At 41.3% G+C, this 144,179-nt stretch overlaps 2 protein-coding genes and 1 long non-coding RNA gene across 4 annotated transcripts; all 3 read left to right on the top strand.

Moving 5' to 3' along the window:
- The first annotated feature begins 2,175 nt into the window (after positions 1-2,175).
- LOC115370796 (uncharacterized) lies at positions 2,176-2,894 on the top strand. The gene is made up of 3 exons (XR_003929286.1): positions 2,176-2,226; positions 2,345-2,418; positions 2,636-2,894. It is a non-coding gene; the product is annotated as an uncharacterized LOC115370796 (long non-coding RNA).
- Positions 2,895-16,081: 13,187 nt separating this feature from the next.
- bco2b (beta-carotene oxygenase 2b) lies at positions 16,082-25,660 on the top strand. The gene is made up of 11 exons (XM_030067520.1): positions 16,082-16,233; positions 16,327-16,538; positions 18,333-18,448; positions 19,327-19,429; positions 19,569-19,697; positions 19,911-20,071; positions 20,658-20,825; positions 21,274-21,408; positions 22,565-22,747; positions 24,398-24,508; positions 25,532-25,660. Exons 1-11 carry the CDS (start codon positions 16,082-16,084, stop codon positions 25,658-25,660), a joined length of 1,599 nt encoding a protein of 532 aa, XP_029923380.1.
- A 39,116-nt stretch (positions 25,661-64,776) lies between these two features.
- Positions 64,777-143,955, top strand: sorl1 (sortilin-related receptor, L(DLR class) A repeats containing). Of its 2 annotated transcripts, XM_030066671.1 has the most exons (45): positions 64,777-64,860; positions 65,913-65,980; positions 72,672-72,851; positions 87,741-87,842; positions 89,339-89,508; positions 93,232-93,424; positions 98,481-98,598; positions 103,674-103,747; positions 104,915-105,003; positions 105,477-105,655; positions 106,823-107,009; positions 107,707-107,835; positions 108,435-108,520; positions 109,192-109,364; positions 111,856-111,987; positions 112,141-112,232; positions 114,437-114,683; positions 115,380-115,518; positions 116,501-116,674; positions 117,307-117,420; positions 117,519-117,641; positions 118,251-118,370; positions 118,630-118,755; positions 119,715-119,825; positions 120,672-120,803; positions 121,279-121,410; positions 122,836-122,970; positions 123,575-123,727; positions 124,118-124,294; positions 125,215-125,343; positions 127,078-127,204; positions 127,912-128,081; positions 128,324-128,436; positions 129,124-129,228; positions 129,342-129,408; positions 129,879-129,961; positions 130,075-130,165; positions 132,182-132,372; positions 134,192-134,311; positions 134,867-135,031; positions 135,907-136,081; positions 136,278-136,384; positions 138,686-138,878; positions 140,240-140,452; positions 141,076-143,955. In XM_030066671.1, the coding sequence occupies exons 3-45, from the start codon at positions 72,831-72,833 to the stop codon at positions 141,141-141,143; spliced, it is 5,745 nt and encodes a 1,914-aa protein (XP_029922531.1). In that variant the 5' UTR covers positions 64,777-64,860; positions 65,913-65,980; positions 72,672-72,830; the 3' UTR covers positions 141,144-143,955. The 2 variants fall into 2 exon arrangements, with proteins under 2 accessions (XP_029922531.1, XP_029922532.1); XM_030066672.1 differs by lacking the exons at positions 122,836-122,970; positions 123,575-123,727; positions 124,118-124,294.
- The last annotated feature ends 224 nt before the right edge of the window (positions 143,956-144,179 follow it).

Here is a 144,179-nt window from a genome sequence, read left to right as displayed (position 1 = left end):
TTTAGCCCAGCAAATGCAAAATAAACTGGCTATAAAGTGAATCACTATTATCGTGCATTAAAGTGCCAAAAAATATGAACGCATCTTTTCAGTGAAATAATGGCTAGGCTGTTTCGTAATTCATGTAATGATGTGAAGTAACAATGTACATAGAAATGGAATGGGCTTGCAGTACCTGACAGAGACTATAAACATGCCACATTTCACCTAAAATGAGAGAACCTCAAGTAAGAGTTAGAGAAGAATTTGTTGACTGCTAACCCACTAGTTTCTTGTTTTCTTGGCCTGTTGTAGCGTGGAATTGACTGTTGTGTAACGGAATGTATTAATGTAAACTTTCACCCCACTTGGGGATTTTCAGCTTATTGCATTTTCCTGTACATGACCCACACAAACCATGAGAAAACCTGAAATTGACCAGGGGTCTTACTGCGTTTTAAGTGTTTTTTTCTCACTTATTTAGTGTGCATTTTTCACACATTTAGTGTGGTTTACCACTTGTTCACTGACTTGCTGTCTGAGTGTGAAGACAAAGCTGCAGGTCTGAGGAAAAGAGAAATATAGAAGGACTTGGGATTTCCCAAGTGCACTTGGAAAGTACAAGCACACCCTAATGAGGAAAACTAATAATCAAAATGGCATGACGTGGTACATGTGGAGGTTACATCAAGGTAAATGGCAATACTACTTAACAAAAAAATATTCTCTGAAGCTTGATTGACTGCATAGCAGATGCCCCAGCCAAACAGTCTCTACAATAATGTTGCTGTGGGTTGCCTGCCTTTCCTCGGGGTGGAATGTACTGTAACTCTAATAGACACCGCAGCAGCCTTTTGCAGATGAGCCTTAAATAGCCTGGACAAATGTCGCCTTGGTGTTCTTAGCTTGTGCTCTGTCTGTGCAAAAAGCAAGAATAAGGTACAGTATTAAACTTTGCTATTCTAACAAAAGGAGCAAGACAAAGGCCATACATGGGCACCACAGGTGTACTGTGCATAAACTCTATCAGCACTGTGGTAGATCTGGCTGTGAGTGATAGCAGTAGGCACAACGAATTAAAATGACTCATTTTAGAGTAATAGAGTAGCCTTTATGCATACTTTTCTGAGTATTTCTTAAAGTCAGGCATTGTGTCTTTACTTAAGTACACTTTTGCTGAAGTGCCGTACTTAGATGCACTTTGAATTTGATTTATTACAGAGTTCAAACTTTGTTGGCTCTACAAACAACGGAAATTGGACCGTCAAACTGACAAATTGTGGAGCCTTCCATAGAGAGCCGAGATGCGAAGAGGAATCGGGCATGGTGGACTTTTTTGTAATTTCCAAAACTGCCATTAAAAGAATCCACTTTGAACTTTGTCCTCCCATGTTTTTAAAATTGCATGGAAAGGATCACATCTAACAAACATTTGTTGTTTCTAAAATCTAACTCAGTACCTTTTATTCTGAACACCTTTCACATGAGCTACTGTCTACATTTACATAAGTAGATTTTTACACTAGTACTTGCACTTCTACTTCAGTAAAATATCTCCAAAGCAACAATACTTGAGTAGCAATTAATAAGCCTCCACTGGTGAAAGACACATTTGAACCTGGAAAAAAGCACCAATGACACAGTCAAACAAAAACAATGTATTAAATAGGGTATAGCAGCAAAGACAATGGGAGGTCAAACCACTTGACTTTGGTATCACAGGAAGTTCAATGAGGGTAACATGCTGCAGGTCAAATTTGTTCCTTCAAAAACTGCTCCCGGCCTATCATCTCCAAAACAGTTAATCTTTGACAAAGGTCTAGCCGCACACTCATAAACAGGCTACCGAGCACAAAGCATCCATTCAAAGTCAGTCTAACTGGGTGCCAAGTGGCCATTTAAGCAATTGTGGTGTGTGGAGGGGGGCCACCATACGCTGAATCCTGACTACCCCAGTCGGCAGCATATCACAGATTTTTTTTCCCCTTGTGCGGAACCATTTCTGCAAAAAATTATAGCCCATTGTGACAGGGCCTTCCTATGTTTCCCTAAAATCCCACTCTCACCTGACTTTGAAGGCAACCCTGGTAGGTGGGTGTGGGGAGGTAGCAACTCCACCCACGGACCAATCTCCCAATTTTCAGCTCACAGCAGGTGTGTATAAAAGGGCTAGCTCCTCAGCCAGTATGCAATGTTGGTTGATGGGCTGCCCTGGGTGATTCCTCCTGCTGTGAGCTGTCAATTTTGGTAGGATACTGTGACTGGCTGGCCTTAGAGTTCTAGTATTTGGCAATCCAACACTAATGTTTCCATGGGAAGCTTTCCCTCCACTGTACCTTGTTTGTTTATTTTCTGTGTTTTGTAGCTTTGTGGCCCCAGTTGGGAACAGGAAGTGAGTACTCCCTCCAGCGGAGGTATGAGTCTATTGTTTTGAAACTGGTAAGTAGGGTGCTTGATGGCACCTGAGGTAAATTTATTGGATATATATGTTGTAGCACTATAGGATAACCATTGTGTTTTCCCATAGGTTCTTGTAGTTGCTGTTTTCTACCTCCCAGCTTTTTTTGATATCTTGTCCATGTGAACCTCTGGTATACCAACTCTCTTTTTTAATGGTTTTTGTATATTTGAATTGTGAATTGTGTGTTTTCTACAGGTTGTGTGAGTGCTGCCAGGTGGGGTCAGCCACCCGGGTGAGGTTCCTTCACCGTTTTGCTGTGATTTGGAGCACTGGGCACTTTTTTTGTGTGTGTTTGATGTTTGCCGTGTGTGTATATGCACCCCGGACACTCTCCCCCTTAAATCTGTCCCCATCTTTTTGGCAGCCTCAGCCACAGCCTTGTTTTTTTTTTTTTAGACTGTGGATCTATTTGTCAAAGTAATTGCTTCACTGTAATAAATCTTTATACATACCCCATTCTACTAGGCAGTGATTTTTCATTTTGAACCTGGTTTATAGGCATCTTCACTCCTCCCCACACCAAACAAATCAAACATTTTGTATTTTTGAATCGCCATCTCCTTTGCCTCTCTGTTTCTGGTGGTGAACAAACTTGTGGATGTCCAGGCTGGTAATTATATCTTGGCCCTCTAACCTTTATGTCCAGGCACAATTAAATGTAGTGCCTTAGGTTTAGTTCTTACCACTCTGTCACACCATGATTATGATTCTTAGTGGTGCCTTTGTAAGCTTGATGCTCATTTAGCAGCCTCAGTGAATTAAAGAGAGTGACCTGACAGTCACTATTCGACTTATGTTGCTGTGACACTGGTCGTTTTTTGTTTTGTTTTTGTTTTTTTTTGTTTTTTTTGCATAAACAGTGGTGCCATCTCGGCCACTCAAATGCAAATTGTCTGATTGCCACTTTACTTAAGACACAATGTTTTATGATCAGTCTGCGAGAGGTGATGACCACAGCTGATCTAGGCTAGGCAGACACAAGCAGGTACATAGGTCAATTATAGCCCATTCTCATTCCCAGGGTGCCAAATTCTGTAGCTTGTTCATGTCCTTCTGCATGTGAAACTGACACCTGCACAACTATTATAAAGTGATAAAGTCTGCATCGGTATCAGGCAGGAAAGGGGGTCTGACCAAGCTGTAGTATTTGTCGAGCTGGGAATGAGAATGTGTTGTCAATTACAAGGCACTTGAAATGTGTGTCTCCTGCAGGAGTGAAGCAACTGTGAAAGATCATACTGATGGACAATGACTTGGTCCAGCTGCACTCTAGCTGCCCACTTGTGCTATGTAACAGCAATGTTCTCATGTTGCAATTTGAAATAACTTCCCAAAATGCAATTACATGTTCCTCCATTTTGCATGATATTGCAATTAAATCCAACAGTGTTGAGTTGTGTACTTACATTACCGACAATGCTCAAACTCGGAGGAATCTGTGTCCATATCCCCTACCCCCTCTAGTTGCTGTAACTCCTGGGGTAACACCAGACGATACACTAGTCAGCCATAACATTATGACTACTGACAGGTGGAGTAAATAACATTGATTATCTTGTTTCAACAGCAACCTTCAATGGGTGGGATATATTAGGCAGCAAATGAACATTTTGTCCTCGAAGTTGATGTGTTGAAAGCAGCTGCACTTGGATCCAACCGCTGAAAGCATCTACAATGGGCACATGAGCATCAGAGTTTGACCACAGAGCAGTTTCTTTCACATGATATGGATGTCCTGGTGCATGTGCATCACTTAACTGGGAAAGACACAGCACCAGGATGCACTATGGCGGGGGTATTCAATTAAAATTCAAAGAGGTCCAGTTACTAAAACTTCTTCCCAGCAAAGGTCCGAATCTTATTATGGCTACTCAACCCAACGCATGTGGCCCGTGCATCATTTTTATGTGGCTCGCCACTGTCATATAATAAAAAATGTTGTTCTATCTAATTACTGAGTTTCAGTCTGTGGACAATTCATCATCATTTCTATCATTAAAATTTTGTGATTGAAGCCTGTTTATTTTATAATGTTCCCAGTGAGTGTGATATGGCCTAATTTCAGTATTAACTCTGAGCAAGTTGCCCATTCTGTTCACATTTTGGGAATGAAGCCTCATTTTGTTGTAACTGCATCATTTCATCATTAATCATTGCATGACAATCTTTTATTCAGTGAGGTTTGGCCTTGGATGGAAATGTAGCTGTTTTCTGTATGTTTCATTCATTGTTAGACTAGTCATGTAGCCTGTGAAAAAAATATTGTTTAAACGTCCAAAATAGGACAGACATGTTTAGCTTGCGGCCCTTGGACACAGCTGAATTTTGCTGCGTGGCCCCTGAGCCATCTGAAGTTGAGTATCCCTGCTCTAAATAGTGTACCCTGATATAAATAAAATCAACAACTTATGTACATTTCTATATCATCGCAGATTTCTGCGGGTACGTTTCCTCAAACGATCCGTGTTTGGTCTCATAGTGACACTAACGTTGCCACTTTTTTTTATTATCACCACAGTTTCACAACATAAGAGAAAATGGTTTAGAAGTGGATGCAGGCAGAATGAACATGTATTGGTCAGTTCATTCATCTTTAAAAGTTCGGTTTTCACTTTATACTTTTCTCATTTTGGAGCAAGCCATTTTCTCATCTCATCTCATCTCCTCTCTTCCGCTATTCTCTGGAGCTGAAAGGTAAACAATTGATGCACATGCATTCTGTAGCCACGACCGTCAGAGAAAAAATAACAACGAATGATTTATTTATTAATATTAGAATTGTCACAGGTCCGGACAGAACCGCCACTTGGTCCGCCATTTGTTGATGCCTGCACTATGGAAAGAAGGCAAGTTAATGGAGCCAGTGTGATGCTTGGAAACCTTGGGTCCAGCCATTCATGTGGATGTTACTTTGACATGTACCTCCTACCAAAACATTGTTGCAGACCAAGCACACCCCTTCCCTAATGGCAATGGCCTCTTCCATCAGGACAATGCACCCTGCCACACTGCAAAAATGGTTCAGGAATGATTTGAAGAACACAAAAACAAGCTCAGGGTGTGGACTTGGCCTCCAAATTCCCCAGATTTCAATCCAATCGGGTGTTCAGTAGGTGTTCATAACATTATGGCTGATCACTGTATGTCAAGAGTGAGGAGGGAATTCTGCTAGTTAGATTATTTGTTGCACATTCTGTTGCCGAAACTGTCTCCGTAAAGTGCAAATGTACAGATGAACCAAGCACCCCTGGAAGATTATGGGACAAGAAGAGTGGTAACATGAGGGTAAATACTGATGTGGCATTTCCAAGATGGAGAGAACTTTGTGATCAACTGGGACTACAAAGAGTCGCCGATGTTGCACGTGTTCTGCTAGAAACGTGGCCAACCATTTGACTATTTGTGTGCCTGAGTCACATCAGATAGATTTTCATTGGCATGATCCCATGGTCCCACACTACATCACAGCGTTATGTAACTCCATCTTGTGTTGTTGTTTTGATAGAGAGACCCCCAGCAGAAATTACCTGTGCTTTTAACTGCCATCATTATGATGACTAAAGTTGCACCACGACAGCACAAAGACTGACACATTTCTAAATTCAATAAGTTAAATTACAAATGGTTGTCAGACAAGGACGAGCGGGAGAAATATGGATATGTTTGCTTCCTGCATTTTTTTGCCCCCATTTGTAGCTCTGCTGCCACCCAGGCTGTGGTTGTGGTTAAGATGAGGGTGAGGAAGCGCTGCTTTACGGGCACCTTTCTGGGCAACAAAGTGCCATGAGTGGTTACTGTTATGGAAACCTCTAGGCGAGCTGGCATGCGGTAGATAAGTCGTTTATGTTCAGTTCAGTTGAGGCTTAAATTCAAACTGAGCTATTTGCATTCATAATGTGTTTTCACTTCACATGGTTGATTTGGCTGTTATTTGGCTGTAGGCACGAGGCCTGGGATATCACTTTGATAACACCCATGCTCTGTGATATCTTGACACATTTTGTAATAAAAACCGCAAAACAAAATAATTTTTCCCACATTTTGCAATAATAAGTTGGGGGCTGATAGTGTATCCCCTCACTTGTCCTTAACCTTAACCTTGGTGCGGATGGCATTGCTCCCATTCTCCTCTATCCAAGCCATTTATTCTTAACGCCCTTATCGACATCTTTGCTGTCTTCCCCGGGCTTCATGAACCTGTGGGTTGCAGTGCGTCACTGTAGGCTAACGAGGCACACTTTCGATGGCACATGGAGCGCCTGATTGTCAACACCAAAGTCCCACTCCCACCCTACTTCTGATTGGTTAGTAGGCCTGTTGTTAGTGTGGTTGAGAACAAAAGCTGCACTTCTATTGGATCCAGATAAATCTGGGCAAACCCCTTTATTTATTTATGTTTTTTCGCAGTCACGCCGGTACACCGGAGATCCGGCACGGCGCCGGAATGCTATCACAGCCCTTCTGACAGAATTCCAGCATTGCTATCTTTGTTTAACAAAGACAGCAATTGTGACACCTTAATATATATTGCACTCATAGGCGCCTCAGCATTACTTTAGGCCCTGAGGCTAGGGACATTTCAGACCTCCCCACTGCATGCAAAACTAATCAATATAATCACACACACTCACAGACACACACACTGCAGATTGTAACTGAAAGAACAGTACTGAAATTTTGCCAACACCAAATATTAACACTGCAGCTACAGTTCTAAATGGTCAAAAGAGCTCATTTCAAAAGCACCACTTTGACAACACAATAACCAATGACTCCAGTCCATCAAGCAACAGGTCAGGTGGTCTGCAACCACTCTTTTCAAAGCTTCAGTCAGATATTCACATTGTGCATCAAACCCATTTTTTCAGCTTCAATTCTATGTGACACTATGGCTGTGTCCGAAATCACTCACTCACTCACTACTCCCTACTCACTCTATAGGAAATTCAATGTAGTGGACTATATAGTGAACTCAATCGCGGACCGTTTCGGACACTACTTCACTGGTATATTGCCTGGTTAGTGACCATCGGATGTCCACTACATTTTGCGGTGGATTGTGGGATACATCCAGTGGACTATATAGTGAACATTAATAATCACTAAACATTCGGACACGCCTACAAAATGGCATAATCACTATATAGTGCACTATATAGTGGTTGGGGCGGCACGGTGGTGCAGTGGTCAGCACTGTTGCCTCACAGTGAGAACGTTCTGGGTTCGATTCCCACCCAAGGTCCTTTCTGTGTCTCCCTGTGTCTGTGTGGGTTTCCTCCGGACACTCCGGTTTCCTCCCGCTGTCCAAAGACATGCAGGTTAGGTGAATTGGAGATGCTAAATTGCCCCTAGCTGTGACTGTGTGTGTGAATGTCAGTGTTTGTTTGTCTGCCTGCCTGCGATGGACTGGTGACCTGTCCAGGGTGTTTCACTGCCTTCGCCCTATGTGCGCTGGGATTGGCTCCAGCACCCCCCGAGGATAAGCGGTTTAGAAGATGGATGAATGAATGAATATATAGTGGTTAGGGAGTGATTTCGGACACAACCAGAATGGTTCTACCTGACATTTTTGTCAAAATTAAGTTGTTATTCTGTGACAGGTAATTAACATTAACACTATGTGTTTTTTTTTTTTAATGAATTTTTACTCTGAGAGAATTTCCCCACATTTCAGTTGTATTATATTGGATGCAAAAACTTTGAAGCTCAATTTCTCAAATCTGCTCGCAGATGGAACCTGATGATTCCAAAGCGTAGAACAGTACGTTCCTGACAACATAGGACTGTAAGCCCCACTCTTCCACAAAAAAAAAACTAAAAAAAAAAAAAAAGAAAGAAAGAAACCAAGGGTAAGACTGACATGTTTTTGAGCAAATCCATACAAATACATAAATAAATGTGATTTTCTTAAACATTTTTATAGGGAGGGCCCCTGACATTTCAAATTATTGTTTTAATGGATATAAACATTTTTTTGTGGACGAAAATTTGGGGCCCCTGTGACAGGAGGCCCCTGAGCTTCAGCCCTGGCAAGCCCATGAATTAAATCAGCCAGGAATGCACTGAATTGCAGTGAAAACTGCTTATAGTGATCTGTCCAGCCTCAACTGACCACTATAAGTGGATAACTGACTATTTTTAAACTGTATTTATTTGTCATGCGATGACCATCTATTTGACATTTGTATATTTATTGAATTAATATGATGTAATGAACTAACAGCCAGAGCTGCCCCTAGCCAAACTGGGGCCCTATGCAAATTTTGTTATGAGCCTCCGTGGTGTACACTCCCACCTGCCATGTGTACAACAGGTGTAAAATCAGTGAGGCCCTAGGCCTAGCGTGTGCTCTGCATTTAGGGAGGGGTGACAGCTCCTGACAGCTTTCGCTATTTACTGAATCCAAAATATAGCACAGCTATTCAAATGCTTTTCAAATTATAAATTAACTTTATAATTCAAACCATATACCATAAACTCTCAAAGGTTCTCAAGTTTAGTTTAGCTTCTTATTGTTCTCCTCTGTATCTATTTCACATTTTTACACACCAGATCCAGTGTGTAACTGTAGTGTCTTCATACCTGCTGGAATAATGACACCATCAGAGCCTGATGGGATTCAGATTGAGAGTTAAAAATCTAAAACAAAGTCAGTGTGCTGATTCTGTTTCGGGGGAATCAGCAGGATGTGCTGGGAAAACCCACAGCCAAGAGAAAGCTGCTTTTCACCTGCAGGGGAAGCCCCGCCCCTGCGTATCAACAAGCTGCAGTTAAACAGCCTGACACACCACAACACTTTTTAGTTTTGATTTGAATGTTTGATGTAACTTGGCTTCTAATAGGGCATTTCAATGGATGATGGGGACTCTGTGATTACAACAAGCAAATTATTTAAACAACACTTGTACAGTAATGAGTTTGTCCAAAGCTTTCTGATCAATATAAGCGGTTGATCAATGTATTAAATATTTGTCAAAAAGAAAAAAAAAATTGCAACTCCTGCATTAGCCTATGTAATAATAGCCAAAGTAAGTTAGTACAAAGTGTTAAGGAATTACAAACTGTTTTTACAAAATGAAGGAAAAATGTATTGCATTTTGGAGTTAATTCGAAGTGCAGCATTACTGAATCATACACCGCTACATGCTATCCATGGCAGCACCAGCTTTGTCCTCATTGGCATTCCACACGAGAGAATTTTGCATAGACGGGGTCAAGTGACTGTGTAGAGGTCTCCCATCCAAATACTGTTGCACAGCACAATTAAGCCCATAACTGAATTCAAATGTTAGAGGAGAGCATTGTGTTTCCTGCACTAGGGATAGTAATAACTGTTGTCACCCACTAAATCAAACAAGTATCATTTGAGCATGCTGTGCAGATGACTTGTGAATGTCTCCATTTACAGGAATAACCTTTTACCTTCCAGGGACCTAAACCACAGCTTCTGAAGGTGTGGCCTGGCGTGCAAAATTTCTATTTTGCCTGTGTTAATAGATTTGTGAGGCGTACTGCCCAAAACACTGAAAACAGCAAAGACATTATTCATGGGATTCAAGGCCCTCTGGCAACAGCACCATGGCTTCCCATGCTCCTTTTATGTGTGCCATAAGTTCAGCACAGCAGCAGGATGGTCTGCTGGCACTAAGGCATATAGGAATTCTCTAACAAAGAATGCACTTTATAATGTAATGGCAATGCCAGTGATTATTATTTATATGAATCATAGGACTTATCATAGGATTATTTAAATTTGTATGAATCATAAGACCTGCATTATTATACAGCTAGAAAAAAGCTACTGCAGTTTATTGGAGAGTTTAGAGGGCAAAATCCTAGTCATTTCTTGAGTAAATGCAACTGCTTACATCAAAATAATAAAGTATAAAGATGAGTTGGAGAAAAAGATTTATTCTTAACCCTATAAAGCCTGAACTATGAAAGAATTGGCAGAAAATTCCAATTTTTTGAAATTGAACCCTTTATTTAGTCCTATAACAAAATATATATTTAAAAAATAAAAATAAAAAAATATGTTATTACACGACCTTTCTGGTGTATGATATATGATATGTATTGAAGTGTCAATGGTATGGTCCAGGGTGAACAGGGGAAGTGTTCAAAGGTATACAACAGTATTTTGGTCAAGTATTGATTAAACTGAAAACGAAAAACGGAATTGAAAATGCGTATCATATATGATACGAATGGCTTTATAGGGTTAAATACATCAGCAGAGCTCTTTTCACAGAGAAGCTAATTATTAGCCTCACTATATGCATGATTAATAAAATCACTGAACATGGCACAAATATATGTCAGAAATAAACCTGCTGATTAAACTTAATAATGAACAGTGTTACACAGCCATATCAGTTTCATTGTGCAGACATAGATAGTTACACCTAATCCACAAAGCAGAGCAGCTTATTCCTCCTTATCACATTCTCATTTCATTATCCTTATCAGTCATGCATGTCATTAAACAAGTGGCAAATTTCAGCTGTGGGTGTTTCACCTGACGGCCTGCTATAACAACTACATTAATCAAGGGTAGCGTATTTAGGAAAATACTGTATAGTCTTTATCAGAAATAATTTAGTTTTATCAAATAATGCCACTAATAAAGGGACAAAAATACAGTGAAAGAAATGAATCTAGCAGATTAGAAACACTGCATGGGGAAATTTTCAGTGTTGGCACCCATAGGGTCCTATCTTATGGCCCTTTTCCATTAGTATCTACTCGGCTCGACTCGGCTCGACTCTACTCGCCTCGACACGGTTTAGGTGGTTTTCCGTTACAGTTGAGTAGCACCGCGCCGCGGGTGGAGTCGTTAGCAAGGTGGCGCACCGTCCAGCTCCCTCTGGATTCTTCGGGCCGCCACCAAGCACAGAAAAGTCTCCACGTCTTTATTTGACCGCGGTCGCGGTTTGCTTGCTATTTTCCGACTTTGAAAACTTCAGTGACGATCAATGCGCACGGCCGCTGTTGCCGTTTTTTTTTTTTTTTTTTAATGTCGGGTTTTGTTTTCGTGCGGGAGTCGCTCTCGTCACTCCCTGTCCAATCAGTTGCCTGCACGGCGTTTACGTCACATTTTCAGCTCGACTCAGCTCGATTCAGCTCGCTTGGAACCCCGGCTGAGTAGGTCCCAAAATGGGACCTGCTAGCAGGTACTACCACCTAATGGAAAAGCTCTCAAACCGAGTAGAGTCGAGCCGAGTCGAGCCGAGTAGGTACTAGTGGAAAAGGGGCAATACACCCGGTGCAAAGTGTGTTTGCTGGTTTCCAACTGAAATGGCTGTTTTTTTCCCATCCAGCACCCACATTGTTTGAATTGTAAATGCACTTTCACCCATGTGAGCGCCCATGGGCATGTTAGTCTTAAAATGAGGTGTGGTTGGGCGCATAGTTGCTGCACCCTCATCTTGTGACAGCTGAAGGTGAAAAAGCAGGTCTCAAGTCAGTGGTGCACCATCGAGATAGTGCTGCGTGCCTACATAGTCGGGCGCCATCATGCGTCCACACTGCTTGTTCCACACACAGTGACGCCTGATTCACCTCAGGGAGCTTTGATGGAGTTAGATGATCTGCTCATGCACTTTCACTTCATGCACAAGCAGATGTTTCCTCTGCAGAGAAGCCTTATTTCTTACCTGGAAAATCCACCAACAGCAGTCCACCAAGGTGCAAGCTCATCTGGCTTTTAAACGGAATGAGACTTGGCACTCTGATTGGTTTACTATTACGCCCAAAACACATCAATGATTAATTAAGAGATTAAGAAGATCCCTTTTAGTCCATGCACCTGGCGCAAACACCCCTTTTCCACCATTAAAATAACAAAAGTGGACTTGGACGCTCCCTAAATGCACTTGTGCCATGCTCTTCACATTGTTGCGCTCAGATCATTAAAATAGAGCCCAAAGATTTTGATTTTGGAACAAAAACTAGCAACTGAGTGCAAATCCTAGGGCGAAGTAGTGTGTCAATCAGGTTTGTCACACTTTCACAAGTGGCTAGTTTAGCAGTACAGCCAATGTGAAAAGCTTCAAATGAACTCCACTTGAGTTATAGCAGTCACGGCCAGGATCTACAGCGGACACGGTGGACAGACCATAAAAGCTCTGACCTGCTGATTCAGGGATATAATTAGGGGTCCAAGGAACAGGTGCTTGAACCCTTTTGTTTTTGGTAGAATTATTTGAGGTTCAAGCCTGTATGCTTAATCCCTGTTTTGTTTTCTTTTTCATTTTCATCTTCTCTTTTTTTCTGCCTGAAAATGACCTATACCTCAACAACTCTACGTCTTAAAGTGATACATTTCTTGGATCATTAAAAAAAAAAAAAAAAAAACACCAATTATTATAATACTATGCACTATAATCAGCAATTTCACATTTTGGCCAATAGGTAATAAACTCTATGAATATGTAATCGATTTATCATACTTCAAGCTGAATACATTACACATATTGGCTTTCATGTCTACCCCTTCCACCTTTCCACCATTCTAATTTTACGTAAAACATATTTTTTGATATTTCTCCCGCAAAGTTGATGCAATCTCAGGGAGATTTTGTCTCTGAGGACTACATCATATGAGTCAGAACTTTTGAAAGATCAAAATCTATTAGCTGTAGTGCACAACCGAAGCTGATGGCAAACATACAAGGAGGTGAGGTGTAGTTTCTAAGTGCTTGATGAATTACAGATATGTATTTAGGATGGACCACAAAACGTGACAGATCACATTAAGTCATGCTCCACAGTGCCACTTTTGCGCCAACTCTGCACTCACAACTAATTTTTACAATTTCCTCTACAAAGTTTATGACATCTTCACCAGATTTTACACACCACATAAATCAAGTTGACAGCAAAGATGCACAAATTTGAAGGACAGAACAATTTGGGCAATTCATCAAAGAAAAAAAAAATTGGCAAATAGAATTATTTCCACTACTATCCCCATTCACTACTGAGGACAAAAATAAAATAATGAATAATGAACGTGAATGGCCTCGTAATGGCATTATCACATCATTTTAAAATGTGAAGGTCTAGTATGTTTTTTTTTTTCAGTATCCATGGCTTAACAACATCCATTTCCCCCCACTTATTCTCTCACAAAGTTGATTAATCTGTACAAAATCTTGAACACAGCAAATGAGAACATTAAGTTCCATCTCTGAAATGCAGAACATGTCCTCAATAATGAATCAATCTTATATTCTCACAGCGAAATGATTTGCACTACTAATGGCCGCTTGTAGCAAAATTTTATTTGCTGCTATTTTTAAGCACTTTGAACAGCCCATGCTCATTCACAATTACATGGGTCCAGTGTCAAAAAGTTTCATTTATGCCAAACACAACTGTCTTATATATAACTTTCTGCATTACATAAATTTTCCTTTTAGAGAGTGATGTTAGTGCTGCAAGGCATAAATTGTTTTTGGGGGGAATTTCCTTGCCTTTTTACACAACACTGACAACACTACTACACTAGCAGATTACAATAACCTCGTTAACCCTCCTGTTATGTTCAAATTTACTAAAATCTTTTATGTTTGGAGTCAATTTGACTCCAGCAGTTTAAACCTCCACAAAATTATTCTCACTGATTGACCTAAAATTGGAAAGAAATATCTTTTTGGTGTTTTAATGGCTTTATATTATTTCTAAGTACAGATTTTTGTTATTTATAACCGATGCGTTACAAAGTGTGTGCAGGACATTGAAAACATATCATCATGTGAATTTCATGTTTACCCGGTACTAACCATTAAATTAGGAAAAGTCATTAAATATGAAGCAAAAAAGCACTCAGTGACCAGCCATCTCTAAGCGTGCTCATCCAAAACTTGAGCTCAGCAGTGGTTGTACAATAAATACAGTTATCTGTTTTTAGCAAATTGATCAAAATCCTGCAAATCTCACGCACAGATTCCAAATTTCTTCTCTGATTTGTCACGGACGCCATTGCCACTTACTTCCCTACACTTAACAGCAGTTCAGGATCGTGTCAAATAAACATTCAGATCAGTATATGGTCCGCTTTTAGTTGCAATAAAACTAAAATACATGTAGATAAATTGTACTGTGCACATAAAGGCATCATGCAAATATGAGTTGTTAGCATTTTTCGTAAATATTTTTTTTTTTTTAATTCATCTTACAAAAACATTTTTCTTTTTTTCACATGCCACCCTCAAGCATGAGAGTTTCCTGATTTTACTAATAGTAAAGTGATGTTTACTGTGGTTAGATTAAACATGGTTCAACTGATCAAGGCTAGAATGGCCATGTTGCACATTTCAACTTTTAGAATTTAGAAACCGCTCATCTTTTACTATGTACCTTCTCTTAAAGCACTGTCTACACTTGAAACATTGCTGTCAGATGTCAGATTTTGAGAAAACTGAAAACCCACATCCAAGACCTGAACAGGGCTATGGCATACTAAGCCCAAAACCCAGCTGAGGCCGAGATCAGGTCTTTTTGGCATCACAGCTGGAGATCGTTCACCATTTTTACCTATTTTTTCTTATTCATGGTCACAGGATACCAGAGTCTCTCTCAGAATGCATTGGGTGCTAGGCAGAGAGACACCCTGCACATTACATCAGAAAGACAGTCACTCAACTCTCGCATCTGTGGGTAATATTGATTGACAGGTGGATAAGTAAGTCAACTTTATGGTGTGATGAGGAGATATTTTTGATGTATGCTCCACACCACACCAACAGGAAATTCCCGATCAAAGAAAATTTCTAAAGGAAATTCCAAACCAACAGGAAAATTTTCATGTTATTCTGGAAGTAGGCCACAAAAAAAAAAAAAAAATGACGACTGGGAAATTCCTTTTCCAGTTCACCACATAATCTTAGCAGCATTTTATCTTCACCAAGCTGCATGTTGAGCGGAAAAAACACAAGTCTACGAGCAACTGATCTTCTGAATAAAAATGTGCTGGAAAAAAAAAAAAGCTGACGGGCTGCCGTCACAGTGTCAATTTATGCTCAAAGTCAAGACTTTTGTCACTTGCTGATTAGATAAAGTGATTCTTTTGATAAGTTTCCACTTGTGTTACAGACGGTTTTGATCACACACGACCTCTGTTCTGTACACGCTTATTCAAGCATAAAAGTGTCTTTGTCTGTCTATATGCCCCCCTCCCCTTCCTGCTTGTGTGTAAGGGGTGTCATTGTCAGACACACTGTATAAAAGTCCCACTCTTGCTGAGCCAGCAGCATTGCAGGAACGGCAAGAAGCCTTTGCCTCCTCCACATTCTCAAGGGCCAAAAAGCCACAACCATGACTGACATCTCACCGAAGCCAACCAACACGCCAGGTAAACATCCAATTCTACCAGCAAGGCAGTTACACTTATTTCACAACTTATTAATTTTGATCTGAACTTAAAATAATGAATCTTGAAATCAAACAAGGTAGCACTATATTGCCAAATTCCTAAAGCAAACATCCCAAATATCTTACACATTTTCCTCATGCATTCTCTCTCTTGTACTTGTACTCTCTTTTACTTTGATGTTGGAGAACTTTCATTTGTATTACTGACAGTTTAACAAAGTCTGACCCGTGTTCCTTAACGATAACATCACCCACAACACAGATATGCATGATCTGCCTTCCATTGAGAACATTGTGACCTCAGTGGAGGAAACGCCCCAGGCCATTAGCACCAAAGTCACCGGCCAAATCCCAGAGTGGATCAATGGAAGCTTCTTGAGAAACGGTCCTGGAAAGTTTGAGATTGGGAACGACAAGTGAGTACGAGGAACATCTTGAACCGCTGAGGAATTTCAGCTTCGAGAGCATAAAGCTAACTCCCCGCTGTTCTCTCCTCCACGCTCCCTCAGGTTCAATCACTGGTTTGACGGTATGGCTCTCCTGCACCAGTTCAAAATTTCCAAAGGTCAGGTGACTTACAAGAGTCGCTTCCTGTGCAGCGACTGCTACCTGTACAACAAGGAGAACAACCGAATCATGGTGTCAGAGTATGGGACTGTTGCCATGCCGGACCCCTGCAAAAACTTCTTCCAGCGCTTCCTGTCCAGATTTGAAATACCACGTGAGTATCTCATCAATATCTTATCACACCTCTTAACCCTCCTATTCTCTTTGGGGTCAGTCTGATCCCGTTAAATGTTTAATGTCTCTAAATACATGATTAACATCTTTTTTTGCTTCATATTTACTGACCTGAGTAAACATGAAATTCACGATGATATTTTTTCAACATGCTGAACACATTTTGTACGTATCAGTGTTTCTTTGGGGTCAATTTGACCTCAGGCTGTTTTAGCTGTATAAGACATAAAAACATATATCATTTAACATAAATAAAATATCAACATTTTACACACATTTGTTTTAGTTGTTTTGGATGACACTAAGGAACTATAACATGCCAATTATAATCAATCATTTACAATCATTTATAATCAAAAAACTGCTTTAGGGTCTTCATCGAACATGACCACAGCTGTAGTCATGGGAGAACCAGTCCTGGTCATGTGACATTTGGAAGGGAAAAATATGTGTTGCACAAGAACTTTTAAGTATAAGGGGGTGGGGTAAGGTGTGGTGGGGGTTATGTTTTATTTAAAGGGATATTTGGTATAATCATTTTCTGGGGGTTTCAATTCCTGGGGTAAAATTGACCCCAACTGATAAAAGTTTGTAAATTTGAAGGTCACAGAGGAATCAATATTATCAACCTGCCAGTCGTATTGGTGGTTTTGTCATAATGTCTTGTCATTGTTGTGCAGTCAAGCTTTGTACTAAGGAAGAGAATTAGGGCCGCACTTTAAAAAAAAAAATAAATAAAAAAATAAAATTGAAATGATGTGAAAAATCCTTTTTATTCAGCAGCTCATATTCAGCATCTACTTAGATTCAGCATCTACTTAACAATGTATACCAAAAACATCTAAAAACTTTGTATTCTTTTATGAAATTATATTTTTTTATTCCTGTAAAAAATATATATGCCACATGCTTACGCAGGAAGGAACCAACCAGGTTCAACCAAATATATGGTGACATCCACCTGTCAATCAATCTCCTACGTTTAGCAGCACAAAGCTATGATCCACGCCCACTTTTTAATGTTCAAATCACATTAAATATCATTAGGGTTAGATATCATTTTAATCTCTATTTAGCTCATTGTGAGACTAGAATCAGAATTATGACAATAAAACCAGAATTCTTAAATTGAAGTTAATAAGATTAAAGTTAGAATTATTAAAAAAAAAAAAAAAAAAACAAGTCAACAACAAAACAAGTCCAAATTCAGAGAAAAAGTCTGAATTCTGAAAAAAAGTGAGACTTCTGACATTGAAATCAGAATTCAGACATTTATCTCACAATTCTGAGATTAATATCCGAAATCTGTTTTTTCAAATTTCTGTGTGGCCCTGAAGCTGTCCAGTAATACTTAAATAATTTTGAGATTGTGACTTTTTCCTCAGGATGCTGACTTAAAACTCACAGTTTAGAGATTAATCTCAAAGCTCAGTTAAAAAAAATTGTGGCCCTAATGCTCTTCTGTATTCTTCAAAGCCACAGAACATTATTTTAGATTCTGGTGATCACAAGCTTTCCAGAGACTCCAAATGTGTATAAAATGATGCACAAGACATCTATATATTTTCAGTCTGACATAATGCTGCAGCCATAAGACACTGGCATCTTGGATTTGGATATTTCACTCAGAGTAAGTGTGATGCAGCTTCACTGTTTACTTTTACATTTATAGAAGCGACTGAAGTGCAGGAGAGAGGAAACATTACATCTTATGATGATGGTGTGCTTGTGCTGTGTTGTGTAATTAACTCAGTGAGCCCTTCTGTTCCTGCAGGAAACTCAGATAATGCCAGCGTGAGCCTTGTGACCTACAAGGGGGATTATTATGCTTGCACAGAGTCCAACTTCATGTACAGGGTGGACCCTGAGACACTCGAGACCATGAAAAAGGTACAGATAATTATGCAGACACAGAAATTTAGCTGCACCAACAGTGTGAATGACAGCAGTTGGCTTTACTGACCTGGTGCTGTTATATACAGGACAGCTAGGGAAAGTCCTATATAATTGCAGTATGACTTTAAAAAGTATGCTTGAAAGCTAATGTCCAATGAGTACTACACTTTGTTCAATGCAACACTTGGGGGCAGTTTCCCAGACAGGGACTGAGGGAATAATTCATTAATTCACTTTCCACTTCATGGATTGAAATAGATTTATCTATATCGAGATTTAAATGATCGGATTTCTAGGTCAACAATCAGTCCTGAAGTAAACCAAGGTTTAATTTGAAAAGTCAGTGTTGCTCATAAAACCTGGATTGGATCTAGAAAAGATGGGGGTGGGGAGCATGGGGGAAAGGGTGTTGAGCTAATAAGAAAGAAATGACCTGAAATAAATTAAATTAACAAGACATTAGTTAACAAAAAAATTTTACAAGAAAATGACCAAAAAATTTGTTAACATTACCCTGAGTGCAAAAGACCAAAGCAATGATCAGTTCTCATCAAAGGTGTCACTCATACCAAGAAACACATGGACCTGGTGGATTTATCACATTAAATTTAATCAATGACTCCATAGTCCAGAGGTAACTAATGTGAAGTTAATGTGTTTTGGAAAGCCACTTTTTAAGGCCATGATTAACTTTTCTGAATTAAGGCCTAGCCCTGTTTTAATTAAACATCTGTCTGGGAAGCTGCTCCTTAATGTTCTTTCTTGTAGTGATTACCGGTTACATTAAGTGCAAGATAGAAATTACTTTTACTAACAAGCCAAGTTAAGTCTTTTCTTTGCACTGATCCTGATACTGTATTTGTTCCAATCAGGTGGACTGGAGCAAATTTGTTGCTGTGAACGGAAGCACCGCACACCCTCACACTGACCCTGATGGTACAACGTACAACATGGGGAATTCCTACACTATTAAAGGTATAATAAAATGGTTCAGACTATCTGATTATAAGGCAGTGAATTTCAGCACCTCTTTATTAGCAACTAAGTGTGCAGTAAAACAAATGCTAGTCTGTATGAGCCTGATGACCATTACAAATTGTATCTGTGCTGGCAGGAGCGTTCTACAACATCATCAAAGTGCCTCCAACAAAGAAGAAACCCACAGAAACCCTGGAGGGAGCCACAGTGCTCTGCACTATTCCCTCAATAGAGAGGACCAGACCCTCCTACTACCACAGCTTTGGTGAGCAAAACACCTTTCTCCCATAATCAAAGCTTTGACTTTGGAGCCTTCTCATATGAGCCTTATTCACTCTACCTTTGTATTTTACAAAATTATGGTTTGTAATGATTTTCCCCCATAATAATAATGTAACTGTCATAATATGGTAGACAATTGGAGTATTCATTCAGGTTTTGGAATTGAAATTAATTTGATTGCCTCATCCCATTACAGCGATGACAGAGAACTATCTGGTGTTCATTGAAATTCCCATCAAGCTGGACCTGTTGAAAATCGTGACAGGCAGACTGAGAGGGACGTCCATCAGTGATGGTGTCTACTGGGATTCCAACCTTGACACTATCTTCTATGTGATTCACAAACAGACAGGGAAGGTGAGACTCTGGCACAAAGGCCTTGTTCAGACTGCAGTTTTGTTTCTCAAATCAGATCTTTACGACAGACTGTCCACACTGTTATTTACAAGTCAGCAGGTCAGTGTCCATACATCACCAACCCATCTTCATGGGCTACTGTGGTAGCAGGGTCTGTCCATGGACTGTTGTTTTCTGTTATCCTCCAAACCACTCTACTAGTAGTAGCATAGATTCTGTTCAGGCACTCTAATGCAGTTCCTTCGCTCCGGATGTGGTTTGCATCTGATTTGCAGATGTCCAGACTTTCTAAAATCAATCTGGACACAATCTGGATACACAAAAAATGGATTTGGACTGGTAGCCTGAACAAGGCCAAAATGCACCCACTCTGGCCTACTTCAGACCTGAACCTCACACCAGAGAATCAGGGCAGCAAGCATTCTGTTCAGTTCGGTGCTAGTCTATGGCTATGCCTTTCATAAATTTCTGGACCCTTCAACAGACTTTGGTTTAAAGAAAAGGACTATTGTGCAAACAACTATTGTATCTTTTTACCATGTTTATGAAACTGGCTCATGTCCTTCTCTTCTATGGTCTGTCCCAGGTAAGTGCAACCAAGTACCGTGCCAAGCCAATGACAACCTTCCACCAGATCAATGCCTATGAGGAGGGCAACTTCTTGATAATGGATCTGTGTGCTTCAGACAATGGCGAGACCATTAATAACTACATGATTCAGAACCTTCGCAAGTCTGGAGAAGCACTTAACGAGGTCAGTAAAGCCCTTCATCTTTGAGGAACCAATTGAATAACTTTATTGACACTTCCATTGTAAAAAAAAAAAAAAAAGCAAGCACCTGGCTGTTCAGTGGAGCTTGGTCCTTGCTGCCATGCAAAGTTGCCTAGCATAGTTTAAGCTACAGATACAGCATATCCTTTCTATCTACATATGTAGATAACTGATTAATTCAGTCTATGCAGCCATGTGAATAGATTGAGTGTGGATACAAAACACACAATTTTATTGCCATCTTTCTTTCAAGTACAGGTAAATATTATTTACCTGTATGCAGCCAAAAATACATAACAATCAGCTGCTGGGTGACTTCAAAACCATGCTATACTTCAAGTGGAGATTTTGATTAGTAGCTGCTCATACAATTGAACAACAGTTGGTTTGATTGGGCTAAGGCTGAAATGCTGTGTTTTATTGACATCAGGTGTACAACAAAATGTGCAAAATGTTCCCGAGGCGTTTTGTCCTGCCACTCAATGTGAACGATGACACACCCTGTGATCAGAACCTGAACACCCGGCCCAACAGCACAGCCACTGCTGTTAAGATTGCCAATGAGGTAGGCAGCCATAAATCATCAATCAATGCATAGCGGGAAAAATACTCTGTGTATCAAGGAGGCTGCGAACAGCAGCAATAGGCCTCAGTTGTTAGTCCAGTTCTTGAGGGAAAAAGACATCTTCCCTTACAAATGACTGACTGCCTAAAAGCAGAGAAGGCAACCTAAGACTTTGGTTGATTAAAAGATAAGATGTACAGACTGGATCATCTGTCATGTATCATGAGTTATGACCTTTTGCCGTTTTATAGGTCTGTCAATGGGTTATGTGATGCACATTTTTCACATTATACAAGCTGTCAAATCACATTGTTTACATTTAATACATTCAATATGTGCACATTTTTATTTTATAATGTCCCAGTAATTTCACAGGTGTACTTTATTTTTTTAGTATGTTATGTTTTTTTTTGTTTGTTTTTTTTACTTTTGACTATAATGTAATTCATGATATTTCATACTTTTCAATCATACATGTCTATGTGATGCTTTTTTGAAGTATGGTAATTGTGTTCGATGCCACCATATTCTCTATTCTTCTTCATGCTCTATGCACAATTATCTACTCACCCCTATGTCAGCTGAAACACCCGTGCGACTTGTATGTCCACATAAAACACAGTGAGCTACCTGGCACAGCTTGTCAGTCTTCTCCAAAGGAATTCACTTACAGTTGAATCAAAGTCAACTGGACTGTTTTGTAGATTGCTGAAGACATTTCACATGTCATCCAAGAATCTTCTTCAGTTCTGAGGTCCAGTCATGAACTGAGCAAGTCTTTTGGATGAGAAGTGAAATGTCTTCAAGAATCTACAAAACAGTCCAGTTGACCTCGATTCAACTCTATCTGGATGACCATGAACTGGGTGGCTGAAAACCTACTCAGACATCTCCAAAGGAACTGATGTAGAAAGAAACGGGTTCTTTAGAGTTCCAGAAAAGGCAAAAGGTGACCATGAAAATTATGAAATCATATAACTGGGTCCAAAACTCCTTACTGTGTGTTCTGGGGACATAGCTTGTGTCTTTTGACTGAAATGAAGAAGTAGATCATGAGTCACTTTTCATTTTTAGATTGCTTTGATCATTTCTTCATTCTGTGAGGGATATAAAAAAATTTTTAGTCTCTTTACAGCCTGTCTTCCCCTCCATACAGGTGCACTGCACCCATGAAGACCTCCATGGGGAGGATCTCTACAAATATGGAGGTCTAGAGTTCCCTCAAATCAACTATGCCAAGTACAACACACGCCCTTACCGCTACTTCTATGGCTGTGGCTTCAGACACCTGGTAGGAGACACACTGATCAAGATGGACCTTGAAGGAAAACACATGATGGTGGGTCTAGTTCAGTTTCTCATTTCCACACAGATGTTTCCAGTTGTTTTAGCATTGCAACAGTGAGATATTTTACCATGGTGACATTTATATCAAGATCAAGATACTTTATTAATCCATAAAGGAAATTGATATATCACAGCAGCAGCATTCACACAGACAGACACAAAAAAGACACAGCAACCCATAAAATATACAATTAAATAAACAACTATTAAATGGAACAGATTCAAATAATAAAAAAAAAAAAAAAAAAGAAAAAAAAGAAAAAAAAAAACCCTCTAGTGAGGTAGAACAACTTATTGGTCATTAAAAAGCCTTATGGCCGCGGGCAGAAAAGACTTCCTGTACCTCTCTGTCTTGCATCTCGGCAGGATCAGCCTGTCACTGTGTGTACTCTTCCTAAAAACCTCAAGTGCATGGAGTGGGTGACTGTCGTTGCTCATGATGGAATGCATCTTTCTAAGCATCCTCACACCAGCTACCTGTTCAACCCCTTCCAGAGTGATGCCAATGATGTTCCCGGCTTTTCTGATCAGCTTATTTAGTCTGTTCCTATCAGCTGTATGAGCACCCTCCCACCAACACACCATACCAAAAAACACAGCACTGGCCACAACAGAGTTAAAAAAGGAGCACAGCAGCAGTTTACAGATGTTAAAAAAGCGTAGCCTTCTAAAAGTACAGTCTGCTCTGGCCTTTTTTGTAGACTGCTTCCATGTGATTACTCCAGTTCAGCTTATTGTCCAACTGCAGTCCCAGGTATTTGTAGCAGGGAACCTGTTCGACCTTAGTCCCCTGTATGAGGACAGGTTTTTTTTTTCCTGAAGTCAAAGACCATTTTTCTGGTCTTAGTGATGTTCAACAGGAGATGTTTTTTTTTTTACTCCAATCAACTAATTCACTGATTGTGTAAAACACTGCGCTGCATGTGACAGGCAGCTGCACCACCAGCGCCATATTCTACAAGAGATGTTTTGTGTTTTTTCCAGTATAAGATGCTTGTGAAAGGCATAGGAGGATTAAACCATAAACATAAGAAATATGATCTACCATCGCTGATCAAACATTAAAATATATCTTTTTTAAAATAATTCATGACTTGTGCAATAATTTTTATAGTGTTTTTATTATGGTGATCTTTTGGCATGTATTATGTATGTATCAAGGCATTTATGGCATTTATGAGTCCAAGACAAATTTCCCTGAGTGGGACAATAAAGTTTATCGTATGTACATAATGTTCTTATACGTTTTTAGAAAAGATTTTTCCTGATTTTCACTTTTTTCTGGTAATATTTTTCTTTCTTTCTTCTTTTCTTTTTTCTTCCAATAAGCTCTTACTAATTTGCTAATCGCCTTTTTCCCATGTTCCCCTGTTGTGTAAAAGAAATCAAATGAATTTCCTGAGGTTTCAGAGGGCTGAATTGTTAATTAACACCATACTTGAATACAGACAAATCGTGGTGAGATTAAACCAGCAAGAAGAAAATGTTTAAGTGATCCTTCACACATTTTCCGCATTGTAACAAATTCTAGTGAATTCAATTCAAGTGAAATTACACTTGGTCCCTCAAGGACCCCTGACGGTCCCCGAACCTCACTTTGAAAACCACTGATTTGTAACACTGAGTAACTCTTTCCTCAAAGGTGTGGGAGGAACCTGGTTTTTATCCCTCTGAACCAGTCTTCATCCCCTCCCCTGATGCCACTGAGGAAGACGATGGTGTCCTCATGTCCGTGGTCATTACTCCAGATAAGGTCTGTCATGTTTATTTGAAGCTCCTGGTAAAAAAAACAAGCAAACAAACAAACAAAAAAAACTTCTAACAAGGAGTCTTTTATCTTGTACTCCTTAAATACTACAGGTCACAATTTTACTCTCAACTTTAAAGATAAAAGTTTTTATTTTGATTGTGAAGTTCCATATTAATCAATCAATTCCGTATCAATTTGGTGATTTCCTGACATGTACATCTTTCAGTGCTATACCCACATTTCTCATTTAAATTAGAACTGACCCCAATGATCTCACCTTCTGGACTTCTTAAAATCTGTCCGGGGTAACCATTATAATTTTTTTTTTTCATTTTATTTATTTTTTTTTATTCTGTTTTATTTTTGTGTTTGTAATGTGTCTGTTTAGTTATGTTTTTGTACTAGAATACATTTTTGTACTTGTAACAAAGAATAATGTTCCAGTTCAGATGCAGTACGGTAGGCTAATCAGTGCTGCTTTCTGGAACTTGATTAGTTTTCTCAGAAGCAGAAATGCTTTCAACACAAATCCTACATCTGAGAGTTATTCTACAGCCCACAATGTCTGAGCCACAGACATTGTCTGCTGTTAGACAGGAGAGAGGTTTGCAATACAGTCTTTTGTCCATCAGGGTCAGTCCTGATGGACAAAAGAGAGAAGAATATATGGTAGTCAGTTGGGAAAAATGCTATAACATGTTCACTACATTTACCAGTAACCGGACTGTTGCAGTCATTGTTACACGACCCAAATATTTCTAATTATAAGCCAAGGTGAATCCCATGGTTGTAAAATGATGCCAATTTCAGATTTAAATATATATATATATATATATATATATATATATATATATATATATATCATTTACAGATCTGATTCTTTGGAAAAGCCCTATTGACCAATCTAAATTTTACTCTGTGTAGCACAGTTTTAGTGCTCTATGCTGCCCCCTGGAGGTGACCTCACATATTCTTGGAGGTGGAATATTTGGTTATTTAAGTGTTTTGCCTGTTTTGTCTTTCTAGGACAAGAGTGCATTCCTCCTGGTTTTAGATGCCAAGAGCTTCCAGGAGCTGGGCAGGGCTGAGGTGCCTGTTAACATTCCCTATGGTTTCCATGGGACGTTCAACGCCACTGCACATGTAGAGGGGTAGATTGGGGTATATTATAAAAAAGTGGTTAAAAAGCAGACCAGTAATTTCATAATTTAAAAGAACACATAACCTTTTGATAAAAAAAAGTTAATAAATAGCCCAATGATAAAAATATTGACATAGCTCATGGATAAAAAGGTTAAAATGATCCAAAATGTTAGCCGTCTCAGTGGTCAACTTGAACACAACCAGGTGCTCTCTGTCTCTTTCTAATAATCTCAGGTTAGTAAATATTCCTCATTATCCACATTCTGTACCGGAGTCTGAGTTAAGCACTTAGTCTGTCCCAGCTGTATGGTTTAGTTGAGCCAAATGAGTTTTTCATGGAGGAAGATTTTAATTAAGAGTCAGCTGAGATTTGTGAGCAGGCTTGCGAAAGCTGGTGCTATTGTAGGTTGCAAGCCACACCGGTATAGTCGAGGATTCAAAGGAAAGGTGGAAGTATTTGTCTTACTTTGTCATTATTAATATTCATGTATCGAACAAACTGTGCTGTAGCTGATTCTTGAGTTATTTTGTTAGGCTGAGTAAAGCTATTAACCAACATGGTGCACGTGTAAGGAGGTATAAAATTTATAAGTTTTGGTGAACTTGTGACTACAAAGAAAACAAATTACTTGTTAATAGAAATACTGTTTAATGTATACATTTTCTGATTTAATTTTATGTGCTGGAGCAAGAGTTAACTTGGTTTGTTGACCTAATATAGATGACAAAGCACTGAAAGAGAAACTGGAAACCCTGGATAAATGATGGAAACACTGTTGGAATGCAACACAAGATGTTTCAAAGAGGCTTAGGCTATATAGTTATTAGTTACTGTTGAACGGGTTTTCACCTGGAAAAAGAAAAATAGACTCATTCAGCCAAAGTGTTTTGTACAGAATTAATATTGGTGTATGTGTTTTGTTTGTTTGTTTGTTTATTTGTTTGTTGTTATAAAAAAGAATAAACTCAGTCGTCAACCAGAACACAACTATGTGCTCTCTGCCTCTTTCTCCTAAAGTTAGCCAGGGGAGCAACACGACAGATGTGTGAACAGGAAACAGACAGGACCGGAAAACAGCTGAACAATGAATTTTCAATGGTAAGCTAGGATATACAGTATGTACATATTGTATTGTGACATTTTTTAACTTCTTATGTTAACATTTATTTAACCAGGTTAGTTCCGTTGACATTAACATCTCTTTTACAAGAAAGACCTGGCCAAGAGGGGCAGCAGTACATACACTATATTACCAAAAGTATTCGCTCACCCATTCAAATGATCAGAATCAGGTGTCCTAATCACTTGGCCTGGCCACAGGTGTATAAAATCAAGCACTCAGGCATGCAGACTGTGAAACAAGACATTTGTGAAAGAATGGGCCGCTCTCAGGAGCTCAGTGAATTCCAGCGTGGAACTGTCATAGGATGCCACCTGTGCAACAAATCCAGTCGTGAAATTTCCTCGCTCCTAAATATTCCACAGTCAACTGTCAGCTCTATTATAACAAAATGGAAGCGTTTGGGAACAACAGCAACTCAGCCATGAAGTGGTAGGCCACGTAAAGTGACGGAGAGGGGTCAGCGGATGCTGAAGCGCATAGTGCAAAGAGGTCGCCGACTTTCTGCACAGTCAATTGCTACAGAGCTACAAACTTCATGTGACCTTCAGATTAGCCCAAGTACAGTACGCAGAGAGCTTCATGGAATGGGTTTCCATGGCCGATCAGCTGCAGCCAAGCCACACATCACCAAGTGCAATGCAAAGCGTCGGATGCAATGGTGTAAAGCACGCCGCCACTGGCCTCTAGAGCAGTGGAGACGCGTTCTCTGGAGTGATGAATCACACTTTTCCATCTGGCAATCTGATGGACGAGTCTGGGTTTGGAGGTTGCCAGGAGAACGGTACATTTCAGACTGCATTGTGCCGACTGTGAAATTTGGTGGAGGAGGAATTATGGTGTGGGGTTGTTTTTCAGGAGCTGGGCTTGGCCCCTTAGTTCCAGTGAAAGGAACTTTGAATGCTTCAGGATACCAAAACATTTTGGACAATTCCATGCTCCCAACCTTGTGGGAACAGTTTGGAGCGGGCCCCTTCCTCTTCCAACATGACTGTGCACCAGTGCACAAAGCAAGGTCCATAAAGACATGGATGACAGAGTCTGGTGTGGATGAACTTGACTGGCCTGCACAGAGTCCTGACCTGAACCCGATAGAACACCTTTGGGATGAATTAGAGCGGAGACTGAGAGCCAGGCCTTCTCGACCAACATCAGTGTGTGACCTCACCAATGCGCTTTTGGAAGAATGGTCAAAAATTCCTATAAACACTCTCCTCAACCTTGTGGACAGTCTTCCCAGAAGAGTTGAAGCTGTAATAGCTGCAAAAGGTGGACCGACATCATATTGAACTCTATGGGTTAGGAATGGGATGGCACTTCAGTTCATAGTATGAGTAAAGGCAGGTGAGCGAATACTTTTGGTAATATAGTGTAGCTCGGACACAACTTAAAAACTCACAAGACGGCACCAAACAAATACTGCAAAGCATCACAAGGACAAGCAGTAAAAAATACAACTACAATAACATTTACAGTTGTTGATAGACTCTGCTTCCCACCACTGTACAACTGCTTCAAATTCAGTGAGATTGACTAGATCCTGAAATTTTGTCTTCACCTGCAGGCTATTCCAGGTAGAGGGTGCAAAAAATATAAAAACCTTCTTGCCTTACTAACACCAAGCTTTAGGAGCAGTTATAGGTACAATGTCCTGTGACTTTTCCAGGACAGATAAATAACAAGAGTGGCCTTATAGGTAAAAACAAATCAATACCTAAGCCGACGTGCAGAAAAAGATGGCCAGTACAGTATAGCACAGCACATAATGATGTGTTAGGCTTTTACAGTTTGCAATGAATCTGAAAGATTGATGATACCAGGTATCCAACATAAGCAGACAATGACCTGCATTCATATACAACAGATCAAAAACAGAGTGTAGCTTCAACAAGTCTTTGTCTAGCATCAATGGGAAAAAAAGATTTGTTTCTAAAATAAAATGTAATTGAAACTTTTTTAACAAGTTTTTATTTGTGAGGTTTAAACAAAAGGTGGTCATCAATCAAAAATCCCAAGTATTTGTAAGTAGAAACAGCCTCTAATTGTTATTTTTTCTCTCATTTAAAAAAAGCTTTGATAAGTCAATAAACAGTGCATAGAACAAGCAGAAAGCAGGAAAGACTTTTCCTGAAGCCTGACTAATAATTGAATAGTACTGTATGAGTCTATATATAGTCCTTAACCTGCTCACTAACGATTCCAACACTTTGGCTATAAGGCTGAAAGTTTAGACATTGGCCGATAGTTATTCAGCACTATTTAATAATGGCAGAATACATGCAGCCTCCAGACCTTTGAATTATCATTCATTACCAATTAATGACTGTAATGTTTATAATTTGCTCACTGGGTCGACGCCCATTGCACACACGTCTGGCCAGGAATGGGGTCTCCTCTCTCTGTGGTCCTTATCAAGATTACTTCCACTTTTTCCCAGTTCAGTTGGGTTTTCTTGGGAGTTTTTTGTTGTGAACAAGTGGGTATGCAAAGCCCTTGGAGACTGTTAACAGCAATACTGGGCTCTAAATAAATTTGAATTTGAACTTGAACTTCAAAGAGAGATTAAAAAGAAGTTTCAGATCTTCAGTTATAAAATCTGCTGATTCAGACCAGCCAAGTTTTTAGGGTTTGGCTGCTTAAAGGCTTTGTGAACCTCAGCAACCAAAAATAGGCAAGAAAAATTTTTCAGTGTAAATTTATATTTTAAAAATACATTGTGACTAAAACAAAATACACACTGTCTGTCAACATATATCAATTTATTTTAAAGTTAATAAATTCATTGCACATTGTATGGCACATGCCACTTTTACAGTAATAACTTTTGATAATAAATTATTATGAATAAGTTGAAGGGCAGCTGACACACAGTACCAAAATATGAAAAGTGAACCTACTTCTTGTATTTCTTTGTGAAATATACACTACATGTAAGAATCATTTTACCAAGTATGTGACAGTCGGTGTCCACGCTTAGCCCTGTAATTGATCAGAAATAAGAGCTAACGTACGCCTCAGGTGATCTTTTTTCTCTTTCAGATGGCACTCAAGGCTTCGGGCCTCCATCAAAATGCCTTCCAGCTCATTCACCTGGGAGACATCTGCCGTAGCTCTCTCACTGCAAGAAACAAAAACACTGCAATGAATGTACTGTATCTACAAAATGAGTCTTAAACGACAAATAGAAAAATGCATCATGACAACAATAAAGCACTAATATAAGATATGTTTTCTTAATCTGACACAGAATAACATGCATGAGGTTAAGGAGATCTGCAAATGTCATAATTCTTGCAACGAGTTTGCAGCAATTTAGCCTGGAAAAACTGGCATTTGGTAACACATGATTCACTATAACATGTAATATTGAAAAATAGTGATAAATGTTACTGATTTGCAACCACTGATCTCAGCTGAGCTTCAGCCCGATGTTGACATAATTCAGTCGTAACCAACAATTTTAAAGAATTGGGCCCAAATATGAATGTCAGGAACAACGAACAGGCATGTTTACCAGTGACACACCAGTGAAAAGTCTAGCATGTCAGAATTTGGGATAGTTTTCTGCCTGATGTGACAACTCCTACAACTTGTTTCTTGGCAATGACCAATGACTGGCTCACACATGTAAACATGGTGAAGAGAGTGTGAGGAATGCTGCTGTTGCTGCTGTCAGGTGCAACACCGACCCAGAGGAAACAACATTCCTGCCTGTTTGATGTTTTTCCGAGAGGGAATACCTCGATAACCAAGTGCAGTTTTTTCTTGTTTTGCTGATCTTGGGACTCTTCTGGGTGTCAGCCTATAGGCAGTAGGTGTGTTGCTCCCAGCAAATAACACAACACAGTACCAGACTAATAGCACGGCATCCAATAGGAGGCTCCAAAAATAGTGGATACAGAGTGCGGAAGAAAGGAAATATGTCCACCAAACGGACAAGGCACGTTCCACAACGAGAGTGAATCTGGGATTGGCTTTCACCCAGAGGTGAGCACTCAGGGAGAGGATGAGGATGAAGAATGCTGCGCTCAACAGCGACAGGTAGGTGCTGGCAGGTCAAATTCTTTCCTGGGACAAAACATTATGTCACCATCTTAGGAAATTAAAACTCACTGCTTTGTCAGGGAGGAGGGGCCAACTTTGAATGCTGTGTTTACGAACCACAACCAACAAATCCTACTGATTCTGCCTCAACTGATTAAAAGACAATAAAGCTACCACAGTACTAGCAACACCACTGGGAATATCACCAAAGCTGTTTCTTACCAGTATCTGTCTCCCACAGCTGCTTGTGGGATGCATGACAGGCTTCTCTCATGATTGATCAAATTTCTATAGCCACTTCAAGGCAGCAGAGCAGGTTTGTCACTCCATGTTTTGAGGAAAGTGATGCACTTTTCCAAAGTGTTCTGTGCAATTACTCACAAGTTATCCAACATGGACACACCGTCCAGCATCAGGCTCTTAAAGTACACATACCTTTTCTTTCATACATTCCAAACTCTGTACATGAAGCAAGTTTGCCTATGTATGTGTTTTTCAGAAAACTCCAATTTCACAGTTCTATCTTGAAATGAAAAGGAATGATCCTTCTTCAGTCACAGTTATTAGGAAGTCGTTATGCCATCATATAAACAGCTGGCAACTGATGATGAAATGATGGAAACAAGTTTTATCATTGTAGAAAGTCTGTTAACTGCACTGTTACTGTGTGAATGATTGTAACAAACAAGACTGCATCATAAATAGGGACATACTGGCCATATATTTGTTTAGTGTTAATTCATGTTTGTGTATATTTTTACTGGGATGCTATGTATATTCTGCATGGACTGCACCTCCTGAGCAGGAAAACTGGTTTCTCTTTGGAAAAGCTCGTCCACACTTGTTTTTTTCCTTCTTTTGTTTTTCTTTTTGGAACACAAGATCGCCAGCATCACGTATAGCCCTTCTGTAGCCACAACTGGCAATTTCTTGACCCTCCTCCCTGACGACTTATCAACTTGCACAGGGACGCGATTGATGATTGTTTGGGGTCATAACTGCACTATTGTCGGTCTTCCAACCACATCACGAAAAGAATTTATGGCACCAAGATTGCCTAGTCTGACATACTGACCACAAGACAAATATATCATGAAGGGTTTGTGTTAGGATTCTGTGACTTTTAGGATTCTGTGACTGAAGAACAGGAACCTGCTGTAAAACAGTTTTAATTAACAGTTTTAATTAAGTTACATCTGTAAAACTGTTTTTATTTCCTTTCCTGTATAATAAAATGAAATGAAATGAATGAATGAATGAATGAATAATTAAATAAACAATTAAGTAAATGAAGCAAGTTTAGAGAATGTGGATACACCAAATAAAGTAAATTACAACACAATTTCATAAAGAATGAATTTTGAAGAATCTAGTTGTTTAAATACAACCTACCTTAAAACTTCAGCATATTTTGAAAACAGCCTGCTGACTTCTCTGTTTGCACCTGTTACCAGAAATCAAATCAATGAGTGGGATGTCACTAGTTTCACTGAAAGAACACAAACGTGTATATGGTGTGCCCCATGCATCAGTGCATGAGAAGACAGAGTTAGCAGTTACATAAACCTGGACTGGTCAGAGCATATAGGTGGACTGAAAACACAGGAAACTGACATCAAAAGATGTGATTTGTACTTCCTCAATCAGAGTGCAATCAAAATATGTGAGGGTTTATTTCATGAGCATACAAGGTGTCAGGAACATCTGGAATCAGAGGGAAATCACTCATTTCTTCACAGAATGAGCTTGTAATGAACACGACCACAGCGAACTTTCAGTTTACAAACACACTACTGTGTCTTTTAATGTTTGTACGCTAGGTTTGTGCATTTCTCGACTGTGGCTGATACGATATGTATCTCGATACGCTGCCGATGACCCATTACCTTAAAGATACATAATCAGCAACTACCGAAGCGATACGATACAATTCACCCCCCAATCACAATGCAGAGTGATTTAACAATTTGATTCAACACAATGCGATTTGATGCGATTACATGTCATATGACGATGCAAAGTAATGATGTGATGCAATTCAATTAGTCTGATTCATTATTATTATTATTTCACAAACAGGCCTTGCTTCTCAAGTGTTCAACACTGTAAGGCTGGATATCTTTACAGATAAAGAAGTGGCTATAGCATCTGTTATTGTCTTTGAATGAGTGGAGCTGTTAGCATTGTACTTTGCTCACGATGCTTGGCGCTGTTAGCCCGAGATGAATCTGATCATGAAGCAGGGGAGGGCGGAGCACTGGCAGACGCCTCCACGTTCACACCATGTCGCCGTCTCAGGTGTGTAATAAGGTTTGTTGTGCTGCCTGTGGACTTTACAGCAGCATAGCACATTTTGCAAATTGCATTTGATTTGTTAAGTTGTCCGTCTCTCTTGTAAAATCTGTAGTGTTTCCAAACTTTCAATTTGTAGTTTGTTGGTGTGTGTGTTTGTTCAGCCTTAGGCACCCTCAGCACATATGAGTTTGTTGTGACGCCCCAAACCCATGCTGCTCAGCAGCAGTCGGCATCCGCTCTGCAACATAAGGTGACGAAGAAGAAAAACTCCACACTACCAAATTATCGAATGCGTCATGTTTCTAAATGAAGGCATTGAACATCTAGGGCTCTAGTTTCGCAGACCTGGCGAGGCGGGGGCGAAGCGCAGATGCGCTTCGCCAACTGGGTGTGGCCAGGCGGATTTTCCAAGTTTGGCACGCCGTTCTCGGTGGCGCAAATACTCCGCCGTCCCTCCTACCGGCGCAAGGGAGGAGAGAAGGCGTGGAGTGGGTTTGACACAGCCGTTTCACATTTAACCAATCAAATGAGCCCCTGTCCTTGCCTTTAAAATGCGCTGCGTGAAGGCGTAATGAAAGTTTACACAGCTGACATGGAGGTCTATTGCCGCAGGCGGAGCGGAGCTCAGGAGACAGGCGCGGAGCGGAGACCGGCGAGCAGTGCGGACACGTCACCAAAACCTCACAGGCAGGCTTCCGGAATGTCAGGCACATTAACGATGCAATAAATACCGAAAAAAAACACTATTCAATGCTACGATCACAATCAGCACATACATATATCGCCATATCAACTGTCCCGTCACAACTGATGTCAGATCAAAGGAGATTGGCACCGTTTATGCTGATTGTGAGGTTTTGGTGATGTGCGCCAGCCAGCCAAACTTCCACTGCGCCAGCTCCGCTCCGCCTTGCGCTGAAAGTAGACGTGGTTTCAGATGGCGAGCTTTTGGCGCACCTCGGCGAAGCCTTTTGGCACGAAACTGTCACTGCGCCAAGCCGAATCTGTCGGCACCTCCCCCCGCTGCGCCGCCACTCCCATCTCGGCGAACCTCCGCCTGCGAAACTTGGAGACTGTCCGCCTCTGCCGTTTCGCCGGTCGAAACTAGCTCTGCGCGGGGTTCGCCTCACTGCGCCACCCCGCGCTGCGCCGGTAAACTAGAGCCCCTAGTAATTAAATGGATCAGGTTTTATCAATGCAAAGAGGCAAAAACCGATGCATCTCATTTTCATCCCAAAGTTGTATCTATTCGCAGCTGCTCTATCGATGCACTTACATCATGACCATGTGTGTCTGTGTATCGATATGAATCGGTTAATCTTGCCATCCCGACTGTACGCACTTCAAGAAAAGCCTTTTACAGTGGATATCACTTTATTGTGATCACATCAATCCAGGGCAAATTGATCACGGTAAGCGGATGATTACTATAACCATTTTTTTTTTATTTCTCTTGCAGATGACCCCCCCACAAGACAAAATTGTGTGGACTCAAGTAAAGGGATTCACCAACAATGAAGAAAAACAAATGTTTTACTCATCCCTATGACCCAAGACCTCTCTGACACCCTACAAACTGCAACTCAAAAATATTGATGAAGCTTTTGCAAAGTTGCTGTCAGCTGAATGGGAACATCTGTATTCATCTTTAAGAAAAACCTGAACAACAGCGTTTTTGTGTCATTGGCAATATCATATTAGACATACCTGCAACTGTAGCCTCAAATAAATCTGCTGAATCCAAAGCTGATGATTTACTAGAGATGGGTTTCTTCTTTTTCGGTGGAGATTTGTCTTGATGTGACAGTGTATGTTCCATCTATTGCAATGGGGACAAAATGTGTTATACTGTTAGATTATTTTAATTCATTTATGTAGTGAGAAATAATGATCAAATTAGTTTTTTTGACTATGTACAAAGTCAAACTAACTAACTACCCTTTTTCCTTGCAGTATGGAAGGCTGATCAGCAGCAACCTGTGAGCTTTTCTCACCTCTTGAGGAAATTTCTGTTTCGGCCCTTTGCTGTTCTTGACTCCCCTCTTGTTCCCTGTCGGTGGAGTCACTTTTCCAGTCGCTGCTGTTGTTGCTTCTTTCATTCTTCTGTAAATCACTGTAAATGTAAAACTCAAATAGAGGCATGAATTTTCTAACTAACAGCAAAGGTTAGAAAAAAGTTTGTGTCCTCTAAATTTGAGCACCAAGTGAGAGCCAGTGGGGTGCAATCTGTGTGATACTGGATATTCACTGTCTCTCCACAATGGCTTGGTAGTTAAATGAGTTTGCTAACTGTTATCAGAGGAGAGTGCAGATTATATTAGATTAGATCAGCAAAATTTGGTTTGATTTTGAATTTTGATTCATGCATTTTAGTGTATTAAAATGCAAATGGGTCCCTAATGCACTTATCTGAGTATTACTAATGCTGCCTTAACCAACGTGACACTCCTACCGATCAACAGCTATTACTTTTTCCAGTTTCTGCATGCACAATATTAAAATGCATGAACTTTGTCAAGAATACCTTTCAAAGCCGACAGTGTAGCAGGGCGATAACACGGAGGTCTGGAACCCGTGATGCTTTACTATTAGGAATAACCCCTGCCATTAATAACAATTACATTTTCAATTGCCTGCCAACAAGACATTTTACAAATAAAGTTAAATTTTCTTTAAATTAAAGAGCCTTCCCAGAAGTCTGCTTCATTAATCAAAGAAATCTGCTCTTTGATCAACTGCAATTACCTACTCAACGTCTTGTTCACAAGATTTTCAAACAATTTTTAAGGTTAAAAGAAAGCAACCTTTAATTCAAAACCAAAGTAATTTAGAAATGTGTATGTGTTTTAACAAAGTTTATAATGCTCGTTTTTTGTTGACATTGTGGAGAATGTGTCAATTTAATTCTACGTTTATTACTGAGGTTGTAGTTTGCAGAGATCTTGTACTGAACTACATTATATTGAGACGTATTTCTAATTTTTTGTCTTCTCTATTTATCTTCAATGAGGGGGACAGAATCGTGGAAACAGCTCTCAATAAAATACAGTCCAGTACAACAGCAGCACTAACTATGAGCTCAATGCCAAAGAAGTGAATGAACACCCCTTATACTGTGACAAAAAGAAAACCTGAGCATTATAGGCATCAGGAAAGGAAACTTTATGGCACAACAGTTGTATATGAATTAGACTGTACAGGTGGACCTAATAAGGTGACCACTGAGTGTATAATTTCAAACCAATTTAACTCATTAGATAGTTATTAGCTCTTACAGGCACTAAGCGAGCTAGGTTGCCAGCATCTACAAATATTACAGCATAATTTTACTAAATTAATAACGTTAGATTAGCAGCTACCAGCTAATGTCTTGTTGACTTCCTAGCTAGCTAACAACTAGCAAAAAAACAGAGCGGATATCGCCAGAGAGTAAGCGTTAACTGACTCACAAAACTTACAGTCAGTTCTGAGAGGTTAAGTATTTTCAAAAATCCATAGGACAACTGTGAACCTTAGTGCCGGTAAACTTAATCTAATTGAGGTAACTAGTTTAGCTAACTAACTTTAATCTGGAGGTTGTTTAACGAAAGCTGTCAGAAATTCTCGAGCACCGGCGGGTATCTGTCTCATGCTGCTTTCACGTGCTCCTCGTCCGTTTGAAAGTCCAACTTCAAAAGACGTGTCAGTTATTTGGCTGCTTTTGGAGATAAAAACCTAACTATATTCTTTCAAAATTACTTTGTTGGTGGTGATAAATGTCACACAGCACAGCACGGAGCTATTTTTAGCTGCAGTGGTGGAGCGAAGAGGAGAAAATGCGCGTCGAGCATATAATTGCTATTTTAATCAATGTAAACATTATTATTCCACACAGACTCCAATTACACACGAGGTGAAAACAGCGACATACTAAAATATGTATGAGTTACGTAAAATGTCTGAAAAAATGTTAATACCAATACTCTCCTCAACACAGCTTGCATTACATTTTTATGTTGATGGGTGATTTTCCCTCAACACAAAACCCGTAAACGCCACATCTCGGGAACTTTCACTGGAAAATCTTTGAATAACTTTCAAAACAGTAATTATTTATGTATAACTTCATTTACATCAATCTGCTCAAAAAGACTCAGAACAATTAATACATGTTCAAGTCCCCTTGTAGTAGAGCAATTATCAATTCTGCAATACAGTTCATATTAGCAGAGGATGGCACTTGCAAGATCAGATCACATTTTTCAATCAAAGGCCACTGTTGGCCCCATATATCAATAAACACTTACCTGCAGGCTATGGCTGTGCTTATGAGAGAAATGTGAGCTTCTGTCTATTATTCACCTTCAACAGTGCCAGCTGATCACCTTGTTTTCACATGCTACCTTTCAATTTTCGTTCATGTTCGTTCTATTGATGAGGGTTTCTTGGATCTTTCAAGCCAAGACTTTACCTTCCAAGGGGCAAGATGAAGCAAGTTTAGCCTACATCCCACCCCTGTTGAAAGCCACAATCAGCAATAACAAATAAAGATAATCCCCAAAAGGTTAGAAAAAGACAGACACACAGGCATATATAAAAATAAATGGTAACACTTTACAATAAGAGTATGACAATTAATGTTAGTTAACGTTAGTTAATGCCATAATGGTTAATTAACTGTTAGTTAATGATTATTATGGCATATACTAATGTTAATAATATCTACAATAACCCTTAAATAACATCTAAATTAATACCTTAGCATGAACAGCATTAGTACATGATTCTTAGACACATTAGTTAACGGTTAGTTAACTGTTACTTAATGTTTATTACCTGTTACTTAATGTTTATTTCGGCATTAACTAATGTTAATTGTTGTACTCTCATAGTGTTATCAAATAAATTATATAATACGAGTATAGGCCAAAACTACTATACTCTTATTATATAGGTGTATTATATGCATAAGATTTGCATATCTTAACAATATCCCACTAATTTTCTGAGTCCTGAGCAACTCTAAAATCCATTCCCAGATATATTCCTGGATTCCTTCTGGATTGTCCACACTAAAATCTCTCTTTAAACAACACTAACTCTGGACTGAAATACTTTTTTAGACTCAATGTGGACTTAAATCCCTACATTTAGCCTGTGCTAGAGGAAGGTTGGAGCTACCCGTGGGGTAAAGGACATCACAAATAAAAACCCCGAACTCCAGGTCAGTGCTGCTGTCCAGTGACAGCAGGGCATCCGTGTGACAGAAAACCACACAGGGCAGGGGCTGAAGAGCTTCCAGTCCAGAGTTTTGAATTTGTAATCCTCAGAAAAATCCAGAGGGAGCACATTATGAGGGTAGCCAGAAATCTTGGTGGGTGTCTCATGCAGCTATGCATGAGGGAAAATACCTATACCGTGCTCCTTGTGTCTCCAGTGTGATTTATTTTTCATTTTTCCACAGTGCGCACACAACTTTTTGACCAAGCAAACAGTCTGTGTCAGGAAAAGAGTGAAAGCACATCACAACATGACTGGATGAATGAATAAAGGATAATATCCATATAAAGTCATTCAAAAACAAAACAAAACAAAACAAAACACATCAATCCTCCACTGAACTAGATGTAGCCTAAACCATCCATCAAATATATAAGTAAGGCTATATAGAATATATAACATTTCTATGATTGAGAAAAATGCAACATAGAAAGTTAAAAGGTTGAGACATGACTAAGACAGATTAAAAAACAGAGACAAAGACTATTTTAAGATGCATGAATAGATTACTCAGAATATATGGGGGCTATTCTGAGTACCAATGGCCAGTGTGTGGTTTGCTATGAGACCACAATTTGTGGTCTGCTATATTTGCACTTGAGCCCCTACCAATTAATAACATTTTTTTTTCTTGCACCTCGAATATATTTTCTAAAGTTTGAGGAAACTTTCCACTCCTCTGTCTGACTAGGTGACTTTGGTCATGGCCTGCATAGTTAGGAAGCAACCGCATAGTTAGGAAGGAAAACAAATTTAGCAAGCCTTTCAGAAAGTTAATCTCACTTCACAAACCATGGTGAATTATTCCAGATTAAAACCTATGACTGAATTAAATCCTACCTTTGGTCTTGATATAGGATTTTACTGATTATTGTATCCCCATTACATTCTGAAATTGCAGTTACTAGTCTTCCTGTGCTTTGTAGAAACACACACACACACACACACACACACACACACACACACACAGAAGAACATACACTATCAAATATTGCAGATATATATATTGCCTATTTCCCCCATATAAATAAATACATAAATAAATAAATATGTATTGCAGATACAAAAAGATAGATACAAAACAAATGGAAATATATAGAAACACAATAAGAAAACAAGCATGCTCAGACAGTAAGGATTTCCACTTATTCGGCCAAGCAGCATTATGACCCCTCATTTATCATTCATGAACTTGTCAGAGGTAAAATTTTTGTTTGACCTAAATAAAATAATCGTCCGGGTGGCTTTTGATATATTGGTTAAAGTGACAAAACTATGGTCACCACATCCTGCAGGTAGCATGGATGTTCACTGCATTGCTGACCAGTTTAATAGAATTGAGCAAAGCAATGCAAGTGTTTGAAAATGGCGAATGCAATTCCTTTGCATTTCCTGAGTGGAAAAGGCAAATGAATCTAGCGTAGGCTAAGGTGAAAACAAAATTACTTTACTTTCCAAGTATAGCAAATGTGTCTTAGTGTAGTAGAAGTGTTGCAGAGTTAGATGAACAATTTACAGAGTTTGACCACACAAACAGCCTATACAAATTATTTAGAGGAAAAGACAAAGAATAAAGGAAAAATAGTCCTTTTATCATGGGACTGTCAAACTGGTTAGTAACCCAGAGCTCAGGAGTGATTCCACTGCAGCGCTGCGTTCACGGCCCATCGTAATCACCGCCTGACTGAACTGAAATTTAAATGCATGACCTTGGAGACATCCTAGTGAAGCCTTTTTAAGCTGCCAAGACAATATGAAAGACATTTCCTGTAGACATTAGTTTCTGATCAGCATTTCCACACTTAATGAACTGATTGAGTGGTACATTTGAGGTCATGTTTGACAGCACTGCAGCACCAAACACAAACCAAAAATCCAGCAAGTGGTGGCTGGCCGTTGTATTTCTAAACACCGGGATGACAAAAATACTCAAAATCACTGAAAATATACCACTTTGTTGATTCTGCTCGTTGAGATGAGAATGTAATGCACAACAAATATTGTATTCCGTTGTTGGTGAAAACAGTATTTTCAAGTGGAAACCCTTCCTTATTGAACTAGAACAATTTAAGACTTAGCTGTTACCGCTGCAATAGTGAATAACATGTCACATAATTGTTAATTGGAGTAACACAATACATTGCAAAATACAGGAGACAAAACACGTGATCAAACAAAGCAGCGTTTACCGAGTCTCCCATGGGAAGTGAAGGCAGCATGAAGAGGTACCACGGCCACTAGCAGGCGCATTTCTGTCTTACCTAAGCCAAAAGCGAAACATACACAAACATGGCGACATCACAGACAGACAAGATGCTGTCCTCGCTTCGGTGTGCAATATGTTTGTTGTTCCTCTGTGTATTAGGAGCCAGCTCGTCGACCCTCCGTTTTCGCCAGGAACGGCGGTACATGCTACCGCAAAACAGGGGATTTTTCACGGTAAACGCCAATAAGGATTTAACAGACGGGGATGGAGGAGGCGCCGCCGCTCCGGAGCTGCGACTGCCCGCTCGTAGTGCCACTGAAGACGGGTTACACTCCGGTGGCTATCCGCAGCATCGCCACCGCCGGAGCACTGCTGAATCTGCCATGCCAAAGGTGTACGGACAGGTAATGCGGGGCTTCTCAGAATAAATGCTGTTCTTTTTTTTATATATATTTTAAATTGTGTCTAGTCATGGCACAACCGTTCTCCTAGTAGGGTGTCCTTAGCTGGCAAGGTTGGCTTGCAGAAATTATGCAAGCTCACTTTTGTTTTCTCAGTCACATCATTTCTTACACCTCATTCCCAAGTAACCCCCTTCTGCTCCGTCATATATAAAGAATGGCACACCGAACTCCATTCAAACATCTTGCACTGGCTTTACTTATCTGCAAGGAAACATGCCTCATAACTACACTGTGTTGGAAGACGTTTTCCCAATTAATAGGTGCATGTGCTACATGAATTTCGGCATATATACAATCCACCAGGTAGTGCTTATTTAAATAGATATCATATTGAATTGCTGGTTTTACCTGATATTCCTCCAGATTACATGGCAGTGGTGGAAGCGAGCAGTGTGTAACGTTACCGGTTGTAAAGTTGAAAAGCTGTCTGGTGTATCAGATTTACGCCGAATTTACCAGAAGATTGACGCAAATCATAAAAAAAATATTAACTCATGCGTTGTGAGCTGTAGAAAGAACGTACGGTTACATTATAAGCGAAGCCACGTGAAATCACATGTATTTTTTTTTTAAGACTTTCGCCTGTCATCCTCCAACGTACGTGGCCAGACGCTGAAGGTGAGGAACAAACGGTGCAAGTCTGTTTTCTTATCTAATGTCTCTCCGGGGTTGGTCGTGCATGAATGAAACTGCAAAGTAACTAGCCTGTGATGTGTAAAATCCGATTTTCACAAAGCACTGCCTCATAAATCGAGTTAAACCCAAATTCGTTCCATTCTGTTCTGTCTTGCCAGCTCCATTACAAACCCGTCACTTAATGTGGCCTTGCTTATCGCCAGCTGTCCTCACATAGCTCGCACAACCTGATTTAAGACTATTTCTGAATCGCTAGGAGCCAGTTCTCATTTCGGCATAGATGCAAGACACCAAGCAGTGGAACTTGTAAACTTTTATAGCCGGTTTCCCTGCCCTCCTGTAGTCTTCCAAGTGAGCGACACTGATCCACATAAACCAATACAAGTTGATAATTAATCGAAATAAAGTGCTGCTTGGGGAATCAGGTGTGTGCCGAATTTACCAGAACAACTTGGTGATTGACATAGCTAGTTTTGTAAGTTGTGTTCCACGATGGATCTCACTTTTTAAGATGTGGAAAGCTACCTGATTTTTTTTTCAGTAAGCTTTGGCGAGGCGTTTTCTCCCCACAAAACAGAACAGACGGGATTGGCGCTAGCCTCCGTGGTGACGTCATTACCTAGCGTTTGTAAACAAATATTTCTTCCTTATTCTGCACCAGTAAGGCAGCAGTTGCGTTTTCCTCAGCAGTAATCCCATTTGTTCTCATTCCAAACATATTATTCAAACCCTCAGATGTAAGTAAATACACTTGGCTGCGCACAGTGGCACAGTGGCTTTTTGGAAACCAATTCTCCTGTGCACATTGGGTTTCACAATGACTCTTTCATCCCCCTTGTCCATGTTCAATGTATAATGCAACACTTTTAGCTGAGGAGCTACTAAGTTCCAGTGCTGGTTTACAACATTGTTTTAATCAGCCACATCTTTGTAACCAAATAAATAAATGTGGCCTGGTGCTCTTCTAGACTTACTGTGAAGTTATGAGGGGTTTTATGTTTTGAAACACACACACAATACAGATAAATACACACACCATGTAATAAAACATTTTTCACTGTGCTGCTACACGATCCGATATGACAATTTGCACTGTGCTGCTGCACTGTCCAAACTTTCCAAACCTCACAAGTGGAGGCATACTGTATGAGCATTATAAAGCTCTCCAACACACATAACACCCCGGTGGCACAAATGTCATGAAGCGTCTCAGAGCAAACCACAACAACATCAGCGAAGCGTGACTGCCAGGAAAAACACTGAATCACCAAGTGGGTGAACAAAACTGAGAGTTGAATGTTGGGAAACTTATAGAGGACTGAGCTTGGAATCTTTTTAAGTTGCTTCGACCGCTAAAACACATCAGCAGGAGTCATGAAAGAGAAATGGCTCTGTTGCTCAGAGGCTACCAGGGTTAGAGGTTGGATTACACAGGCTAATAATGTACCGCATGGTAAGTGTGTGGCTCTGTAACATAAACAAAAGGTGGTTGTACCTTCCCTGTGTTGGCCCTGATACTCTGGACACTCATAGCTGTTAGATTAGCCACCTCAGTGTCTGCTTTTATGAAATGACTTACAGGAAAAACCCACCGGAAAACTTTCATGCAATGGCTTCACTACGTGTCGTGTATTTATCTACACTATTTTTATTTTGAACACAAAACCCCCCATGGTTGTAAGTGTAGAGCTTACCCATTAATTTATTTGGACGCTAAGATGTGTTTTATTAAAGCATCTACTAAATGGTGTAAAGGCAGAGTGTGCACAGATGCATAAGGACGGGATAGAGGTTGAGACAGAAGAATAAAACCTAGAGAGAGGCCCTTTTCTTCTCTTCTCGCCTTGATTCTCCTGAGTGCTTATGAAAGGACAAGATCGTAGAGGCAGGTTCAGAGAGTACGGTTGGAACAGAAAGTGTGTGGGTGTTTGCCAGTGACTGACAAACCCAAAGTCAGCCATTTAGAGCAGGAAGGGTGAGGGGAGGGAAGCCACAGCCAGTGTTCTTCCCCATATCATCATCATCACTGTGATAATACAGCCTGCTGGTCTTGAGCTGCCTGGAGCTTCCTTGTCTGATGACACAGTAGTCCAAACAGCAAACAGGACAAATAGCCCCAAGAGAGTCTGATCAGCATCAGGTTTCCTAGTCATAAATTATGCAACCGGTTAAGTTGGTTGTTATTAAATGCTTAGCTTGTCGAGCTCTAATAACTACATAGGTAGAGTGTTTGTTCATGTGCTTGCCTGTCCTAGTTATGACTGGACTTGTGAAGACGCCTAATGGTGTAACCTGTGGGTAACTGATGCTGCCTGTCATGAGAATTACCCAGGGTTAGTATAATGTAAGGTCCTTGGCCATACATACTTACATGACTATACTAATGATTTTTGTTTAGTGTAATATCTATAAAATGTATATAGGCCTAGTTCCTGTTTATGCTAATCTTTTCACAAAAGCAAGCAGTTGTATTTTAGAACTCCCATATCATTTGTCCTCCCTTATATCCAGCCATTGGTTTCCATTCATTCCGCTGTGATATGGAAATTAGCTTTCAGAGGCTTCAGAGACTTTCTTCACACCATCACTGTAATAAAGTTGTCCACATTAGTTTTCGTAGAAGCAGCAGTACTGTTGGGTTTGACTGGGCGAAGTGAAACTGTCTCTCTGCTAGAAACTAGCCAGTTATCAATTCTGTGGTTTATGAATGGCGACGGGTTTGTTAGCCACAGATGCAGAACATTGTAGTGTGGGTGTTTCAACCAAAAATTTGTAGATAAAACTGAGGGATTTTGATTATATGCTGTGAAATCTTTAGTACCCCCACTTGCACAGTGGTTTATTGCAATGTAAAATGTGGGTCAATTGTAGTAAACGGGCCAAACATTCAAAATCACTGGTATGGTCCTCTAAGGCTGCAATATTCTTGCTGTGGAGGCAATTTTGGGGTGGTTTGTACAGACAAATGGACGCAATAGTGTAAAAATGATGCACCAAATTGGCTTCAGACTTAGCAGCGTGCACAAGCTCACTGACTAGTGAGTTGAATATTTCACAGCACAGCCCTCACTGTGTCTGCAGTTCTGGACCAAAACACGGATGGGCAGCTTCGTATTCTGGAGTGCCAAGAGTCGGCAGGCTTTTATTTGAACCACACCAATTGATTTCACTGATTCATACCTTCTCTCTGGTTGAAGGCATGCAGGTCAGCTGATGTAGATAACCTGCATTCTCCCGGCCCTCGGTGGCACATGGTGGCCACACCTCGGTCTAAAATATGACATGAGAACCTTCATCAACAGAGAATCAAAGAAAAACAACGCCCACACCATTTGATTGACAGGTGATCTCTGGGAAGTGCAGTGCAGAAATACCACAGCAGTGACTGTTTACCACAAAATGTTGAGACACAATTTAAAACCAGAACCACAGTCTCTCTAAAGCATGTGTGTGTGTATTTGAGTGAAAGCATGCTGCATTTAAGCCAATGTAAAGGCCAGCTGAATGACATTGTAAATCACCTGGAGTCCGGGCAATGTTTACAGCAGCATCAATCTCCCACACACTGCTCTGGCAAACCACCAGCCCCCTGATACATCGCCTAGACCTTTTGATTTTTTTTTTTCCTCAGCACATTCGCACACCTTCATAACACACATATTCACCCCCAGTGCTCGCATGTTGATGCTGATTCTCTGAGCCCTCTCAATAGTCATCGGCCTCGCTCTTTACTCCCGTGCTCAAGTTAGAGGTGCAGTGGCAGACGGTTCTGCTTTCCCACAGCAATTTGCTCTTGTATGAAAACATCTTCAGCAGTTTTTGTCTGGCTCAAGTTTGTGCAGCTGTTATCAAGAGGTCTCACGTTCCCACTGGTGTCATGGCACTTTTGCCCTCTAGTCATTCAGCCTTGGAGAAGAACTTGAATATAATATTAGTCACTTTCTATTAAACTGTGCTATACAAGCTTTGCACATAGCAGAGGGTCTGATGTTTGGGCCTTATACGTGTTATTCTGGCCAAATTGTGAGGACTTTGGCTTGCATAGCTGGTATGTTCATAAAGTGAAATAACAAAATGAGCAGTCTTTCTGTGGGCTAACAAGTCTGTAGGATTGCTCAACATTTCTCTGAGTGTGGTGTTAGTTTGTTGTCTGTTCAGAGGAAGCACAAAAATAGGTCTGAGACTTTAACACATTGTTCCCTATCAGCACATTTTACTGCGGCAAGGGCTAGAAAACCCAAATGAGGAGCTTGACTATTACACTTGGAGAACACTGGCTCAATTGTGCGGCCTCTCTTTAGCCAGAAATACGCTGGCCGGTAACACAGCATAGGCTAAATTGCAAGTGCAAACTGGAGAGTGCTCAGTGACTGGTGAGAGGAGACTGAGTCTTTATTGGATGCCAGTCCTGCAGAGATGATGTCATTGTTTGAGACTGGCTCTGCCAGCGATGCTCCTCTGGCCATGATGCGTTTCCCTCCCGTTGTTGAATAATGGAGAACACAGTGTCGTGGGGGTGGGAGGGCTAAGTGCTCAAGCCTATCATTGCTGTGCTCCTCTCCATGGTAGTACCAGACACAGAGCTCAACTCCTCCTTACTCCTTACTACCAAAAGGATGTCAAAGTGCCAGAGGAGTAGAAGGAAAAAAGAAGATAGCATTGGAATTGTTTCAGTGTCTGCTGTTAAAGCCTGTAGAATATTTGTGTAGTGCTTTGATAAATGATTCATCCTGTTGGGATAAAAATTGAGTTACCTAATGCGCTCCTTCAACAACCCGAGCAAACCTTCTGACAGGATGATGGGAAGCAATGCAGACTGTACACAGGCCTACATTTGCCCCGATAAGCTAGTGAGCGAAGATAAGCGCGTGGGTTAGCAGCATTGTCTGGCGTTTATTGTACTGTGCTGGTGGTGTTTGAGTTTCACTTCTGCTAATCCTCTGCAGAGATACGGCTGGCTTGCACTTGTCCTGTCTGGTCGGCAAAAGCTGCAGGAGCCTGGCTCTCTATATTACAGCTATGTCCTTATCACGCTTTTGCTTGCATTTTCCCTATAGGCGATTAATATGTTTTGTGAAGCTGGAATACTGCAAAGATATTGAGTAGTGGGCTGTATGCAGATAATGGCACTTGCCCCATCCCAAAGACAGTTTTTCAGCTATGCTGCATTAAGCTATATCTGCTAAAGGACAGTGTATAATCAATGGATATTGATGAAGCCTGTGTAACTATTAAAGATCCTTTTGATGTGTTCTCAAGTTAAAATCTTTCATTTTAAGTTATTGTCAGGCAACCCATTGAAATCACTGCAGCTTGGTAAGACCAACGATGTCATATTTTGAAACAAACACCAATAAAGAATGCAGCCAGTCTCTCACTTGCATGTAATGGCTTGTTAGTGAAAGTAAAACCCTCACTTACCTACTTGGGGTGTGACACATTTAACATAAACAGGGAAAACACACCACTCTTGTTGTGATAGAAAAGATCTATGCACGGCAAGGTCAAAGGCTTAAGGGAGGGCATAAAGTGCACGGAGTACACTGATCGCATCTCTGGTTCAATGACGCTGCAAAAAAATGAGCACAAACTATGGGCTAGAGTGTGGCTGCAGGCCTCTACTTAGTCACTGAACTCATTTCAATCCAAATCACTTCAACTGAACTGTCTCCCAGTTGACTAAGGGTGGTACAGTTAAAACTCCTAATGGCTTTTAAAATTGTTTATGGCCTTTATCCAAATTACTTTTCTGACAATTTCACCTTTTTTAGGAACTCAATTAGCCATAACACAAGAGCCAGAGTGGGCTGTTTTTAGATGGCTTCATTTTAGAAACCTGACAGCCAGAAGCTCATTTCTCAGTGAAGGTGCAGCATGAAACAAGCTGCCTAACATAATAAAATCTATGTTTTAAAGAGACATCTAAAGTGTTTGTGTAAATAGTGGCAGTTGAACCCAAAAGCTATTTTGTATAGATGGGCATGTTGCCTATTTATTTTCACATCTGTGTATACTGATAAAAATGTGCTGATTTGTGTGTCAGCAAGTAGGCTACTTACTGTGACAAGATGTGCTTAAAAATACTGATAGTTATAATGCTTATTGGTCAATGTGAGCTGACCAATAATCATACAGCATAAAACGTTCCCTTTCTCTCCACCTTTCTCCTCTCTGTCTCATTCTTTCTTGGAAATTGTTAGTTTTTTTTTTCTTCATTTTGAGATGTATTCATTTTCACCTTATTTTACTTTGCCGGCTCTGTAAGGGAAATGAGTTTATTTATGGCTCCTGGCACCCATTTGTCAACCTCTCAAGGTAGATTAGGATTCAGGTCAAGATGCAGTGGCCTTTTTGACGCAGTGACAGTTCACTATCAAGAGCCTGTCGCTCTATTCATACCAGCCCTTTTTCTTGGGACTGTTCCAGTTTCACATGATATTTGCACTTATTGAGCACATTAAGTGAAAGTAATATCCTGCACTGAATCAAATCTTTCACAAGAGTTTCAAGTAGAGTCAAAACATTATCTTGCTGAAACAATGGTGTTGGGGATACTGTAGTTTGGCCCTGACCGCCACCACATCCCCGCCGCAGGACCTCGCTGTGAAGGCAATGACTTGAATGATGTTAATTCAAGTCTTTTCAAATTTGCTGTGCGCCCTCATGACCTCTAAAGAAGGAGCCATTGAGGATATAGATTTTGAGCAAGAGGTTCAACTGAGGTCAAAATGAATGAGAGGCAATGTACTCAACAAATTATCAGCAACCCAGACCAGACCTCATGTAGCTACCCATGTTGTGGGCAAAACTGTTAATTTAAATGCATTCAGTAGCGTGCAGTGTTATATACATATGGTGCATTATTACTACGATAAGAAAATCCGTCCCCTTCATAACATGATGCAGACTGGATTTGCAAAAAAACATTTACTAACTCGGCCATTCAAGCACTGTAGGCATACGTCATCATATTGGCCCAAATGACATTAAAAGTCGTTTTTTTTTTTTACAAAGATCTATAAAATGACAGCCTGTGTTCAACACACCACAACATTGCTGACATAAGACATTACTTCAAATGTGTTGCTCAGAGAAATGAGTCTTGTAGTTTTTTTTTTTTTTTAATATAAGAAAAAATGCATCTAATCCAATGAGGTTTCGGGGCCAAGGTGGTCCGAGTGGTCCTTATTTTTTCCGAATTGCTTACAGAAATAGCCCTTGAGTCCACTGTCTTGCTTTTTCCAGACTCTGGAGGAGCCCTATTGATTCTGTGACCCCTATGGTCAAACTTTCAAAACTTGTAATTTTAGGGATATATCCTGCTGCTGTTCACACATCTAGTTATGTTCCACAGCTTTTGTCAGGTCTGTCTTTCTGAAGTGTTCCATGATTTGATTCTTGGATACATTGCGGAAAAATAACAAAAGCATTGGTTTTGAGTGTTTTCAATCCACAGGGAAGGCCAAGCCGGGAGGCGTCATGGGATCACACCCACACTTGGCTAATCTTCCATCTGGCAGGCCCTTGGCTTTGGGATTTTGACAAGCAGTTTTCATGTATTTGCTTAAGTGTTTCACCAGGATTTTACAGTCCAGATATGAATCAAGCCTCCCTCATACCACAGCGGCGGCAGGGAACTATTCAGTTGGAGATTAACTCACTGTTCCAGTCCATCGACTTTCAAAGTCTGCTTGAGTAGTGCCCCGTCCCGAAGAGGAATAAAGAGAAAAAGTCTGCTCCTCCTTGCTTTCTAACTTGTTGGCTCGGTTTACTGAATCATTTCTGGCCTGTCAGATGGTATGAAGGGTTTGCATGAAATATCTTTTGGTAAGGAGGAATTCATCGTGTGTGTGAGGTTCTGTGTGTGTGCTTACCAGAGAGAAAATCTTTGGCAGTAGCTTGGTGAAAACAATCTTGTTGGTCGTCTGTGATCAGCTCGACTCCAGCCTCCCCCAGTGACCACAAAGCTGTCTCGGAGATGGATGGACTGGAGCAGATAAGGAACACCTCTTTGCCACTTATAGAACCATCTCTGTACTATCTTCCATGTTGCAGGGATTGCGGTGTGTGTGAAAGAAAGAACAGGGAAAATAAAACCCTCATAGGCAGTATTCTAGGTAGCAGGGAACAGAAGTAGGAAATTCAGCTTATTACACAGGTTGAAAGGCTAGTATGCAGGTTACAGATAGATGGAACAAAGAATTATGCTTGTGGCACTCAAAATAGGCTGTAGAGGTTCCTGTGGGTGTTTTGGGGCGTTCCAGGGGGTCCCCAGCAAAATGAGAAATAGTTTAATTTCACTCCAGTTTAATTGACTGGAAATTGTTCCACTTACTGTGTAAAAGAATGACTATTCCAAACATAGGTTTCACTCTCACCACTATTACTTCCCCACATGCAGTGTAGATGGTAGGGCTGAACAATAAATTGAAATTGTGCAATATCCAAATTGCATGAGCTGCATTTTTTTTAGTTTCAAGACATAAGATGAAGAAATGATCAGTCCCACTAAAACTGTGAATCGTGTCCCATGACTGTGGACTCTCACTTGTGTCTCTCTAAGCATACGTGACCTGAAACTATTTGCGAGCTCTTATTTTAGCCTGCCTAACAGATTTTGAGAAACAGCAGCAGTGAACATAGAGCGGGATGGGTCATGAGAAGGTCACCTGAGTTTCAAGCAAAACCATGAAGGTGCGATCTTGAGCCAAACCGTACAAGCTCCCTCCTTCGCAGGCGTACTTTAGCAGATTTTGGCAGTTGTTTAGAAGATAACATTGCAAAAGATGTTGTGTTGCATAATATGAGAAGAGGACAGGAAGTTATGTTTGTCTAAGGCTAAACAAATGCTCTCCATCACAGTGGGGGTAAGCCTACATTCGGTGGTGCCGCCTCCATTTTGAGTCATTACCTGGGAAAAAAGCAGTGACCAGTGATGGATGTCTTATTGAACCAGCTGCAAGGACCTGCTCTGTGTTAACTCTCTTGCTGCAATTTGCCGCAACCTGGCAAATTGTTTTTATCTTAATAGTCATCATCAGTCTCTAGATTCAGCTGTGTCAGTCGGTGGAGCCACTGGCACCCGTTCGGCCTGTACGCTCCATGGCCAATGAGGCCTAAAAGGCAGAGATTTACAACCGCAACACCTCAGCCTCATACACAGGCTTGGCTTTTTCTCAGCTGGCCCTGAGGGAGAAGGAGAGAGAGGGAGAGAGGGAGAAGGAATGAAAAGCTGATGACTAAAGAAAGAGATATAAAACCAGCTTGTGTATTGGTGATGCTGGCTTCATGACAGGAGCCCATAGTAGATCTCTTTGTTAGGAGTTACTTGAGAAAAAGGAGGCTAGATTCTTGTTGTGTTGCACACCAATGGCAACATAAGCCCTTACAAACATGCAGCTCCCTCTGAACAGTCCCAGCCATCGATGTGTTGGATAAATTGATCCTGCAGTTTCCCCACTCAAGAAATAGGCCGAGTAAAATTCTTCTGAAACTTCCTTTGTGGCACTAATGTGAACAGTAGCTTTAAGAGTCCTGGGTGGTCGAGCGTACTCAGAAGAGACTCTGTGGCTTTCAGTCTGCAGCTTTGTTTGAGCATTTGTCTCAGTTTTTTTGGAGGAGAGCTGAAAATTTGAAAGTCCTGCAAAATGAGCCATTTTTTCCTCCATTTTCAGGCAGGGCTGAAGGACGGCAGTGTCCGTCTGTGTGTCCAGCTGTCCGTCCATATGTCTGTTCAAACACTTCACTCCGGTGCCACATATCTCGAATCTGTTGGTTGAATTGTCATGAAATTTTGCGAGCGTGTTTGTGTGCGTCAGAGAATGAATCCCCACCTCCTGACCCCTCCCCTCTAGTGCCACCATCTGGCAAAGTTGTGTCTTGCACACAAGATATTGCAAAATGTAATTAGTAGATTAATTAAAGACTAATTTGTAGATTAGCATGATATTTGGTGATTGCACTTATACTCTAAAGTAGTGGATGCCACCCTACATTCCCCATGATGCGCCTGCAGCATTACTCAAACGCATTGCTTGTGGTTGCATTGCACTCTGGTCAGTTCAAGCTGCTGTTGGTGGAGAAAGTGGTATTTGGTCTCATTCGCAGCAGATTCTCCCTGAGCAATTGTTTGAACACATATGAAATGTTTGCTCCAGAAAGAATTTCCTTTTCTTTGATTTTGGGGCGCAGTTACCAAAACTGATGTTACTGTTTGGCCAGTTCTCCACAGGGACAAAAAGATACACCACCAAAAACAAAAGATGCATCAGCAACAGAGATGGTTATCACACTGAATTTCTTCTTCCCCTTCCATTTCCTAAGCCATCACAAAGTCAGCATTTGGCATCAAATCATTGTTATGATAGTAAAGCTTTTAAAGCCGAATTGGGTCGAGCATTTTGTTTGATCATCTCTGACAGGGTGAGCAAGATGTTTCTTGTTGACTCCACAGTTATGAGCCTCTAGAAACGTGCAGAGAAAAGCTCTGAAGCAAAAAAGAGCATTTTCAAATGCCTGCCCCCATGCAGAATCATCAATTAAAGATAAGGGAAGGAAACCAGTGCAGAGATGAATGTAGAGGCAATCATAATGAAACAGATATTTTTTTTTCATAGAGCTACCCATCTGCCTGACAGGAGGTGCATCGAGTGTGTTAAAACTTCATTGTATTAGTGACCATGCATATGGATATATTGAATCTTCACATGGGGATTGGAACTGTGCAGCCAGGGTTAGTTTGTAGTTAAGACCTTGAACATTGTAACAGTAATGAAAGAGTGAGCTTTAGTTTGGCAGAGAAATGGAAATTGGAGGATAACCAAGTGACTTCTCCAAAGTGTGTGTGTGTGTGTGTGTGTGTCTATATGTGTCTGCACAAGCAGCAGCTTCAGATCTTGCCTTATAAAATATTCATCTACAGGATCTTTCTGTTTTTAATGTTAATTTTGTCTCTATCCTCGGTGCTGAGCAGCCACTGCTGTGGTGTTTCTGCACCGCACTTCCCAGAGATCACCTGTCAGTCAAACAGCGTGTCCAGCGCTGATGTTGTTTTCTGTGGATTCGAGTGTCCGTAGGCAGGGCTCCTTTCTTTTTCATTGTCATGCTAACTGCCCTACTCTTCTTCTGTTTACTCCAAACAAACTGGGAATATAAAATGCATCACACCCCCTGTGCACCAGAGGACGTCTCCTAGGAAAAAGCCGCCAGACACTGAATGTTTAGGACAGCAAATGTAAAAACTTTCATGAACTGGATGCAGGTGTAAATCGTCAGCAGAGAGTAGCTTTAGATGAACATTTGGCTGATTATCATATGAAGATTAATATTCATACAAGTATTCAGAGCAAAGGCACAACAGTCGGTTTTGTTATTCTATCTGGTTTGTCTCTGAGTGTTGCAGGTGTATTTGTTGACACACTGCTCTTATCTCTCCTCCGCAAGGTTATTTGAGGTTAGAGCCTTGTTTTTTTGTTTTTGATACTTAAGTAAGTTGACACCATGTTATCCATGGTGGTTCGACTAGTTCCTTGTGTGCCTCTGATTTTATCTTATTTCACTGTCTTGGTTCAAACAGTCGGGCCAAACAAGCACAACTCCACACTTAGGGTCTAAACTGCTGCAGAGTTCATAGCTGAGCTTTCAGTGTGAAACCACAGGTCATACATGTTGGCTGCAGCCTCAAGTGGCTGAGCTCATGTGACTGGATCAGCACATCAACCGGATGTTTTTTTTTGCTCTTATTTGCAGTAGTTTCAGATTATCTGAGTGTCTTGTAATTCACATTTCAAACTGCAGCAGGTCCACTAAACATGTTGTAAATGTAACATTTGGTAAGGTGAGTGTTTTTCGCCTCAATGGGGAGTGGAGGCTGACGTGCCACCGTGTCAGTTTCTCAGTCAGTCAGTACATTAGCAGTTCCAGAGCTGCATATCTCCAAATCTCTTTGGTGAATCAGCATGAAATTTGGTGACAAAATTCATTTTGGCCAGAAGATAAAATCTGGCAATTTTGGTGCCCTTCCGTCGAGCGTCACTAACACACAAAATTTATAATTTTTCTCGCTTGTGTTGTAACTCACTGTTCAGTTTCCTCTTTAGGTGTTAATATGTTAAACAGTCCACTGTTGACTCTGCACAATATTTCAGTTGAGTGGCAACAAGATTTCTCAGTAGACAATACATGCCACCAACTACTAATGCGCGTCATCAGCCGAGTACGTTGTCGACTGTCAGATAGACAAAGACATTCCTACGCATGGAGCTGATGCATTAGTCAGCTTCTTTACTGCCTTTCAACCAGGGATGCACCAGCGCTGATACCGGGATTTGTACCAGAGCTGATACAGGCGTATCTCACGGATCGGCTATGGGGCTGACGTTACCGATCCACGTGCCGATATGTGATGTGATAGACAGACGCACAGACGATAGACACTTACTCCACCACTACTGTCTCCACAACACATCTTGTTCTTCTGCAAGAGGTTTTCTTGGTTTAGGCAGTGCCTTGCTGGATGCATTGTGCTGATTGTGGTATAGAGCCGCAGTGGCGTGTGCTAGTAATACAGTCAAATAAAAAGAAAAAAAAATATTTTATTGGTCATTACTATAAGTGAAATCTACTTAGTAGTAATTGATAATACATTGCTGTGCACTTGATTTGTTTTTTTCCAAACATTAGAGGAGTTGTCGTCGCAATTAGCACTCCTACACCTGTTTGTATGTGAAGCCTTCTGAACCCACAGTTCAAATACATTGTTTTTGAATTTGTTTAAATTGAATGCATTTTTTGTATATTATTAATAATTATGTAATAAGCAATTGTAATAAGAAGTGTGTGTGTGTGTGTGGTTTACTGCAGCCGCATTGCATATCATACCAACAACAGCAATGATAATATTAATAATGATTATAATAATAAATTATAATAATAAAAAAAGAGCTCTGGTATCACATTGGTATCAGTCAGTACCCAATATTCAGTGATTGAAATTGGATTTGAACTGAAAAAAGTGGATTGTGCATCCCTACTTACTTTATGTTTTTTAATTTTTAATTTTTTTTATGTGGTTAACATAATCATAATGTGATTCCTAACCTTAACCCCTAATGTCTAACCCTTACCAATTTTTTTTATGTGCCCAAACCTAACTGTAGTATTTACTAAGATAACTAATAACCTTTTTTTTTTCTTATTTTGCAACAGCCCAGTATTCCCAGTGGGATTAGTAAAGTCTCATTGTATTTTGATGTAGAGACACATTATACATTTTGTGGTTCAACCTGCCTCTCTCTCTCTCTCTTGCCTAATGGTAATCTTTCAATGTGTCTGTCCTGCAGGCCAACCTGAATGACTCCCACAACCAGATGGTGGTCCACTGGGCCGGAGAGAAGAGCAATGTCATTGTAGCTTTGGCCAGAGACAGCGTGGGAGCCACCGGGCCTAAAACCAGCTCTGTGAGTACAGCTGCACACACTCATGCATAAGAGATACGGTGAGGTTGAAGCTAGCATGTCCGAGTCTTTTAATAGACTGACTGTAACATATTGGGCTTTGAGTGTGTTTCAGTCTCACTACCACAGGGTGTCCACGGGGTCTTAAAAAGTCTAAAAAAGTATTGAATTAGAAAATCAAATTTTAAGGCCTTAAAAAGACTTAAATTCACTGAATTTACATCTTGAATCCGTGGTAAAAAGTACTTTGTTGTTGTGGATGAGACCACTGATGCAAGAGACTGCAGCGTCCTAAACATCGTCATTTGTAAGTTAATGTGAACAGCCTGTACATACAATGGTCGACACTCCGTTAACAATCTTTTAAGTTAAATGTGTGCATGCATTGACCCAACATCAACTCTTAGGTGAAATAATTACTGATGCATCCTCTTGTCATTTTTGTTCAATCATTAATAGAATATATTTTTTACCTTTTATTGATAGCTATAACAATGTAATTGTTAAATAAATGAATAAAGTGTTGTTTATTTGTTACCTCAATTAATTTAAGTAATTTCTATTTCATTTGTGTGCATTTTGGTCATTAACATTTTAAGCCATTAACATTAAAAACACACTCTTTTTTTGGTTGTAAAATAAGAGTAAAAGGTTTAAAAACAGAATTCCAAAAATTAAAACGGAAAAAACGGATTTTCCAAAAATTAAAATGGAAAAAACGGAATTTGGGAAAAAATAAAACGGATTTTATAGGGCCCTAATTGTACATTCAGTCAGTCAGCCAGTTGTTAAATCAGTCTGTTGTTCATGCAGTCCAGTTTAATAAAATAATTTTGTTTTCAAGTAATTTTGTGACTCTGCATTCATTTTTTATGTTTTTTACATCGTGACATAGGTATTGGTCTTAAAAAGGTCTTAAATTTTATTAGGTGAAACCTGCAGATACCCTGTACCAGAGCTAGACTAAAATGTCACTGTTCCCGATGTATTAGGCATTTACAGGTAATTTACATTTTGGTTATCTGCCAGTTTTGCATGTATCCAAGTTGCAGTGACTGAATTTCCCCTTCTAATGAAATGTTGTTTTCTCTACACATTATGTTGATTCATTCATATGTTCAGTGTGTTTTGGTAAAAAAAAAATTCAGCAGGAAGCTGTAATGAGACTTGTAGTGGCCCTTGCTGGTTTAATTTCTGTTTCAGAGGCTTTTCCCCCCTGGCGAGCAAAACAGTAATGGGGGAAACAAAGCTTGGTTTCACACCTGAGTTTCGATAAATTCTGCAGGTCTGGAGATGCTCAATTCAACTTTCTCGGCTGTAAAAACCAACCGAGCCAATCAGCACAATTGTAGGGTGGTATAAATGTTGCTGAAGTAATCAAGCTGTGCCAGAGGCTAAGAGCCACATAGTGTATTAGCTAACATGAGAAAAGGGATGATAAAATACCCCCTTGATTAACAAATCTGTTTTACATAGATGGCATGTCTTCTCAATATCACCTGGTGTCGTAGTTTTACTTCACTTCAGTCCAAAACACTGACAAAACCCGTATGTTGGCATGGCAAGCATCGGTACCCACTTAAATTCACATTAGATCCAGGCGGATATGTGTATGTCTCCAGTGATTGGTTAAGGAAAATCAAATGCCCCTCCCCCACAGAAATCGGTTAGGGCATGCAGTTTTCTGTCTGACATACACTCAGCGGTCACTTTATTAGGTCCACCTGCACAGTATAATAGAATCCAATACAACTGTTCTGCCATACATTTTACTTTTATAATGCCTATAATGCTAGTAATAGAAGGTGTTAATTCAGCTCTATGTTTGGCATTGAGCTCATAGTTAGTGTTGCTGGTGGACAGGACTACGTTTTACTGAGAGGTGTTTCCATTATTCTGTCCCCCTCATTGTATATAAATAGGAAGGACAAAAAATTTGAAACACCTCTCTATATAATGTAGTCCAGTACAAGACCTCTGCAAACTACAACCTCAATAATAAACATATAGTTCAATTTACACATTCTGCACAATGTCAACAAAAACTGAACATTACAGACTTTGTTAAAAGGTGGAATTTATGGCAGAGCTGTTAATCTGAACTTCATTAGACTGTACAGGTGGAGCTGATAAGTGGACACTCAGTGTATATCGGTCATTAAAGCTCTGTAATAAAGGTTTCGCTATTGATATTGACCCTCGAAACAACCGTATCGCTCCCGCCCTACTCAGTATTTGTTTACCTCACGGTCAGTAGTGCAGCACAAGTCTGTTTGCTCTGCCATATGGACTCATAACTGACTGGAAATGAAATTTTCAGCAACAATTAAGCCAGATTGAGATCAAGCTTTATTTTCAAAATTATGAGAGGTTTTGAGTGTGTGTGTGTGTGTGTGTGCTTGCTGACATGTTTCTCACGTTTCTGTGCTCTCAGGTTCCTGATCCCAGATTAATCCTTCCATCTGTACAGTAACACACACACACACACACATACACACACACACGCTTTCTCTCTCAGAAAGACTGACAGCCACAAACACAGTCATTAAATATAACATTTCTCTTCTTTCTGTTTCTGTTTCCCCCCAGCTGGGGCAGCTGGACGCTCAGCCGACTTACAGGGCTTATCTCAAACTTGGTTAAGTTGAAAGATAGGCCGTCTCTTCTTTGGTTGTTGTAGGATTTTGAAGGCCAGTCCAAAATCGATATTTTGGATTGAAGCCTCTGACAGATACTCAATTTATTATTTATTTATTTATTTTGAGAATTTTGGTCATTTTCTGATAAAATCTTTGAACAAAAAAACAGGATTTGATGTGCCCCCAGATATTTGTTCTCGTCAGGTGGAAAAACCTCTGAAACCGACCTTATAGACACCATGATGTGACATTAAAACCCTCAAGAGGTACCTGGGACTATTCTCCTTACAACGTTGCAGAACATAGGAATAAGAGCTCTTTAAGACTTCTTCAAAACGAAAAGATTATGTTTGTTTGTTTTTTTTGCGCCTCTTACACACTTAAATCGACAAAACCACATCTTTCACAGCTCTTTGTCTCATAGAGTTTATTGGATGCTTTTAACTGTGTGGCTGTCTGCTGGGGATTCACTTGATATTGATATAGATGACAAATAGGCCAAAGCGTCAGTGAGAGCAAGGAAGGTTGATGTTATTTTTTCATAGTTTTAATGATTGCTTAAGAGTCTCCAGATGATGGAGATGTTTTCAATACATCTGAAGACGTGGATGCTCCAAAACACTCCCAGGGGAGAGGGTGTGCTCACTCGTCTGGGAGGAATATGGAAGTAAATCTTCTGCAAGCCAGAGCTCAGAGTTGGTTTTGAAGAGGTACCTTCAAGGACCAACTGTGCCTTTAAGTCTGTTGTATATTCAGTCGCGAGTGGCACTGACTACGTTTACATGCACACCATATTCCGGTATTATTCGGAATATTTGCAATAGTCCAGTTGCGCACGAGTCATGTAAACACGCACCGAACCAGATTAAGGTCATATTCCCGGTTGGAGAGAATTCTGAATAAGACCCCTGGCATATGCCTGTTCCAACGGATTATCGTGCCAAAAACTTTCAAACCAGAATATTCAGTCCGATGGCGCATGCTCGATTCGCAGGGAATTCTGGGGCGTCTTTGTTGCTATGGTTATACAAGCGGGGAAAACGAAATGGCGAACACTACAGCATGGCGAAAAGCAGCAAGAGCCCGGAGTCTGCAGTCCGCCTTGACCTTATCAAAGACTTAAATATCATGGAGGATATCGATGGGAGAAGACATAGATTGCGACAGAAGTCGACTTCTTCTTCTTTTCTGTATTTCCGGCGGACCAGACCGACCTATACGTGTATACTGCTGCCCCCGCGGCTGAGTGTCGCATTACGTAAGAGAGTGGAATACGCGAAACACGGGGGAATGCCAAGTAACATGTAAAGGGATATTCCAGTTGCCGCAGCGCAGTTACCTTAGCCGGATATTGACCCGAACCGGAATATGGTGTGCATGTAAACGTAGTCACTGTTTTTGATAGAAATGCTTTGTCCTGCAGCCTAAAGTACGGATATTGTGGATTGCCGGCTGCTGTCGATCATTATTCTCTCCTGTTCCTCTCCTCTCCCTCTCCAGGTCTACGTGTCCTACGACTACGGGACCAGCTTCACGCTCGTCTCAGACAAGTTCCAGTTGACTGGGGTGAAGGGCAAGGAGGGCAGCAAGCAGGTCATCTCCCAGTTACTACCACAGTCCCGCAGACAACAAGAGGGTAAGTACATGAGTACGCAGCCCCATCTGAACAGGATTAGGATTACAGGCTAACAAGGACAATAAAGTGTTGATCCCATCCTCTGTTTATTGTCTCTAATGCTCGGGATAAGTCTGTAATCAGCAATTATTTTGATTGTGATTTTTTTTTTTTTTTTTTCAAATAACCCTTTTGTCTATGAATGTCAAAAATAATGACAAATGCACATCACAGTTAACAGAGCCCAAAGTTAAATCGTTAAAATTGTTTGCCACACTTACAGGATAATCCGGAGAAGATTTGGGTCCAATTCTCCTGACGCGGAGGGTGTCCCTGATTGGAGCCTGTTTTTTGTTTGTTTGTTGTTTTTGGAAGGAATCTGCACACTTTCCAAAAAAATAGGTCCTCGCAGGCCAAGTTTGCAGTTTCAAAAATATAATTTAAAAGGGAATTATATTCATGGAGTTAAATAAAAGCCCACCTGTGGCCTCATGGGTTCAGAGGGAGAGGGAGTCTCTCCTTAAGATAGGACTTGAATTATCAGGCCAACTGAGATGCACTGAACACATCCAAGACTTGGTAGTTGGGCAGAATTAACACTTGAGGGGTGATTGAGTGTGGAAATTATAGACTTAAGTTGCTAAAATCAGCCAAAAGCTCAATTAATATATTTCTACCATAGAGGAATGAATTTTGTCATAATGTTGCTTTGGACTGTCAGTGGCCTTAATTCATGCTGATAACTGGAACAAAGGTAACCTTACCTGGAGGTCTAAATTCTCTGTGCCATCCAGATCTCCTCTGGCCAAGTTTCAGGGTTTTGTTTCCCTGGGAAGGGACCTGGTCACAACATTGGCCCTGTTGCATTATCAGCATGGTTTGTGTTTGTGTGAGTTTTTATGAAATGCATCCCGGTCTGCCGTGAAAGACTAAGCCATGTGAAACCTCTTTAACTTTGAAGTAACAAAATCACAATTACAGAGGCAGTCACTCAGACGAGTCAAATTAAGCTGAGTGCCAGTTGCAGCGTGTGTGTCAGTTTGAGAGATGCCTTATACACTAATTTAGATGTGAATATTAAAAGCAATGTAGTGAAATAACAATGATTCCACTGTGACTGAAGAGCTGAGGCGCTGAGCAAGGCCACTGGTCTCAAGAGTGCTTGATTACCTAATAGGGAAGACAGAGGGACTAAATTGAAACAACATATCACAACCCAGACAAACTGCATCAGTAACAGTGGTTGTGGCACAAACCCAGCTACAGTGACTGAAAAAGAGCAATAAGGAGGGTGGATTTCCAGCTCCCTCACCCGTATGAGAGCTGGAGGACTTCTATCTCAAAGAAATGTCCAATATGTCACCCACACACAGCTCATGATGCAGTGTGTTGCTTTAAAGAAGGGTGGAATAGGATGGTCCTTCTCCTTAGTAGGTGTTTTATGTCAATATATTGTAGGTGTTAACATTGTTTTGCTCTGCTGGAATTATAGTTTACCCAGCTTGTTACTGACCACTGAGTTGCTGCCGCCAGCAGCAGCAGTGCACAACAGTGAACATAAAAGCAGGCGTGCAGCTGCACAGGGCTGACGGACTGTCAACAGGGGTCATTTGTCTGGCTCAGGGGGCTCAGTGCTGGAAGAAAAGAAGGCAAGGAGAGCGAGGAGAAAAGGAGATGCTGACAGAGATGAAGCGATGGGACTGGACAAATATAGGTTAGGTATACAGAAAGAGAGCAAAGCACGGAGGTTCATCCACATTTGCGAATGAGGAACAATGAATGACATGCAGGAATCGCTGGGCCATACTATTCTACACAACAGATGAAAGGCTAAAAGATGCCTGGAGGCCCTCCTGACTGGCCCTCAATCTAGATCAAAACCAAAGGTTGTGCACATTTACCCTCTTGGCCTGTGGATCATGGAAAATCTCTCTGAGGCTGATTATTTCAGTATCATCAGTTGACAGAACAGTAATCAGTGATATTTTGGTAATTGTTAATTGGTAATTGGTAAATCATTTTAGTGATTTTTTTCAAGTAAAATACCAAACATTCTCTGGTTATAGCTTCACAGATGCTAAGAATCTCTTGCTTTCTCAATTTCACATCATGAATGAACCGCAAATGAACAACTTCTGTACATCTGAGTCATCTTTATGCAGCTACAAAATAGAGAAAATATAGAAAGAGGCTATCTGACACTGCTGAACTTGCAAAAATTCCCGATTTTATTCATTAAAGAACCTCAGTGTTTCTGTTAGAGACCTTTCTCATGCATACATGAAAAAGATCGACACAGTGACATATAAAACATGGCACAGACAGTTAAACAACCAAACTGACACATGACAACATGTGACTTGTTTGCCATCAGCTGTTAGAGATCGGTCAGGATTTGTCATTAGTTTAACAGTTCATAGCTGAAATTATTAATAGAGTGAGCCAAAAAATAACTGCCAGATTAATCACATTAATTGGCCAAAACTCTTAGGAGTGAAACATTTTGATGAAATACTTTGGCAAAACCTCTGTCTGGTGGATACACCCATGTCGTTGTGAGTGACCAAATATGAGTTTTATTAGCTTATCCATCTGTTATGCTGAAGGTTTCATTTTAAACTCACTCTCAGTTAATCCTGCACGGCTGCAGTGTATTGTGGTGCGTATTGCATTGTGAAGTGCTTGTCATTACCCAGCCCTGGTAGAGAGTGACGTACGGCTATATATTCCACTGGTGATGGTTTAAATTCCTCTACATGATGACGTGAGACACCCTTTGGATGGCCTTGCTAGGTGCTTTTTATGTAAGACGTGAGTTGCCACTACTTCTGGCAAATGTCCAAAGAGTGTTAATTAACCTTATGTGAGAACATTTTTGCTGGTGCAAAAGCCCAGTAGTTGTTCTGATGTCATTGTCTCTCAAAATAAGATGTAACCTTATTAATCATAGTTTGCAAATTCCTAAGTCTTGACTAGCCTTTTATTGAGCTTTCTCAGCCTCTTAACACATGCTTAATAAATATATTTCACTGTATTGCCATTGTTAGAACATTTTTCTGGTTTGAACAGTCTCTGGTCCCAAATGGTCTGAAGCACTGAGGCTCTACTAGTCAGAAATATCAAAGCATTTCAAAGCGCCATCTGCACTGAAATGGTTGAGGAACACTTAAGTCGACCATGCCTTTGCTTGAGCATGTAATGTAAACTTTGCGTTCTGTACATAGCTGTTTGTGGGACCCTATTAGGCAGCCTGAAATACACTGGGTACAAAAAGTCTACATACACACCACTGTTAAAATGTCAGGTTGTTGTGATGTAAAAAAAAAAAAAAAAAAAAATGAGGGCAAGATAAATCATGTCAGAACTGTTTCCACCATTAATGTGATCTAACCTGTACAATTCAAATAAAAATGATCAAATTTTGGTGAGGAAATACTAAAAAATGAAAACCTTGCAATAACCTGGTTGCATAAATATGCCCAGCCTTAAACTAATACTTTGTTGGAGCACCTTTTGAGTTTATGACAGCATTCAGTTTTTTGGGGTAGGAGACTGTCAGCATGGCACATCTTGACGTGGCAATCTTTGCTTGCTCTTCCTTGCAACAGCGCTCCAAATCTGTCAGATTGCGAGGTGATCTCCTGTGCACAGCCCTCCTCAGGTCGCCCCACAGATTTTCAATTGAAATTCAGGTCCGGGGTCTGGTGGGCCATTCCAAAACTGCAGTCTTCTTCTGGTGAAGCCTTAGATTTGTTGATTTGGTGCTACGCTTTGGGTCGTTGTCGTGCTGAAAGGTGAAATTCCTTTTCATCTTCAGCTTTTTGAGGCAGGAAGGTTTAGAGCCAGAATCGACTGGTATTTGGAGCTGTTCAGAATTCCCTTCACCTTGACTAAAGCCCCAGTTCCAGCTGAGGGGTGACTTGATGTAGGTTTGTGCAAAATTTAGCCAGCCAGCTTTGGTGTTTTTCTTTGTAAGAAAAGGCCCAGACATGTGAAGAATATGTGCAATTATTGTCACATGTAGTAGACTACCAGTACTTTTCATCAATTTTGGAGGGACATCCAGTTCTTGGTGAAGTCACTACTTTCTCCACTTGCTGATTACCGTCTTCACTGTGTTCCATGGCAGATCTGACACCTTGGTAATGCTTTTGTACCTTTCTCCTGACTAATACCTTTCAGCAGTGAGGTCCCACTGATGCTCTGGAAGCTCTTTGCAGACCATGGCTTTTGCTGTAAGATCAAGTTCATGTTCATGTCAGGAGCTTAACTTAATTTGAGGTTAATCAGCCACATTAATTGATTGCAGGTGTTACTGGTTACTGTTTAACTTGAGTTTGAATGTCATTGGCTAATTCTGAACACAGCCACATCCCCAGTTATATGGGGTGTACACACTTAGGCAACCACGTTATTATAGTTTTTTATTTTTATTTTTTTCCACTAAAAGATGTGTTTGTTTTTTTTTGTACACATTATATTTCACATTAACGGTGGAAAAAGGTCTGAAATTATTTATCTTACATCACAACTACCTGGCATTTTAACAGGGGTGTGTAGACATTTTATATCCACTGTAGTTTTTATGATGTATGGCTGACTTGGTGCATCTCTTTGGATTTCATTATTAAAGTTGAATGGTTGTATTGAAAGTCTTTTCAAGCAAGATTCTTATTTTGATCTGGAAAACCAAATGTTTCCTGATGTCCCCTGACTCACTATATAAAAACACAATATCTTCTGTTGCTTTTTGGAAGATAGTTTTTAAGATGGATAGAGGCTGCTATGATATGCAACTGTCGTTTTTACTTTGATGCCAGCAGTCATTTCTAGAGAGCTGCTCTCAAATTTTTCAAACAATGGCCATCACATTTTGAAGCAGGCCTTTTTATTTCTTCTCCTGGTTTATCGTTTTAGGCCTGTAGTCTGCCGTCTCTCGGCACAGCTATTGTTCTCAGAAAAGTTCTGTCCTGCTTACAGAGAATGGGGAGGTTATTGGGAATACAGTGGAACGCTGCATCAAAGGGAACAGAGAAAAGCAGGATTAGAACTGTACAATTACATAATCAGACTTTCTAATTAGGCCTGGGAATTAGGTGTCTTGATGGCGCACTGAATATTTAAGCCTTGCCTTACATTTCTACATTTCCTTTCCACAAGGAGTCCTTCAATTTATTGAATTAGGTTGATAACAGAGAGACTATCATTTATTGAAAGTTATCATGCGTCATTTTGTCACAGAGGGTGTTTGAAAATGGCACCTATAGAGGATTATGTGGCATGATAGCTGAAGTGTGTGTTTCTGTGTCTTCTGCAGTACCTTTTCGCAGATACCACCAACAGTTACTTGTGGAACACGTTTGACTTCTGCAAGAGCGTCCAGGGCTTCTCCGTCCCTTTCAAACCCACAGACCTGCTGCTCCATAGCAAGAGGCCCAATCTGGTGCTGGGCTACGACAGCTCCCACCCCAACAAACAGGTACAGATCCACCACAGCGTGCTTCTCGACCTCCAGCTCAGTGGGGGTTTACCTAACATTGGGTTTATGATATAATCTAATGTGCGCCACCACAGGCAGGCAGACTTGATTCAATTTTTTTCACGAGTTTGAAAGTCATTAAAGCTTAACTGGGCCACTTTTGTTCATTGACGGCTCCGTTTGAATTTTTCGCACTTGGGTGCATTGAAAACATGTAATTTAATGCGTGTCAACTGAACACAGGATGCTCATGTTTGCCAGCCCAGCCTGTGATCGCATTATACCAAAGGCTCCCAAGGGGTACGAGACAAGCAAAAGAGCTAATTTGGATTTGTTCACCCCCTCACTTCATTTTTTTTCTTTCTTTTTTTTTTTTTGCTTGAAAATTTCTCACCTACTGTGGGTGTAAAAGATTTCTAGACAGTGATCATACCCGACACCGGAAATTTATTGCAAATAGAATGAATACACAGTGTCTCAATCAGGGGGATCACTGAGATGCTCTTTGTGATTTAGTCTGGTGATAGATTGGATTTTTCACATCAAAACCTTGCGCTAGGGCAGCTTTAAATAAAAAAATAAAATCACAATGTGCTTCACTGAAGTCAGAGGTTATGTCACTTGGTCCAAATGGGAAGCACAAACAAACAGTAGTCGATAGATTTTGATCCCTAAGAGGGGCTCCCATTTCAGACTTATTCTTCTTAAAGAGCTGTTAAATTTTTCAATGTGTGGCTTACTCTTCAGTACATTATGCATATCATGACCTAAGGAAGAAGCTGCCGACTTGTTAGTCCCTGCATCACAGCTGTTGACTTGTTGTTAGCGCATCAAAGCATTTTTTATGTTGCTCTTGTTGGGTTCAAGCACAATAACTCCAGATGATTCTCAAGTGCTCTCCTTTTCACATGCGAGAGCCAAAACGTGGAAATGAGTCTGACCTACATTTTTACTGTGCACCATCCCCCCTCCTTCTCTCCTCCTCCTCCTCCTCCTTCTTCTTCCCCCCTCCTTCCACCCTTCACATCCTCTCTTCCCTCCTGTCGCTGTAGCTGTGGAAATCAGATGACTTTGGGGAGACATGGGTGTTGATCCAAGAGCATGTGAAGGCCTACTTCTGGTAAGACAACCGGTGTCTCGGCTCCCAGCAAGCAAGAGTAAAAATGAAACCATCCTGAACTCTGTGCTGCATTCGTCTCATGTGAGAAACACCACAGATGCAAGCTTCCTGTTTGAACATGGAGACAGTGCACAATGCGTCATACTTGAAATCCACACCCACTGAAGGGGGAAAAAATCTGTGCCAATCAGTTCAACCAAATGTACAAAAACTACTAAGATACCTGTATTTTGCTGTTTCCAGCATTTCTAAGGATTATTTGGCATCCTGCATCCACTAGAGAGGAAGAGAGATTTAGAAAATCTCAATATGTTGGTCTCAAACCGAGTGAAAGAAAGGAAACCTGAACTGAAATAATGCCATCTGCTCAAATTTCTCTATTTTTTTCAATATTCTCTTGGGTTAAAGTTGACAAACCACAGCAGGAAGGAAGGACTATGTTATTTTCACAGTGGAGCCATATAGACTCTGTGTGCTGCTGATAAAGTTAATTAGTCTAATGATAAACACTGAATATCTCTGGTTTGCGTCTTGTTGCCTGAATCTACTTTACTTGTGTTTAAAGTCTTGTTTTGCTCTTTGGTTTTTTCAAAATTGTTGACCTCGTTTTTCGTGCTTCCCACCATACGTCAGCTTTTGGGCATTTTTTCCCAGCTTGTTAATAACCCAAAATTGCAAGGAGGCACGGTGAGACAATATGAAGTCAGTGGTGGGGGTGATGGTGTGATGTTTTACCCACACGGGTGGGCGGGGCTAGTTGTCTTCTGTCTCTGTTGTTCACCTCAGCTTCAGGTGGTAAATATTACTAGAAGTCATTTTGACACCTTCCAACATGGTTAAAACCTGTCAACACTTCCAAGTTGCCGGGTTTTTACAGACAATTATTCCCACATGATGTGAATGCACAAACAATTTCATCTCAAGTGTCAGAGTCTCAGGCTGGGAATGGCATGTTAACAGATTTATTATGCAGCAACTTGCATAACATGACCCCACCTTAGTTTAGTCAGACCTATGAATTGAACTGTTTCCTATTTACATTCTGTTTGCCAACTGCTTCTTCTGTGTGTGTGGGGGTGTGAGTGTGTGTGTGTGAGTGGGTGTGTAAGCTGTTAACAGCAGCCCTCAGGCAAGTTTATCCTCATTATAGTGAAAACAGCTGAATTTTGGGGGATTAACAATTTATCATGCATTTGAATCATTTGCATTTTGCAAAACACAAACGTGACTCCCAACTCAGTCAAATAAACCCATTTTATTAGCTCTCCATGGGACTGAGTTGTACTACAACATAAACAGACCAACAGGAGGAAGTTCCTTCAGTTGTGAATCAAAATAATTTTGGTTCAAGTTACCTGCATCAGCTGTTTTGATCCTGTTTGACGGAGGCGAATTTTTGAGCTGTATCGCGGACAACGACTTGAGGCACGCAAAGGATAAGATGATTACAGTGTATCTATTTTCCTAGCCAAATACATCAGCTGTTCGACTACCTTACTCAGATTTTAAAGGGAAAGCAGAGTTGAGAGGGACAGCAGCCTGGCGATGCCTACAAACTGCATCCACATAAAACCACAAGAGAAATGAGTGGCGTGGAAACAGGAGGAAGCAGCACCAACCAGCACCATCAGGCTGCTCTGACGTCTGCTGCTGATAAACGAGTGCTCAGATGAATAAATGATGTCATCCACCCTCCCCTCTTTATGTCTCTGCCTGTCTAAGTGGGTGCTAGACGGCTGGCGGCACCAGATAGATCACATGGAGCTGCAGTTCGCCCTCGCTGCTGTTGCTCGGCGAGACTAAATCACTTCCTGTCCTGTGCATGGGCTGGTGCCACTGATAACAAGATAAACCACACCACACACACACACACAGAGAGGCACACCTACGTATATAGCTCACTTAGATCAGGTTTACTGTCTTGTAGAAGTGTTAGGAATACTGCACAGTGGAAGTGATCATGATGATAGTGCCCTCAAGCTCTCAATAAAACAGATATGCTCAAAGAAATTGCATGGAGGAATTACCTGTACACACTCTATTATAATATTATGTGGATGCAATACAGTCGTTAGGAATTGAGGCTGCAGCAGAAGGACAGCAAATAGAAATATATAAACAGACAAGTGCTCCAGCTTGATTCCATTACAGCAGATGGCAACTCGTGGTTGGATGCCAGCACACCGATGACCTTTAATGTTTTATATGTTTGATGTAGTCAGCTGTGCAAGCTATTACGTCTTAGTGCAGTTTGTTTGGGCTGGTGGAATGATGCCTCTTAAACTTGGGTGGCACTAAATAACAACCCAACAAATGAAACAACCCAAAAGATCTCATTAGTAGATGGTGGGAGAAGTTCACACCTGATAGCCAGCAGTTCCCTCTTCTTCCAGTTTATTCTTTAAATCCTCACTAGCAAAATTAAAATGAAGAGAATCTGCTATTCATAGTCAGCTGTGTCCTCGTGTGTTGGCAACTGGCATAAACACCAGTGATGGTAAATTACAGGAAAGAGGGCAGACAGGTGGATGCTTAAGTTACAGGAACTGAAACTGGATTCATTTTGACTCCCCTGTGGCAGATTACCTAACCCCAAAGTTACCAAAACTCTGTCTAATAAACAAGCCACCCGTGACTTTTGTTGAGAAGTCCTGGTTTGCTTGTAGACGGGCAGGAAATGCCAAAATGCCACAAATGTAAAACCAGAAAAACAAGGTGTGGGCGAGATGCCTCCCAGAAGACGTATCTAGTCGGTTTCAGGTCTGGCAGGCGCCTGAGATGAAAGTGACCTGGAAAACGTATTTTTCTAAGCTTTGAAACATCTGCAGTGGCTGCTTGCTTGTGTCTGGATTGAGTTTCCTCTTTCACTGTGACAACAGTTCCTCTTTTGCATTTGTAGCTTGAAATAAAAAATATCCGCCATCTGCTGCCTTCAGCTGCTATCATCTGCTTTTAACCTAACTCAACACACAACAGATTCTCGGCTGTTTAGTTGGAATACATTCATGAATTTTCGATGCACTGATTCCATTGAATATTTTTAATGCTTTATTTATTTACTTATTTTGCAGTCATTAAAATGCACTCTCTTATAACTAACAACTGCAGTGGTAGCCTAGCCAGGAGAAGCTGCAAATGATCAGACGACAATGGCAGCAGATGAAAGGATTGATCTTAAATTCCCCCCCTGTGGCTCCATCCAATTGTGGTCTATCCTGTTTGTTCTGGGTTAGCGAGGGGTGCTGCTGTTGTGCTTTAACTCAGGCTAAGGCACTGTAGGCCAGAGAGACTCGGGCCTGAATTGCGGTCTGCTGCTGGATATGTTTAACCCTGTGTTTTCACAAACTTATGGTGCAAAGCCAGCTCAGTCTGATGGGCTCAGTCCCACACCCGTCCCCTAATCCTTTGATCGCATTGGTAGGAGACAGAGCGAGAGGCAGAAATCCTGCCTGCAGCCTGCTTCTGTTGTGTACTTAAGAATTATACAATCGTGTGGATTAAGAAGACTGATAAAAATGTGGCGGCTAGATTGATTTTACGTATAGATTGAGAGAAACAAGTGAGAGGGGACAGGGGATGGGATAGAGGGAGAGAAAATGGTGAGATTAGACAGCCTCAAGAGAAATAACTGCAAGAGAAAAGAAAGGAGCAAATATACCTTTTGGAAGACAGTGTTTTCTCAGAATAATGTCCTCAGCGAGGACCCAGACAGGTATTTGTATCATGTATCATAGTTTTAGATATTTAATGTATATTTGATCAATTACTACACTATTTTTTATGTTGGACGCCCTTAACTGAAATTGACCCTAATGGTAGTTTCCAGTTTCAGGGTCTTGTGGTCCAAATGCTGTTCATGCCTCTCTTGAAGGTTCGCGGTGTTTACGCCACGGAGAGTTCGCTCGGTCTCTGCAGACGTCGGTCAATTCATGGTTCTTTGCGGTCGAAGTGGCTTCAGAAAAGAAAGCCGTTGAGCCGTTGCCATAGTGAAGCAATACCGTTCATGTCCTGCGTTTCTTCCAGAGCGATCCATCCGATCATTGCAACAACGACCTCTTCGACACTGTCCGCAGTGTCCCACAGATCCAGAGGTGTACCGAGACCTTTGGTGCACCTTTTGTACACAGTCACACATGCTACAGCTACATAATATCGCCGCTCATGCCAGACAGACCTCAATAAGCATTAATTCGCTTTTAGAGGCTTTTCTACTTTGACAAGTCAGAGGAATATCAAAGAATTTTTTGGCCTATGAACATTTATAGATCTTAGAAAACCAGCTATTGGCAGCTTACGTCCAAAATGCTAGTATTGGTCTTCAAAAATCCATATTGGTTAAACCCCAACTGGCAAACAAACAATGTTTTCAACTCCTCAACAGGCTGAGGAGTTGAAAACATGAAAACAGGGGGCGGAGGGTGTCTGGGAGAACAGAGGGCCAAGGATTAAGTGAAAGGAAGCGACAGAGACACACTGCGAGTAGCTCTTCATGCGCTCTTAGCCCAGACAGTGTCCATCAGTTTAAACAGCGACCTTTCAAAGAATGCCACAGTGGCAAAGCAGAGCGGAGACACTGCTCCCTCTGTGTGGTTCGGCAGCCTCAGAGGAAAACACGCTGATTTGAAGGCAGATGATAGGATGCAGTGAACCCTCGTCCATTGATCCAGCTGATTCTCAAGGCCTTGGTTTTAAACACCCTTGCTTGCACACTTGTAGCCAGAAATAGGCTTTGACCCATGTCAGCTTTGCAAGGGTGGTACAAGTATAGATATTTTTGGTTTGAAGCTGCTGTCAGACAATATTTTGTGCTGACAATCATTGTCTTTAAATTTGGCTGTTTCCATGCCAAAAAGTGTACTGTATCAGAGTGGAAAAGCCTCTAAAACAGCATTGACTCCATCATGTAAAACTCTGTTGAAATCCAACCTAATGAAATTGTTGTAGGTGGATTAGCAGCTTCTTAAGGCACTGTAGGTTTTACAGACTGACATCTCTGAGGCTGCTGAGCAAAATCCTCCCACACCACGCTGGAATAATTGTCTGCTCAGACATCTGAAATAAATATATTTGTAAACTCATATTCAGTAGCTGCGGGTCGGGGAGGGATTTCCACTGGCCCGTATCTGACTTCGATTAAATGTCAGTATTGACCTGATATATTGACAAAGTGATATAGGAACCCTAATCAGGAAAAAAATCCAACTTTGTCACAAATGAATTGGGAAGGAGGAATGTGGACCTCTGCTTTGCATGTGTGAAGCAAGTTGCCCTACAGGTACTAACAGATGGTGTGCAAGCAAAGGGACAAATCTCTCTTCCAACTATCTTCAATGCAACACTTGTAAGCAGTCTAGATTAGTATTACTTTTTTGCTGGGAGTAATCAGTGTCTCACATTAGGTGATTTTTTTTTTCCTCTACCAGGCTTATTTGATGTAGACAAAACATATAACGTTAAAGGTCTTGGTTCTAAGTTATGGAGAGCGGCATGAGATCCAGATACCTCTTAAAATGAGTGACAAACAATATTTTAAGGCCACTTTGCACAGCAGAGAATGACGAAATGATATCAGAGATGATTATACTTCATTACATCTATAATCATTATCAGCAATATAGCATAATTGTATAATTTAGACATTTCTACAAATGTGCGAGATGAATTCCGCCGCTCCTACTTGTTTTTCCATTTCAGCAGACAAATACTATGTGTATTCAGTGCCTTATCTTTGCAACATGACAGTCTCATTTTGCCTGCTCACTTCCTCAGATAATAGAAGTCACAAGGCAACAGCATTTCGATGGTGTGCGCCTCTGTAATTTGATGTATATCTGGTTGAAACAGGAGTTGGTGCGGGGAGAAAAAACTGCTTAAACTGTTGCAAACCAAAACTGAAGCTGTGGAGTGGTTTGCAGACAAGTCTTGAGCTGTCGCGAACCGGATTATTATAAGATGAATAAATTGCAGCTGCATCAATAGTGGCATCTGATTGGTCTACGAGGCCTGAGGTGGCCTTTGTTTACTATGACCAACACACAGCCAAAATGCCAGCCTGACACACTGTTGGAAAGCAGGGATTAACCATTTACATTGCATTTGTGGTGTAGTTTCTGTTATGTAATGCATTATTTTTATTTATCACAGCTGAGTAGCCAAAAGTCCATGTGCATCACATTTATAGAATTACACTGTGTGTCTGTGTGTTTGTCGGCTGGAGTTTTCCTTTCACATCACATCAGAGCTTTGTCAAATTGTTTCCCAAGAGCAACTGGATTATATCCCTGCCTTCAGGACATAACCACAACACTTTGAATGGGTTTTTATATGGTGGTAGGGGTGGAGGGAGTATATTGTTAAGAAATGCCTGATTTTTTTGTTGTTTTTTGGATGTAATTTTCGTATACACCTCTTGGTACGTCGTAACCACTAAAGATATGCTGTCTCCAACAGTTTAAGGGGAAATCATTATGAATCGTTATAAAGATATGAGAAAACATAGATTTTGTATATTTTTTGACATTCCACTATATTATTACTAATTTTTTTCTATTCAATTTTTCCTGTCTTTCTCTCCCATCCGTTGTTCTCTCCATTACTGCCATCCCACTCCCTCCCTCTCTGCCACCCATCCTGCTCCTCTTGCATCCAACCCTTGCCTCCTACATCCTTCTCATCCCTTTTACCTTCCTAGGGGAGTGGAGCCCTACGACCCCCCCACCATGGTGTTGGTCCAGAGACATGAACCCCAGGCGTCTCCACTGTGCTCAGCTAGCACGACTTCTTCCAGAGCGAACAGAACCGGAGGGTGATCCTGGAGCGGGTCGACAGCTTCCAGCTCCGCGACAAGTACATGTTCGCCACCACCACCCGGGTAAGAGAGCAGGACGCAGAGCCTCTTCAGCACGCCGAGGCAAAGAATGAGCTCATATTCCAAACTGCGGGACATGATGTGATCAATATAATTTTAGGGCTTTTAAGTTTTTAGAGAAAACTCTTATGTTGCATTCAGGTGCTGGTGCGAATGTCCGGCAGACTTCTGTGTTTTTTCCATGTGATTTAACCTTTTGAAACTTGAGCAAATTCACTTGATTTCTTTAAGAAACAACGGAATAAGGTGATAAGGAAAGGAGCAAGAAATCAGAGAAAAGTTACAAGGCAATTAACAAAATTTGCAATAAACTACAAGAGAAATTTAAAAAGTATTAAAAATAAATTCAGTTAAAAATGGCAAAGAATTACAAGAAAAATCTGAGGATAATTATCAGTAATAATTATATATTTAAGATTAAATTACAAGAAAATTACTATAAAGTAACAAGAAATTACCAAAACAGTGACTTAAAATCCTCAAAATTTGAATTGAAAATATATAACGTGAATTTTGTTTAGAGTGTGAAATAACAAGTTTAAAAGTAAAAGCCTCCCCGCAGGGTTTCAAAGAGTTAATTAATATATTTGGCAAATGAAATGAAGACCATGTGCACGTCATTCTGCTGTAGTAAAGTGAAACAACGTCTTATCTTGAAGAGCTGAAACAATCCTTTGTGAACTGAGCTTGCATGACCTTGAGGCCAGGGTTTCCTCCATCTTTAACCCTGAATGTCATAACACTGAGCTCATGTCACTTCATTTTGCTTTTGTACCCCACCAACTGAATGCAGTCATTTTCTGCTATTCATACATTAACAAGCATATATTTCTAAAACCTGTTTAACAGATAATACATTTTAACACGGCATACTGGGAGCCACACAGTGAAATACCAGCTTTCCAAACTCAAAATAATGAGTAGAATATAATGGAAGGTAGAACAATGTTTGGCTTGTGATAAATTGCAACACTGTATATTTGTCGCTGTTAGTCTCCCAGTGTTTGTACAGTGAAGGCACACTCATGAAGACAGACAAACAGATAGTGGAGCAGATGGTGGGTATGATTTGGATCTCATCTCCTTCCCAGTTTCACAAACTGTGTGACAAACAGATCCGCTTTCCTCTGCATCTCATGTTGGGTTTGGGATGACGGCAGCCTGTAGCTACAGTGTTTTAGAAACAGTTGATTGTACAAGGAGGTCAGCTGTGAAGGATTTGTTTGATCCGTTAATTGATATCAGATGGCTAACCATACTGAGTCAATCAATCTTGCTGTTCCTGCAGGCAAAAGTGGAAGCAGGAAATTAGAATTGCTCTAGTCATTGCAGACACACACGTCTCTGTGTGTGTCTGCAGGAGAAAGTAAATGGATGGTGCTATTTGCTGTGTAGACAGCAACAGGTGGTGTGTAGCACTCGATTAATGAGGTCAAAACAATAAAGCCTGGCCATAATCCCCAGTGGCTAATGCGGTCTATGTGAGTGATGCACATTCATAATTATTAATGTGGTCAGACAAGATTCAGTTGGAAACTATTTTCAACCTCGTAGTACGACTACAGTGTGCCTGCCAATCAGCTGCAGGGAGCACTGACCTCCTGACACACACACACACACACACACACACACACACACACACACACATACACACACATACAAACACACACACAGGGCCAATGCAAACTTTTACGGAAGGTGAAGTTGTAAAACCTCTGCAGTTACTTTCAGAAAACAAGTCCAGCCTTCGTGTCCTGAAGCAAACACTCAGCTCAATCGGCAGTAGTTTACTTAGGCTTATCCAGATTATTGATTTTTTTTTTTTTTTTTTTGGCCAATAGATACCATACCAGTGTGTAAATTCATTCATTCATTCATCTATTAGAACAACTTTTGATGCCAGATGTAATTGATGTTCCTGCTCAAGGTGGGTTTACCAGTGTTACTTTGCCCATATTATTACAGTGTACATTTTCTTGGGCAATTTTCTTTGCTTTTTTAAAGCATTATTTACATGTTTTTCTTCTTAGAAAGTATTTGTGTTTATGAAATCAAAATCGATTGTAATGTAACTACATAGGTATTTCTATGCGCGGCTTATTGTATTAGTGTGAATATAACTGATGGGATATAACGGAGATCCACAAATGGAATGAATTCCACTGGTAATTACCAATACGGGCCAGCAGCTCCCATGTGTTAAAGTATGTACCTGTATGAATGTTAATCAAGGCCTTTATCTATCCAGGGCAACCCTTACGCTGGATAAGTAAAGGCTGACAAAACAATCTTTTGACTTGGAGAGTCATGTGGAAGTAATGCAGGAAGTCAAAATTTTCACAGTATGACATTATGCTGTCGGAAAAAAAAATCAATCCACACAGCAATCATTGAATGTCTGTATGCAGTTACAATTACAAGATCCAATTACAAACAAAGTACTTATCAGGAGTACCTGTTGTTGTCAGCCCTCACCAGTAAGCCCTCACCAGTGAGGTAAACATTGTTTTAAGGATTAGAGTTCGACATTTAGTGCTTACTCCTCACAGAATACACCTCACAGAAGTTTGGGAGATTGGCCCATTTGTCATTGTTCCTGAGATGAGAACATTAATCATCCACGGATACCTGACAGATTATTTGCTTTGGTGCGGCGCACTAACACTTTTGCATACCTTAACAGAAAATATATGAAAATCATGGTTCATATCATACTTTGCACCTTTTTGCCCACTGTTTTCTCCTCTCTTAAAGATAGCAGTTCTGTACTAAATTATAGCAAAATCAAAATTCTTCCCAGATGGAGGACAAAATCCTCTCTAATTAGAGTCTGTGGCCTAATACTTATCCATGTGGGGCTCCTTGACATGAAATAGTGTCTGGAGACTGTGATGAGGATATCGACATCCAGGACAGGGTCAAATTATATTACCATCATTTGGCAGTGAGAGCATGCTGCTTGTTTGGGCTGTATTTCTAGAGTGTTTCTGTTTCCCCGGAGAGGGGTACTTGGCAGCAATCTTCTGTAGAACAATTCATCAGCGTCTGATGTGCTGAAGGAAGTCAGAAGGAAGTAGACGGGAAGGCCTCGCTCTAAACATTGCTTCAGATAATCTCTGGAAGGCGGTTTAATGTTCACCAAAGCAGTCAGGGGAGATAGAATCAGAAAAAGTCTGAGTACCTGCAGGCATACATGCATTCCACGTTGTATTCTTGCTAGGTAGATTTTTTTCATTAAAATGGGACATGGGCAAGTAAGGGCAATGATTGTTCTCATTTGCCAGCAAAACCCATGACTGTGCAGGTTTTCATTCCACCCAAACGCTGCAAGAACTGAATTCACCTGCTAGTTCCCCTTCTCTGTCCGAAAGGGCGCTAATCAGTGAAATCTGTTTGCAGCAGCTTAAAACAGCCTGTACATCCAGAGGCTGCACGGAACACCAGGACGAGCTCTTCACAGCGTTAGAGACTCAGGTCCTCTCTTAGTTGTGGTGGTTGACCTGTCTGTGCCCTCCCTCCCCTCCGAGCCCTGACCCTGACCTCCAGAGAGTTGCCCAGAGCTGATCTGATCTGAGCAAAGCTGACTGAAGCCCAGTCAGAGAGAGCAGCGCAGCCCTCAGTGCAGACCCTGCCCCTGGGGCTTGTGGGAAGATGTCTGCGAATGAAAGTGAAGGGAAAAGACTCAGGTTAAGCTGTCACAAAGCATCAGTGTAACCGGTTTGCAGTGTTACCTAGCAATGTAAATGCTAAGCCAGTGAAGCTATCTGTGTTTTCTGTCATGCTTATTAGTTGGTAATGAATGATTCTTGGAGGTTAGTTTCGGTTAGTCGCTCTACTCTTCTATCTTCGGTTTGCACTAATAGGATTAGAATAATGGAATATCAGAGGCGCTTGTGGCAGTGCCAAGCTGCTTAGGCTAATTAAAGAGCCAGAAATGGAGAGTTTTGTGTAACAATAGGGATCCTGTGGACAGAGTGTTAATCAGACCTTAAAGACCCCAGCCTTTGGTCTCATTGAAGAGACCCCAGGAAGATAACTGGCTTAGGAGATGTAATGGGGACGTAGATAAGGGGCTGTCCCTCTGTCTCCAAGTTATCTGTTTGACATTTTCTCTCATTTGCACCGTGGATTCTCTGCAGACAGTGCCTTTGAGAGTGAGAGGAAAGCAGAAAACAAAGATTGCCACTGCAAGGATTCCCTCCCATCAAAGAGCAGCTGCCTTTCGGGTGCTTCTGAAGCACTTGATTACTTTGAGTTCCCTCAACACTTGCCTTTGGTAAATATTTGAGACTGCTGACTGTTTCCGGCTGTGTCTCTCAACAGTATTATGATAGGGTTTTTTTACACATCTACACCAGAATTTTTTTTTTACTGGAAACTGCAGGCAGAAGTAAACAGTTGTTTGGAGCAGCACATTTCCCATAAACAGAGTTTAAAGGGTTTGCAACATCACAGAACAAGAGGTAGTATTGTTTCCTCTGGCAGACGGGCTTAAGCAAACTTATGGAGAGGGAGAGAAGAGAAGGAGTTTGTTGGATGCCAAAGCCACATCTCCAGTTCTCAAGCATTCGCCACTATTGATAGGATTTCACTTTCACTTGTCATTTTGAGACAGTGGTTCAACCATGAAAACCGCCTTCCTGTCAGCACTTCAGAAACTGCCCATGTCTGGGATGGCAAGTTCAAAAACAGGGGAAAAAGGCAGGAGAAGCGGTAATCAACCGTTACAACTGGATTGAAGTTGTGAGCCCCAAAAACCTGAAAGACATATTTTCGCAGAGGATCTTTCTTATATCCGACTTGTATTCCTTTGGATCAACACGGCGGGCCCAGCCAGTAGCTCAAGATGCAGCATGAGAGCCAAGCCACAAACAGACTTGTGCACTATGATTTAGCAGTAGCCTGTTAGTTTATAGCCATGGTAGCAGAGTAAAACTGTAGGAGGTGTGGTAAAAATTCATTATCTCTTAAGCATTCTCTCTTAAATAAACCGCTATACACGAGACCCCATGTGGCGGAGAGGTCTAACCACCCTCTCTCAAAACAGGTCTGCCTGGTTTAACGATGCAGTACAAAAAAAGACCAACTGTTTTGTTGAGAAGAATCAGACTGTCTTCTGTGTTAGTATGTCCAAGGGCAGAAACACTACAGATTATGCAATCCACAATCCACAGAAGCAACTGAACTATCCTTGAACAGAATTCACAAGATCACTGACACAGAGGAAAAGAAGCATTTGATTAATGCTGTGCCACAAGCACATGAGTAATGAATGCGCTCAGTAGGTGGTGCCTTAAACTCAGTGCAAAGAAGGCTACCACAGTCGCTCCTAACCTCACAGTCAAGGACAATATGCCTTGTGACAATTTCCATCTTGACGCTCCAACAAATACCCTGCATTATGATAAAATGTCACTCTAAAGAAGAAGAAAATAGGCGATGTAGTGGTAAACATGTCATCCCCGTAACAGCGCCACACTTCCCCTCTGAGCCAGTCAATAACAAATGTCACCTTGTGGTTGTTTATTGTGTGGGACTGGAATGACTGAAGAGGAGCAGTCGCTCAGTGGACTCACACATTACAAGCAAATCCACAGAGGCGGTGATTGCATGCGAAAGTGCAGGGAACACGAGGTAAGCCTAGAACAGGTTATTGTCTCTCCTAAAAAATAACAGTCCTGAATAACAAGAACAATAAATAATAATTAAACTGTTCCTCAAGAAAGTAGACAGTAATAATAGAGTAAGGACAGCTGCATAGGTAGGTACATGTAATTTTATGTCATTATTTGTTTCAAAGGGGTTGATTATTAAAATGTTTAATTTTGACTTGTAATTGTAGCACTTGCCTTGGCCCAATCATCCTGATTTTGAAAAATGAATATGGTGGTTAAAGTTTCATTTAATCTGTTGAGCGTTGTCTGACATATTTGAGACATGAATGAACAGATGTCTAATACATAGTCTGGTGCAACGACAGGTATTAGAGGTAGTAGAGTGTTTTGAAGCAGCCATGATCTTGTAACTGAGTGAGACTGGCAGCACGAAACCTGTGAGGTAGAAAAACAAACAAACAAAAAAAAACCTTAATTCCAGTCCCAGATATTGCCGCATCAGCATTACGGTCTAGATTTCATCCCTGACAGACATTTCATATCAAGTGTCATTCTCACTTTGTATTTAGGCTGCAGTTGTGGTTCAGTTGCAGTACACCTCAATCCAGGGATCTCAGTGTGCAGCAAGAAGTGTTAATTCAGAAAACATTAGCATAGCCTGGAACGTGTGGTTCACTCCGGGTTAGCCTTGCAGAACAGTCTCTGCGGTTTCAAAGGAAAAATAAATTATCGCCATCCCACTGTCATGTGCGAAGATACATTCTCCTGTCCAGTTTCCACACTGACTTACATAATAAAGTGGAACTAGAAAACTGCAGTGTATATACAGTAGAGAAACTGAATCAAATATTCGGTTCAGAACCTGTATGACCTAAACATGAGGTCTGAGCAACACTGGATCCAGTTTAATTGTATTGCCCAGGGATACAGTTTAACCATAAAGTGTAACAAGGCGTGTGTATACATTTCATGCACATTGTTTTAATTATGAATTTCCTACTGTCACATACATTTCTGGATTCGCTGCTTGATAGTCTATTACCATTTCTAGATCTCAGATTTTAAAAAAGTCCATATAATAATTACATTTTATACGTACCATACGTGTACAAATTTTGCATGACTACATTTTATGTTTACCAGTCAGCCTTGTTTGTCTTTTTATTTGGTGCGTGTGTGCGTGTGTGCGTGTGCATGTGCGTGTGCGTGTGCGTGTGTGTGTGTGTGTGTGTGTGTGTGTGTTTGTGTGCCCTTTGGTCATTCTGTTTTTCTGCACCCGTATCAGTATACATAGAGCTTGTGTCATCCTGCATTTATACGTTTCTGTCTTCCTACCTCTTCTCTTTCCATTTGTCTCCACATTGCGGCTGCTCTGCTTTCATGTCACGGCTGTCGGTCGGTCTGGGGACCACTGTAGATAAATCAATAGGCTGCATAGTAAAGGATAGAAATGCTCTACCAGTGAGCCGGGGCTCTGAGGCTCTGAAGGATGGACACACACACACACACACACATCGAAACAGCAAGCCTCACAGTGGGGTGTGACTGTAGACTTTTGAATGCTGGTTCCAGTATTTCTTGTATTGATATTCAACATATTTACATTTCCCAATTTTCATGCTAAAAAACAACAGCAACAAAATAGAGGAGTTACAATTCAGTGAAAAGCCTCTGAAACAACATGGATAACACCATTGAACTCACCATTACTACTGGCAGTACAACAAAATGACAATATTTATGCGTATTTGTGTGGAATTTGATCAAAATGTCATCAGAATCAGTTCAGCTTCAAGTAAAAATGAATGTTAATTTAATGTATTTCTGTCTCTATATTCACTTCCATATATACACTTGCAACAGCTCCTGAGATAACACTTTCAGTGCATAAACAGGCACAAATACAGCACATTATGTCACTTTAAAAAAAAAAAAAAATCCAGGTCTGGTAGCCATTTTTAGTGTGTAATTACAGTTAATTGTGAAAGTACGATCAGTTTGTTTCTTCCTGGTGCAAGGATACTATGTGGAAGTTTCCGGCTAACGCTACCTGCTGGATCTACTTTTCAATTCAAATAGGAAAATAACAAGAACAGAGCTGTTATTGTTACGTGTTTTTTATATTGGCATAGTCTGCTTCGTTGTGTTCGTTTATGTGCTAAAGTGTTATGCGGGAGCTGTTTTGCCGCACTGTGGAAGTGAACGGTGAGATAAAAACACGGTGTTGTGGATTTGCAGCCCACAGGAGCACAGAGCAGCTAATGAGGATATGTGGACTCATAACAGTCAGGTAACCAGAGAAACCAACACTCTACCGAAGTTCAGTTTTGCTTTAAGCTCCTCTGAGACATAGCCGGTGCAGTATTGATCAGTTCTACAATAAATACTGTATGTAATTAAACATCCTGCATTGTTTCAGAGGTGGACCACACTGACCACACTGATATCTGATTTCCAATAAGAGGCGAATGCCAGCTCCATATATCAGTGGAACTGGCACATCGGTCTAACTCCTCCCTGGCAGACAGGATGAATTGTGGATGTGCAGCTTTGTTCTCTGAACTCCCATCAGTCGTTCAGATGTCTTTGTTCCTCTCCAGTTTGCAGCTTTCTGAAGCCAGGCTCTCCTCTCCTGGTTTCTCCTCTCTCCACCTTTCTCTCTCTAACTCCCTCAATGGTCTTCCTCTCTTGCTCTTGCTCTTGCTCTCTCTTTCTCAGTATCTCTCCGTCCTTCTCTCTCGAGCAGCGGCTGTCAAACTCCCAGCAGGGTGGTCTTACCTACTCCTGAATAAAGTAATGAAGCTGATTAGCTCTCTGCGTGTTTGAACCGAGCCCAAAAAAAACTTTGACATCACTGCTGAGAGAGTACAGGATGGGACGGAAATGGAAAAAGGTAGGCAGTGGACGGAAAATACACAGACCAGGAAGACATTTGTATTCTGAGGCAGTGAAGAGGTGTGAAGAATGTCATTAAGAGAACAGAGCGAACCGTTAATAAGCAGAGAGGATTGGTTTATTTGCCTAGAGAAAAGCAGAGCCCTTGTTTTTATTGCTTTGAGTATAAAGTAGAAGAGAGGGAGATGAGGTCAGACAGAATGCAAATGGTAATTGGTGCAGCCGGAAGATTTCTGTATTAAGATTCATTTTACAGGAGCCACTGACAGAATTTGTCATCTTGTTTTTCATCTCAGGACCAAAGGTCAGGAGAGTGTTGGTAATGAGATATAGTTTAGTCAGCTTGTTTGAAGAGATTGCAGATGTTTTATGTACATTTTATATAACAACAACATAATAATGGTCAGAATTAAAGCTGCAATAAGGAACTTTTCACTTTGTAGCTCAAAATAGCAGAGAGAGAGAACTGAATTTCAAAAACTTAATAAATTGCACACTCCACTGACTTAAATTTCTTTTTCTATGTGGCTGATGGAGGTTTTAAAAAACTTTTCCCACTATCATGAGTGAGTTTTCCTCAATCCTGAATCCTGAGTCAAGCTTTCTCTTGGCGGAGTGCTCACTCGCTGCAGACACTTTAACATTTCACTGTCAAGTTTTGATTTATTTTCTGTGTGTGGAGGTTTTCTCCTAGTGACCATATCCAAGACCAGAATGTAAGTAGGACATATATGGTGAACATACAAGCATCTCTATTAATTGGGATTGGGCCTTCTTCTCTCTTGCAGCTTCACTGATAAGACAGGTGTGTTTTTCTATTGAGGAAAAAAAACTTGCCTCTTGCAGCTTTAAGGAAAATTGAACTTTGCTCGAGCGTTGGGTTGTATAATTACCAGGATGTTATATGAGTTCACATGGTGGTGAAATGTCCTCATTAGCTGCTCTGTGCTCTCCTGGACTGCTAATCCAAAATACTGTATTTATTCTTCATTAATTTCCATAGTGCAGCAAGACAGCTCCCAAAATGACACTTCTAGCACACAAACAAATACAAAGTCCTGGTACCCATCATCTCCACCATCAGTAAATGGCTCCTGTCTTGTTATTTTCCTATTTGAATTGGAAAATAGATCCGACAGGTTGCACCCGCGGGAAATTTTCGCCTATTCGTCTTGGAGGAAATGACATGATAATACTTTGGCAAATAATTGTAATCACACAAAAAATGGGTACTGGAACTTCTTGTATTCATAGTGGATAATCTGGTATGTTTGCATTCATTTATGTACTAAAATGTTATTTTGGGGAGCTGGTATGGAAGTGAATGCAGAGACACAAATAAAGTATTGTGGACTAGCAGCTCAGGAGATCATGGAGCAGCTGGTGATGATATTTGACCACCATGTGGACTCGTACTATGTCCAGGTAACTATACAACCCAGTGTTCTACCAAAGATCGATTTTCCTGCTGTGAAAAAGGCATGCCATTCCAGTACATTTTAAGGAAAGAAGTATGCCTGGAACGTGTGGCCTACTATATCTCAAATCAAGAAAACTGTTGGCAAAAGTAGAGAGCAAAACAGATGACCATAGATATATTTTCCCCCATCATGCATTTATCCACCGTCAGTCTTTCACGGCTCATTTAATATATTTATAAAAAAAAAAAAAAAAAAAAAAAAAAAAGCAGAATTGAACAGCCGAATTGCATCACAGAACTCAAGCCTCTTATACAAGAGGTAGCATTACCGATGCACATTGTAGAGGTGAGGAGGAGAAAGAAAATCTCCAAACAATTTATTTCCACCAAGAGAGCTATCTACCATCCATCAGTGCTTACTCAGCGGCCTCTCTCTGCACCCCTGCACTTCCTGCACAGTCAGTATGCACTTAAACATGAGATATTTGAAGTAGCTCCATTTGCCCTGGCATTGGCGAGGTATTACGGGCTAGCCTCGAGGAAAGCACGGAAACAATTGAGAAACATCAGGGGGAGCAGCAAGAGACCTGAGGTAGAGGCAGGGTGGCCGTTGAGGTAAGGAAGATCGAGCCCTTTCCCCCCCGCTGAACCAAAACAATTTGTCTCCTTTTGATTTGCATGACCATCCTGGGAGCTCTGCCTCACTGTGCGATCCCTGCTTTACCTCCAACCTGTCAGCAGCTGCTCTGAACGACTGCTCCATAACGCCGGCATTATGAAACAAACCACGTATCGCTCATGCGTGGTATAAGAGCTTGCATGGCTCTTTATATGGTTGCTATAGCTTTTTATACAGGTCACACAGTAATAGTAGGTCTAACGATTGTTCAGAATGACTAAGCAGTGCTAAGATTATGCCTCAAGTCCACAGCAGGCCTCTGTCATACAGCCCCGAATAGAAAAATACCTTCCTGCTTGTCAACCAATATCGCTCAAGCCTATGTTGATAAGATGATGCATTCTGATTTGTACTGCACTTATTCAAACCAACTCACCAAGGGAAATGCATTCATGCTCAGGCAATAGATCCAGTACATATTCTCTGGATATGTGATAGAGAGGTTTGAGGTAGAGAAGTAATACATTTTTTCAGCCCTGTATTCAAAAGGTGTAGCTCATTCTCTCAGATGTTGCAGTAATATTGGAAAATAAAGGTTTACAGTGCACAGCTTTTAGAATTTTCTAGTTTTATGGCTTTAATATTCCAAATGTAATGTAGAAATGTAGATTTTGTTCACTTTTTTGGACATAGCAACCAACAAATGAAAAGACTGCCTGTGTATTTTGCTCGGTAAAGGTAAACTAAAACACCTTGGTGTAGTGTTCGGTACATGTTCAAAGCCCTCATGATTGGAGGCTGTAATTGTGTTACGATTCAACTAATCACATTCCCAAGCACGCATAAAGCTAATTTGCTCTCACCAGAAATCAAGTTAAGGGACTGTAATGAAATCAATTAAAAGCAGGATTTCACTGATGGTTCATTTCTTGCACAGTGTGTTGTCAGTGTGAGCGTGAACAAGAGGCTGACAAAAGAGCTTTGAGATCTGAACAGTTCAGGACTAGGACTGTTATGTTACCTGGATCAGACCTTTACCTCAAAATGGAAGATTATGTGCGGAGGCGGGTCCAAGAGACTAAAACCATTAAAACAACTGTTCTGGCGTATATAAACCATTTATCCTGGGCTTTGAATTATAGCAACAAGACCGAAACCACGTCTCACTCAAAAGATCATCTAGCTCTGTCTTAATTAAGTCGGACACTCTTCCCAAAACCAAATGAAAAAGTGTCCCATGATTTTTGTTGGATCACAGTAGCATTTGGTCTAATCTTGGTCCAACATTTTGGTCTAATTCCAAAAGTCATGTTGGAGACCCACACAGAGACCATCACCCAAAATAGCTACTTGTAAGCATGGTGGAGTAGCATCACGCTATGAGGCTGCACAGCGGCTCTGCTTGGATCAGGGATGCCAAAAATACTCCATATAGCAAGATATTTTGGAGGAAAAATGTGCTGCCCCCTGCAAAATTGAACTTCTGTGCGTTGGGTTGTTAGTTACCTGAACGTTATGTGAGTCCATGTGGTGATGAAATATCCTCATTAGTTGCTCTGTGCTCCCCTGGGCTGCTAATCCACCATACTGTATTTCTATCTCTCAGTTCACTTTCATAATGCAGCAAAACAGCTCCCAAAATAACACTTAAAGCACATGAAGTACTCCAACAAAGCAGAGTATGCCAGTATAAAAAACAACAAGTCCCAGTACCCATTTAATGAGGAAATTAAACCGTCTGTCATTTTCATATTTGAATTGGAAAGTAGATCCGGCAGGTAGTATCTGCAGGAAACGTGCATATAGTAATCTTGCACCAGGAAGAAACAGAAAGAAATAATTGTATTTACATGAAAAATAAATGGGTACTAGGTCTTTTTGTTTTCACATTGGCATAATCCTGTTTGTTCGTGTTTGTGTATGTGCTTGAAGTGTTATTTTTGGACCTTTTTTGCTGCACTATGGAAGTGAATGGAGAGACACAAATACAGCATTGTGGATTAGCAGCGCAGGGGAGCACAGAGCAGCTAATGAGGATATTTCATCATGACAACACCCAGGTCAATATACAACCCAACGCTCAACCAAAGGACAGTTTTGCTTTCAAAAAGAAAAAAAAACAAACAAACACTGCTGGTAATTGGTATCCAAATGAAAGTTTAAGAAAATCTGATATAACAGGTTTTCATTTCAGGCCCCGAAGCAAAAAAAAAACAACGTAAGTACTTGAGAGGGTGTGTAGCCTTTTGATATCCACTCTACCGGTAACTCACATAACTCACATAAACCAAGTTTAGACTGGCACAGATAGCAGGGACAGCAGGACCTGGCTTGCAGCACAAGGCAGGAGACTATCAGTGTCCTCTTCATGCTACATTTCGAACCTATTACAATGTGCAACGACGTGGTAGATTGCAACTGTGGGGCGGCGCGGCTCAGGAGGTAGAGCACTCGTCTGGTAATTGGAGGGTTCACGGTTCGATCCCCGGCTCCTCCAAAGTGTGTCAGAGTGTCCTTGAGCAAGATATTGAACCCCTCACTGTTCTTGATGGACAGCGAGGCACCTTGCATGGTAGCCCCTGCCATCCGTGTGTGAATGTGTGTGTGAACATTGTAAAGTGCTTTGAGTTGTCAGTAGACTAGAAAAGCGCTATAGAACCATAACTATAAAGGATAGTAGGACATAAAAGCGCGGGAAAAAAACGCTGAATTTTGTGGTGCAAGAACAATATCGTTGAGGCTAAAATGGCACAACATATACAAAGACATCCACAGACATCTGAGGGCCTTCTATGCCATTTACTCAGAGAGGAGTGCTGGACCGGCGGCAGATACACAGACATAAAATAAGAACTTCAAGCTGTGTGTCAGAAGAGCTCACAGTGAGCTACTTACCCCCGTGTGATGTCTAGACCTGCCGGGTAAGCTATACTAAGGAATGCTAAAATGCTAAAAACTATGTTTCACTCACTCACAGACACACATACACACACTTTCTCTCTCTCTCTCTCTTGCTTTCTGGTATCAGCATCGCTCTTGTCATGTTTCCAGTGACAGTCAGATTGGCAGGGGCGAGTGATAAGAGAGTAAGGGAATGTATTGTATCCCCAGGGCTCTGATCAGAAGATCTGTCTGTTTATATCTCTCTCCCTGCCTCACCCCCTCCACCACCCCTTGATCGTACACACACACACACACGCACGCACACACACACACACACACACACACACCCATAAGGGCTAGACATGTAGCAGTCAACCACTTTCTATCTGGTCTGGTTGCTTGTAATTCATAAAAGATCACAGCTCTTCTTCTTCAGGCAGCCAGCTTCCTAATGTATCTGTAATGACAATGAAATGTGGCCTTGGAGTGCCTCTCTTACGCACACACAGACACACACACACACACACACACATACATTATTGTGCCCCATGGGAAATCTTTTTGAGCCTGGGCATTTAATGTATTCTGACTTAGCTGTCCAGATTTATACTAGTGGGATATTAAGTCTAACCCTGATTAACCAAAGTTTTTGGTCCCTTTGCACAACCTTAATGCTCTACTACAGTTACATGTTCAAGTGAGGCCATTGCATACTTGCAGTGTGTATTGCGGTGTGAGTGTTTATAGATGTGTGTTAGTGGTTCTGTGCGTAGACCGCTGAAATTCTAGCAGCGTGCTCAAGTGCATCTGGCAACATTGTGCTTTCCAGCATTCTGTCTACAAGAAAAACTCAATTAATTACGTTTACACTCCTGGAACCAGAACAATAATGGTAGCAGATTGTGGAAATGGCTTTGTTAGAGGAGGAACAAGAGCTAAAACACTGTCATGTCTAGCCTCTATTTAAAGGGTTGGGACTCCTATGATTTATGGAATAGAAGAAAATATGTTTGTAATTTGTGATGAATGCGGTTTTCTTGGGAAGCAATGGCAATTTAAACCTGTATGAAGGACAATATACTGAGAGTGGAAAAAATAAAAATAACTATTTTATGTCAGTGTTAATACATGTCAAAACGCTCAAACCACTGCTCTGCAACTCTCTTGCACACAGGAGTTCACTGAGGATATACAATATGTGCAAGAAGCCATTGTTTTTTTAGTCTTTTTTTGTCTTCCATTGTCTGTCAGGATTACTGCTATCTCATAATTTATTCATGTTTCAATGAATTCAGTGAGCAAACAGATGAAGCCTACATCTGCGTTTGGGCTGCAGGGAAACAATCCCCAGCATGTTCACGGATTCACGGTCTCTGAAATGTTACGTGACTCGACTTGTTTGGTGACCAGTTCAATGAAGTGTGACGTTTTTCTGTGTCTGATGTGCTTTGCCCCTGCAGAAACTGATCGGCAGCCACGAAGCCTCGTCTGTCCAGCTCTGGGTGTCTTACAACCGCCAGCCGATGAAAGCAGCCCAGTTTATGACCCGGCATCCGATCACAGTGAGTCTCCTCGACATGGTTTGGGAAAAAAGATTAAGAACTTAATGTTTAGCAAAACGCTAACCAGTGATATTGATATCTAAGGCTGGGGATGTACTACATGACATTGAGGCTGATGTATTGCGACAATTTGGCATCCTGCCTGGTTTTCAGTGCAAGGTTTGTCCGTGTTGTATTAGGTGAGGGTTCAGGATTAATATCCTTGCCTCCCTATCCAGCTGGGATCATTACCGTTATTTCAAACATGTTTGATTTTTATGCACCCAATCTGATTGGAGATCAACAGCAGCTAATGAGAGTCAAGTACATACAGCTGCAATTTGTCCCAACTCCCCTTTCTTCTTCTCTTCCGTTTTGAAGTTGTGCATATGCTCAGGCTTGGCCAAAAAAATGTGGATGTTTTTTCATGGTTTTAGAAGAGTGTGCTCTGCAAATCCATGGTCATCAAAGACTTTAAAGACTTTCAAAGACTTTAAATAAACCTATTGTATCCCCTAGACAAACTCGTCAAGCATTCATCGAGCATCTAGAGATTTTCAATCATTTTTACTGACTGATTTTTATTTGATGTTAATGTAGCAAAAAAAATTGCAATATTTCTTGTTTCACTTTTGAAATAATATTATGTTTTACTGCAGCACACTCCTTGCAAATTAACCACACTGGTTTGGTGTTTGGAGATGGCCCTAAAATAAACATCTTGCCAGTCCAGGCACGTTTCAGGGTTGATAGAGACAGATTTCCAGTACAGCACTTGCCTACTGTCAATAGTCAGATGTTTTAAAAAGTTACTAGGTGTGGTTGGAATGACATCCCGTGAGAAACTATTTAGACTACACAATAACATTGCTATTAACATAATTTTTTAGAAAATATTACAATGAAAATATTAAAACTTCTGTTAAAATAGCCTGTTTAATTCAGTCTCTCTGGGCCACTTGGAAGTTTCAGGGCCCGATGTGGCCCTCGGGCCGCCAGTTGGAGCATGTGTGGCATCATCCTTAGATGTAGAGAGCATCATTTCACCCGTCCCTTCAGTATTTATCCTGATACTGATGTGCTGCAGGCTCGTGCTCGGCTACACCAGCGGTCAGTTGGGCAAATGGCTTTGAAGAATGAAGATATCATTGCTTTTCTGAAATGGGAAGTTTGGTGTATACTCTTACCGATTTCAAGGAGAGTGTTCTCTTGAAAAAGGTATTGCAAACGGAGCCTTTTGTCCCTTAGTTATGGGCTCAGACATTAGCAGTCTTCTGGAGCTAGTTTTGGTTGGTTCCCGAAACAGTATCTTGTTTTTTTTTTTTGTTTTGTTTGTTTTTTTTCAAAAAATTAAAAGGTAAAAACCATAAAAGGACCGAATTAGGAAAAGCTGCTCATTTAGTGTGTGATGTCCAGTCTTTGTACAGTCGTCCCAGTTGTGTGTTACGTCTCCTCCTTACTCAGACTGCATGTCGGTAAGCAGATGATGAATCCCTCTTCCTCCCTCCTCCCTGCAGGAGTACTATATCGCCGATGCGTCAGAGGACCAGGTGTTTGTGTGTGTGAACCACGTGAACAACGTCACACACCTGTACATCTCAGACACACAGGGCTTATCTTTCTCTCTGTCGCTGGAGAATGTGCTGTACTACAGTCCTGAGGGCTCGGGCAGCAACACGCTCATCAGGTAAGGCCCTCACACACAAACATACACACACACACACACACACACACACACACACACACACACACACACACACACACAGACACTCCTGCATTTACCATAACCAGTTCAGCCAGGTATTTTAGGGACAAGCCTCGGTGACATCATCAACAAGGAACTATGACAATGTGACCCTCCCATCTGTAAGGTGTGTGGTGCTAAAATGGGCAAGGAAACTGGATGGACTCATTTTTGATCCATCATGTAGTTGCTGGTGCCCCTCGCTGTTTTATCCAGTGTGGTATGAAGGCAGCAGGGGAGCCAGACGGGAGCTGTGTGCCATTTTGCGACCGTCCTGTCTTTTTCCACTTCTGGCCTTTTTATCTAGACGCTGACTGTTAGCCTCCCATCAGTGAGGTGGACTTTCCGCCGCCTAACATTCTTAAAAATAAACGCCTTAATCCACTCAAATTGTTAAATAAACAAAGCTTGAGTTTGATGCGTGGCTCTGGTGTGGAGGGATACAGGAAGTGCAGAAGTTACCGGGTATTTCCAGATGCTGATAACAGGAAAAATACAGGAAACTCAGAATTTGGTGATATTGTCCATGGGTTCCAGACTTCAGGCAGCTATAGACAACAACGGATTTTCCTCCAAATATTGAACATAGTCCTTATAATTATAGTTATGCATGTTATGTATAGTTGTTCCATTACTTTTGAGCCTCTGAAAATGGGGTGACAATGTATAAAATTGGCTGTAATTCCTAAACGGCTGATGCCATATTTTGGTGTATAAGGGCAAAATTCTGAATATTGTGTCACTGTCCAAATTCTTATGGACCTAACTGTATGTGCATTTTAGTTTGGGAAAGCCACACTTGTAAAGTGATGTTATGTCTTTGGGTGGATTAAGAGGGTTATATTTAAGAGTGTTAGCGAGGGGGAAGTCAACTCAATGGGTGATTTAGCCCTTTATAGAAATGAAACATAAATGATATATGCTTTTGTATGAAAGAGATAAATTTCATCATCTCTTTATTTATCATGCCAAAATGTAAGTTCACTTTGACTATAATTGTGTATGGATACAAAACATATACTCCTGCTCTTTAGCAACAGTATATGTTTTGTTTTTTGGGTTTGCACCAGTTTAATCAGCCTTGAGATGTATTTAAATCAATGATTCATTTGAAAAGGTAAGCCAAATGTACAAGGTTCAGCTGATAGCCCTGCCTGCACAGACAAATGATCCACAGAGTGCAGCTTTATGGGTAATTGAGAGGTATCCATGGAAACATCAGGAACTGACCTGAATACTTCTATTACCTGTAATATAAAGGCTTATAATATCGGGGATACAGAGGCTTTGTAAACTTAACAATCGGTTTCTGTTTGCAACAAAATACCCCGTCTGATAAAAGCCAGTTGATGTGGCACAGCTTCTGGAAACTTCTGGAGGCTCGCCACTGTCTGACCTCTGAGTCCCGTCCTCATTGTTTGTTTTGCTTTCCTCCTCCTCCTCCATCATCGTGTCAGGGTAGACACGATGTCGGAGACAGAGTTAATGTTTGTAGAACTAGTCACAGTGTCGCTCTGGCGTTTTCCTGCCAGCAGTGACTCTGCTGGTCTGTTTGACTCCCCGTCCCCGTCCACTTCAAAAGCGGCTGAGGAGCGCCGCGCCTTCTGTTCTTCAGTCTCATGTTGGTAAACAAATGTCATCTGACTCATTAGCAGTTTAATGATGACATTTTAATGAGAGCAGGGGTTGAGACGGTTACAGAAACTAGAGACACAGCAGTGCCCACGTGATGACACCATGAGCGTATTGTAAAGGATTGGCATTTTATGTCACTACATTAATTTTTTTTTTTTTTTTTTTTTTTTTTTTATTTTATTTTAGTAGTTAAGTTTTATTAGTTTACTGCCTGTTCTTTTAACTAATACCTGTTGAGGCGCTCCTAGTGGCTCATGTGGTACAGCACATGCCACGTATCAAGTTTTACTGTAGAGGTTCATGCATTTTGCATTTTGAATGGAATCAACGTGTCAGGATGCATAAGTATACAACAAAATAATAAATAAATTGACCCCTGAAACATGTCATTGCATCTATCTGATAACAGGGTTAACTGACAGTCGACAAAAACACTTTCTTTTTCTGATTAGTGCAATGGAAAACATAAAAGAGGAGCCTCTCTCCTAAGAAGTGCCACATTTCATGAAAGTGGAAGTTAAAATACCCAACAGAAAGTTTCAGTTCCAAGATCTTTTTTTGTCGCTACAACACTGGTGATCATGTGATCTGTCCTTCAACCCATTTCATCAGTTTAATGTGCAGTCATAGGCTTTTGGTCATAGAATACAGCAATGGGCAAATGGTGGTAATTACAGTCATGAGGAGGAGAATGGTGATTGCCAGGAACAAATAACTGAGCACGTGGTGGTGTAAGATTTACTGGGTTGGTGACCACAGTCGTAATGAAAGTGATGACAACCAGGATTAGCTTTTCCGATATTAACCAACATGATTCAGTGGATATTAACTACCTAACCGTATCGAGCACGTTCCTGTTGAGTAGCAAAACACAACTGTGTAATTGTAGTTGTCATCGATTATGAATGCTTCAACCATAGAAATAAACTTTTTTTGTGGCAGCTTCTTCATCACACGAGTCTTACTTTGCTTTTTTGCCCGTGGTGCTCTGATAATCGATAATTGTTGCCATTTTGAGCATGCAACTCTGCATTTGTTTATTTTAATGTTTTGATTTCAAGTGTGTGTATAGGACAAGAATATTCTACAACCCTTAGGCTGATGAAACTCTTCCAAAATTTAATAGTTAAACTCACAAGTGTATGGTTTGTTAAACTAAAAACAAGGCTGTTTTTCTCAGGTCCTCAGAGTTTAACATTATGGAAATGGGATGCTTTCTCTTGACATCCACAATATGCTGTGCAGACAGTAAATGACAAACAAAGCAGCTGGGCTTGTTGGGGTCAAAACAAAAATATCTTAGTGTCTTTACTTCACTGCACTGCAATTATGGAATTATCTTTTTTTAGTCTCTGTGTGATTTTGTGAGGTTTCCAACAGCCGCAATCTTCCCTGTCTTCCAGCACCCCAATACAGTTTGGCTGGATGGATATTTGTTTGTGGAGATTGAACCGTCAAGGAATACTCAACAATAACAATAACAATAACAGCTCTTTCCAGTGGCAATAGCATGGATACCCACCATTATCTACAGCCCTCGGCGGTGAAGAGTTTAATTAAGATCATTTTGTGCCGAAAAACACTGGCAAACTGTATGTTTTCACCCCTGAGGAGTACGAGTTTGGGACAGAAAGAGCATGCTGGAAATAGTTGCAGGAAGTAGTTCCCAATGAAAAACTGACAAACACTGGCATTGGCATTTGTCAGTGCCTCCATTGACAAATAGAAGGTGAAAAGTAAACTTTATCTGCCCACAGAAAGTTGGACTCACCAAACTGAGGTTTGCCTCTCAGGACGGCTGGGATTTCTGAGTATTGAAGTTCAGGTTTTTCCAAGTGTTACCTTTCACAGCCCTTTTGAGAGTTGCTCAGTGCAGCTTTAGATTTAAAAATTTCTGATATTCTAGCAGTGCTGTATGCTGATGAAGGTGAAGTGACAGCTGATGTCACTTCCCTGATAATGACATAATGTAAGCTTCTCTCTCTCTCTCTCTCTCTTTTTTTTTTTTTTTTTTTTTTTTTTTTTTTACAGGTACTTTTCCAACGAGCCTTTTGCAGACCTGCACCGCGTGGAGGGGCTGCGTGGAGTCTTCATCGCCACACTCATCAACGGCTCCGTGAGCGAGGACAACATGCGGTCTGTCATCACTTTTGACAAGGGAGGAACGTGGGAGCTGCTTCAGCCGCCCGCTGCTGACAGCCTGGGAGGAACGCTGGACTGCCAGGTAGACTGACTCACCCGCCGGCTGAATGAATAATGTAATTGTCCATAGGGATGTACTAACATATAGATATGCAGCGGATCTCAAAACTCACTGTTGCTGCTACTGCTCCTGTCAGTATCTTTGCCAGATTTGTGCCAGTGTGGCTCTCAGATGGAGTGTGTTTGCAGCACTGGACTCTACATCTTCCACCCTGCTGTGATGGAGTGAGCAGTCACAGTCATGTAGCTTTCTGTAGCGATGGAGGTCCACCCGTCTGTGGGGAGGGCCGCGGAGGATGCCTTGGATAATTCCTCTGCAATTGCTTTCTTTTCCTGTTCATAAATTTCTGGCACGATCTTTTAACTGAAGTGCAAGGGGATTTTGTAACATGGCTCAAGCACTTTGACTGTATTTTAAAACCATTTGTTCTCCACAATGGAGTATGAACATCCCAATAGATTTGGTAATAGCTTTAGCCCGGACTGATCCTGCAGGAAAGGGCTGCTTAAATGCCACGTGGAGAAGCTGTCGCTGAGTTGTTTTTTTTTTTTGTTTTTTTTTCCCACTCCCGTTCAGTGACACACCAGGGTCAGGATGATGTCGCTTCATGTGGGTGGCCATGCTCGATGTATTACTGTCCTCATATAGCTTCCTTGTGCCACAATGCCGACACACCGTAGCAGTTTTGTCCACCACCCTTCTTCCATCGTTGAATCTGAAGTGCTCCCATACAGCGAAACGCAAATGATGCAGGAGGCTTTTCAAGTTCCTCCGCTTGCCATGCTGCCATGCTGCCACACTGCGCTTGTTTGGTGTTGGGATCAAACATGCCTCGTTCACATGGACACACAATCGGCTAGTTTTTTGTGTAATCAACCAGTTATTACATTTCAGACTAAAACACAGCCAATCTGCGGTTCACTTGCACCACTACTAATATATGAGGCCAATATCAGTCCTTTATCAATAACAGAAACAGGACAGCCATAGTCGTCCACTTCCAATCTAAAATAATTTTTTAAAATATTTTTTATAGTCTTAAGACTTTGCTAGTTTAGTATATCATTAGTAATCAACAAACAGTTCTGTTAAATGATTTCTTCTAGGCCTGGGCAATATTTTGATGTATTGATATATTGATATTGTGATGTGAGACTAGATGTTATATGGAATTTTAGAGAGCCGGGTTACAGTAAAGACTTGCAGTTTTCTGAATTTATCTCTGTTCCTGTTGGTCTATAATTTGTTTCTACCTGCTTAGTCATCATGGACACATTACTAATGAGAGTTTATAAAAATTGTCTTGTGTGTAAATACTAGGGATGAGTGAGCACACCACTATCTGTATCTGTATCTGTATCCGTTTAACTGGAAGTGGGCGGGGCTTAACCCTGAAGTTGGCTGAGTTTGACCGGAAATGGTGGGGCTTAACCAGTAGGTTATTTTAAGCCTGAAACTGATAAGTGTTGATCAGAAGTTGCTATATTTATTGTTTATTGGAAAACTATTTACAGAACAGCCTCAGAAGCTTCAGATCAATGTTTTTGATTACAATAGTAAACAAACTATTTACAGAACAAGCTTTTTATTAACACAGAACATGAATATTCTTAAGCGCATCAATGAATACAACACATGCAGTAGGCAATCATTAAGTACTAGACAGAGAGTGTATATATATATCTATATCTATCTATATAGATATATATATATCTATATAGATAGATAGATAGATAGATAGATATAGATATTTATATTTATATAGATATATAGCTTAATTTGTAATATTTATACTACTACTATATTTATTTTTATGAACTACAGTGAGAAAGTGTCAGACTCTCAGTGCATGCAGCCAAAATAAAATCAAAATAATAATATACTTTGTGTGTTGAGATAATGTATGTGTGTACGTGGTGTGTGTGTTTTAAGACTGTGACTCTGCACCACGTCCGGTATGAGCAAAGTTTTCCAACTGACTTTATTTCAGAAACCAGCCGGTAAGAGTGAACAGACGGAAAAAAAAAAAAAAAAAGAAAAAGCTGTGTCGGCAGTGAGAGACGCGACGCCAGTCGCATTCAGCCCCAACCCCTAACCCTAACTCTGCTCAAAAGCAGTGCGTCTGTTACCAGTCAAGTTTAGCAGAAACTCTACTGACTATCAGTGATTACAAACTGAGGCAAGAGCGAGCTGAAAAAAACCTGACTGCTACTGAAGAGAGACGCGACATGAGCTGTCACACCTGAGTGAGTGACAGCTGAGGTTGTCCCTGTGTGTGTGTGTGTGTGTGTGTGTGTGTGTGTGTGTGTGTGTGTGTGTGTGTGTGTGTGTGTGTGTGTGTGTGTGTGTGTGTGTGTGTGTGAGCGGGGCACACGGCGTAGGGGAGGGTCGCTGTGTGTGTTGTGTGTGAGCGGCGCACCGCTGTACTGTGTCTATGTAGGGGAGGGACTGTGTGACTGGCCTATCACACAACGTGGACACAGTCAGCTGCCTAATGAAGATTTTCATTCATCACGAGCACGGATATCGACTCATTTTACTCGGATCATACTCGTACTCGGCAACAGTGCTTTATCCGTACCGGATACTCGTTTCAGCCGAGTATCCAGCTCATCCCTAGTAAATACCATACCAGGAAAGCACCGACACTCATCCCTACAGTATTCTCAAATTATTGATATTGAGGTATTTGGTCAGAGATATCATGATATCAGATTTTGTCGATCTCGCTCAGCCCTAATTTCTCTCTCATGTAGTTTTTGATCTCTCGTTCTTTTCTCAAACTTGTAAAGTAAAGGCTAAGGTAAAAAAAAACAAAAAAAAAAACAAAACAGTGTGAAGTCCTCCAGAGAATTTTTATTCTAAGGTGTGGGTGAGATGCCACTTCAGTAATGGCGACTTGTATACTTCCACATACTGCCCCAGATTTGTGTATCCTGTATATTTAGTGTATATTGTTAAGTAATACACTAGATGGACACAGTTTGAGGAACTCTTTGGCCTGGGACCGGCCAGGAGAATAAGCCAAGCAATCTCTGAAAACGCAACAGTATTTTTGGAATCGTGTCCTGTCGTTATATTAAATTAACTAAAATAACAGGCTAAAATTGTTTGAAGTCACTCTGACTAAAATTTCAGACTAATGGAAAAGAAATGACTAAAATCTGACTAAAACAAACTCTTGCACCTTGACAGCATGATTTGCTGGGAAGCCTTTTTGTTTAATAAGTGTGAGTTGCTACAGTCTTGCAGCAGATTTGCTAACAACAATTCTGGCTCTAGTGTTGTGCTGATTCAGCCACATGGCAGCAAAATGTCGAGCTACAGGCTGATCCAGAGCTAGAGGCTAATCACTACTGACCAGCGACCTCATACACCCCAGTGCACACACACATGGTGTAATGACTGGTTTTTGACTGATGACAACACAAACTGCAACACGTCTGAATGAGATCAGAGACGAGATGGCCAAATGCGCCACGTGCCACGAACAACCTTTGAGTTTCTGTTTGACTCTGTTGGCTCGTGCAGGTGTTTATGGTTTTGCCGAGCTGTCGTACCGCAGAATCTATGCATCCTTGGCCGCCTGCCTTGCCATCCACTCTGCTTTGAAAACCATGCACAGGTTTGTGTAGAATACTCTGATTTGGTTTTGCAGGTGTCAGATGGTGTGTAGATATTTTGTGGTGAGATGAGGAAAGGGAGTGACGGGTTCCTTGCTGCAGCCGTATCAAAACACAATCTAGTTGCAGTCTGGTTCTTAATACGACTGGGATTTGTCAGGGTTAAATGAAAAAGAATATTTTTGTACTCAAGCCGATGATAGCTGATATTGCTGCTGCAAGATAAATTTCTTTTCAAAGACCAAGGCCTTGTTCTGATTGCCAGCCACAATCTGTTTTTGTCATATCCAGATTGTATCCAGATTGATTTTAGAAAATCTGAACCACAAAAAACCTAAATGAAATGAAATGCAGTTTTTGCGAATGACCTTCAAACCATGTTTGGAGGTGCGATTCCAGTTGGATTTCTACAGATGCTTCTTTGTTTGGATGCTCTGGATACTCAAACTGGATTTCAAAGTGTCTGTCACGTCACTTGCAGTGCAACACACACCGATGACGCCAAATCCAGAGTGACACAAGTGCAGCAGAGCAGCTGAGCAGAATCCATGCTGCTGCTAGCAGAGCGGCATGGAGGACCACACACAAAACAACAATCTGTGGACGGACACTGAAATAAATCGTCTGCCTTGCTCCTTTACATTGCTCCTGCTTCCGCGTTCGAAAGCCGTGTCACCAGCATATGTAATTACTGAAGCCTATGTTGTCACCATAGTAACCCGTGCAGATAGGTTGGTGATGTCTGAAGACACAAATCCGATCTGATCGCTTGCAAATAACAGTGTGGACAATCTGTTTTATAAATGATTTAAGAAAAACTAATATTTTGTCCTGATATTCGTTCAAAAAAACCCAGACAAACCCAGGAAAATAAAATTTTTGTCAGGATGTCTCTCAAAGAGCGTGCATCTTTCTCAGACCATGACGGGACGCAACACCTCCCCACTGAAATCCAAACAGGTGACACTCTTAGCTGACACTCTTAGCAGCACCTTAAGTCATGGTGAGGCAGGTTTCATTGCAGGTTGTCCCGACTGACACCCCTGAAACTCATTCAGAAAGAAAGGGTGACACCTCCATCATATTGGAGGTGAATGAGACTGGCTGTCTGAAATCAGATTTTTGTCAAAGGTCAATAGCAGCCCATATAATAAACTGATATATCAGTCTAGCACCAGTTGTCTCATGCGATGGAAAATTGGGATCTGTCCGTCCATCTGTCATGTGTGATGTCTCAGCTCTTCTGGTCCGTTTTGAATGCAACTTTGACACTGGGTCAGGTATTTTGAATATAAACCTGACTGGCTCACCACCAGCAGGCCAACAACACCGCAATCTTCACGCTCAGTATCTCGGACGCTGCCGGGTCAAATTTGATGAGCGTTTGGGGAGTGATTTGTTGTGTCTCACTTGGTGTTTGCCTTTATTAATCCATCTCCTCTCTTCCCCTTCAGCTCAGTAAAGGCTGTTCCCTCCACTTGGCCCAGCGCTGGAGCCAGCTGCTGAACATCCAGCTCAGGAGGATGCCCATCCTGTCCAAGGAGTCTGCACCAGGACTCATCATGGCTACAGGTGGGACACCAAGCAGTTTTTGCCATCAGGGTTTGAGTATCCACCTGTAATAAAGAGAGTAATGTGTAAGGACTGCCACCTGTTGGAAGACGCCTTTACTGTCAGAGCAAGGTTTGTTTATTCATCAGCAGCGTCATCATGACTGCTCCAATAACACAGATACGTGGGGCCTTCACAGGAAACAAGTGCAGCCACACAAAAACTACAACTCTTCCTCTGCGGTGACTAAGCTGCTGCACTCTCTCTCCGTTTACTGAGATGTGACTTCCTGTATTGCCAGAAATACAGCGTGCATTTGCAGAACATGTCTAGGTTTTTTTTCCTCTTGGGTGGTGTGTTGTTTGTGTGTGTTGCTGTGAGTGTATTTAATTGGAAAATGAATTGCTCAGAATGCAGCTGAGTTTATTCCTCGTCTCCTCTGGTGTGCGCTACACACGGCAGCCATGCCGAAGCCGGGTTCCCGTGAGCGACTGCCTCTTTGCCTCTCCGCAGCTGGCAGAAAGCATTGATTTGTTGATACTTTTCCCTGCGTCTGTAAAGGAGACTGTCCCCCCCCCTCCATGCCCAGGCAGTCCCTCTAATTAAATTCTTATTAGATAATCGGCGTGGAGAGAGAAAGTGAGAAAGAGAGGAGGGACTGGCAGTTGCCGGCACAGTTCGCTTCGTTATCGCTCTTGAGCAGATGGGCTAATTACTGCTGCAGCATCCAGCGGGCACTCAGCGCTTCCAGTGTGCACATGCATCATGTACAAGTCGTGCATGTGTGTACACAAACTGCACTGAGACATGTTTACATTGACAATGGCCTGACAAATGTTCTCATACTTTTCAATGGATCCCTCTGCACGCTAGTTAGACCAGTGAAATCAATACTGACTATATATCACACCATATTTTATTAAAAAGCAGATATCAGTCAGGCATTGTTGTCCACCTCCAACTACATTTAACGCTGCGTCACATTATCTCCCTGGTCTTTGTAGGTACTGCCCGCTTTCTGCCTTTTCCATTTTCCATCTCATCTTTTACTCTCTTGGCTGTAAAGTGTTTTTGGGCTCAGTTCAAACACGCAGAAAGCTAATCAGCCTCACTACTTCATTCTGGCTTCGTCAAGACCACCCTGCTGGGAGTTTTACCACCACCACTCTCTAGAGAAAGAGGGACAGAGCGAGAGAGAGGAAGATGGAGTAGAACAAAGACGTCCGAATGGCTGATGGGAGTTCAGAGAACAAAGCTGCACATCCACAATTCATCCTGTCTGCCAGGGGAGGAGTTAGAGCGATGTGCCAGTTCCACTAATATATGGAGCTGGCATTCGCCTCTTATTGGAAATCAGATATCAGTGTGGTCAGTGTGGTCCACCTCTGATATGATGGATATAATGCAGGTTGATTTCTTTGTATTGTGTAACTCATCAATACTGCTCAGCTGTGTGTGGGAAGACCTTGAACTGAATTGATTACGTGACATTTTGAGCAGTCAGCACATGAAAGTCTTCTTCTTCTCTCTTCCTTTTTCTTCTTCTTCCCTCTTCTTCTTCTACCTACTCTTCTTCTGCTGCTGCTTCTTCTTCTCTGCCTTGACCTCCACCTCCGCCTCTACCATTATCTCAGTTTCAGTTGACAATTTTAGTTTGCCATGATGGTCTAAATGTTCTCTCAGACATGAGTAAATCTCTATTCATTTTTTAAAAACAGTTTGGCAGCAAACTGCAGGGTGTCTGCTGGTCCTTGAAATGTGTTAAGTTCAGTTTTATAAATATTAGACCTTAAAAGTCTGAAATTTGAATTTATGAGGTACTTTTTACGTTTTACTTTTTTTCCACTTCTGATGCTATAAAACTCAGCTTATTGAACCTAATACTGCCTTCATACTGACTTGCTAATCTTACCAGTTGGGAAAATGCCTATTGTAAATTAACTCACATTGGGCCCCATTCAGTAATATGTGCATAGAAATGTTCTTACTTTGCACAGAGAATAATGATCCCCGCTGGATTCACAACACGTGCATACCAGTCAGTTTTGTTCTTACCCGTGCGCGTATGTTGGTGAGTCAGGATCATTCTAGCACCCGACTCATAATTTCCAGAGTCGAAACAGAATCTGGCCTTCAGTACAATGAAATGATGATCAACTGTGTAGGTCTGTGACTGACTCGTCGACTTTCAGGCGGCAGCCCTGCATTCTAGACCGACAGGCATGTGCCCACAATGGTCATTAGCGTACCACCACACCCCATTTCTCTTCATAAAGGAAAGCTGTTTTGGAGAGGTGTATCTGTGGAGAGAGCTGCCAAGCCACTTGAAAGAAGAAATATCTGGGTTATGACAATGAAAAGTAGCGATAAAACCAACAAACACGCACAAAGCTAACCAAATGCTTCCAAAATCTGCTTCCAAATGCTGAAAGCAGATTTTGCATGCCACGTAGGCCATAAATGCAACCTGCACACCTGCCTGCAGAGCTGTTATGAATCCTGTATGCGGGCTGCAAATGCAGAGATTACCATTAATGTATTAAACATTTCTACTGCTATAGAAACACATCACTGAGGAAAAAAATATCATCATAACTTGATCACTACTTTTATTTTTTCTCTACAAGCAGGCTGCACAGCCAGTGTCTTGGCACATCAGCAACACAATAAAAAGCTGGTCAGTGTTAAGACAAGTTGAACGGATCTAAATAAATATGTCTCTGTCCATAACGAGCTGTCACCTTATAATATTGAAATTCCAACACACTTCATTGATAGCTAAAAGTTAAAACAGAGCCATTTAATATATTAATAATGTAATTATTTTTATGATGATGATGATGAGTTAATAATGACAAAGCCTTAGCTGTTGATTTTATAATTACTAAATAAATTATGGATCATTATTGTCATTATTATGTTTTATCATCATTATATATTTTAAATTTTGTATATTTAGGCCTTATCATTTTTTCAAAGTAATTGTTGTATAACAATTTACATCAGATAAAGCTGGACTGAAGTGTTCTGATTATTTGTGCGTACACATGGTCTGAGGCAGTTCAAAATTTGTTTGCAGAATAAGAACAAATTCACATAAGAATGTTTTAATGAATACCAGACTTTTGCTTAAACCGTTTGTACAAATGGTTTAAGCATTTTATATTTACATGTAATCCAGAATAACAGTTCAATCATCTGGTTAACAATCCACAATATTTCAAAACAAAAAACTTTGCACTGGACCAAATACACAGCATTTATCTTTTTATTTTTCTGCATCACTCCCTTTAATGAAGAAAGAGACAATTTGTCCTTATATCTTGTTAATATTCTTCTTTAAAATGCCTTAAAAAGCATTAAATTCAACTCTCTGATACCTGAGGACACTCTGAATTGGCCAAATGTAAAACCATTTAACATCAGTTTACAAATATCTGTACCTGCATACACACACACACACATACACACACACACACACACACACACACACACACACACACACACACACACACACAAACATAGCAAGGGCACATTCATCTTCACCACTTACTCACCCCCCAACAGCAGCTGATGGTCTCAGATCTGGCAAGTGGCAGGGAGTCATTTGAACATTTGTTTTTTGTCTTGTGTCTCTTGCTCCTTGTATGCTGCCATTAAACGAGAGTCATTAGCCGGGTGTAACACGGAGACAGAGCATAATTTATTTAAGAGGCATCATTAAATCCCTCCCGACAGAGAGGCAACCACCGTGTGTTTCTCATTTCAGTCTCCCCGTCTCAAAGCCATTCCCCTTGAAATGAGTTTTGATAAACAGGATTGATCACTTCGGGTGTCAGCGGGTGTCCGTTCGCTCACAAGTGTCAAAGCGAAACACTGATGTCACTAATCAACTGAAGAACCTTGTCCTTGATTGAAGGATGGGCGTGAAGATATGTGTGTTGGGTGGGTAACGTTCTTGTCCTTCGAAGGGGAAAATCTTTTTTTTTTTTTTTTTTTTTTTTTTTTTTAAGCTTGACTTGTACAGCTGTGTCAATGCGTAGCTGGTCTTATTATACAGCGGTGTCAAACAATTTACATAAAAATCCCATGCAAAACCTCAGTATCCTCACCTTTGCCTTTCAATCTGCACATTACTCAGAGCAGCAATAGCTCAACAGTAGCTAACAGCAGCTCCCGCTGAGGCACAGTGCAGCATTTTCAAAGTCTTTAATCTCCAACGTGACAGTAGATAATATCACAGCGGTAACATTTATCTCCTCCCTCTTTCTCCCTCTTCTTTTACCTGGCGGGATCGATTCCATTTCTGCACTCCCATCTCCAACATCTATCGTCCGCGCTCCCCTGGTAGTGACCTCAGTGCCCCATCCTCCTGTATTTTTCAGTGGTGATGACCTTGCTGGTTTTGCTGCACCTACTGTTTCAGAAACTCACTGAAATGGGAAACACAGCACTTAAAGAGATGGTTTCACACCAAATGCAATATTTTGAGATATGTTAAGATGAATTCAGATGTGATTATGTACATAACATATGGTATTCCTGGCTCCATGAAGATCCAAGGTGGCAGGGCTCCCAGTGGGGTGGGCCTGGCGAAGTCATCCTGGACAAGAAAACTATGATTACACAGCAGTCTCTATGGGCAAAATATAGCTTTTAGAACCCCATGTGTAATCCTAACACAGAGAAAAACCTCACTATGGGAACACATACTGCAAAAATGTTCATCCTAATGAGTCATGGGTCTTGTATTCAGTCTTAACATTCTATTTCTTAAAAAAACGTGACAAAATGCCTCTGGAGAAAGATATTTTTTTCTTGTTTCCAGCTTGTTGCAAGAATATTTGGTTATTTTTGTTAATCAAGTGACAAAATCCTGCTGCGTGAGCTGCCTTACTTTCACTTTTCTCAGGAAAGTACTTTTCAATGCCTACCGAGGCCACATCATGAAAAGATACAAAATGCTATGTTTTGAGTTTGTGGGTTTCAGATTTTCTATATGTAGACAGAAAAACGCCGCCCACATGAAGACCATAACATCTAGGGAAAACCCTGTAATACTGTATGTGTGACCTCTTTCTGTCCTTTCCATGCAGGATCTGTAGGCAGGAACTTGGCCAACAAGCCTAATGTGTATGTATCCAGCAGCGCTGGAGCCCGATGGAGGGAGGTCAGTACAAAATGTAAAGGTGTGAATAATCCTGCAGCTCTTTTTTTTTTTTTTTTTTTTTAACCACAGTGAAATAAGTTTACTTTGTTGAATTTTTTTGTTTTGTTCAAGTTCAAGTTCAGGTTTATTTAGAGCCCAATATCACTGTTTACAGTCTCAAAGGGCTGTGTTCGCAACAAACAGGAAGACACCCCCTGACTTAATCCTCATAGGGGTAAGAAAAAACTCTCAGAAAATCCCAGCTGAACTGGGAAAAATGGAAGAAATCTTGAGTAGGACCACAGAGAGAGGAGAGCCCTTCCTGGTGTGCAATAGGCATTGACCCCGTGAGCAAAATACAAACATTACAATTAAAAAGCAAATGCAAGAAAACACAAAATCAGACAATCTGACAACAGAAGCAGCAGGAAGCCTTGACTGAGGCAGCAGACACACACAGGACGAGCAACCCATTTATGAGCAAGTCAGGGCTTGTAAATCGAAGTCACATTGACTCCCAATCAGCTTGTTTGCTGAGCAGTGTTTTGTGACCTGTCATCCTGCCAGGTTAGAGAGTTTAGTGATTTGTCAAAACATATCTGAAACAAATTCTTTAACTTTAGCCTTGCATGTTGACTTACCTCTGACCCTTTGTTGCAATTGGCCCTCTGAAGGTTTTCATACCATTTAAGAGCTCATGAAGAAATAGCTGTATATGAGCATCAGTCCAGACTACAGTATGTCTTCCCTTGATAATGGCTTTCCAAGCATGAGGAGCTGCTGGCTGTCAGATGTTAATGAATAACATAAATCCATAAATCCTTGATAGGTGTTTTTTTTTTTCCTGTGGTTTGTTGGGATCCCATTCTAAAGCAGAACAAAACACACCGTGATTCTCTTGGAGGATCAGGACCCACATTTTCAAGGATCTTTGTTTGTTGTTTTGCTGCACATTTGTCTCTTTGCTCTCACTTGGCCAAAACTGGACTAAAAGCTCAGGAGTTCTGCATGAATAAACTGTATGCACCTTTACAAATGTCACATTCTTCCTGTTTTCTGCAAATACCAGATACGTTCATGTTTTTTCCCTCTATAAAGGCTAAATGAAAGGTTGTGTGAGTTATGGCTCAACCTGTGGACTGTTCTGTATGTCAAACTGGTGCACTGACCACGCTTCCTGCTCTCCAGGCACTGGCAGGCCCTCATTTCTATACATGGGGCGACCATGGTGGCATCTTGATGGCTATTGCACAAGGAGGCTCTACCACACATCTCAAGTAAGTCTAAATATTACCTCACCACTGTGATTGTCTGGTTTAGCCTTAACAAACGACGCTTTCAGTGAAACGCAGACTTGCAGGAGATGTTGGTTGCCTAAAATTTGAGAAACCGACTTTTTGACTCGAGGGTTCCCAGTTAAAATCCCCAACATGGATCGCTGAACTTCCTTTAATTTAATTTTAATTTTGTTTTTGCCAGCTGTGTAAACTCAGAATTGAGTGGGTTCGTGTCTTTCCCTCATTAGAACTAATCTCCTATTGCTCAGTCGGTGAAGGAAGTGAGTAAGTGGGAGATCATTGGGGTATTTTGGAGATTGCTTCCTTCATGGGAGCAGAGATACTCAATTAGAGTATTGAAAGTGTATCAAAACAGCCTGACAGCTGTAAACCACCCGAAATATACTGTAACTGAAGTAAGGCCAATAGGCAGGTGACACTGTGTGTTTAAATGTAACTTTCGTCTCTGTCAGGTTCAGCACCAATGAAGGGGAGACGTGGACGGACTTCCAGTTCTCGGAGAGGGATGTGTACGTCTACCAGCTGCTCACCGAGCCGGGCGAGAAGAGCACCGTCTTCACCATCTTTGGCTCCTATGCTGACCAGAGACACAGCTGGCTGATCCTGCAAGTCAATGCCTCCGATGTGCTGGGTGGGTACTAGAGAGCAGGAATGACGGGTGGAACAAAAAGAGAAGGTTTTTAGGTGACACATCGTGTTCTTGGGCAGCCATGTTGGAGGTTCTCTGGTCGGGAAATTGCTCAGTTTGTCAGTGCTGCATTTAATTTTGTGTTTAGCTCGAGTATCGTCATCTTGTTAGCCAGCAGTCCGTTGTGCTCAGCTAATCATCACTGTGTTGATCTAGGTTGTGTACTAGCTAATGTTATGTGGTTATTCACTGCATTGCATTGTATAGTTAATCTGGACATTGCACGAGTCCACATTGTGGTCAAATATCCTCATTAGTTGCGCTGGGCTGCTAATCCACAACGCTGCATTTCTGTGTCTCCATTCACTTCCATAGCAAAACAGCTCCCACCATCTTCCTGAAGCACATAAATGAATGCCAAGGAAGCCGATTATGCCAATATAAAAAACAAATCTCGGTACTCATTTTTGCGTTATTGCAACTATTTGTGAAAGTACTACTTGACCATTTCTAACAGGTGCAAGGTTTCTGTAAGTTTCTTGCGGATGCTACGTGCCAGATCTTCTGTCCAATACAGCTAGGACAATAACAACTATTTGTTAAAGAGTTGTTAAATTTCCTCAGAAATAGGCACCAGGACTTGTTTTTTTTTTTTTTTTTTAAATCTTGGCATAATCCATTTTGTTCTTATTCGTTTATGTGCTAAAAGTGTTATTTTGGGAGCTGTTTTTCTGCACTATGAAAGTGAACAGAGGAAGAGAAATACACCCAGGTAATACACCATACAGCACTCTACCAAAGATGGATTTTGCTTTAACATTGCATGTTGACATTTAATTAGGTTGTTTCACTAAATTAGATCGCTTGTTAATTAGCTACGTAATAAAGCCATAAACCAGCTCATTTGTTAAGGTTGACTAAGCTGAGGCCTCTCAAGCTCCATGGTATGATTTGGAGTAAAGACAAGGCCTGACAAGACAAAGACAAAATAAGCTTTCTGTGTCACAGCAACCTATATTTGGAAAGGAATCTAAGTTGAAGTGTCAAGTTGGAGAACAGAGAAATGGAAGAGCGGTTGGGACAAGAGGAGCAGTTTGATGGAGACCATGAAGAACGTCAGAGGTTAATCAATATCCCTTATCTACATGTGAGTGTTTGTTTTCCCCCCAGGTGTGCCCTGCTCGGAGGCCGACTACAAGCGCTGGTCTCCGTCAGACGAGCGCGGCAACGAGTGTCTGCTGGGCAGAGAGATAGTGTTTAAGCGACGTACACCACACGCAAGATGTTTCAATGGAGAGGACTTTGACCGGCCTGTCACCATCTCTAACTGCTCCTGCACACGCCAGGACTATGAGTGGTAAGGGAAGCTGGTGTGCACACTCTCAGTCAGACAGAAACACATGGACTTTGCCCATTGGAGTCCAGGTTTCCAACAGGCAGCACTGAATATCTGTAAATTTGACTTTTCATGCACAGAAAATCAAACACATAAGTACTCAGAGTATCACCTCAGAATTATTCCTGTCAGATGGAAAAGCCTCTGAAGCAGCATTTAGACCATTTCAGGACACTTCAAGTCTGAATTGAAAGCCATGCTAAAGAAATTCTTTTTAGTGGGTTAAGCTCCTTAAAGCAGGGTGAACCGGGCTCACCCTGCTTTGAGGTTCATTGCCGGCTTACACCCCTGAGGCCGTTGAGAAAAATCCTCCCACACTGCGCTTCTGACTTACATAGAAATAAAAATGATCAACATATATTTACTCGCTGTTGTCGGGGGGGGGGACCTCCATCCTGTCAGATATGGATGACATTAACTGACTGATCTCCTAGTCCCCATAAAGGGCTGATATTGACAAATTGATATATTGGTCCATTCCTACAGTGCACATTTTCAGTGCTCCTGGAGTACCCATCACTATTCTTGACACGTCTGATTTAAAATGCATATCAGGTGCTACCATTAATCAGAGGGCAAAGGCTGACTGGCTATTTTTTTTCTGTCCCCGTCTCTCCCCTCCTTTTATCTCGTCTCCACCTCACCGTCTCCCTCCCAGTGACTACGGCTTCAAGCTGAGTGAAGACCTGTCTCTGCAAGTGTGTGTGCCTGACCCTGAGTTCTCAGGCAACCTCTACGCCCCTCCGGTGCCCTGTCCCGTTGGTACCACCTACCGCCGCAGCAAAGGGTGAGCTGCTATTAGCATACCCTGTAGCGCATAGGATGCTGCCACCGGTTGTCTTGGGTTGTGCATTAGCATAATGTCTGTTTCCTCAGCACAAATCCATTCACGTATGCATCTATTCCCATATGGCGAGCTTGTTTCTGTTGGCTTCGGCGACCTTAAGACAGGGCTTCACAAATATTCTGATGTAGTGTTCAGCTGCAGAGCCACACTTGGGAAGACAAGAGAGTGAGGGTGAAACCTAGGATTAGTTTTATTGTTCTCATTCTTGTACATTCCCAAGAAACCTTTATCTTTTGCTTGTAACAAAGATCTTTAAGTTGCAAGCTTAATGTTTAAGTCATGCTGGCATCAGCATAAAAAATAGCCGTTTCTTTTATTTCTTTATGAATTTTCATTAAGAATTGGCGCTGTTTAACATCATGAAGACACCTGAGAATTCCTTTGTTGTGATTCCACCAGCCTTTGTTCTGCTTTATTTATATATTTATTTTGTTCTGCTATGGAGCAGAATGCTGTTGTCATCATTGGACTTGCTTGGTCAGAGCGCCATCAAGTGTCCAGCTGAGGACAGCTCAGCTCACCCTGTTTTCCCCCTCCAGCTATAGGAAGGTATCAGGAGACAGCTGTAGTGGAGGAGATGTCGAGGCCAGATTGGATGGAGAGATGCTCCCCTGTCCCGTTGGAGGTGAAGCCCTCTGTTTTCTTTTCTTTTCTTTTCTTTTCTTTTCTTTTCTTTTCTTTCTTTTCGTAAGTACAGTTCATAAAAATCCACACCACCACAGCACTTTGTCTGTTTTTAAGGTTCTCTCACAGCTGTGTGATGTATACAAAGTTATGTGTCTGTTGCCCACCCATTCAGTCTCTACACTGAATGGGTGAGGTTTACCAGAAGAATACAATGTAACAAACTCTTTCCCCAAAGTAAAGCTTTCGTTATGTATGCGTGATTTCGAGTATTTCATTGGACTTACCAAGTGGAGTTATCAATGAAATTACTCTTAGCCCTGCAGTGGTTGTGAAATCAGTGTACTCTGCACAGCATCAGTGTGTCCTGTTGCATTGAGATGAAAGAAAAATGCCACAACTCCAGTAGTATCAATATGTCAAAATAAGCACATCTGTTGTATTTAAGAGATCCTTTATATGCCCAAAAAGCATCTCACATGACCATTTCCTTAAGTTAGTCACTCTCAGTATTTACGCTCTGATGACTAAACTGTGGGGCAGTGTGTCTCTGTTTTCTTTCCCCAAATGCAAAGCACACCCCCCTAAACCTTTATTTATACTTTTCTACTTTCTGCATTAAGTCAAATGAGGGCTCATTTGTATCTGACATGACTCCTGCGGGCTTTGCAGAGAGTAATGAGTTCATCCTGTACGCTGTGAGGAACTCCATCCATCGCTATGACCTCGCCACCGGCACCGACCAGGCCCTGCCTCTGGCCGGCCTGAGGGAGGCCGTGGCCTTGGACTTTGACTACGACAGGAACTGCCTGTACTGGGCCGACATATCACTGGACACCATACAGGTTAGTGCACCTCCCTGGATAACCCCCGCAGGATGCAGTCACACCTGAATATGAGAAAGAGCGTCTGCCCTTCATTCATCGACGCACCCTGAGGATAACTGTGTCAGGTCACTTATTAAGACAGGGGTGGTGGTAGTCTAATGGTCACGCACATGAGCCTGATGGGAGTTGCCCTCAGGCAAGGCACCGAACTGGGCAGGTCGCTGCTGTAAATCTGTGCATGTGCTCATGCTGTAAATAATACATTAGTTATTCCGTTACTTAATTTATTGATTAATGCCTTTTCACTGACACACCTGTCTTTATGATAAAAGTATTGCTTAAACATGTTGGTGATTTCATTTCAACATCAATAAATCATTACCACACTGCTTTTGAGACTTTAGAGTAGTGATAAACGAACAAGACCATTGCCAAGAAAATTGAATTTTGCGTTGAATTTGGTGGGAAATCTGGCCTGGCGCACAACATACGATATCAGACAGTGTAGTCCCAGATGGTCACAAACAAACTTAGATGGGAGATGAACAAACAAGATGGGAGTAAAACCGGCACATCTCGGCTCACACAACGCGCATCCCGTCCCAGTCTCCTGAAGCAGTCTGGGACCTTCTGGGACGTCCTGATGTTTTTCCAACATATTGGAAATTGTTGTCATTGTTTTTGTATTATGAGAGGGTACAGTGAGGCTATTTGTCACCCTAGCCAGCTAGACTGCAGCAGGATATGTTAGCTCTCTGTTTACTGCAAAGCAGACAGACGAATGTGGGTGTCATTGTCATCGTCCCGTGTTGTTATGAGAACCCTCATTCCCAACTCGCTTTGTAATCCCGACTGACCCTAGCCATGCACACGCCCCAAAGTTGTTGTCGACTTCTTTCCATCTTCATGTATGCTTGAACACAAACATCTACAATAATGACGATGGGTCTAATGATTCACCCAATTCATGATTGATTGATCGATTGAAAAAAGTAAAAAAGTAAAATATTCTTTTTCATTTCTTAGGCATAAGATTAATAAGATTTTAAACAAATGTATCTTTAGAACAAAGGTAAAAAATGAGCTATGAAAACCACATTTAATTTTTTTTTTAAGTGACATAAATCACATAAACAATACAAAATCACAAGAATGGTTACATTACGTTATATTCCTCCACTGTTTGGCTGTGCACTGGATGCCCTGCTCTTCCAAATGCAGTGATTTTTAATGTTTTATTACAGATCTATAATATTGTTTTTTATTATAGATTAGTGTTTCTAACAGCCAAGTCGAGATCCTGCTGAATACTGTAAAACATCTAGTAAAATCTGAGTCAATCACATCGAATCAGTTATGCGTCAGGCTGTTTAACTAACCTATTTTAACCCCTGCTTGTTGACAGACTGTATCAGCCTCTAACACTTAGTATAGTTTCTCTCCTGAGAGCAGCGGACGGCCCTCCTCCGTTCTGCCTGCAGGAAAACGCAGCCTCCTCTGGCTGCTGCTGCATCAGTACAGCCTCTGTGTGTTTTTCCATCACATCCTGCTCGCTGCTCTTGCTGGCTGTTTCTTGTTAAAATGTGCACAGGAGGCAATCAGGGTCAGATACTTTTTTCTCCCCAGTTACTGATAAGAGCTTGCACCTGTTAGTACAATTTGCAGTTTGTGTTGTTTGGCTATTTGTTAGCTTTGCTAGATGGGTTAATAAACTAAGTGCAGCTCTGTGCTGGTGGTGGAAGACGGAGCAGTCCCTCCAGACTGTGGACATTTGCATCGTGGTTTTTATTCTCAGTTTCAGAGTCGTTAGCCCCCTACTATTGATCCATTGGGCTTTCCATGTTGTGGGGTCTAGTCCTGTGAGATCAGACTGATAAGACTTCAGCATTTCATCAGCTCTGTTTGAAGTTGGCTCATTGAGGCCATGCAGCCCCTTGTCTTTCAGTCTTGTGATGTTCAAACTCTGGTTCTTGCCTCATCCTAACAGTGTTGCATGGTGTACTAATACTAGAAAGGTGAGAGCACTCATACTCCCTAAAGGAAGACTCCTCTTGATTGTGATGACTGCACTACATTTCTTTTAGCATGACTCATTGGCCAAAATGTCAAATATAATATCTCATGCAGTTTGGAAAGCACATTCATCCTACAGAAGATGAGTCCTGTCATCTTTGTTAACCTCATGGTCTTTCGTTCAGCACCACTGTCAGGCCAAAATGTACAAACTCCATTCTCCACTACCTGCATGTCTCTGACATGCACCGAGCCAGTGGGGCACCGGCAGCAAAAGGCCCATGCTCGTTGGGACATGAAGCTCATTAGAAATCCATTAGGATTGTTCAGAGATGTAGTACTTCCAGAGTCTTGGATCATTTGATCTTTTGAATCATTTGTTTATGGGAATTATACCAATGCATAACCATTAATTTGACAGTGATATATTGTTTAAAAAATGCTGCATATTGCATCTTGAGCTAAATTTCTCGCCCTCTCATCCTCCCCTCTCCAGCGCCTGTGTCTGAACGGCAGTACTGGTCAGGAGGTCGTAGTCAGGAAAGATCTGCAGAATGTGGAGGCCTTGACCTTTGACCCAATCAGCAGACTGCTTTACTGGGTGGATGCAGGAGCACAGAAGATTGAGGTACAACATAGAAGTTTGTGTGTATTTATATGTGTGTGTATTCATTTTGATCATCATATTTGTCTTAATGGTTCTTAAATCTAAGTTGATGAAATATGGAGACACCCTGTGTGAATCTGTGCACCCTGAATAGCTGTTTTTCTGTGTCTTAAGGTTTCCAACCCAGATGGGGATTTACGCCACACTTTGCTCAACTCTTCTGTCCTGGAACACCCCCGAGCGCTGGTTCTGCTGCCTGGAGAGAGGTAACACACACTCACGTACACACACATGCAACATGCATCAGACCAACAGGAAGTTAATTAAACTTTCATGATAAATAAATTTCATCAATGCTCATCCCCAGCCTTAGCACACTGTCTCTAAATTTTCACCTCATGATTTCCTTTGTGTACAAGAATCGTAGACCTGTCACCATGTGTAGGATGGACATTTTTCATGTTTATAGGCTATTAATTTATATTTGTTGCCTTTTTTATTCGCTTTCTCATTCGTATGTATCGCTTTGATCTTGATATTTACAAAGTCTAACTTATATATTTAATAATATATTTAATAAAACATTTTCATTTGTTTCATAGTACAGATGTTTCTTTTTTCATAGGTTATCATATTATACATGTTTTTCATTTATACATTTCTGCTTGTGGTGTTGATGTTTGGTAATTGTCAGCTGTGTTATGTGACTTTTTGAGCAGTTCATTGATTTAGTGCTTCCATTAACTGATAATGTACAGTACAGGCCAAAAGTTTGGACACACCTTCACATTCAGTGTGTTTTCTTTATTTTCATGACTATTTACATTGTAGATTCTAACTGAAGGAATCAAAACTATGAATGAACACATGTGGAGTTATGTACTTAACAAAAAAAAAGGTGAAATAACTGAAAACATGTTTTATATTGTAGTTTCTTCAAAATAGCCACCCTTTGCTCTGATTACTGCTTTGCACACTCTTGGCATTCTCCCGATGAGCTTCAAGAGGTAGTCACCTGAAATGGTTTTCCAACAGTCTTGAAGGAGTTCCCAGAGGTGTTTAGCACTTGTTGGCCCCTTTGCCTTCACTCTGCGGTCCAGCTCACCCCAAACCATCTCGATTGGGTTGAGGTCCGGTGACTGTGGACGCCAGGTCATCTGCTGCAGCACTCCATCACTCTCCTTCTTGGTCAAATAGCCCTTACACAGCCTGGAGGTGTGTTTGGGCTCATTGTCCTGTTGAAAAATAAATGATCGTCCAACTAAACGCAAACCGGATGGGACGGCATGTCGCTGCAGGATGCTGTGGTAGCCATGCTGGTTCAGTGTGCCTTCAATTTTGAATAAATCCCCAACAGTGTCACCAGCAAAACACCCCCACACCATCACACCTCCTCCTCCATGCTTCACAGTGGGAACCAGGCATGTGGAATCCATCCGTTCACCTTTTCTGCGTCTCACAAAGACACGGCGGTTGGAACCAAAGATCTCAAATTTGGACTCATCAGACCAAAGCACAGATTTCCACTGGTCTAATGTCCATTCCTTGTGTTTCTTGGCCCAAACAAATCTCTTCTGCTTGTTGCCTCTCCTTAGCAGTGGTTTCCTAGCAGCTATTTGACCATGAAGGCCTGATTGGCGCAGTCTCCTCTTAACAGTTGTTCTAGAGATGGGTCTGCTGCTAGAACTCTGTGTGGCATTTATCTGGTCTCTGATCTGAGCTGCTGTTAACTTGCGATTTCTGAGGCTGGTGACTCGGATGAACTTGTCCTCAGAAGCAGAGGTGACTCTTGGTCTTCCTTTCCTGGGTCAGTCCTCATGTGTGCCAGTTTCGTTGTAGGGCTTGATGGTTTTTTCGACTCCACTTGGGGACACATTTAAAGTTTTTGCAATTTTCCGGACTGACTGACCTTCATTTCTTAAAGTAATGATGGCCACTCGTTTTTCTTTAGTTAGCTGATTGGTTCTTGCCATAATATGAATTTTAACAGTTGTCCAATAGGACTGTCGGCTGTGTAGTAACCTGACTTCTGCACAACACAACTGATGGTCCCAACCCCATTGATAAAGCAAGAAATTCCACTAATTAACCCTGATAAGGCACACCTGTGAAGTGAAAACCATTTCAGGTGACTACCTCTTGAAGCTCATCGAGAAAATGCCAAGAGTGTGCAAAGCAGTAATCAGAGCAAAGGGTGGCTATTTTGAAGAAACTAGAATATAAAACATGTTTTCAGTTATTTCACCTTTTTTTGTTAAGTACATAACTCCACATGTGTTCATTCATAGTTTTGATTCCTTCAGTTAGAATCTACAATGTAAATAGTCATGAAAATAAAGAAAACGCATTGAATGAGAAGGTGTGTCCAAACTTTTGGCCTGTACTGTATATAATGATGATATTCAGATTTTATAGTCATTCTGTATTTCATTAAAAATATAATTAAATCCAAAATATTTTCTCCCATCAGTCTGATGTTCTGGACTGACTGGGGTGACCGAGCGGCTGGGGTTTACCGGAGCTATATGGATGGATCCAGTGTTTCCTGCATTGTGTCGGAGGGTGTTCGCTGGCCCAATGGGATCACGGCCGACGATCACTGGCTGTACTGGACCGAAGCGTACAGCGACCGCATCGAGAGGGCCGACTTCACCGGGGGCCAGCGGAGCGTCCTCATGGAGGGGCTACCCCACCCTTACGCCATCGCCGTCTTCAAGGTGGGACAGGACACAGTGTCCAAAATTAACTTTTTGCTTTACCTTCTTACATTATAAAGTAATTCCTTCTCCACAACACCCTTATCATTTCCATATTGTGTAATTAATTCATGAAATTCAGCCTCTAAAATGCCAGCTTAAAGTTAGATATTAGGATGTTCAAGAAAAACAATAGAATTTGCCATAGGGAGACATAATTGTGTGAAACAGGTGAGACAGAGTTTAATAACAAACCGAATTAGCATTGAATTAGGTATTTGTGTCATCCTGACATTTCTACTGTGGACACTGAACTTGCCCGCAGGCATGGATCATCATTATTAATTATGTAATTAGGATATTCAATATGTAACACTTGATTAACATGTAAAGTTTTTTACATTTCATAGCGCTTAATCAACTAGAGGATTTTCTTTGGCTGTCATCTGGATTATCACTGAGTGGTAATTTGGCTTCATCACAGTAATGACAACCGTATTAAATAGGAGTCAGTTATGAGTCCAGATTGCATTGCAGAGCTTTTGCCATTGAGTTTTATGAGTAAGAGTGTGGTAACTGTGTGGGCATTGGATTTGAGAAAAAAAAAAAAAAAAAGTAAGAGAACCATGTCTCTATTTTTCTAGCTCACTAATTATAAGTCTGAAAACCCTGAATAAGAATTAGTTTTTACAAAACTTGGTTGTGTGTTGTTTTTAGAATGACCTGTACTGGGATGACTGGTCCAGAATGGGGATCTTCAAAGCTCCGAAATCTGGCTCCCAAAACAACGAGCTGATTGTTGGCAGACTGACTGGTGTCATGGACCTCAAGATCTTCTACAAGGGAAAGACTAGAGGTGAGGAATGGAAAAGGAGTTCAGGACGAGGAGGAATTGTAGCTGGAGCGACTGAAATCCTATTAGAAGGAACAAGGACCTTGTACTGAATGTAGGTCACCTTACCATATAAAGTAATCAATGTCTTCTGCATTACATGTCTGAGCTGTTTATGTTCAGATGTAGATTGTTCAGTTTGTGGGCCAAGGATTTTGGTCATAACTTTGCTTGCATGGTGGTTTGCTCAAAATTATTCAGCAACTTGGTTTCTTTGTCCTTTCCATCAGTATGGTGCAAAATCAGGCCATGAACTTGTTGTCCTCTCCCCTTCTTTGTTACAGTGTTGGTTATGCTCTGTTCTCCACTAGGCCACATTTGTGTGTCTCCATACACTTACATAGTGCAGCAAAACCAGCCCAAAATAACACTTCTGGTGCTAGGTTGCATCTACAGGAAACCTCTACATAATAGCCTTGCACCAGAAGGAAACAACCTGATAGTACTCTCACAAATAATTGCAAACACACATTTGTAATTCATAACAAGAATTTTCATAATAGCTACTCCTGTAACTACTGTTGCAGCTATACCAAGTAACAATAAGTTTGAACTCAGGTATCACCAAATAACTGCAGTCAGTCTGAAAACTCTAGTCTCAGTCTTCTTCCAAGAGAACCTCAGTGCAAGTTGTGTGAGAGCATGATCTGAACCATCTACAGGAAGAGACACCAAATGCTTATAAGGAAACTGCTGGGAGACTTGGAGGTGTGTAAGGAAATGAGCATGCTGACATTGGAGTCTAAATTGGCATATTTCCATATTCAGAACCTTAACTGGGTAAGGTCGCATAGAGCATCCCCATGCATGAATTCCAGGATTGGAGTCAGTGAAGCGGGATGAAGTGACCTCAACAACACTGTACAAGCCCAAGGGCGAGGGCTGGATGGCGCTTTGTTAATTATGTAAAGAGTGGTAATGCAATGTTTAATGTGCGTTCCACTAGGCCATAATGCCTGCGCCGATCAGCCCTGCAGTCTGCTGTGCCTGCCTCAGCCTGGCCACCGCCATACCTGTGTCTGCCCAGATGGTGCCCCGACTATAACCATGCCCAATGGAGAGCTGCAGTGCCAGTGTCCCACCGGCTACCAGCTCCAAAACAATACCTGCGTCAAGACTGGTGAGACATACACTCACTACAGAACAATGGAGCTTGTGTGCTCTCTGATCTCCTTTTATGTTTTTGTATACTGTATTTTTCCATTCATCCATTGTGACCCAACATTTGACCAACATGTGACCCAACAGCCAAGAACCTTGAAATTTTCCTCCGAAATTTCCAAGCAACAACGTCTCACATTTTCTGCCTTTTTTGTAGTTTTTTTTTTATATATATATATATAGTTTCACCATAGTATGTATCTGGCTGTTTGATTGCTGGAACTTACAACAGGATTGTATTGTGCATTGTGCAAGTTTTTTTTTTTTTTCTTTCCTCGCAGGACTTGTTCTGTTGAAAGCTGCACTGTCTGCAATGCGATGAATTAGACATAAAAACTATCTGAGGTTTTTCTACTAAATGTGTGACTTCATAATCTCATAAATTTGTGAGTTTTTTCTCATAATTTTATGACTTTAATCTCAGAAATTCTGAGTTTCTTTCTTGGAATATTGTCCCCACATCTCCCCAGCTCTATAATGTTTCTTCCCTACAATGGCCCTAATGTGCTGTTGTATAATTCAGTTTGAGATAAATTAATCAAATGACAATGGTTAATTGTGATTGAACAGTCTCTCTTGTCCTCCAATCAGAGCACAGCTGTTTGCCCAACCAGTACCGTTGCTCCAATGGCCGCTGCATCAGCAGCATCTGGAAGTGTGACAGCGACAATGACTGTGGGGACATGAGCGACGAACAAGAGTGTCGTAAGTGTTTGGCCAAATCACAATCCTCATTACAACAAAGAAGGTGTTTCTACACAACACATATTAATTTCAACATTTTTATGTCCTGGCCATCTCAGCCACCACAACCTGTGACCCGTCCAACCAGTTCCGCTGTGTGGCGTCAGGCTCCTGCATCCCTCTGGCTTTCAAATGTGACCACGAGGAGGACTGTGGCGACAACAGCGACGAGGAACACTGTGGTAAGATGCACCGCTGGCTGTTGTCATCTCTCTGTCTGGCTGTGTTGTCTGCTAACACACTGACAACAAATATGTGGCCAGAGAATTATCTCATGATTCTGATACTTACAGTATACAAGGATCCTAAAATAAATCTTAAATCTCTCTCTTTTATTGCTTGGATTGCTATTGAATGAAGCAGAAAAGCCAAAAAATAATAAAATAACATAATGATAAAAAGAAAGACTGTTTTACTGGAAAGAGCAATGTTAGAATTACTCTCATTGATAGAATTTGTGTAATTCATGGAGATCTAGCTTTTACTGTCTTGAAGGCACTCATGCAGACACCCAAGAGTGCTGAAGGTTGCTGGATGCCTTATGAAATTATTTTGCAAAAATGATGGACAGGCATATTAACTTGTGCTCAATGCAAGTGCAAGTTAGGGGGTATCATGTTTTGTAGAATAAAATGAGGCCTCAAATAGAGCCCTGTGGGATTCCAAAAGGCCAAATCTTGCGAGACTTGCGAGAACACTGTGTCCCCCAGTGTCTGTGGTTGCATGATCAATTTTATTGAATGATTATATTCACTAAAAAAGAACTGTGTTGTTGGTGACGTGTTTCCCAGAGTCTCACCAGTGTGGCCCTGGGGAGTTTACATGTGCCAGGGGTGTTTGCATCCGGGAGGCGTGGCGCTGCGATGGCGACAACGACTGCAGAGACTGGTCTGACGAAGCCAACTGTACAGGTGACATTACAAATCCTCTGCCCCGCACATCATTCACCTGGCAAGAATTTATATTTTTGCTCATAAATTCAAGCCTACCACATGTCACGCAAACTTCCCGTTCGGGGCCAAACATGCACAACACCTCGCAGTCATGCTCTATCAAAGCGGCACGACTTGCATCAGGTTGGCATTCTGCACTTGTACAGTGTTAATCAGTGATATGCTGCCCTCTTTAAAGTACCTCTCACTCTTGTCAATCCCTCCTTTTTTGTCCCAGTTGGCCACCATACATGTGAAGCCAATAGTTTCCAGTGTCACACAGGCCACTGTATACCCCAGCGCTGGATGTGTGATGGTGATGACGACTGCCAGGATGATTCGGATGAAGACCCAAGATACTGCGGTAAGTAGACACACATGCAGTTTGTGTGATTACATATTTTTTCATAATGTGGCCGTTGTGTAGCTTATTGAGAATGTAACTGTGATTTATGGCTAAACAAACTTGACATGACTTGGTTGTCAATGTAAAGATATAAACCTGAAATGATTTTAATGCAGCATTTCAATCAGATTCCTCTCAAGTTAAAATTGTTTCATTATCCCGTGTTAATGGAAGATTTTAATGATCCATGGTCTAAATGATATTGCAGGGGCCTTTTCACAGAGCCCAGCATTTTTTGAATTTCTTTTTTTTTTTCTTTTTTTGTAATGGTTCCAAACAAAATCACAGACTGACGTAAGTTGTGCAGGGTTTGGTTTTCAGCTGTTGCGAGTTACCGGAATGGGCACTTCTCATAGGGCAGCTGTTCCACACATCTAGGTCACAGTATGTGGTACATCAGTGTACATGACCACAATCTCCTGTATGGTCGAGCTGCATGTGCCAGATGGAAAGGAAATTATATCTCGGGTGTTTTTTTTATGTGCCACAAACCTAATGGTGCCATAGAGTGCCCTAGATTAAATGATAATGATGACCAGTATTGAGCAGCATGTTAGAAGTAACAGCTTGTATGTTGTGGAGTGTGCTGTATCAGTTCAAGAAAAAACATTTTAGCCTGGCAGTAGGCGGTAGGGTCACGTTGATATGCTGTTTTACCAATATAATGTACCAGCATCTGCTTTTTTTTTTTTTTTAAAGTAGTGGATATCAGCACTCTAGATAATGCTGACACTGGATTTAGGAATAAAAATACAACAGAGTAAAGTAAAAGAAACTAAACCAAACCGCTCATCAGTTAGACACTGCCACATGCACACATACACTGCCTCACACAGTGGTACTGCACTGTGTTTACCTGGCATGATAAAAGGTGTGGCTCTGGCAGAAACACTGTGTTTTGTGCTGTGTGTTTCCAGAGGGCTCTCACTGTAACGGGTTCCTCTGCTCCAACGGTACCTGCCTTCCTGCCACTGCCCACTGCAACGGCATCCATGAGTGTCCTGGGGGCGCTGACGAGCAGAACTGCGGTGAGTTATGCAACAAGTGCCAGAATGTAGTCATGAGGTGTGGAGTCAAAAGACTAGAGTAAAACCTCACATGTACTGTGAAGAAAAAAACATCAAGGGTAGTTTAGGGAAGTGGGCATCAAGAGTGTTAGGCAGATGTACAAACACATTTTTGCAAATTTACAGGATCAAATAGGGGTTATAATAAAAAATATATTCTTCAAAATGGAGTACTCAAAAGTAATTCAAAAGTAACTTAAAGGATCAGATTTAATTTAATTATAATATTTCATATTAGACTGATATATTGGATTGCCACTAGATTTGTTGATATTTAGTTTTTTTTTTTTTTTTTTTCTTTTTAATAAGATTTGGTCCAATGAATGTTGACCACCTCAGATATGATGCTGTTTGACTAATTACAAATTGTTATTAGAATTGATCACAACTGACTTTGTCTTTGGGAAGACCTTAATCTCAGTTGATTTTAGTAAAATATATTAATTGAACTCAACACAAACATTCTGTTATCATTATTGACATTGTTATTATTGTTGTCATTATTATTAGTAGTAGTAGTAGCAGTAGTAATAAATTCAGTGAAGAGTTTTAGCATCCTATGGTCTCATTCCATTTCACAGGTTTTTGTTGTTTTCCACTGTTTCCAAATTGCTCCTCAGATGCAAATGAAAATCAACTTGAACTGTATTTTAGAATTTATTGGTCTGAAAAGAATCAATTTCAACATAGAATATTGTCTCTTTGTACCTTCAGTCCAGTAGGATTGGTATCAAATTGATCAAATTAAGTGAATATTCTCAAATCATGATTTACTTAGTATTTTGTCCTGTTGGTTTCGCCCCACAGACCCACTGTGTACTCGCTACATGGAGTTTGTGTGCAAGAACCGCGCCCAGTGTCTGTTTCAGTACCTCGTCTGTGATGGGACCAAACACTGTGAGGACGGATCTGACGAGGACCCAGCGTACGCTGGATGTGGTGAGGAGCACACACACACACACACACACACACACACACACACTAACACACACATTAACAGAGATGTATTCTCTCTGTACAGACAGGTTATCTTACATTATAGGGGAAAAGTCCTGGATCTGCCCTGACCTCCACAACTGATAGCAGTTGGGGTAGAAACAGTTGTAGAAGAAGAAAAACCCTCTTGATGCTGCAAATATCATGAATTCCATTTCTGTTATTTATAACTGTTTATTATACTTTATTTATTTATTTTTTTTGGACAATTTAACATATTTCTTTAAAAAACATGTCCTTTGCTGTATCCTGTTATTATTCTGCTGCTGCAGCCACCCAGTTTCCACACAGGAATCATTCAAGTGCCATCTTTATCATCAGAATCTACTAAATACAGATGTTTTTGTTTTCTTTCTTTCTTTCTTTCTTTTTTTTTTTAAGAAAAACTAATCTATTCTCCCTGTGTCACTTCCGTCAGCCACGACGTCAGAGTTTAGTAAAGTGTGTGATGCGTACACCTTCCAGTGTGCCAACGGAGTGTGTGTGAGTCTGGAGTGGAAGTGCGACGGCATGGACGACTGTGGGGATTACTCCGATGAAGCCAACTGTGGTGAGGAGGCATTGACCGAGGCATTCATATCGAGATCACACACAGGAATATGTCAAATGGTGGACAAAATAACAGAAACAACACAAGTTACAAGATGCTAGTTAGCAGTAAGTGTCAGCATGAAAGGAGTTTAGATAATAAACTGGAGTGACCTAACAGAGTCACAGAGAGGTCAAATTGCCAGTTTCTCAATTGCAGATGCTTAAGCTCCAAAATTGTGTAATGTGGCAAGGGGAACAGTCAGAGAAAGCGTCATGACCAGTGTTTCCCACAGAATGACACTGTAACCTGCTCACCTGTTCCTCTTTCCGTGTGTGTCTGCTCTGTTTACTTCCCTCTTCAGCAATGTGTTTTATAAACTCGCCCATAAACCACAACTCATATCTTGGATTTTTTTCACCCGTGATTCTGCTGACGTGTACACAACATCGAAATGTATGTCATCTGTGGTGGCATGGTGAAGTTCATGCGCAGGAATAGAACAGCTGATAAAAAACCCAAATCTACACATCAAATTGAATCAATGCATCTGTGACAGTCTCAGCAAAAACTGTACACTGATGCATCAAGCTTGTTTTGTGAGGGCTGCCACTCTGAAGCCTTTTCTGGTAGTAATATTAACATATTTAATTCACTGCTCACGTTTTGAAACGACAAAACTAGAAAGCACTCAGTAGAGCGCCTCCCTCTTCCAGCACGATGCACTTGTCAAGATAAACCAGTTCCACATGTTGGATATTCACCAGACGTTAACAACCCTCATCGCCCCATTTGGCCAGTCGGTGTGAAATGTGAGTCAGTTGTTCCTTGACACCTGACCAACCTTTACGCAAAGTTTCATGATGTTTCATCAATTTGTTCAGAAGGGAAATACATTTTTATAACAAGCCTTATCCACTGTCATCACCCACTATGACCAAACGGTGTGAAAAATGAATCAGTTCTTCCTTGTTGTGTGGCCAAAAAAAGGTCATATAGAACCAATTGGATATTTAATTGCATCTACATCAAACTAAGATATCCCTACTGTTTTTAGAATTTTTTGCATGGTAATTTGCAAATATATATACGACATTTATAGACTTCTTTCCGGGCACTACTTCTGCGTTTCTCCTACCTCTCAGTTTGGAGCGTGCCTCTGGAAAACCTCAGTTTGGAGGGCCACATAGCTCTAGCACTTGACCCTTCCCTTCCGTCTCAGCCAGAGTCAGGACACCCTACGCCTACATGTGGACACGGAAAGAGACGGGTTAGGGCTAAGTGGTAGGGTTGAGGGGTGAATTGGGGTTAAATCCTACTCTTTATTAGATCGTTTGTATTAATACTACATATTGTTTGGTGTTCCTGTTAATTCGTCCACACAGTGACCGTCGTTCCACAGGCCAAGACGTGCTGGGATGTGTAACGCTCTCTCTCTTCTTGCAGCCTCGCCCACCGAGGTCCCAGGCTGCTCCAGGTATTTCCAGTACGAGTGTCGAAATGGACGCTGCATTCCTACATGGTGGAAGTGTGACGGAGAGAATGACTGCGGCGACTGGTCTGATGAGGCCCAGTGTACAGGTATGCGCACACACACACACACACACACAGAGCCGTGTCATTCTTAAAGAGATATGATTTCTTTCTTTTTATGTATGTATGTTAATAGTAATAGAATTTCTCACTCATTTTGTACCTGATACACATATGACTACATATTGTCTGTGGTTTTAGTCCTCTGTCATCTCCCAGATTTAGATATTTGTTGCAGTGAAGAATAATCTTCATCTATAGAGGGATTTTGTCATAGTGAGTTTAAGATCATCCTGAACACCATCTAAACTCAAATCATGTCAAAAGGATTAAAAAGATATGGAAAAGGCATGATATTTTGAAATTGAAACTATGTAGGAATAATATACTGCATGTATTTTACTTAGGTTTTCATATTGTACATATTCTCAGCCTTTTTTATATCACTTTATTTGACTCCTGTTATTTAGGGCACCTTCATCATTTATTGTTTGCCGTGTTATTTTCATTACCCCCATTTACTAGATTCTGCGTAGCAAATTGTGGTAATGTTTATTGTTTGCTTTTTTGCAGCCCTTTATCATTTTGCTGCTGGATTGTCCCCGTTTCCCATGGGGGTAATTAAACTTCAGTGTTATCTTATCCCTTCAAGGTGGAGTTACCCCTCACACTGTCGCCCCGGGACCTTCTACTTGTGCCCCCAACCGCTTCCACTGTGGCTCTGGAGCCTGCATCATCAACACCTGGGTGTGTGACGGTTACGCCGACTGTCCTGACGGCAGCGATGAGCTGGGATGTCCCACCGGTAAGACCTCCGATCGTTTAGTTTTTACGTTCTATCACCTCATTTCTAGTAGCAGTTCCTGAATTACTGTAATACCACCGGTAGATACACAGAAATATGTTCATAAGTGATCTTAAATTTGCATGCTTTGATCATATTCATATTATGATTCATATGGCTATCTAAGAAATTAAGAGACATTTTTTTAGAGTGTATTCATTGGAGTGTGAATGTTATGTGGTAGATTAGACCGAATGAAACGAGGCTTGTCCTCTAACTAACAGACACAATCAGATGAGATTAGACATTTCTCTTAAACTCTGGATAGGTTTTCTGTTGTATGTAGGAGGTGGGTCAAATCTGATCATGGTACAAATGATGCACTTCTGCTTTGTGTTGCTGTGACAACAGCCAATGGCACTGTGACCCTGCCTCCGATGCCCACCCACGCCCCGGCTCCTCCCCCCTCCCCTGGCCGCTGCGCTCGGGGTCAGTTCATGTGTCGCCGACCCCCACGCTGCATCCCTGACTGGCAGCGCTGCGACGGGCACCCCCACTGCCAAGACAACTCGGACGAAGCCAACTGCCGTGAGTCCCACTCATGCGCACACGTCACGCCAGCCTCATGTACAGAACTCATGGAGCGTAAAGTGTTTCTGCCTAAACATGTGAGGAACTAAAGGTACACAGAGTCAGGCGCCGCACACCCACCGCTGTGACGACAGCCATGGAGTAACCTGGCTGTACTCCAGCTAAGGTTTGGTTCAGGTTAAGCTGTTTCCAGGCATCTTTTATCCTCTACAATTCAGTATTCTGCTTGTCATGAATACACCACTATAGGGAGTTTGTAGCACAACTCACATAAGAGTAAATTTGAATATTTGAAATCATTTAAAAATTGTCTAGCATGACTTACAATTGATCACAGCACAACATCAGCGATCACTGAGAAACTGCATTTTCTCATTAAGCTTTAGTACAGACTAATGGCGCAAAAGCCATCATATATATCTCCTTTTTGTCAATGGGAAGCTCACAGTATAATCAAACAGTGAGCTGCAGTTTCCAGCACAGGTGTAGCCAGGAGAATGGATATGTGAAAGTGCAAAATAAAGTCATTACAGCCTGATAGAAACCATGATTCAGCACCAGTTTTATGGGTTTATTAACTGAGAGACTCACTAGTGATCCTGTCTCTGACCTTTGTAAAATGATCCCGTTATAGTATTTTACAGCCACACACTCAGATAATTAATCCATAAAACCTATAAAATCTATGTCAAGTTTTTTTTTTTTTTTAACCATTCTTGTTTTCACCCGTGCCAAGTTTCTGTTTTGACAGAGTACATGGTCAAATTTACAGATGCAGGAAACATAGCTACATGCATGCAGCTTTTGACAGTGGCATTGAGATGACTTAGATGCATCTCCAAAAGTGATGAGAGAAAAATTCTCTCTCTCTCTGTCTGACTCTCCCACCTTGACTTGTCTTATCCACACACGTGTAGCCACCCGTGGGCCGCTGTCCTGTGTGAACGGGACCCGCTGTGCTGACGGCGAAGCCTGTGTGCTTGACAGTGAGAGGTGTGATGGCTTCCTGGACTGCTCTGACCACAGCGACGAGGACAACTGCACCCGTAGGTCCTCACTGTCCTTAACATAACTTTAGCGCCTGTTAGGGTTACACTGATACATTAACTTGCCAATACTGGTCATGTAATATAGGCCGGTCAGTAGCTAGGTTTCCATCCACGTATTTTTTAAAATTGTTTTTTGACACTTTGTTTGATAGTGACAGTAGAGAGAGGGACAGGATGATATGCTGCAAAGGGTCTGACCCAGATGCAAACCCAGGCAGCTGTGGTTAAAACTCAGCCTTGCTGCGTGGTACATGCCATCACGTGAGCTACCATGGCTCCCCATCCACCTATTCAAATTTTGAATTTACATTTTAAAGAAAGACCTCAATGGAAACACTGTAAATTTGCAAAAACTGGCTGAGGTGAACAAGTTGGTGAATTGAAAAGGAGAAAATACAAATAAGACTGATGGTAACTTTATTTGCGTAATGATGGCGTAGCGGGGAGCTGGGGAGCGATGTCGTGTGTTTGCTCTGTCAGACGACGAACATAACAGTGGAGGAAACACCAAGCTGCTCTGTGACCTGCTGAACTGTGAACCACTTTGAAACCTGCTGTGGTTCTGTGAATTGCCCCCAGCCCTGCCAGAGTGTGTCTTCCTGCCGTTACCTTTTCATTTACCACAGAACTATCAAAGAGCCACTTGTGCTGGGAATATATATATACGTTCAGACCTCAGATTTGCAACACCAGTGTCATTTGACTATATATTCATGGTACAGCAGTTTTTGAGCTCTAAATAAACTTGAACTTGAACTTGGAGGCATTTTGTGGCAAGGGCTGATCTATAGCATGACACCGGTGCTCATACAGGGTGGATGACGTCTGATCACAACAAAGTGAGCCATTGCACACCCTCCCCTGTGTCTTTTGGCTTCGTTCGATCAGCTGTGTGTACTGAGGACTGTACCAACCACTTTTTTAACAACCATCGCAAGCAGGTCATTCAGTCTCTCCATCTGCATTTGAGTGCTTCATGTAATGTAGTTAATGGACACCTGCATTAGTTCACATCTTCTAGCAAATTTTTGAAATATTTAAACGCTTAAAATATGCAAAACATTTTGGATGGAAACATAGCTAGTCTCATGCTTATTGTAGGATTTGTGAATATGACGCCCAGTTGACTATGGGAAGACATTAATTTAATTGATTTTTTTTGGGGACTTTTGTAGTAAATTAAAGTAAATTGACCTGTTGATGTCATTAGAGTTAGTAGTAGAAGGATTATTTCCCTGGGTTTCATTGAAGTTCAGGGTCCAGTGGTGTAAATGCTGTCTCGGGGGCTTTTCCATCCGCACCCTGTGAAATGTGTGAATACTCGAAAATAAATAAATAAATAAAAAGGTGAGATTTCAAGATATCAAATATTAATGCTAAAATGTTGTTGTCAGGCAACATTGGTATTGGCTTTCAGAGCACACATCGGTCAAACCCAGTGGCTAGATGGGGCGTAAATGCCTACAAAATGTCTCGGACAGTGTTTGCCATGCCAACCAAGTCTCTCACATGTGCTAGTTTGAAAGTAGTGCACTATTGCCACCTGCTGGTCGTTACTGTGCATTTCAGGGTGTAAAAGCATTCAGCCATCCCAAACATGATGCTTCATAAGAACTCTGAATCTTGTAGAATATATATGTGGCTCTCTTAACATGTACAGATGACTGCCTGGTTTTCAGTGCACATTTTCTCTCTTTTCTCTCTTGCACTCCTTCCTCCCTCCCCCCCCAGTTGATACTCTGGCCTACAAGGTCCAGAACCTCCAGTGGACACCAGACGTCTCCGGCTCCATCACCCTGACCTGGTCTCGGCCCAAGAACCTTCCCCTGGACTCCTGCTACTTCCTCATCTACTACAGGTCTGTTTGGTCGTGCCGTTGAGAACATCAACACACTGACATACCAGAATGGGGAATTGGGTCACTTTATAGATTAGGAATATAGCAGAATGACACTGCCAGTCAAATGTTTTGCAATACTGTCTATTTTATCACTTGGTTAATTGTTAAACAAAGTGGTGAGAACTGTTTGAAGGAGGAAGATGAATGAAAGTTAAAGATGATGACATGACCTGCACAATCACCTGACCCTAACCTTATTCAGTCAAGGCTAGATAGCTAACTAGTGCTGATCATTTATGGTTCACCCCAGCAGTGTTTAAGTGAACTTTGACATATCGAGAGTCTTTACTTATTAGTGTCCAGAGTTTGTCCAGCTGTAACAACTACAACAGGTGGCTAGTTTGATTAGTCTATGATTTAGGCTGTTTTTGATTACCTAGACAGCGTCCCTACTTAATTTCCATTCTATATGTTTTCATTCTGTCTGCAAGTGTTCAAAATGTTTTCCAGCATGTTTCAGGTTTATTTAATTTGTTGGTTTTCAAGCCAACTGGAGTGGAAAGCACTTGATTAATGCTGTTTAACAAAACATTAACCAACCGGGATGGGGGAAAAAATAACCCGCTTTTGGTTGTAGAAGTATGTTAACATGTGGAAAAGTGTTGGGATTGCACATCAGGGCCACAGCAGGGAGCGCTGTTTTATTGCGCCGCGGTTCTCCTCAGGCTTGTCGGCACCCAGCAGTGGACCATCATGGACACCCACAGCAACAAGAGCAGCTACAAACTGACGGTGCTGAAACCAGACACCACCTACCAGGTCAAGGTGCTCACTCAGTGTCTGAGCAAGCAGCACAAGACCAATGAGATGATCACCGTCAGGACGCCCGAGGGACGTGAGTGAACACAAAACCATTTTCAGGCTGCTAATTTGCCACTGCTACGGCTCATTACCCAGAAAATCGTCACCAGCCTCTCATAAAACAGATATTATAGTAAATTACTCGGCTGTTTACTTGTAATTGTTGATTTTTTTTTTTTCTCCACTCGTAATGAAGCTTAAAGGAGTCGGTAGTTAGGGGATACTGTGCATCAGGAGGCGGTTGTAATACATGACAGCGTGTGTGTTTTGCTGCAGTGCCGGACCCTCCCAGGAACCTGCAGCTGTCTTGTGACAATGCAGAGGACGGGACGGTGGAGGCTTCCTGGAGCCCGCCTGACAAAGCCCACGGCCTCGTCAGAGAATACATCGTGAGTCCATTTTCCTCTGCATTCAGTGAACCAATGTAAAGCTGCCATGTGCTCCACTTTAATGTCTTTTTTTTTTTTTTTTTTTTTTTTGGAGACATTAGCACAATAACTCTAAACAAGTGAGACCAGCAGGTGGGTACTGCTGTACAGCACACAGAGAGATTGTTTATGTACAGAGTTTCCATCAAACATTTTGCTAGATTTTTTTGGCAGGCTGATGTGGCTGGTGAGATTTAAGGATTCCAGACATGTGGAAAACTTAATGGACACGTTTTAAACAGGCTTTACTTTTTTTTTTTTTACTAAGGATGTACTTTAAACTAAATTCCAAGAAAGAATATTTTTCTTGTGAATTTTCGAGGTTTCTTTGTGAGTTTTTTTCCTCATTAGTTTATGACTTAAATCTCAGAATTTCTGAAATTCTCTGAGTTCCCATTTGCTCCCATTCTTGGTCCCCTTTGTTGCCAGCAATAATACCAAAGTTAAAGTACAAAATATAAGGTTTAATATAAAGCATTTGTCAGTGATACACTGATGTTGAAAATGCACCTTTAATGGAGTGTGCTGTCCACTGCAGAAATGTCTCACGCCTCTTTGGCCTGTTAGACTTGCTGACCTTTACTGTCAGGCTCAGAAGTTTGTGTGTGTGTCTCTGTGTGTGTGTGTGTGTGTGTGTGTGTGTGTCAGGTGGAGTACAGTGAGAGCGGGGGTCTTGAGTGGACCTCCCAGAGAAGCACCACAACTGTCACTGAGGTGAAAGAGCTGCAGCCAGACACTCTGTACAGGTTCAGGGTAAGACATGAACACGCGCACACACACACACACACACACACACACACACACACACACATTATGCTTGTTCTAGTGTAACATGATGATCATGATGTTTGACTGGTGTCTCCCAGGTGGCAGCAGTGACGAGTCGAGGTGTGGGGAACTGGTCTGAGGTGAAATCCATCACTCCTAAGAAAGGTGAGACAGCCCCTCTTCACGTCTCATCACACACACACACACACACGCACACACGCACACACAGCACACACAGTGATGCAGCATTGCCACCCGGTGGCCATTAGCAGGTGTTTCAGGTTGTGTGAGAGCAGTGTGTCAGGATCTGAGCAATTTTGATAACCAGTGAAACCAGTTTATCTTTTACTGGAACAACAGAGTTTACCAGCTTTTTTAGTTTGACTGACCAGTACTCATATCACACATCTGACAGCAGGGAGTGTGTGATTCAAATGACATGAAAACAGGGTCCTTTGAGGTGAAAAAAACATAACTTGGTACTTACCAATAATAAGAGGTTTTTGTTCATATTGTATTGTATTAATCTCTTTGTTGAATTAGAGTGACAATACCTAAAGCTGTTCGTTTTACTAAAAGGAGCGTGTCAGCAAACCAGTGTGTCAGTCTAATTGGGCTTTGTCTCTTTGCTCCAGCACTGCCGCCTCCCTCCGTGATCGCCGACAGCATCAACGACGACTCCATGAGCCTTTCGTTCAGCTTCAACTCCCCGTACGAGGTCAGAGTCCCGCTCTTTAAAGCCGCTCCTCAGCTTGTTAACCAAAACCTTAACACTTATTCCGGGAAAACATCACTGACGGATCTCACTGTGTGTGTCTTCATGTCGGCCAGGTGAAGCAGTACGTCGTGGTTCTGTCCTGGCTGTTTGACACCCACGTCAAGGAGAGCAAGAACTACACTGTGAGAGAGCGGATACTAAAAGGTACCGTTTGACATGAAGCCACAAACAGCTTGAGTGTGTGCGTGTGTGTGTGTGTGTGTGTGTGTGTGTGTGTGTGTGTGTGTGTGTGTGTGTGTGTGTGTGTGTGTGTGCAGGCATTTGTTCCTGTCTTGGCGGTACATGTTGATGTTAATTCTTGATTCAGATCCCCATCAGCTGAAGCTACAGCGACTGTTAGTCTTCCTGTTGTCTGCAAAAACACACAATAAGGGCTGTGGCCATGACTGAATTATCACAGTCAGAGAGCGAGGCCGATGCTCTGTTAACTCTTATTCTGTTATTCATGACAAAAGAATGACTCAGTCGCTCAACATCCACCGTATCAAGCGCCACCAGTTAGCGGACTCGGATCCACGTCCAGACCACGAAACCACGAGACCAGTTGGCAAACTTTATTTTATCGTGATGTTGTCTGTTGTGGCTGCTGTATCTCTGCTTCTTGTCCAATCCTGTGCATTATTTACATCACTCAACCGACTTGGCCAATCAAATTGTGCATCAGGAAGCGCCTACCAGTCACAAGAGGAGTTAGATATGACGGCTTGGACGTTTGCTGGGGAAGAACGTTGAGTAACTGGACCTCTGAAAGTTTTAATTGAATATCCCTGCACAGTATAGTTCACTATATAGTGTGTCAGCCATTTGGATGTAGTGTCCCGAGTGGTCAGTTCCATTCACTTTGTAGTCTGCTAGAAAATACCCACAGTGCACCGCAGAATGTAGTGAACAAACCGTGGTCATTACATTGGTCTGATGCAATGCTGTGCGATCGTTTCATACCGAAGAAAAAGAGCAAGTTCTCACGGGACAGCAATGCAAGACACAAATAATGTAAATATGGGCATTTTTTCTAACTATTGTTTATTATTTAGAATTCATATGGCGCTTTTTCTCCCACAAATGTAGCCTGTCATTTAACCCCACAACACACTAACAATGAAAATGTACATCTCCCCGGCTGCGTGGTCAGGACGAGGGAGGAATCAGCTCTGGGAAATTGTATTCAATATTGTCCTTTACATGTTAACAGGCTGAAGAAATGACTTCCGGCGGTGTTTTAAAATGTTTTAAGATGACACATTCCCCTGCTGTATTTATTATTTGCCCCAGGCGTACGTTGTAAATTACAGGCAATTACTGAGGCTATGCGGCCCACACCTGTGAATGTGGTGCAAAATTATCTTGGTACCTGCCGTTGGTATGTCACTGCAGTTTTACTATATAACTACACTACCAAGCATGGTTTTATACAGATGTCTGGATATATGTAGTCAGTTCTACTAGCAGACTGATTAATTCACACTTAAATGATTCTTACCTTATTCCTTAAATTAAGTCAAATAGACGAGCAGGTTTCTAAACTGTGTTTTGATGGAAGAAGAGAATGGGAACAGGCGATGATTTAGCAACATTAATATTGATCATTTTTGCTGAAATAAGACGACTTGTGTCCTGCCACTTTTGTTGACACATGATTAGATTTTTTTTTTTTTTTTTTTTTTTTTATTATTTGTAGTACTTAACAAAATCAAGACTACCTGAGTGCATTTCAACCCGCTGTCCTCAGTGCTTGGTGAGGTTATGAGATAATGGGTGCATCTTAGTGTCTGGTGCGTGTTTTTTTTTTCTTTCTTTTTTTTTGTTTGTTTGTTTGTTTTAAGCAGTGATTTCTCATGTTGTGTCCAAAACTTTGTTCAGTGGTTGCCCAGACACTACGCTGTAAGACAAACACTGTTTAGTGACTAGTGAAGGAGTGGAAAAGCTGAGCCTTTTGAAACTCAGCCTCAATAACAGTAAAGGCTCATGTGAATACTAACCTGAGCAAGACCTTAACTAGACTGCAGCCAATCGCCTGCCTCTTCTGTGTTTGTGTTTGTTAGACATGAAGAGGCAAGTTCATATTTACATGGACAACCAACTGAGTGGCAAACATCACTTGTCCTATTCACCATATCTTGACCTTAATCCAGTTATTTTACATCTGCCTTACATTTGCAGCGTCGAACCTGACGGCCGGAACAGTTTACGAGGTGGCAGTGTGGGCCCACACCAGCATAGGAGACAGTCCCACCGCCCTGTCCCACCAGCAGACCACCGGCACCCAGCCCGAGCGGCCCGTCCTCAAAGCCCGTGCCCTCAATCAGACCGCAGTGGACTGCAGCTGGACCATCACCGGCCCCCCCGCTCAGGTACAACACACACCGCTAACACACCGGCCCACATCTGACAGCGCTCCTCCAGAGGCTCTCGGGCCATATGAGGTTTATAATGACATGTTGAAACTTTTCATTCTGGACTAAAAAGAATTACAGAGCAATCAGAGAGCAGACGTTCAGGCTTGTGCCATAGCTGAAAATGTTTTTAAGCCAATAGAAAAACATTTCAAAATCTCTTACATTGAGACATTGTAGTCATAGATTCTTTATGGTGCCTAGAAGAAACATTCAAGGCACTGATTCTTGAGAATTTGGATAAATCATGTCCCACCAAGAAAAATGCTATTTCTGCTGGAAATTTACAACATTTTAATGAATAAAAAGAATCAAGGGCATAATCAGGGGGTCCTTTGCACATTTGTAAGGTTTTTTCATAGGTTTATTTTTAATTTGTATTAATTTAATGATTATATGTTGGCCCATGGCCTACAAAACCAGTTGTCCTCAGATAGGAGATAATCATTTCAACTTGATTAAAACAACAAAAAGTAATAATTTCACTGAATAATATCTTTACCACATGAAAGAGTACATCATAATATGTATTAAAAACTACAAACGATGGGTTTTGAACAATATTTACTATTATTTTGTGGTTGCTCAAAATGTGTCCCAGATATTCGTCACCACCGTCAGATATTTATTTAAAAAATAATAATAAAAAAACTACAAGGTCAATTACATTCCTGAGGAGCCCTTTTCAAACCTTCAGCTCTACTGTATGCTTCAAGACCACTCAGGCTCCTGGAAGTTTTCTATTTTCTCTTAAATCTCTTCATATTTTTGGACACTGCTACTGTCACAACCATAACATGTCAACACTGTCACTTCTGTATAAAAATATTAAATTAGATTATGGAATAAATGTACACTTTTTAAGAAGAGGTCTGATGCAGGTAGCAACAGGGCGAAAACAAGCTGGCTAATGTGAACAACTCATGCTTATCATGTGAAAGAGCAGGTTTTTGTCACCACCGTCAGACGTCACCACCGTCAGGTTTTCTGTCTGACGGTGATGACTGAAGTCTGAAAAATCCTTATAACACTGCTCAGATTGTTATTTTTTGTACCAAATAGTTAAATAAAGTTGTTAAGCAAGAAGCCATTGACTTGAGTGGTATAAATTTTGGAAATGTATGTTTTAATGAGGCGACTGTCACCACCGTCAGATTAGTGTCACCACCGTCAGAGGCAGTTATATTTGTTTTAAATGAATATGCTTACAATATGTTTCTTTGGTGCTGTTGAGTTATTAAAGTAATAGTCTCTTTAATACAAAAATATGTTTTTCAAATAAAAAAAAAGCATTACGGTGACGGTGTTGACAAAAACAAAGTAGCCTAATAACTGGAAAAACCTATTTTATGAAAAAAATGCAAAATGAGGAGGTTGCACCGGTACATTGCTGAACAGCCAAGACCTTGGCCTATAATGATATACCTTCAGATTTTGTAATTTAACACACTTTTTTTTTTTTCAAAATTAAAACCTGTTTTATCCAAATTCCCAAGAATCAGTGAAGGCTGAAAGTTATGTTCCTGTTAAAAAGAATTAAATAGCTTTTCATGTAACACACTCGCTTATTTGTTCTGATTTACTACCTCAAAGTAAAATTTACTGAGTCATTTTGGTTTTATAAATGTAAACAACCCTAAGTTATAAACCCTTCAGAGGCCTTTTCTTCCATGTGCAGATACCCTCACTTGATTGAATTTGTGAAATAGCTTGATAGTGGTCACTAAATCTTGCTGTGTGTGTGTGTGTGTGTGTGTCTGTGTGTGTGTGTGTTTAGGTGTACGGTGTGTTTTACGCCACCTCCTTCCTGGATCTGTACCGCTTTCCCCGCAGCATCAACACCAGCTCCCTCAGCCTGACGGTCACAGTGGACAGCGACGAGCAGTACCTCTTCCTGGTCTGTTTTTTTTATATCCTACATTCTTAAAAAAAAAAAAAAAAAAAAAAAACAGCCATCTGGAAAATCAGTCAGTTGTCAGTAGCTGATACTTTGATTTCCAGTTTTGTCAAGTTTGAATTTTAATTCAACAAATTTACTCTCAAAATTTCCTTAAAATGTTATTCTTGGTAGGATGAAAAACACTCAGAAAAATTTAGACACTATAACTCACCACTGAAAAGCAGATTAAAAATAAAACTGTGACTATAGAATCAGTTTCAGTTTGAAGGCTTCCTATAGGCAACAGGTCTAATTGTATTGGGCTGTACAATAAATATGTCATTATAACTCATGTCAGAAGTGGCTGGCTGGCTAATATGGGATTGTTATGAAAACTCAATATCACCAAACTGATAAATTATATTGGTCTAAGCTTTGGCTGTTAACTTCCAAAGCCCTGTGGTGTTTCCACATTGCAGCGTGTTTCCTCACTCTGTGGACTATCTTTTACGGCCCTAAGCTGACAGATAAGCACGTTGTAATCTCTCCGTCTTACTGCGGTTTTGTCCTCAGGTGCGCGCCATCTCTCCCTATCTGGGTCCCCCGTCTGACTACTCCGTGGTGAAGATGATTCCCAACGAGAGGCTGCCGCCCAGGAACCTGCACCGCGTCCGGGTGGAGAAGACCCAGGCCGTGCTGAAGTGGCAGCCGCCGTACGACGCCCCCAGCACCCCTCTGGTATCACAGCTGCTCCTTTTACACTCGCTGTCTCTGCTGCTGCTCCATGATCCATGATATTTTATGAAAGGACAAATTTCATTTTTCCAATTTAGCAAAACTTTGGCTCTTTGGCTCTAGACATTATTGTGTGCCCAGACGGAGTCCAACAATACTTTGGGTTTGCAGTTGTCCCCCATTTGCTGTCCCGTGTGTAGATATTTTCTTGTGAATGTTCCTTAGGCTACAGTATTCAGTATTTGTATGGATGTGGTCCTGAATAAAATGAAATTTAGGGCTGAAAACTATACCCTCGCAGACACAGTAAAGGTCATAATCTAATTTTAATATGGCTTTTGAAAAAAAAGGCTTGATTCCTGTTTTGTTTGTCTGATTTTTTTTTTTTTTTTTTTTTTACAGTTGTAGCTTTTTTTTGCTCACTGTTGTGACTTTCTTAGAATTCTGATTTTTATTTCTATTTTCCAGCAGATACGACTTCAAATCTCAGAACTACTTTTATTGCTTCCAACAAAAAACTCAGAATCTTGCACTAGTAACAAGTCGTGACTCAAGAGTAAAAAGAAAAAAATAATTCTGAGTGATAAGAACTCACAGTTTTGAGTTTACATAAATTTGCAATTCTAAGAAAAAAAAAACAAGTGAATCTTTTAATGTGGTAGAAATGGACTTCCATAAGATACATTTTATAGCAACTATCATGCATATAATGTTGATACTGTGTGAAGGATTTAATCTAACTGAATTATATTAAAACATACTTGACTTTACTCAGCTGTCTGGGCACTTTAAAGACTCAACATGAGAATCAGTATCACGCCAGCTGTTGTCAACGTGTGTCTGTGTGTATTCGTCTGTTCCCTCGTCTGTAACTGTAGATATATGTGATCCACGTGCGGGATGTGATCCGCAAGTCGGAGAAAGACTACAAGCTGAGCACCGGCAACAACACAGTGGAGTACCTGTTGAAAGGCCTGGAGCCTGGAGGCCGATACAGCGTCTCTGTCCGCCTGCGCAACATGAGCAAGGAGGCCAGCTTCACACTCAACACAGGTAACACACACACACACACACACACACACACACACACACACACACACACACAAATCACTAAGAAATGACTCTCCAGAAGTGTGTCCAGACATACTTTGTTGGCCTGTGGGAGCACGCCTATACAAAGAAGCTCTGCGGTTGTCATTTGAAGATCATACTGTTGCCTAAATAAATGCTGCTCCTCTCTCCGCTGCAGCTCCCCTGCCGGCTCCGGAGGCCCTGAAGATTTTGACAGAGAAAGACCACGTGTTTCTGTTCTGGAAGAGTCTGGCTGTGAGGGAGAAGGGCTTCAACGAGAGCAGGGTGAGACAGCAGCTGTGCTAAACACTAAACGCTCTTCGGAGTCACGGTGGGACCATCTTGGCTTTTGACAGTGTGACGGCAACGTCTGCCGCCTCTGTTTTCTCAATGTTCTGTCAGCTTGAATTGGACTTCCAGGTGACGCTCCCTCCGGTGGCCGTAATAATGTTCACAGCTCTTGGCTGAAAAAAGCTGATTGCATTTCCAAACGTAAGGCTCAGCCATCTCAACAGTCAGTGTGCTCACAGTCACTGTAGTAGTCGGGGTATTCCCCTCATATGACAGTTATCTGATTTATAAACCACCGTGTAAATGAGAAAGCTGGTTTTCTACAATCAGGTTAAGGGATCAAGAGAAACCCAGTTAACACAGGTAGATTTTCGCTGGAGAAGCCCAGTTATTGGGTGCTTTACATGTGAGCATGTCCAGAAAATGAGATGGGATAAGGAAACAGTAAACACGCTATACAGTGCTCGGCATAATGAAAACTTTGTGTTCTGCGTGGTCGTTGAAGAACGCCACATAATTTATGTCCATAGTACCGCTGATGAAAATCGAAGCAATCAAAACACATGTGCCCCCACCTGCTTCAGTCCTCTGGAGTGGCGGGCCAGAGCTCGGGGAAGTCGCCACGACAACAGGCCGACGGGAGCTGACAGTCCCGGGAATGTTGAGGGGGCGGGCAGATTATTCCCAGTGTGTGTAAACTCAGATTTTTGAGTAATCAGATTCCCTGCCTGGTACATTTGATCAGTTTTATATTTATATAATGCCAGCTTGTGCCCGCTAACACATGTGATTTGCACATTACACAGGCAGTGGCTGCATTAAGAGTTGCTTCGCTGAAGCTAACAGCTGACTGTTCTCAAGCAGAGATGAGGACTAAAGACACTTTACTCTGTCTGTATTTGGAAACAAATTTATCTTTTCACACAATTCACTGTTACTTAAAACATAACTGAATTGTTCATGCTTTAATTCATGTTTTCAGCGTCACTGCGATATTGTGAAAATGTGCTTGAAATTTCAGTTGTTATTATCAGCACAGCCAATGCCAGATGTTATTATAGGAAATACACAACACAAGAATACAGTGGACCTTTTTGCACAGGTCAAAAGTCTTATGATATTAATTAATGTTCTGTTCCATTTACAGTCGGTCTAACAGAGCCACGGTCCTGCTGCTGTTCATGCTGCTGCACTGGAAAGACTCTGCTGCACTTAAATTGAACAGAACCTTAATTAACGTCATTAGAAACGCATGCTAATTCATGCCAAAATGGCTGCTGTGAAAAAAAAAAATCTGTTACATAAATACAGATCAGTCTGCTTGAGAAGACATACGAACAGTGTTTCTCCAACTTGAACGTGTCTGCAGACAGTACACCCTTCCCACAGCCATGTTGACATGAACTAGCAGGTAAACACAGGTGGTACTAATAACACTGATTAAGGTTCTGTTTCATTTAAGCGCAGCAGAGTCTTTCCAGTGAGCCAGCGTGAACAGTAGCAGGACCCTGGCTCTGTTGGATCTAAATGGAGCAGAACCTTAATTAAAAACACTGTGTGATCGGGGTGGGGAACCATGAGCCACGGAGGCCCGAGAGCCTGCAGGCTTTCACTCCAACCAAAACCTCCACCAGGTGATTTCACTGATCAGCTCCTCCTCTCTGCTTGAAGGCGAGGTAATCAGTGAAATCACCTGGTGGAGGTTTTGGTTGGAACGAAAGCCTGCAGGCTCTCAGCTCACTGTGGCTCATGATTGTCCACCCCGATGACTGCAGCATTCAAATGAGGGAAGTTTATTGGGTGGGTGATTAAAAACGTGGCTAATAAGCAAACATGTCTTCATGTGTAATGGAGCTAGCAAACCCTGCAGGAGGAGGACACTCCTGGACACTTTAGAGCATGTGAAGTGTGTTTACGGAGTCGGCAATGTTAATGGAAAGCCTCTATTTACATGAAGCTAGTAGCAAATTAGAAAAAGGAGAACTGACTGCCTGATGCAAAACAAAAATGGTGACTTATAAACGCTATAATCAAAAACGGTTTTCATGACTGTCGGATGTTTTATCACAGTTTATGGTTAAAAATGGTAATCATCACATCCCTATATAGTATGCCATATACTTAAACATTATTTCTGCTCTGTGGCTGCTTAATTTGTGATGCATGAGCCTCTATATCAAAACCTGTGAATATTCTCTACTCACCAATCTCTAAGCAGCAAGCCTTTTCATTATATTGTAAGTACTGAGCTTTTGTGCACACTTGCATGCTAATCCATCTGTGCTCTCTGGGCAGGGCTACGAGGTGCACATGTACGACAGCGTGACCAACCACTCCTCCTACCTTGGCAACACCACAGAGACCTACTTCCGCATCAGTAGCCTGCTGGCAGGTCATAACTACACGTTCTCTGTGCAGGCCCGCTGCCTGCTGAACGGGCAGCTGTGTGGGGAGCCCGCCCTGCTGCTGTACGACCAGCTGGGATCAGGTACCGCACCACAGACACACACTGGTGTTGGCTTAGGCTGAGAGGCCTCAGTGTGCTGCTGCAGCTCATTTGAATTAGTTGCATTTTGAGTCTGAATATAGAGAACTTTGATATGTAACTTCAGAGGAAATCTTGACCACACAAGGCGTGGCCAGGAGCAGCTGGTTGAAAACCGCGATGTCATATGATGACTTGGTTCACAGACCGGACATGCAAATCCCAAAACGAGGTCACAGCGCTGTATGATACAAAGATCTGTAGTGTTTTTGGGGTTTACTTGATGTTTGCATCTCTTTTATTCTCAACGCTGGGTTTGTAGCATTGATGTGGTGAGCAGCAACAGTGAGCTCCTCACTGTTGTCGTCTCACTAAGGGTCTTTTTTTTTCACACTTCCTTAAGCACTGGGTTAGCGTAGGCCTTACATATCCTGTGTTCACACCAGCAGTCATTAACCTCGGACTATGTGTTAGCCCTGGGGTAATGATTCATAGTTGTACCTTGTGCCGTGGGCTAACATCTGCTCCACAAACAACTGGCTAGTGTTTACCTTCAGTCCATACATGCAGATGGATAGAGGTTTTGCTGCCACTGGCTCTGATTCACATTAGCTATCACTGACACTGAAAAGTCTGTGCTGATCCTGCTCTGGAGGCCAACAGCTGGTTTGGAAAGAGCATGGAAGCGCTGCAAAGTGCTGCCCGCTTCCCGTGTAAACCAACTGGAAGGGTTCAGAGCGGACGCAGAACTCCAAGGACGGTGTTCAATCTGAACCTCCAGCTGCGACAAGTCTGTTTTCTCTGCAAATTTCTTAAGAAAACACACAGAAAATGCACTATAGTTGGTCAAATATGCAACCCATGCTCACCAACCTTGTGATTTTCCTGCGCTTGTCCCGCTGTTCACGCTATCCATGCTTTATAACATCTTTGATCATGCCTTTCTTGCCACACAGCATTTGTTAAAGGTTTCCTCCAAGGTTCTGAATGGGTCTTATTTGGCCTCATAGTGCAAGTAAAGTTAAATGAATGACTTTAACATCATGACATTTCTGTGCCATGCTGAAATGCATAAGAATGGATAAATGCAACTTTGAATTTAGATGGTTTGTAAGCTTAATTGTTTGATATAAACTGCAAAATGTAAAGACTCCAATGCATGTCTTTATTACAACTATTTTTAATTGGTGATTTGTTGCTACAAAAAAAAATTTAGTCAACAAAAAAATCCGGCAAAATATCATTATCCTAAGTATCAAGATCGATGTTTTTATAAGCCCCAGAAATCCATATTGGTGTTGCTGTCATCATGATCATATTGTGGTCCAACCATTTCCTCTGTGTGTGTGTGTGTGTGTGTCCAGGGGCCAGTGATGCATCGCGCAGTAAGGGCCACTCAGGCGACATGGCGGCGGTGGTGGTCCCCGTCCTCTTCCTGCTGCTGCTCGGGGTGTGCGGCGGCCTGGTGGTGCTCTACCTCCGGCACCGGCGCCTCCAGAACAACTTCACCGCCTTCGCCAACTCCCACTACAACTCCCGCCTGGGCTCGGCCATCTTCTCCTCTGGAGACGAACTGGGTGAGTTGACGATATTTTCGGTCGTGCGCCTCCTTGTTTTCCTTTTCATCTGTGTGTGTGTGTGTGTGTGTGTGTGTGTTGCAGGGAAGTGATTTGTGTAATTCTTGGAGAGGTGTGGGTTTGTTTCAACAGCCCCAGCAGACGCACAGTTAATAACAAGATGCTTTATTGAGACACTTCACATGCCCCAGACAGCGGTTATGGCCTAGTTTTACTGCACTTTCTGCAAGGAGGCACAGTTAGTGTAAATCACTGTTAGCATAATGACTTTGAGTTCTAACCGAGCCATCCGTCTGTATAATAGAGGTGCCACAGGATCTTTCAAGTGCCGTTATATGTTTGACGAGGATCCGGTCTCTGTGTCGAGAAGCTCTTGATGCATGGCTGTGCACTTTTGTCACCCTCTTTAAATGGAAAGGGGACTGTTGTTTCCTGGCTGACGGGGGCTTTGTCTTTCTGGTGTACACCGCTCGCAAGAAAGAGCCGCGACTGCATGGGATGCTTTTCGAACACACCTGCACTTCTCTTGTTACTTTGAATGCTTTGTGTTTCACTCCTGCAGCATAAAACTTTTGTAAATATTCCTCTTTTTCTCTCCCACCCCCGCCCGTCTTCCTCTCCAGGCGACGATGACGAAGACGCCCCCATGATCAGCGGCTTCTCAGACGATGTCCCCATGGTCATTGCATAGCAAGACCTCCCTCCATTTCCTCTTTCTCTTTTACCTCCCCCCTCCCTTTCTCTTCTTCTACTCCCACTCACCCACGTCCCATTACTCCCCATTAATCCCCATTAATGGCGCGGTACAGCGGAGGAAGAGAGACAAGATGGCGACTTCACCGTCATCCCAGATCTGTCGAAGGGGAGCCATCTGGTCGGCAGGATTGATTCGTTAAAAGAAAAATGGGAAAAAAGGAAGCGAAAGAGATATTTTTCAAATATAAAATGCACTTTTTTTGGATGCGCAATAACTTATTTTTTATAATATTAAATATATATATATATATACATATATATATATGGGGTCAAAAAGGACTGAGGAGAACAGGGGGATACTGAAGCAAACTGTGAAGGATTTGAGTTTGTTGAGTGCGCCAGGGAAAGAAAGACCCTATTTGTAATGCAAACTCACTATCCATAGGAGCGGTTCATTGCTTAAAGCCAAAATAAGCATCCAGAGACTGAAATATAGAATGCAAAAAAACCCACAGAAACTCACAAACATACATATGCTTTATACAGTATGTACATTAGGAAATATCGGACCAATAAATGTTATATTGGTGTAGTACAATATGTACCATGCCAGTATGTGTAATATTGGTGTACAGTGTATGAGACACTCGGAAGATTTAACTGCTGGTCACGTCGGTATCATCACTGTCGCTGTCATCATTTACTGAGTCTGAATTAGCTGTTGCTTCTATCGATCATCACTTTGTAAACTGTCGATTACTAGTAAATGCATTGACAGAGTCTTGGACGCCAACCAAACAGTGATTAGGGATTGGCTTGATCAGTGGCACCGTGCAGTGTCCTCATATATCCACTTTGTTTTTTGACCACCAGCACAAGTCGTAGGTTTCTATGTGTAGGCAACACACGCACCATGATAAGGGTTGCAAGTATATTCCTGGCGATGGGGAAATTAAAAAAAAAAAAATCCCTCACAGATATTGCCGAGATTATCAGAACATTTGGTATGTAAATATTGGCTTTTAATATGTCCTCTCCTTGTAATGCTGCACCATATTCTGTAAAATGTGTATTTTGGTTTTTATCATTCAGGACCACCAGTGACTATTGTCCCCAGCATTTTGCCATAATTCTAGAGGAAGTGTGTTTGGGGTTCTCAGGGAACTGTGTCGGACCAGACACCAGCGCAGTACCACCGTCAACATGGCTAAGACAGCACTGTTGAATAAATACACACCCTCAGAAGAGGTACTTAATCTGCTTTGGGTGGAATGGCTCACAGACACAGATTTTTTTTTTTCCAGTGGTGATGATAAAGAGTCAGGTTTGCGGGCTCGCCGTTCAGGAGTTCAGGACGGCGAGGCTCATCCTTGATCGGTACATCAGGCAAACGTCCTTCCCATGTTACTAAAAACGCAGTTGGCAGGATGGAGAGATGTTTTTCCCTCTCTCAGTGTGTACAGTAGCTTACTTTTTGCACGTCGGTTAATGTGTCAGCATCAAAATCATTTTTGGGAAGAATCGTCTTTGTTCTGCTGCCCCCTCACCCGGTTATGTAGTCCAGTAACTGAAATTTGTGTTTTGCCTTTTTGCTTTAGGCATTTGAATTGATGGTGTTCTGCTTTCTATTGACCTGTTTTTGTTTTGTTTCTAAAGATGTATTCATGAATGTATTTTATATCTGTAATTTTAAGGCATGGTTCAAGGTCATTATACTGTCACCCTCCCCTCCCCCCTTGAAGTTAATGTACACTCATTGATTCCCCTTCCTACGGTAAATTTGTAAAGCACCCCTTTCCACTATATGGGCAGTATGTTACACACAGCCTTTTTTTAACACAGTGTGTAGACTGGCTTCAAATCTCAGCTGTTACAACCTTCAAAGCCCCATTTTCTAGCCCGGAGTAACAGAAGAAACTATTACCATTTTGTCAGGTGGCGCCCAAACATCCATTTCCAGCATCATATCTCTTTCATCATCACGGCTCTTATCTTGTTCTTCCCTAATTCATCAAATAGACGTTTTAGGTTTCCTCAAGGCTCTGTTTGTGGCCAAACTTTTTCTCGCTTTTCACTCTCAACGTAATTTCACGTGGCCCTTCAACCTGTTAGTGAGGTACTTTTCTGTGTTTCTTTGTAAATCTTTCTTGTTCTGTTTTCTTGGCCTTAAAAAACAGACGGCTGTCAAGACGGCTGATTTGATGGCAGTGATGCTGTTTTTGCTCTGTGGAGTTTCGAGTTATTTTTTCGGATCTTTTCTTTTGCCACATAATGCCTTATTAGAACACATTAGGTTTGTATGTAATGTACTGTATGTATGATAGAACATAAGTGCACACACGCATGCATACACACACAGTCACACACACTCTGCCCATACACAAGGCTGAGAAAGGGAAAGAGAAAGCTACTGAGTGGAACAGTGGGTGTTTGGAATGGTTGTTAATTTGTCAAATCACTACTCCTTTCTGCATTGGCTGTTTTAACAGGCACATACAGTATCTAAGCCAGCCACTTAGTCTCCTTTTAGTCAAGTTTTACACTTGTACAACGTATAATTATTGGTTATTTTGTGACCGTTTTTTCCCCAGTTGTCCTAATGTTGACTCTCTTTACTATTTGTCAAATAGTACGCTTCAAAATATTCTTTGGCACAGAGTATGATGATGTTGGACACGGCCATATTTGAAGATATTGAAATCTTGCTTGCTTAAATCGGAGGTTGCAAGGAATTACGATGTTTGGAGATACAGTGTGAGGTGTTTTAAGAAACCACTTATACTGAAATAAATTTGCGGAAAATGTCAGGCTGCCTTGCCTTTCTTTCAAGCTTTCACTCTGAAGGGAGGGGGTGCATAATGTGTGTCAGTAATAGAGTTGTGCAGATTTAGCGCTTTGGTCAAATACGTCAAATAATCTCGAATACACTGTTTTGCTTTTATTTAATACAGCCAGTCAGAAATTCTAGTTGTGCAGAAATACCCTTTGCTGTGGTTCATACATTACTGATGGACTCCAGTGGATCCTAATT

Source organism: Myripristis murdjan, chromosome 13 (genome assembly GCF_902150065.1).
Source record: "Myripristis murdjan chromosome 13, fMyrMur1.1, whole genome shotgun sequence".
Classification (NCBI taxonomy): Eukaryota; Metazoa; Chordata; class Actinopteri; order Holocentriformes; family Holocentridae; genus Myripristis; species Myripristis murdjan.
Note: the sequence above shows the minus strand (reverse complement) of the source record. Positions and strands in the feature narration are given on the sequence as shown.

What these genes read in the sequence shown, in the direction of transcription:
- bco2b (XM_030067520.1), top strand. Translation starts at nt 16,082, where the DNA reads ATGCATGATCTGCCTTCCATTGAGAACATTGTGACCTCAGTGGAGGAA. An exon ending in TTTGAGATTGGGAACGACAA is followed by an intron (nt 16,234 to 16,326) that starts GTGAGTACGAGG and finishes ACGCTCCCTCAG; the next exon opens with GTTCAATCACTGGTTTGACG. An exon ending in CACTCGAGACCATGAAAAAG is followed by an intron (nt 18,449 to 19,326) that starts GTACAGATAATT and finishes TGTTCCAATCAG; the next exon opens with GTGGACTGGAGCAAATTTGT.
- sorl1 (XM_030066671.1), top strand. Translation starts at nt 72,831, where the DNA reads ATGTTCGCCACCACCACCCGG. An exon ending in TATCACTGGACACCATACAG is followed by an intron (nt 109,365 to 111,855) that starts GTTAGTGCACCT and finishes TCCCCTCTCCAG; the next exon opens with CGCCTGTGTCTGAACGGCAG. An exon ending in CGTCAGGACGCCCGAGGGAC is followed by an intron (nt 128,082 to 128,323) that starts GTGAGTGAACAC and finishes GTTTTGCTGCAG; the next exon opens with TGCCGGACCCTCCCAGGAAC.